We start from the raw sequence: 105,268 nt of genomic DNA, 5'->3' as shown, positions 1-105,268 counted from the left end.
GCCTTCTCTTTGATAGGAGCAAGGACATTTTCTCAAAACACACAACCTAGCCAGCCTGTACCAGATTTAAGCCAACTACCTATAATGCTACTTTTAGAAGTACTTTTAGTACTTTTAGGTAGAACTAAAAGCAAGACAGAAAAGAGTGGAATAATAACCAGGCAACGTGCTTACAGAAGAGATGTAACCAGCTGCTGAATTTATATCCCTTTCCTCCTGTCATCTTACTCCCATTTAATGATCATTAAGAATTACATTGCATTAGTTGGCTGGTGAACACAAGTCCAGGAGTTTGGAGGGAATATTTTGAGTAATACCTGTAACATATGTATTTGTTAGGTTTTTTTTTTATTTTTAGCTGTCTTATGTGACACTATGTATGACATTTCTCTAGAGGGGTGTTGTGGTTTAACCCCAGCCAGCAGCTAAGTACCACACAGCTGCTGGCTCACTCCTCCCTGCTTCGAGTGGGATGGGTACGAGAACTGAAGAAAAGTAAAACTCATGGGTCAAGAGAAGAATGGTTTAATAACTAAAATATAATAACAATCATAATTGTAATGAAAAGGAATAAAAAAAAAAAGAGGGAAATAAAACCCAAGACAAGTGATGCACAGCGCAATTGCTCACCACCTGCTGTCCAATGCCCGAGCAGCGATCTGCCCCTCCTGGCCCACTCCCTCAGTTTATACACTGAGCATGATGTTCTGTGGTATGGAATAGCCCTTTGGCTAGTCCGGGTCAGTTCTCCTGGCCATGCTCCCTCCCAGCTTCTTGTGCACCTGCTCACTGGCAGAGCATGGGGAACTGAAAAATCCTTAACTTAGGATAAGCGCTACTTAGCAACAACTAACACATCAGTGTGTTACCAACATCATTCTCACACTAAATCCAAAACACAGCACTGTACCGGCTACTAGGAAGAAAATTAATTCCATCCCAGCTGAAACCAGGACAGCTGTGTATGAAGATACAGATTTTGTTGATCAAGTTTTATCTGTACTGAGTTTGGGGGGGGTTGTTCATTTCTTCTTAAGTGTTTCCTCTTGTCACTTTTAGATGCTAACTAAACTGCGCTTGCCAGAAGGGAAGAGACTGCTATTCCCTTACCTCATCTCTGAGCCGGACATCTTCACTTACAGCTTCTGATTTCAGATGTCTGCCTGTTTTCTAGCAGGGATTCCCAGCAACAACCCTCTGGTTCCTTGCAGTGTTGCCAGGTCAATGTGTTCTGTGCTTGTGTGACCTTATAAGTGACAGAAAGGACTCACTGCCATATCAGTTATCAGAATTATTTTCCCTTTTGTTATTAACGAGAAGTCTGTCAATAGTATACTCAAGAAGCAGCTGGCACTGCCAGCTTGATCCCAGTTTGCCCTGTCAGCAGCAGGTATCCGTGTACATGAGCTTCCTCGAAGCAGTGACTGGTAAATTCCTAACACTTCGCAATTTCACCTTCTTATTTGCTGTATCCCAATTTAACTACTTGGGAATTGCTCTGATCTTTGCACCCTCTGCTGTGCTTTCATTTTCAGACTCCACTGTCGGGTTCAATTTCCCAGGTAATAAGTCCTCTAGAAAAGCAAACTGTGATCAGTCAGAGCCTTCAGTGCAATTGTGAAGGATGCTCTTTACCAAAGCATCAGCATGGTGGATGACTGTTTTCACTGCTTTATAGCAATTTTGGTTCTGTTCATACATTATTTTTGAGCATAAGAATCGGACAAGGCCTGTGACAACCTTTACTCATTGTGTTCTGATGGGTTATTTACTTCAGATCAGATGAAAGGTTCATAGGTAGATCATAAATACTTGGTCTCTGTTCCTGAATTCAAAGGTCACTTTGCATGAAAGCAGCAAGCTGAATGTAGGAATAGGAGTGGATCTACAACTGAAAGTCATTCTCCAGATGACCAACTGCTGAATGTTGGAAAGAAGTTCCTCAAAACCTGAGTAAGTCAATTTCTTTTTCATGTTCTTTGTTCTTTTTTCTGTTATATATCATTATAGCCAGATTTGGCTCTTAGTACTGCCTTTGCATCCTGTAAATGCAGATAATCTATTACAGATCTGTCTTCAAGTAATCTACTAGTGCAGGGAGCATTTCTACCCTAATTTAATAAAACAGGTGAGCTTTTGTGTGAGGCAGTATCTTAACACAGAAGCTTCCTTTGCACCTAAATGAAATCAGTTCGGTCATTGTTCAGGGTGGCTTCAATGCTTGGATAACAACCCTTTTAAAAAAAAAAAAGAGTCGACAGACATTCTGAGAACCATTTGACAAATTCAGAAATGGCATTATGATATGGGTTAACTATGGGTTTATTACATGGGGGAGTGAGTTAATATCACCATTCTGGCAGGGAAAGGCAATTCTTTGAATACCTGCTCTCCAGATGGAGAAAGTAGGCAGTGCTGAACTAGCCCAAAAGATAAAAAAGTGATGTGAGGATCTTCTCTATAGTCTATTTCAAACTTTGCTAAATTCTTCCTTTCATAAAGCTTTCATCTATGGTTGTGATCCTTCCCTATGTTGTTGCTGAACTGTCAGGCTTCAATGCTGTCCCTATTTTGCAGAAGTCAAGCACTGGCAGTTAAGAAACATCTTCAAAAAAAAAAAAAAACCACACCAAAAAGAATATGCAGTAAAAATAATTTTTTCTGCTTTTTCCACACCTTTTCATCTTCTAAAATGGCAAAATTCTTCAGATTTATTAGAGCACATAAAACTATCAGGCAAGCGACTTTCCATTTGCAGCAGTTCCTGTTGCTAGTTCCCTCTTGCTGTGTTCTCACACTAGGACAGATAATGGTTTTTTTCAGTATTTTATGGTTTATGAATTAAAATGGTACAGAGCCCAGGATAGCTCAGAACTGGGCCTTCACAAAATGGACACAGAATATTTGGGAAGTAGGTCACCCTTTTCCACACCTCTGCAGTTTGTCAGAGGTTTAAATTTTTCATTCCCTTCTCTCTTTACAGTGACACCTCTCTCCTCTTCCACCATTACAAGAAGTTTCTTGGTTTCGCAGCTAGACTGATATCCAGGTAATACTTCTAATTATGGCGGTAGTCCAAGCAGATGATGTTTGGTCACCAAAGAAGTCTGTAACTATAGATCTTACACTGACTTTTTTTTTTTTAATAAGTGATACTCTTGCCTTCATAACAGCAAGGTCACTGCTGTTACAGGTTTACACCGTAAGCCAAATGAATCCAAAAGAGTCATTTGGTTGAGCTGAAATCCAGTTTATTGTATCACAGACTCTAAAGGGAAGACTCATCCTTTCTAACCTTCCTGAATGTTCAGCTTGGGTACTTTGATGATTTACAAGCCTGATTTTTCACTGATATGGATGAGGCAGACAAGTCTCTGGCAGTGTGGGGAAGAGGAATAATGCTTCCCAACTCCCAGCCGAGGACTTTGTCCATGTGATTATGGACTTGTGTCACTATCCTTACAGTGATAGATATGCAAAAAGTCAACTCATGAGAGGAAAGAACCAAGTTGGTTCTATTTCCTTCCTAAGCAGCTATTTGATTTCTGTTGGACATACTCTGGTCTGAAAACCTGCAGCAGCATCTCAACCAGTCTTCAGAGAACATAACACACTTGAAAGCACTGCATTGGAAGTGATTTGCAGATCCCTCTTTCTGACAGGGTCTAAGGTTGGTTCTCTGTCGTGTGCTTCCAGCACACACAAGGAAGTTATTGACAGCTTTCAGATCGTGGTGCTCCTCACGGATAAAGTGACTGGGGAGAGACTGAAAGAAAGTAAAGCTACATAGATACATGTCACATTTTCATCCTGAAACTAGAGATGCATTTTAAAAAGGACAACTCACGTAAGTTAAAAATAAAGCTGAGTGAAATTAAAGTGCAAAGTACAAGCAAAAGGAAATTAAGGTATTATACTGGGTGTGGTATTGAATCTTGTACCCGTTGGGGGTGGGTTCCTTACATACTCTGGGCATGTTACTGTTTATTATAGCTGGACAGGCAGATCTCTTCAGCACTGAGCACCTCACTGGAGTTTCTGACTTCCTAGGTAACCATGGCTACCGAATATGAAAAAGATCACATCAAAAAGCTGCAGGAGCAGCGTATGTCCATGCAAAAGAAAACCTTCACCAACTGGATGAACAATGTCTTCTTCAGGAATAATGTAGGTAGCTCCTTAAATTTGGGGACTTTTTTCTGGTTTTTATTTCATGTATTTCACCCACTGTATTCCTTTTTGATGTTATCTTTCACATACTTTTCCTGAGTGTTGTCGTTACACATGTAAGCAAGCAAGGACTAACCAGAGTGCTCCAGACTCTATCTTTTACCTTACCAGTCCTCCCTGAAATCAGGGTTCACTTTTGTAACCCTGTCATATTGCGATGTCCGCTGTATCTTGGTGATCATCTCAGAGCAAGATCTTCATTTGCTCTTCTTTTTCCTATAAAAGTAAAGTATCTGCAAATGTCTGGATTTCCCCAAACAATGCTCAATTCTTAATTGCCTGGCCAAAATCTAAGACTTTCTGCTTTGCCTGATCAGTCCAGCTTAAGTTGCTGCTCAATGGCTCTGAAAAAGTTGCCTTAAGTCTAGCAGTTTCAGACATACTACCATGCAAGTACAGAACAGCTTGTTTTCAGTAAGTCTCAGACTTCCAAAAAGTTTCAGAGCTAGTGTGTGTCCAAGGTAATTCCAACATATTTCAAAAATCTCCAGACTTACTGAAGATAAACTTGTTTCAGGCACAAATGTAGCTGTGTCACAGTAGGGAATTACGTCATCCAACACCAATTCCCTTTTCTAGAGTCTGTAGTTGATCTTAATGAACATGGACCTTGGCAACACCAAGCAGGACCAGGCCTCTTGGTTCCATTCTAGCTCATCACTGTTATATGATGTTTCAGTATTAGATGCACTTTTTTCTGTGTAATGTTTTAAGTTGGTGATTGGTGCAAAGGCAACCTCAGAGCACAACAAACTTTTAAACTTATTTTTCTTATCATGAGAGAAGAACTGCAAAACACATTCTTATTTTGCCACCTGCAGAAAGTTAGATTTTTATGGCGTAGGAAATTATTTCTGTTTAGCTACAGATAAATATATACTTTCTCACTTTAAAAACACCTTCAAGTTCAAAGATTAAAATGTCAGTCTTAATTTTCTGCACAGTATTTGTTCATGTATCATAAAAGCATAGGGGAAAAAAAACCTGCAAGAGCTTTCCAAACCATATATGGTAAGAAATGGTGTGGAGACTGACAGTTTATCTAGGTCGTCTCAGCAATGTAGTCTCAGCTTTTCAACACACACTTTAACATGATTGGATCATACTACAGGACGCTGCAGTATTCTCAGTTGCACTGTTGACTACTTCAAGTCTAGCACTAAGGATGCTATTGGATTGAATTTGTTAAGCAATCTGTGATTGATATCTATGAGAAGAGCAATGCAACAAAGCTATTAAAGCTATTGTATAAAGGAGATATATGAAGACTGTCTCTTTACGAATTTAAATGGAACTATTCTTCATTTACAGAAGTGTCACAGAATATAACAGCTTTAACTTTTTTAATGGTAATATACCATAGGCAGAATTTTAAGTTTATTTAATATGCAAAAAGAAATGAAGTTGGCAACAAAACAGGGATTTTTTTCATGGAGATAATCAGTCTGAGAAAGTTGTAAATTCTTGTTCCACACAGTACAGACTTAAAGTCTCTCTGAGTTGCTTTCACACTTCCAGTGTTTTCTTCTTTCTCTGGAGAAAAGATCTGTTCAACTGCTCAATAATTAGTCAGGAATGAAGAAGCACATGTCTGTTACTTGTCCTTTTTTCCTGCTACATGTAACTACTCTCTGAATTAAAAAAGCTACCACTTCAGAATTTTTTTTTTTCTCTAAACACAAAAAGATTATTTACCGTGATTTCAGAATCACAGCAAATTATTGTTGGGTGTGTGGTATGGTTTTAATGTCACTTCTTGATGGCTAGTGGCATAAGGCCAAAAGGAAACACCCAAGGCAAGTTCTTGATAGGTCAGAGTACACACTATGTCATCATGTATCACCTAAGCACTGGATGACTTCACTACTGGCAGCAATGAAACACATTTTTGTAAAAGATCTTAATCTTTTACTTAGTGTGAGACTCTGGCTAAAATATGGAGACTTTGGGTGGTAGCACAGGTCTAAGCAGGATGTGACAGACTGTTGAGACTATGGAATAAAAACTGAGTCATTGAATAGGTTTGTCAGCTCAATTTTTAAATGAAATGCTTTGCTCAGAATAAAAAGTTGAAGAGATTCATTTGAATTGAATTTTAAAATGTCAGCACTTCCAAAATATTTTATTTTGAAAATTATTTTTTTCATTTATTTTCAAAATCTCCTATTTTTTTCTTTATTTGCTCAGTTGTGTTGGGTTTTTTTTACTTCAGCCTACTTTCATAAATAATGTCCGTCCTCCTGCAAATCTATTTTTTGTGAATTAAGATTCAACACTTTTCACATATGTCCACCGACATACAGAACACTCAGTGAAACAGCAAGAAGGTGGGTTTTTTTAGTGTTAGAAGTAGGGAGTTCTGAGGGCCAAAAGTTCAGCCAGAGTCTGTATTGTCTGACTGGTCTTCACAGGTAAAGGTTGAAATAGAAGATATTTACAGAGACTTGAAGGATGGCATCTTTCTCATGCAACTCCTTGAGCTGCTCTCTGGAGAAGCTTTGCCCAGACCGAACCGGGGAAAGATGAGAGTGCATTTTTTAGAGAACAACAGCAAAGCCATCACATTTCTGAAATCCAAGGTAAATTAGTATTTATATTAGAGATCACAACAGCTTATGTATATAACTAATTATAGTATTATGTTCATTATAATTTCCCACTATAATACACAATGAAGTATTCTTTGAAGACAGGCTAGGGGTTTTATTAAAAGAAAAAAAAATTAATCAGATTTTAATTTCTTTGAGTAACAAGACTTATAAACAGCTAAGGTTCCCCCAAAACAAGTCACACCTAAAACGTACTGCATTTCTATACCTTTCTAGATGTTATGTTTTCCCAGATGCTGGGGGAGAGCAAACATTAGGCAAAGGGGAAGCTACCTGTATAAAAATGGAGATTTTTAGAGCTCTGATTCTAACAGTTTCAGCAAGTCATTGCAGTGGTTTTATTTATTCCAGTTGTGCATCCTCATTGCAGCTACAAGGTAGTATGTAATATTTTTTCTTTTCTGAGCAAATAATTTATTGTAGACCTCTCTGGAAAAGCATCACACAAAACTCTGTGCTATGAATTCCAAAGCAGCAGAGGGGTTTCATAGCAGTAGACATGAGAAATTATGGATTTTTGCTAATTACAAAACAAATGCAGTACAGCATGGGGTTCTAGCAAATACGTGCCTGCTAAGGGTACACACTGTGTAAGGCCCAGTGGCATGTGTACATCCAGGCTTTGCCAGCCAGACCAGGCAGCCATCACTTGTCATGAGTCCAGCCTCCAGAGAGGGGATCATGCAGATAGCAGGAGCCACTATAGCATGCTCAGACCTCTTGAAGAGGTATCGCCTTGTTGGCATAAACTGCAACCTGCTTGTTGCTCAAGTAATAGTGAAGAAGGCAGCCATGTCTTGTTTAGTAGGGTGTTTGTGCTGTTTGGTGAGCCCACGAGATATATGCTGGATAGCTGGCTGTAGACCAGACAGAGGAGATGGTCTCTGAATTTGCCTTGCGGTCACTCCTTTGGAGGAAAGGAGCACTGAATTGTGTTTCTTTCCTCTCAACCACCAGTTTTCAAAACCCTTACAGAAACTTTAAATCTTTGAGACCACTGTCCCTTTGCCAGGTTTTTGCTGAAACTCATCCTTGGTGCACAAAACCTAGGGTGTGAACATGGGATCTCGCAGTTCTATAGATAAATGAAGAGATCACGTAAAACCTGTTTCCTTAAGAAAACACCCTGAACACTCTTCAATAACAGCTTGGTACACAGATACCTCCTTCAGAGAGCTGGACATGAGTACTTCTATACTGAATGGGTATTGCTTTATTAGCAGGTACAAGTAAAAGTGATTGGTCCTGAGAATATCGTAGATGGTGACAGAACCTTAATCCTGGGACTTATCTGGATCATTATACTTCGATTTCAGATTTCATCTATCAAACTTGATAAGGTAAAACAGTGTCTTTGTCTTTTTGCCCAATTAGATTATCTCAGAGACTGTAAAGTTTCAGGCTGGCAGGCACCATTTTGATGTTTCTCAAACATTTTGATCATTCAGTTCTTATAATATTACCCAGTTACTCAGCCAGCAATTTCTAAAAGCAATTGAATCCATTTTATATTTTCTCAAAGGCAGAAAACAGTAACTTGGAGATAGGATATTCATGTTTCTCACTCTCTTCCCCAAGCTTTTTACTGGATTTGACTCCAGAAACAATTTATCTGACAACAGTTCTCTCTAGATTTGAACTGCATGCTGCTCCTTTGCTCTTTCTCTGAAGAAAAGTATTCATTTTTAAATTATTTAACATGTATTCTAAGTGCATGGAACATAAGATCCTATAAAGGTATTATGAAATCAGAGTTAAGAATATCTAACATTGGACCTGGATACGTTATATTTTGTTTCTGAGTTCTAGTTCACATCTAAGGAAGCAAGTAAACTGAGACTTGCTTTCCACTTAATTTCTACAAACCTTGCAGAAAAGAAACATTTTATAAATTTTCAACACCTGCATTTCCCATTATAATTTCTGAGTTCACTTTTACTTTAATAGAGGACTTCTACCTTCATGTTAAATCATTCTACCTTCATGGCAGACACAGTCTGCAAGTCATGACTTTGAGGGTTGTGAATCAGACAGAAGTAATACAAAGTGATCTTTGGGAACATAAGCGTAAACTCACTGGTGCTACTTCCATATATTGTTCACACTGATTTTTCTTTTCCCTGCTCTCTTCACAGGAAGAATTTGGAAACAAAGCTGATGTTCTGTTTGCCAATGAAGCCTTACTACTCTGGTGTCAGCATAAAACTGCCAGCTATTCCAATGTGAATGTGAAGGACTTCTCCAAAAGCTGGAGTGATGGGCTGGCCTTCAATGCACTCATACATGCTCACAGGCAAGATCTGATGGATCGGTTCAATCAGGAGTGGCTCATTGCTGTTTCTAGCTCAAGCACAAGTTGTTCCAGGGTCTGAATTACAAGTATTTGTCAAGAAAATGCCATATTTTCTCTTTGCCCTTTTTCATTGAACACTCTTCTTTCTTAAATGGGTATTTTCTCTCGTGTTCCCATTGCTCTTTTTCAGAAGTTATTATTTTAGAGACTGGTTTTATTGTATGAACTTAGTGAGCATGTATACCTTCTGGTTCAACTGTAACAGACTAAGCAACCTTCCAGGCTCTTTCTTTCTCCCTTCTCTGGCCGTTTGAAAAAGTGTGAAGAATACAGCCCAAGGCAGAAACCACATGGGAGAACCTTGAACATTTCTTCTCCCATTAATATTTCTGCTACATCTTCTGGGAGAATACCATGGTGGGATCCTGTAACTTTCCCAGCTGGGAGTCACCTCCCTTTTCAGAATTGTCTCTCTAGCGGGATTTGGTTTTCACCCATCAGTGAAGAGGAGAAATAAATGAAGGGCAGAGATTTGCTGGGAGTGGTACTTCAATTTCATAAGGGACAATTTTCTTCCTGTTATGTAGGCAAGAGGCGATGCTCTTGAATGAAGCTCAGGGTCAGACAGAGTAATTTGTGTTAATGTCACATTCCATAGTCTAATAAACAGTTTATGGTTTATAATCTGCAAGAATTTGTGACAAACATAAATCTTTCTTCCCCTCCACACCCTGTTCTTCTCCTTGTCCAGGCCTGATCTTATCCACTATAGCTCACTGCGGCAGGACCAGCCCATCAAAAACCTGAACAATGCCTTTGATGTTGCTGAGAAAGAGCTAGGAATCAGCAAACTGCTTGATGCTGAGGATGTGGCAGTACCCTACCCAGATGAAAGATCCATCATGACTTATGTGTCACTCTATTACCACTACTTCTCCAGACTGAAACAAGGCCAGACAATACAAAAGCGACTTACCAAAGTAAGTGCATTGCTATCTTCAGCTGTTAAAAGTTAAACACATAAAGCTAAATTTATGTTGGAAATGTTTTGGGTTTTTTTTTGTGCAAGCTCAACTTTAGGATAATTTGAAGTGAATCAAATGGCACAGCCATTTGAAAGACCTTTTATCATCACTTGAATCTTGAGAAGTGTCTGTAGACTCTCTGATCTCTAAAGGGGGTTGCATTTATCTCACTGAAAATTAATCCTTTTTGACTTCATATTTTCTGTTTGAGATGTGGCTTCAAGGCAGATTGAGGCATATAGACCTCATTAATCTTGGGAGGATTACAGCTAGGCAAAAGCAGACCTAGTCAACAATTTTCTGATTTAATAGGAAAGATCCCTTATTCTATGACAGTACTTTGGATTTTTATTTCCTGTGAAAATCTCATCCTTTCTAACTCCTTAGGTACCAAATGAAAATGAGGGAGTGCAAAAGAAGGGGAAACACTTCTAGGGAAAAAAAAACCCCAAAGCTAAAAAAAATGTTTTAACAGTTTCCACATACATTTTTGTCTCAGTGTGGTGGTTTAGCCCCTGCCGGGGTCTGAGACCACGCGGCCGCTGCCCCTCCCCCACAAAGGGAGTGAAATACAAAGCCCCAAGACTGAAATAAGGAAAGGTTTAATACAACAATGCAATAGCAACACAACAAACAACAGCAATAACAATAACAGTAATAGTGATAGCAATGAACAGAGCAAAATAGCTACCAAATACAGCAGTTTGAAGCACGATGTACAAAACCACGAGTGCACCGCGCTCCGCGCCAGGAAAAATGTGACCTGCCAGGATGTGACGTCCGCATGGTATCTGAATAACCCGGCTAGAGCTCCCCCCCACTGCTGGGGAAACTTAACCCTATCCTGGTTAAACCAGGACACTCAGTTATGATGATGAGTTATATTAAAAACTACTTGCATCCTGTTGATGGAAAACTGAAGGAATTTTGTAGTTGTTCCTCTGAACATCACTTTCCTCAGAGCGAATTTCTTTTCTTCCTTCAGAATAATCTATACTGGTTTTATAAAAAATACAAAGCAAATAGCCTGCAGAAAACCTGCACACCCAGGATGGGGTCCTACATGAACATCTGGACTCAGAGAATTGCCTATGCAGTTGAGAGGGGGAATATATTCTTAATGGGAAGCACAAAAATCCAAACTAAGACTTCCCTGGTGGTGACAAGGTGAAAAGCTTTTGCAAAGCAGGGTTTACTCAGCTAACAAAGTGGTCTGGGACAAGAATGGATGATCCCAAAACATGTGTCAGTATCAGTGATGTTCTCTGGCATCAGATGAGAGCAGGACTTGGAATTTGGTCAAAAAAGACTAGGTGTCAGTGAGGAGAGTGGGCAGTAGGATTTGACTGGTCTACATGTGAGTCTCTGGATTTTGTTCAGGAGACATTATTTTTCTTCTGATAATCCTGAAATAGTCCTTGAGTCACCAAGCATGTATTAGAGGAACTATAACTATCAAATAGGCCATAACTTTTGTGTTATGGGAAAAAAAACAGAAAGAGTATTTCTTACTCCATCCTTTTTCAGTTCTTGTTGTACTCCACTGTTTTTTCCATTTTGTATAGGTATATTTATTCTTTCCTCTCTCTCTTTCCACTTACCTGCTTCTTTTTCTCTCTTTGCCTCCTTCCCTATTTTTAGCCTGTCTCTAATATTCCATTCCTGTCTTCCTGCATTTCTGACACAAAAACATTCAGAAAGAGAACGAAACAGATATTAATCTCTTCATGTCCTTAGTCCCATCAAATAGGCAGCTCTGAATTTACTAATAGGATTGGGGAGGGAAGTCTGAATGTGTCAAGGAAGCCTTTGAGTTCAGACTCTGTGTGTGACCAGGATGGCAGAGAGAATCAGCTCAGGGAGATAAATCTCCTTTCCTCCTCCTATGTGAGGTGAACATGCATTTGCTAGGATCTTTCAGCGAGAACTGGGTACGATGGCAGAAAATACAGAAGGGAGCCCTGATGTCATGGGCTGCTTTTCCTGCACTAAAGGTTGGTGCTGTTTTACTCCTCTTCCAACACTGTGACACTTAGTCATTGCCAAGTGCGTATTCTGGTAGGTAAAAGCAGATTACCACTTGCAGGGACTGAGTCTTTGCTCAGTGCCATCTCCTTACTAATCTGCTTGGCTGGAGCAGGTGGGACGGGGGAACGATAGAGGCAGACAACATTGTTCAGTATTAAACCTGACATTTGTAGGAGGGCGACTAAGTTAGGGCAAGGAAAAAATATAATATAAAGTAGAAAGACAAAGATGGAAAAAAATGTGAAATAGGAAGAAAGGATGATTTAATTCTAACACTTTTTATTTCCTTATGATTTCATTCTAAATGTTTGCTCCAGTGTTTACCTGAGCTTGAAATAAAGGTAGGTCAGACCACAGATGAAACAGATAAATGTCCGGTACTTGGAAAATTAGTATTGAGTCAGAGTTAACATCCTTATCAAACCCCTGTTTGGCTACAAGACACTCTCTAATTATTTATATAAAGAGAAACAGCTCCAACAGAAGAAATTGAGAAGGTGCTGTTTGACCACAGGCTGCTGTGGGCATGTGACAGAACCAGGAGCTTGTCAGATAGTCTCCTAACAGCCTAAGGTGGTGAAGCTAACAGAGTGTAATTGCATATTAGATGGGATAGAATTGTTCTGGGTTTAGGAATGAGAATGTAAAAAACCAAAAGCTGTTTTTTCATCGTGAAACAAAAAACCTGAACCCTCAGTTTGGGATTCTTGCTTTCTAGTCAGCCCACACAGGAACTGCTGACAGTCTCCATATGCATGCTTTTTATTCCAAAATTAACCTTTCCCTAAATAAAAACTGAAATGAGACATTAAATAATATTTATTTATCTGTGTTTTATGCAAGGTTATTCTAGGATTTCACCTGGGCTCAGATGTGACAACTGTCACCACATTGGTATAAAAATGTGATGACTGTGGCAACCTGCTTGTTGAATACTGTCTGACACATATTCAACTATTTGAATCCTAAACTTGGTTTATGAAGATGATGTTCTCTGTTCATCCACCTTGCTTCATTCTGTTTCTTATGTGGCTTGTAACTTCATATTCCCATCACAGATCGTGTTCTTCCTGAAGGAGATAGATGACTTGAAGCTTCTATATGAGCAGATGGTCTCTGACCTCCTGAAATGGATTAAACAGAAGGTGACGGAACTGGATGACCATCATTTCCCCAACTCTCTTCAGGAAATGTGGCTTCTCATGGCCAACTTCAAGACCTTCCGCACTGTGGAGAAACCCCCCAAATATCAAGAGAAGGGCATGATTGAAGCTCATCTCTTCAACATCAGGACCAAGCAGAGAGCCAACAACCAACGGCCGTACTTGCCCCCAGAGGGGAGGACGCTGCAGGATGTGGAAAAGCACTGGATTATCCTGGAAAAGGCAGAGCACAACCGGGGAAAAGCACTGCAGAAGGAGATGCTGAGGCTAGAAAGGCTGGAACAGCTAGCCCAGAGGTTCCTGAAGAAGGCAGGCCTGCGTGAGTCCTACTTGGAAGACATGAGGAAAGTGATTGGGACTCAGGACTTCTGGCCAGAGAGTGCAGACAGGATGGAGGCTGCTAGCAAGAAGCTGGAAGCCATTGTGGCAGATGTACTCCCCAGGAGGGAACGCTTCACAGCTTTGGATGAAATGGCCACAGTCATCAGCCAGGAGAACTATCATGACAAAGATCAAATCGTGAAGAAGTGAGTCACAGCCGTGTAACTGTGTAGTGGTGGAGGCTGAAATTAGTTGAAATTCTGTGGTGTGGTGGAAGAAGACAAATTGTAGCTATGTATCATAGCTCTGCTCCTCATGAGTAGAACTGGCAGGAATTTCTTCTACCTGTGAACAGTTTCAGCAGATAAGACAAATGCTTCATCTTCTTTAATTTTCTTTTTTTTTTCTTGAATGATCAAACCCTCAGACTGATTTCTGGTGAAAAATAGTTTTAAGATATTTTCATTATATATGAAAATACTTGTTCTGCCAAAAATTCTGTCTTCCATCCACACTGCTTGGAGGGATACATTTTTTTTTCTTGCAAATCAGCACATTTCTTTTTCAGTGTGTAGTCTGGGGAGATACAGATTAGTTAAGGCACAAAGTCTTCTCAGATTGGCTCCAGTTTGGAACAAATCTTGAGAAATTATGACTTCTCTGATTATCAATATAGCCTGATTTGGCAATAGCAAAGAATGACATACAAATAACTTCTCTTGTGGTATTTCAGTGCTTTTCTAAGTTCAGACAAAATCAGAAACCTACTGGAAAACTAAGAAAAACAGTTATAAAAGAGTAAACCAAACTCTTTATGACATCAGATTGTGACTCATGATATGGTTTAGATCAGTTTTTTACTTTAAGCAGCCATTTAAAGACCACTTCTTTTTTTCCAAGCCTCTCCATTGTATCAGATGAAAGCAATGTGGGATGTCAGGTATAAGGATCCATAAAAACAATGTCTAAATTCTAAAAAGTCAATGACAGTTGATGTGCTAGTCAAAATTCCTCTCTGTGATCACACTAATTAGATAACAACAGTGCTTTGACCTGTTTTGTGATCATGGCCTGTCCTCTTGCACTAGTAGCAAGAGTTGTGTGTGTTCATTTAGCTCCTCTGAAGCTGCAAGCACTGAGAATCTCCCAGTGCTGCACAAAGTCTTTGGTCCAAATTAGTAATTTCTCTTCCTTCCTTTGTAGGCAAAACAGCATTTCAAAGCAATGGCAGGAACTTCTGGATCAGCTGCAGAGACGACAACACTCCCTGGGTACAATGCAGGAAATTCTGGGCCTCCTGAGGGACATTGATGCCATTACGGAAGAGCTGAAAGAGCTGCAGGTACTGAACCCTCTCCACTGGTACAGAGCTTGCACTGCTACCAGTGCATATCCCTAAAAAAGCCCCCACATTCCAGGGACTGCCTGGTGCGAACAGAAGGTAAGTCTATCAGCTATAGGAAAAAATACACCATTTTTACTTAGATGCCTAACTGTGCATTTCAGTTCATCACTGCAGGTAGCTACATGGGGAAAACCAGGCTTTGCTACAGGGGCTCTCCCTAATCAGAAAGGCAGATATGGAATTACAGGGAGTGAACCCTGTAAATAGTAAAATAAAGATGGGAAATAATGTCACCTAAATTTAGAAGTCTAATAGCAAAAGTGGAATAAAACAGCCTCCTGTTCCCATTCCATGTAATTCTTACAAATTACCTTCTGGAAGTACCTCCAGTGATTATACAGGTGGGGACTAGCTCAGGCATATGTCTTGCTTTCAGGTATCTAAACTTGTGAGAGAGAAAAGTTCCACTGTAAATGCAGTGTGACTGCTTTTAGCAAGAATTTCCAAGTGTTACCAGTGTCAGAGCCCGAAGTCTTCTCTTTAGCATAGGAAGTAACTGATTTCATCTTGATTTTGTAATGGCAGGAAGTATATATACATCCTTTGGTCTTGACTTGTCTTATTTAAAGAGAGAAAAATCCTTATGACTACAAGTTGCCTTGTACCTAAGTTGAATGAGTCAACATTCTATGTGAAGTTGTGAATTTCAAATTAAAGAGCTATCTGTAAGTTATGAATCTTTCTGTTCTAATGTTAGTAAGCAAAGAACACCTAATGGTAGTAATGTTGTTGGAACCGTGAAAGCCTGAGGATCAGGGAGAAGATTGGTAAGGAAAGATAACATCATACAATAGGATTGATAATTGTATCCATTGATACAATCAGAAAGAGGACAGACTTTTAAGCACTTGGTCCCTTCATCAGCCACCAATTAAACACTATGAAGTACTTAATTTCATTATATAGATTGCAAAGGCAATTAAGTTTCTCAAACAAAAAAAACCATTGCAGTCAAAATATACCATAAAATGGGATATTGTAAAATTCTCCAAATACAGACTGTGAATCAATCTGTCTACAGATGGGTGTATAGCAAAGGGCTCTTCCTTGTGCCCATGAATTATGAGACCTTGAGTGCTTAACCAATAGAAATAAGTGTGAAAACAGATGCTTATTTGAAGAGACCATTACTTGCACGGCAGTAGACAGAAACTCTGGGTTGTTGCCATTAGCTTGTGAAATTGAAAGAAAAGTATGATACCTCTAATTAGGCAGCTTTTCAGCTTTGCCTAGCTGACATCATTCTTTTACATTTAGAAGCTATGAGAATCAACAGGAACCTTTCAACTAATTTCTTTGTACTGAGCCCCTGGATGCACTCTCTGCCAATGCCTTTTGTTTCTCACTTTGTTTGCAGGTGCTAGTGAATTCCCAGGACTGTGGGAAGCAGCTCCTGGAAGTAGTAGATCTGCTGCAGAAGCACGACTTGGTTGACTCTCAGATCTCTTCCTATGATGATAGATTGACACACATCACCCAGAGGACAGCAGAAATCAGCAAGGACAGTACAGTTAAACCAGAAGTGCTTTATGCGAAAGTTCAGATGCTTCGTCAGCTGTATCAGAACCTTACAGCTCTGAGCAAGTCACGGTAGGGCAGTGCTTGTGGGTCTGTTCTTCCTGATTAGGATGGCCAATCTCTCCCTTCATCAGAAGACACAGATTCCCAGCATTTGAAATTTTTCATTTCTCTATTTATAAAGACATAGCACAAGCAACTTGAGTCTCCTGATTACAGTTGACTGCAAGAGATCACTCGCTTTCATAGATGAAGAATAGCTTCATTCTCAGCATTTATTATGACTTGCTTTATGTGAAGTCTGAATAGCATGTGATTATCTCCTAAAGGAAGAGGGAAATGTGATTGTTTCCTTTGTCTTCTTCCATGAATAAATTAATCTATGACTAAGAGGAGTTAAAGGCATTCAAATTATGGATTTTTTAAATTCTTCTTTGATTATGCTACCATTGTCTCCATGGGATCCTAATTCTGACTAAGATATACTGTTTGTTTCAGAAAATCTCAGCTAGAAGATGCTTTGAAGCTCTTTGAATTCTTCCGTGACTGCAAAGAGGAAGAATTGTGGATCTCTGAGAAATGGAAGCTAGCAAGAACAACAACATTAGGGAAAGATGTCAGTCAGATTACAGCCTCTATTCAGAAGCACAAGGTATCTTACTTTGCTGGTGGTGCCTTGTCTTTGTATTACAGCAAGATTTTAGAATATCTGTGTCCTTCAGTTCAGTCAGTGTGGCACTTATAAGAAAGCTGTCAAACCACTAATTATCACAAGTGTCATGACCAGTATTTGGGATTTTTAAAAAATGTATAGGGTAAGGATTTTTCCTCAAGAGGAGAAAGAAAGGGTAGAGAAGGAATACACTTCATACTGGACCAGTGCGGCTTCTAGTGAAGACGCTGGGCTCCATATTAGCTCACTTTGGACAGGAAGGATAGAAGGTTGCTAGTTTTTGTTTTTCCCACCCACCTTTCCTGGCCAAGAGAGATGTGGGGAAAGAAAGAGGTAGTGAAAAGAAGACAGGTATTAGCAGGCAGGATGAATAGCATTGTGTGAGCTTATAAATCTGTTACTACTTTCCCTAAGAGCTTGCTGTGGGCTAATATCAAAAGTTTAGCTATGTGAGCTACTACCTTCTTAAGGCAAAGAATCACTGTAAACAAACGAAGAAACCCATGGACTTGAGAACCTGCATGGCGAAACTGAAATGGAAACCTATTCTGTAATTTTAATATACATTTTCGTGCATCTGTGTGTGTATTTGTTGCTTCTGGAAGGCATAAGACAGCTGAATTGGTGGATGACAAACAAATATCTCCTTCAGAGAAGACTGCATAACAAGTTTCACATCAAAGGCAAAAAGTAGCACAGTAACTTGTGTGTGGGGAGCCAAGGGGCAAGCATCTCGGGGCTCAGGGAAAAGTCATAGGCACGGATAAGACACAGGGCTCTTGGAAATGTATGTATTACAGTAGCGGAGAATAGGACTCCCTCCTCACTCTCAGCTGGCAGGGAGTGAGTTGTGCTGACATGTCTCCTGTACTTCTGCTAGGCTCTCGAAGCAGAGTGCAATTCCCACAGGGCTGTATGTGCAGATGTGATGAGGAGGGGCTGGGAGCTGAGCCAGAAGAACCCTGTGCGCCAGGAGGACATTCTGAGGCAGACAGACAACCTCCAGAAGTTGTGGCAGCAGCTCCAAGATGAGGTGGCTGATCGCAAAAGCCGCTTGCAGGCAGCAGCTCTCATCAAACAGGTAAACAGGGCTCTGCTGTGGTGTGTGGTATGGGGGACACGGGTGCGGTTCATTTCTGCCCCGTGCTCCTACATGCAGAACAACAGTGGCAGAAAGCCATCAGGTGTCAGTCTTCAAAAAGATCTCCAGCAGTGAAGTCTCAATCCTGCTGCAAGCCAACCAGGCAGGAGAGTTGAGCATCTGGGAGTTACTTTAAGTTTTAAAAATGCTCATGGAAATAGCTCTGCCTTCCCTAAGTTTTTTTTGCTCAGTCTGTTGTTCCCATGAGACACTTGAACAAAACTTAATGGCTTTGTTCTTGACAAAGTCTAAATTCTGTCTTCTGTCTAATAAGTTTAACACCATTATGGTGTCTTATTTTTTCTTTTTCCTTCACTGCTATGGGTTTTCTTTTCTTCTGTTGTACCTTTATTCTATATCTCAAAATCTTGTTTTACTTTTTTACAACCATAGCCAGGCAGACTGCAAATATTGTAGACTGAATTCATTGCTCATTGTTGGACTATTCCTTAGAACCTTTAGTAAATATCTGGAATTACATGGTGCCTACCAACATCATACATTGTGGGTTCCTTCTACCGCTGCTATTAAGCACCATAAAGTTTTATTTAGTTAGGAACTGTTATAGATTTATATAGGCAATCCTTGAATCTATTTACTCACTGTGATTCTGTGAATTATATGTGCTTGATGTGGTCATGAAATACATCACAGATTTAGAGCTACCTTATTCATAGCTTTCGCAACACCTGGAAGTAACCTTATAGCTACAGACCTAATGGCATGTCTGCCTTATTCATTATTTTCAAAAGAAGAAGGAGCTGGATATGATACTTTCAGGGTGAAATCAGATGTTTTCTTCCCTGTGTTCCTTCAGTACTTTGCTGACATCGATGAAGCAAATTCATGGTTGCAAGAAAGGCAGCCCCTTCTGGCCAGCAAGGACTATGGAAAAGATGAATCGAGTGCCGAAGCACTGCTGCATCGTCACTTGCGCCTGGAGAAGGAGATTGCAGCCTACTCCTCTGAGATGAGACGCCTGAAAGAGCAGGCTGTCATTGCAGCAGAGCAAGCTCCAGCTGCAGTAAGTAGATGAGGGGTCACATTTTGTTGAAGAATATAAATTAGATGTTTTCTAAATATGTGAATTGTTTTAGATTTTGCCAGAGTAGAATATTCCAAATTACCTAAACAAGAGCATTTTTTTAATTCAGAAGAATTTTTTAATTAAAATTGAGGCAAATTTTTAGATGACGAAGTTTATTGGCCACTCATAGTCCACCTAGTTAGTGTTCTGTGAAATGCAACAAATACACTCGTCTATATTGGTTCCTTCTCCTGGTTCTCACAAATACCTTCTCACTCTTTATTCTCATTACATTATTAATTTAAATCAGCTTTAAAAAGCAGGTGCTTAATCTAAACATATTTACAAATACTTTCTGCATTCTAATGTAGTGATGAACCATCCCACAGCTCCAGAAGAAATTCATACTATCCCAGGATGGATGTTTAAGGCACATGGGATGAAGTCAACCTCTGCAGATGCCCCTCTTTTTCACTGACTAGAAAGGGAAATTTTGATTGAGATCAGCTCATTTGACAACAGAAGCCAGGGGAGATTAATGACACATTTCATTGCTTGCTTCTTTCAGACTTCTATGATCACTCCATGTTTAGCCAAACCAGTTTGAGAGCTATGAGCACCAGTTTGGGTCTTCCATTTAGCTCATCATTCCAACATTAATATTTATTAGAACAAAGATTGTAGTGCTTTGTCATTAAACATGAAAAAGCATGTGACAAGATGGTATTGATGTACAAATAAAAGCATTTATTCACTAGGGCACTCTCAGGCTTTGAAACTGGAAATGTTCGGGTACTAAAACATCACCACAAATAGAACTGTGAGCATAGTCAATTCCTTGGTTTGTTGGCAATTTTAAAAGTTAAAAAAAAAAAACAAAACCAACCTTGATGTGGGCACAAAATAAGAATTTTTACTGAATCAATATATTTTAAAATGAGCTAAATGAAACTTCTTTAAACAAAACTGAAATGTTTTTCAGTTTAGTTCATTCTGTCAGAATAAAACAAAGGAAACAGATTCAAACAAATGCTGGAAATATTTTGTTTAAAGGGTCAGAACACTGTATTTTGAACTAGCAAGTCCAAATTTGCCTTCCATGTGAAATTTTTATCCAAATCAGAAATATTCACCTATTGATTCTGTTAAATTTTGCTTCACAGATAGTGAAGACAGAAGCCCCAAGTGACTTAATTCAAAAGACAACTAAGCTATCGTTCAGTCGAACTTGGGCAACATCTGAAACTGCATTCCCTGGAACCTCCAGTCCAGATGTTCATTTTCTTCCAGAGAACATCTGGAAGACCCAAGATGAAATAGATTCACTTTATGAAAATCTACAGAGCATGGCTGAGGTATAGTATCTCCTCCAATGCTTTGCAACTCATAAACATAGTCAAGTCCAAAGCAATGCAAAGTGAGGTTAAGTGCTGTGTTGACTTCTGCTTTTCAGTTTTATAATGTGCCTCAATCCTGTGAAGTCCTGTGGGACTTCAAGGCTTGAGATTATCATTGAAGTTTTGTATCAAAACGCATTTTATATTGGCAAACTTCCTATTTACCTTCTAGTCTTTTTACCTGATGAAGAGTTGATTCTTCTGTGTACTCTTTTTTCTTTTTCCTAATGTTTGCTTGCTGCAGCTCCTAAATCTTTGAGCTGTTTTATCTGATACCAGAAAAAAATAAACCACCATAATCTGCATTCTCCACTTATTACTTTTGACTCCCACCTGCCACAATCATGCCCTAAAGACCAACAAAAATGTGTTGTATGGGACTTTTACATATTCCTGACATTATGGAGGCAAATCTTCAGTCATCAGCAGCAAGCAGCACAGCGGCCTTGCTGACTGCCGGGGGCTGAGCACTCTCCACCTGCTTCTCTTATGCTTGTAAACCACTGTTGCTCTGGGAAGAACTATTATGATATTCAAGGTAACATGTTCTGTTCTCTTTCAGCAGTGTCTGGCAAAACTACTAAGCTACCACTTGTGTATTGTAGTTTAAATGCAAGGATCTTTCTGGTTTTTCTTCAAACAGCAAGGAGTTACTACAGCAATAATTAAGTCTTCATCTGTTTTACAGGACAGAAAAAAGGCTCTGGAGGAGATGATTGGGTATTACCGCTTCTGTAGCTCTTGCGAAGAATTTCAGTCGTGGATGAAAGAGAAAGAGAACATTTTCCGGACTCTTCAGCCTCAAGCAGACAATGTGGAGGTTATGCAACAGAAATATCAGGTACCCCTTTTCCCTGCTCACAGATGACACTTTTTAAATCAGCTTGACCTTGAGAGAATAAAGTTGAGAAATTAAGAGTCTTTTCATTCATTTCAATTTATGGAGTTGTGCATAGATCAGATATTTCTTTTGTATGAATTATGCCAAGCTTATTTAAGCTGTTGTAATTACGTCCCTTTAACTTCTCCTGTGTATGTGGTATCCTGTGCAAATATTATGGTACAAAAGGACTCTTTTTGTGGTTTATTTTACATCACTTGAAGAAAAATGCCAGATGAGGAAAAAATCCTGCAGTGCATTTGTATCCCAGTGGAACGAGACATGCGTGCATAGGTGTAGTGTGCACACCAGGGGAGGTCAGGAGGACTATAGGGAACTATGTGCGCAGGTGGTTGTGGTGTCAGCAGACAGGTAAATGGAGAAGCCAACTGTCAAAGTGGGAGATGAGTGGATATGAGGGATTATTGAGAATTGTGTCCATAGAAATGGAAAAACCTCAAGTTCTGCATTCTTGTATCTTTCCTATTTTAGAGCTTTTTAACGGAACTGGCTGCAGGAAAAGGCCAGCTGGGAGATATTGAAAACTTAGCTGTTAAATATGGAAAGATCTGTCCCAGCAAATATTCTGAGATCCAAATTTGGCTGGAAGAGATCTACAACAGGTAAATGTACTTCTACTGAAACAGAGGATTGTCTCATGGGGGCAACTGGAGAGCCGACCTTTCATGCCCAGTCTAGATTACATTGAGAGAATACACATTTGATAGATATTTAACTCCCAGAATTGGCCTGGGGGGAGGTTTTCACATGTGGCTGAGGCTTGCTGTATTCAGGTGTGGCTGTTGCCACCAAACAGGGACTGGGCCAAAGGGGCAGGGGCTGATTCCTGGGGCCTGGGCTGGGCCTTGCCGCCGGGGCCTGTCCCACTGCCCCAGCCAGGAAGAAGGGCAGGCGGCGAGGGGTGGGGGGGAACCCCTAGTCCCCATGGTGGACTAGTCTGTGGTGAGGGGGCAGGGCTGCAGCCTGGCTGGGAAGCCCATTGTTGGAGTGAGGCCTAGACCTGGGCTTGGGCCAGACTGTCAGGGCCAGACTGGGATGGGGAAAGGGGCCTCATCATTCAGGGCCAGTCCCACAGGGAGGTGAGCAGGGCAGGCCCGGGATGGTAGCGAGGGCTAGAAGTGGGTCCCAGTCCTCAGAGCTGCCTGGCAGTGTGGTTGCATGTGTGCGCGTGTGTGTGTGTGTGTGTGTGTGTGTGTAAGCACAGTGTGAATCCACCTGCAGGTGACAGAGATGGATTCAGAGCAGTTCTGTCTGTATTGCACTGCAGCAGCTGGCTTGGTTAGTTAAGCATCAGGGTGAGGGTGCCCTTCACAAATATTAAAAGGAACATCAAACCCTGTTTGCCTTCGCAAAGTATGTTTAGTACCTGCTGTGTACATACTCCTGGCACCATGCCACCCAGCTGGAACTGAGAGAGGCACAGCTGGGCCCTGATTTTGACCACTGTTGTTTACTGGCATCATGTCCAGTGTGTTCTGGTCACCTGAACAGGGTCCCCTTGCTTGAAATGGTACAGAGATGAACTTTGAGGTTGTGGGGATGTGCTAGTGTTCACCCCCTCAGCCCACTTAAGTCCTGATGAAATCTTTATGCAAGACTTTTTCTGAATAAAAAAAGCATATAGCTCATGTATAATGAAGACTATAAATTAAATCTGCTCTCTAGGTAAAGGCAAGTTTTAGGGTAGTGACTGAGGCTAGGTGCAAGTAATCGGGTTATCTCTCTCCAAGGTGGGCACGCATGGAAACTCTGAAGGAGGAGAAGGGCTCTGAGCTGATTGGAGTGGCTGATGTGAGGACATTTCTTCAGGACTGTCAGAGCATAGGAGTACTACTGCAAGACAAGATGGTCCAACTCAGGGATCTGGAACCAGGGAACTCACCTGCTGGGCTGGAGTCAGACAAGCGCAAACTGTCTACGGTTGAGAGAGAGGTCTTGGTGATAGAGAGGAAAATTGAATACTTGAGGAGTGTTGCAAAATCGTAAGGAACATGCTCTTTGTTTCCATATTCTTTGCTAGTTCTCTATGATCCTGTTGTATATTATGGCTATAAAGAGAATAAGCAGCTTGTGAACTTGCTCTTGAAGTTTCTATTTCTAGCAACCTGAAGAACTGACTTGCCTGCTGGACCGAGATCCTCTCTCTTGAGTATGGCTGGGTGACTGGTGAAGTGATTGCTTTCAGACTTCACTGTTGTAGGAGGATAAATAACCACAGGATTGTTTGTGGCTCTAGCAAATTATCTCTACTAATGGGAGCTACTTCCATATTTTGAACTAGGTATCATTTAGGTCCTGAAAAAGGGTAATCCGGGGAAATGATGATGAAGTAAGAAAGATAGCAGAGAATTGTGCACAGGAGTTTGAATTTTAAATACTAATTTAAAGTTTTTTACTTCTTTAAGTTTTCTGTACATTCACAATGGGAATTAATCATTGAACCACAACAGTGTTACCAGAGTCTTTCACAGGGATGCACTTTCTGCAATACACCATATTCACACCAGTATTTCTTGCTAGTGTGGAGCATTCCTTGCCTTAGCTGACTTTCTTTTGAAAGGAAGTGTAAATATCCAAATCCATTCCTTTTAAAGAGTATTGGTTCAAGCTGTAAATGCCTGAAGCGTTCATCTAATTAAATGTATTTTATTTCCTTTTGTAGGATTAAGGATACCAACCCTGCAGAGAGCAGGGCCATCACTGAGCAGGTGGAGAACATGGAGAGGCTTCTGGCAAAGCTCAAGCTGGAGACCCAAAGGAAGCGGGACACTCTGCAGCAGGGCCAAAATCAGCAGTCCTTCCTGCAAGACAGTCGCAGGCTCCTGCTGTGGGCAGAAGGCATTAGGGAGAAACTGAACAGTGAAGAAATGGGTGTGGATGTGGCTTCTGCAGAGCAACTGCTGAAGGAACATCAGGACCTGCTAAAAGAAATTAGGTCTCAGAAAGAAAGGTAGAGAGATTCTGTCAGGGTGGGCAGAGTGGGGTGATATGACAACAGTACTGTGAAGATGAAACGTGATGTCTATCGCGTACATGAATTGTGTATGAAAGTGATGCCAACAGTTTATTCAAATGTTTTTGAAATTTAGTGTCAAAAGGAGACTGTGGAACACAAAATCCAGTTAGCCTTTGCATACTTATTCTGATGGCTGATGGAGGGAGAGGGAGGAGCTGTCTGTTTGAAGTAGTATTCCATAAGCTCTCCTGACACTGGAGTGGTTCCATCTGCACTTCATTTCAGTTCCCCCAGTCCTTCCCTTCTCATGCCTTATGCTTCCAGTTACTATCATCTTCAGTTCTCCTGCACTGTTATGAAGTTCCAGATACTGATACCTCCTCTCCCTTTTAATGGGAGAGCCTGCTTATATGGGCTTTCAACCCAAATGGGGAAATCTCACCTACTGCCTCCAGCATGTATTCCCAAGCAAACAACCAGCTGCACTTTGTAGTGTGCAACCATGGCTGGCAGGAAAACAGTGAAAGAGAGGGAGGGAGGGAAGCTTAATGTCTAGGCACTGCCAAGAGAGCAAAGAGCTGTGATGCAAGAGAATTCATATTCCTTCATGCAGTGAGGTCTCACTTTTCTTTTTTTGACTCTGGGAAGATTTGTGCAGCTGGAAGAGCTAGGGCACAAAGTAATCCACGAACAACCCAGTAATGGCAGGACCATAGATGTCCACCAGTGCATGGAGAGGCTTGCCAAGGAGAACAAAGAGCTGGAGAAACTGTGGGAACAGCGATGGAAAAAGCTGCAGGATGGCCTGGAATTGCAGAAGTTCAATAGGGAGGGAGACCGTATCAATGCAGCCCTCTCTGGCCATGAGGCGTTTCTTCGGAGGGATGACCTTGGGGTATGTACAGCAGCTGATTTTGTTTTCTCCTACTTCATCTCCCCATTCAAGGAGTAGCAACCATTTTTCTAATTAGATCAGTTTCCTCATTCTTATGGTCATGACATTTCAATACTTGGAAACTAGACTTTCAGGTTTGTACTAATGTTCTTATGTTCCTACTCATGTTAATGAGAGTGAAGTTCATTGACTCTCAAACAATTTTTTTTTAAACAACTAGAGTTGTGATTTGTTGCTGTGTTTGTACATGTCAGCTGGTTTATATACAACTGACATTAGTTTCGAGGCTAACCATTAAAATGAGGTTTCAGCTTGAACATAATATTTTTTTGGTGAAGTTAAAACTTGACTTTAAAAAAATAAAGCTTTTTCTTTTCATTGAGTATTTTAAGAATATTAAAGCAAATGGAGGAAAAAAACAAATGCAGGCAATATTCACAAGATCAGTGAAGGAAAAGGTTGCTATATCTCGCCATCTTTTATATTTTCAGCTGACATGGAAACTTCGATATTTTTGGATCAACTAAGTGGAATAAAGTTTTACTTCGTTACAGCCTTCTATATTGCATGTACCTAGATGTGCCAGAGTGCTGGCATAAATTCAGAATGCAGATTTTCTTAAAAGGTGAAAAGGGAACCATAATGGAAACATAAAACAGAAGAACCACATATGATACAAACCTAAACACCTGCTGCTTGTTTGTAAACCTGAACAACTTTAGACACAACGTACAATATATCTCCTGCCTGAAAAAGAAGGGGGAAAATACAGTCCAAAATTTTTTTTCATTGTTACAGAAACAACATATGACTAAGAAAAACTTGATCTTTTTTTTTTTTATTATTAAATGCAGGACCATGTAGATGCTGTTCGAAGCCTCCTGAAGCAGCATCAGGAATTTGAACAACTGCTGATGGTGCTGAAGAGACGAGTTGAAGCACTTAATGAAAATGGGGTGAACCTAATAGAGAGCAGACACTTTGCATCTCACATGTGAGTCCAAACTCCTTCCTTTATTATTTAGCTTTAATAAACGATTCAGTGTGATTAGGGTGAGATGAAAAACCTTCTGTGAGCCAGGATTTAGCTGACCTCCAAGCTGTGATCTGCTGGATGAGGGGGGAGAAGAGGGATTTTTTTTAAAAAATAGAGACTTCCTGTGCTCTCAGGACAAATAAGTGAAATGCTTTAGGTTAAAAGTGGCATTTCACAGAATGGTAGAATAATTCCCCTTGTATCATAAACTACATGTAGCGTTAAAACTTCTTCAATGTAAACTCATTAAATGCCTACATAAAACAAATTTTCCTTCATTTATCCATATCACATATTAGAATTAATGTTTGATGTTAAAAAGTTACAGAGGACTTCACAAGGAAATAACTTACCAGGAGAGCTCCTTCATGTTTTTGTCAAAGCTGAACTGTCATCTGTAATTCCTTTACTGTGCTAGAGCCACTACGATCTAGTAAGGAGACCTCTGCATAAACACAAATTCGAAATACAGGGTCAGAATGGACCTCTTTGCTCGAAAAGACCATGTTCTTGTCATTACGAGTGATAATGTCTTGAAAATTCCCTCCAAAAATTCATAAAACTCCTCTTAAAATCTGATTTCTTGCCAGCACTACCACCATCAGGCCATTCCAGAGTCACAGAGAAAATTATTAGTTAAGGTGGAATATTTGGGAAAGAGAAAGGTCTGACTGTTTTAGTCAAATATACATGACTGCAATTCACTAACGTAACACAGCCATACAAAAAAGAAATTCCAGAGCAGCTGGCAAGCAATAGCTGCTTTCCAGATGAGCCCAGCATGGTCATGGGACAGGGCTGTATATCCTATCATCCTGTCAACAGAGATGCTGAACTAGATTCCACTTATATTGTATTCATGACTACAGTACAACCAAGGGGAACCAATATGACTAGTACTGTATTGGACTTCCTGTTTTTCTTGGTAGTATTGAAGAGAGAATGGTCACTCTCCAGCGAAGGTGGGAGCGGCTGATACAAAGCAATGCCAAGAGAAAACAGAGGTTGTTGGATTCCCTACAGCTGCAGGTAAGAGGACTGATACTGCCAATTTGATCAGGAATGTGTGAAGTAGTTTTACCCTTTATCTTAATATGAGACAAATCTCAAACTGCTAAGTGTTCCTACTGTAGCTCACTTTCTCTTTGACTGTGAGACAGAGAATTTCACTTTCCAGGGAGTAGGTGATACATTGGTGATAAATCTTACAAAGTCATAACCGTAGCAAAATACCAAAACAAAAATGGAGATATTGAATGAAAAACATCAACAGAATATTTTGTCTACTATATAAGTTTATTCTGCTCATTACTTATTATTGTTCTGGGCCTTTATAATTTTGTAGTTACTTACAGTAACTGTACATTTGGCACCACATTTAGCTTCCAGTGCTGAGATACAAAGTTATACTGGAGGATGGGACCACTTACAGTTAAAATATTCTATCAAAAATGCAAACCTTCACTGACAATTAAAGGCAACAGATTACTAAATGTGGTAAAAAAGGGACTAAGAGATATTATTCTGAGTGCTTAAAAACTTGTCAACGGTTCAAGATCATACATCTTCAATTAAGAGGGTTGATTATGTAGAACAATTTTTATATGAAAATATATCACGTTTCCTAACTGTTAGAAAAATAAATAATCAGGGTTTGATCCTAACTGCAAGGACGCACTGCAAACCCACGCAGAATCAGAAATTAAATCAATTTAATCCTGTTTATTTCTGTAAGGAGTTTAATCGTGATGCTGCTGAGCTTTTGATATGGATGGAGGAAAAGTACAAGATTGCATCAGATGAATCCTATCGTGATCCAACAAATGTTCTACGCAAACTGAAGTGGCATGAGGCTGCTGAGAAGGAAATGATGGCTAATGAGGAGCACTTTGCAACACTGATAAAGGTGAAGGCAGTTTTGGAGCTAAGTTTTCCATCTTGTCCCAAACTTCATAGATGCTGATCTGCTCAAAAAAAATGATGTGATGTCTTTCTTCAGAAAGGAAATCAACTCATTCAAGATAACCATTATGCTGCAGTTTCTATCCGGGAAAAGATGTCAGAGCTTCAAAGGAAGTGGAAGGAATTGTATGGCAAGATGATAGAGCGAGGTGACAAGCTGAGACAAGCTGGGCAGCAAGAACAGCTCATGGAACTGCTCCAGGTCAGGAGGTGATGGCAAACAGAGGGGAGGAATGGCCTGGGAGCCTGGCTCCTCTATTGTGTGGTCCTTGCAGAAAAAAACAGAATACCATCCAGATAAAAGTGTATTTTAAGGTGTTTGTTTTGTCTACAGTCTCAAGAGAGAAAACCCAATATAATGCTGACCCAGTTCACTCCAAAGCTATGAGCAAGATAAGAGTACCAGCACAGCACCAAGACACAAAGCTGTTGAACTTGGGCTCAGCACTGCGTCTATAAGGCCATCCTGTACTGAGAAATCAAAATTCTCTGCATGAGTCAATGCTGTGCAAACGTAACTGCTCGCTTGGAGTCAGTTTGGGGGTTGGAGGCATGGCACTATTAAGTACATTGTCATCCGGGCAAACTGTGTGAGAGGAACAATGTGCTGTGAAGCTGTTTCAGTACCAGTATGTCATGAAACTGCTGTTGTGTTGTAGCTACAATATCAAGCCTTTGAAGATTGTTTGGTTGGTTTATATTCTGTCACTGAAGCTAGTTCAAAGAGACTGCTTTGAATGATGTGCTTTAGTGTCTCTGAGAGAAGAGTACTCCAAAAGAGCGTGCAAAAACCCAAAATATTCCCAGGAGATGCCTTTAGAGAGACCTGGCCATCATTACCAGAAAAGGACATACGGATTTAAAAATTGTGTCCAGGGAGCTGTCATGGGAGGGGCTGAGTGAATGCAAATGTTGTTAAAAGGTCAGTACAAGTGTGCCATAATCTTTTCCTGGCAGGATGCCAAAAAGAAGATAGAGAAAATTGAGAAAGTTCTTCAGGAATCTGAGACAGGCCATGATTTGCGCTCCAGCCGTGATCTACTGAAGCAGCACAGACAGCTAGAAAATGAGACACGTGAGCTGGCAGAGAAAATGAACTCTATCGTATCTCATGCGAGGAAAATGGCCACCAACCACTTTGACTCCCAGAGGATTCTGGATGAAACACAGAAATATCTAAAAAGGTGAGGTGTCAGTCTCTTTTTGTCTCCACCCCTAGTGACAAATAGCATTTTTTGTTCTACCTTCTAGAAAATGTCTTTTGGTTGATTAGGTTTAACCCATATTCAGGGATGATTTGTCCTCCCAGTTGTACCACAACTGTGCTTTCATCTGCACCTACACAGCTGCCTGTTGACCCACCTCAACCTTTATTACTGGACCTTGTTCCTTGCCTGCTGCACTCCTCCTCTAGTCCTTTGCTTATCCATGGGTCATCCACTGCTTTCTAAGAGGGGCAGTGATCCAGCATTCAATAGTGACTAGTTCCTTAAAACTTCACAAGAGAAGCCTGGGACTAAAAAAGTGTAAATCACTTTTCGTCTGCTTACATTTAATGTTATCATATAAGTCTACTTGCCAAAAGTAACCTTCTGGAGAGGGATTCTTGTATGTGCAGGTAGCACTAACGGTTGAAATTTAATTGCAAAGAAGCGTCAAGTGGTTTCTAATCTTCACAGTGGTGTCATGACCTAATTCCCTTAGCAGAGTCAGGATAAAGCTTTGTTTTAACATATGCTTAATGGATGACCCCTAGGTTTGAGTCTTTGCAAGCACCTCTTGATGAGAGGCGTAAGCTGCTGGAAGCTGCAGTGGATCTCTATGAGTTCTACCATTATCATGACATGGAACTGAACTGGATTAATGAGCGATTGCCTATTGCCCATTCCACCAAATGTGGGAAGTCCTTGGATGTGGCTCAAAGCCTGTTGCAAAAACACAAGGTAACTCATTTAATCAAGTGTATTACAGCATTATAGCAACCTGATCTAGTGAAAGGTGACCCTGCCCATGGCAGGGGAATTGGAACTAGATGATCTTTAAGGTCCCTTCCAACCCAAACCATTCTATGTTTCTATAATTCTATGATGTTGGCATACTGCATTTCACCTCAGCCTGCAAACCAGCACCTGCACAGTTCTCCTTTACCTTCAGGAAGGCTGTTGCAAGCAAAATGTATTGCCACACTTTCAATTAGTACATGCACTGATTCCAGCACTAGCCCAGCTAAAATGATTCCAGTGGATTGAGACAAGTCAGCAATGTGGTGATGATTTTCAGAGAAAACATGAAATTCCTGTGGGAACTGCAAAATTTGTTATGTTTTGCAGTATTATTCAGAGAAATTACGTAGCTTTTCTCATTAAAAGTGCATAAAAAGCTAGTGTACCTGACACTAAATAGAAGAAATCAGGTTTTTGCTTTGTGGGTTGATCTGCATTGAATATTTTGACTGTTATATCCTCATCCTATTTTAGTTCTACGCTTACTGCTTTATTATACATGCAGTCTTGAGCTATGTGCACACTAGATTCTCTAAGACAGCATATAACAGCCATTTAATGTCTATTTTAGTTCTGTACTGCTTGTAAAATGCTTTGAACAAGCCACAGTCAACATATTTATGAAGATAAATTAACACTGATTTCTGGAGAGTTTGATTCCTTGTAGCAGTTCCTCCAGCCAGAGGGGTGCCTCAGAGCTGCCCTGCACCACAGGCAACACTGGATTTTGCAGCACCTGGATTGCAAGTTCCATGAGAAAGGTTGTAAGACCAGCGAGGAGGCTTTATGGAGCAGGAATATAATGATTTTTATGCTACTATTGACAATTCTGTCAGTACTGCCCCTCTTCTCATTATTCTCCAGTCCATTCACCTTCTGGAATATTTTATTTTCCCACCAGAAGCTCAACACTCTTTTCTGAATCCCCCAGCTTTGTGTCTTATCTCTTGTCCTCCTCCATCTCCCAAACCTCCCTGGCTACTGGCCAGGGGAAGGGGCAGGTACATGGTAAGAAGAAGGGGTAGAACCAGGCCAGAGCACCAGGCTGAGGACTTTGGTGAGTAGTGCTGAGGGTGTAGGGAAGTTAAGGGATGTCTGCTGCCCCCTTACAGACTCTTACCTCCTCCCTCAATGGCTGCACAAGAGCAGAGCATTATGCAAGCAGGGCTGGGACCCGTGGCTGACGCTGCAGATGTTCTAGAAACAGACAGTCCTTGTGTCCACTGGCTATACTCTGCCCACTGTCAACAGCTGCTAGTTTCACTTAGAACTAGGAGCACATGGAATTTCTTTGTCCTCACATACCCTTCCTTTATTTACCCTTCCTTTATTCTTGTTTTTCCTTTTATCTCATTCCCAGGAACTGCAGGCAGAAGTGAATGCCCACAAACAGCAAGTCCAGCGGGTCCTGGATAAAGGAAAGACAATGGTTGTAGGCCAGCACCCATCATCTCAGAAAATAAGTGGGAAATGCCAGGAGCTTGTGACTGCCTGGCAGGGCTTGGAGAAGGCCTGTGAGGAAAGGATGAAGCAGCTGCAGCACTCAGTTGGCTTCCAGGAGGTACAAGTTGCAGCAAAGTGCTTACACAGTAGCTTCTTCAGACAAACAAGAGGACCAAAGTTTTAAACTGAATAACAAAACAGCTTTGCTGGGACTGGTATTCACTTCAGTTGCTTGAAGCCAGACTCATAGGAATGGAGGGCTGGGTTGTGTAGCTGAACACAGCCCCCAGTCTAGAGCTGATGCTCTAGAGGTTTGCCTTGGACTCTCTACCCATCCCTTGTGGTTGTGTGTAGAACACACATTTCTCCTAGTAGTAGCTCCTTTCTCACTATCTTTGTACAGCCTCAGACTTTGACTGCAGTAATGCGATGGATCCTGAACTGGCCCTTCATACTGGAGAATTATGACAAGGAAATCAGAAAAGAAGGGATCTCTTGTGCCATCCAATTTTTGCCTGTTCCAGGCAACAATGTTTCAGGCAGCAAAATGACACTGAGAAACTGATAACACTTTAACTCTCGGAGCGAGCTAGGACTTTTGGCCCTATTATTTTCAACAGGATACTGGATGTTTATGTTTAGCCTGTTTATAAAAAAAAAAAAAAAGGCATGCAAATATTTATCTCAATAATCCAAATTTTCTATCATCAATGTGTCATGTAGGAGTGCAGTTATTCAGATAACACATGCAGTTTTGTAGACAGAAACAGTATTTGCACAGAGCTCACAGGCCCACCTAAAGTATGCTCTCTGGGGAATTTCATCATCTGGATTTATTTCCTCCATCTATAGAAACAGCTCTCCATACTATACTCTTTATGAAGCCTGATTTTTATAGGTGATTTGAACTTCTCAGGAAGGGGAAGGAGAAATATCACATTGATATTATACAGTTAGCCCCTGCCCTTGGTGAATAAGGTAAAAGAAGTCAAGTAAGGATAGTGGATGTGAAGAAAGAAAAGTAAGACAACTTGAAACTTATTGACAGGGCTTTGATGCCTGGAGAAGACCATAGTTATCCTGCACTGAAGTCTTCCATCTGTGGCCTCCTTCACTTTCGTATGATTTGACAGAACAGCAGTGTGGAATAGTGGTTCTTGGGATTAAATATTCTTTATTTGTTATTTAATAAAACATCACAGTAAATCTTATGGTGCACCCTCCATTTAGAATGTATTAAGTCAAAAAAATGACATGAGTACTTTGAAAGTTGAGGTAGAAACTAATTTGCTTTCTCTTTAACTGACAGTTTTTAATGAATACTTCAGACCTGGAGGCTTGGATAGCAGAAAAACGTCCACTTGTGACAAGCAAGGACTATGGTAAGGATGAAGATGGAACACTGAAACTCCTCAAGAAACATAAGGTATTTGTCTGCTTGAATTCCATATGCTGGCCTGATCTTCTGGTCTGTTTGCAGCTGTAAAATTTTCTCATTGGTACTTAAGTACTTCAGTGTCCAGTCATCTACAAGATATTTCATGTTGATGTATGTCTACATGTGAAGGGACTGATAGAAGAGATCAATGCATCTTACTAATATGGTTGGAAAAAACGTAGTTTGGGGAAAAAAGGAGAATGGTGAATGATCTCATCTTATTTTTCTGAGGCCAAAACTGACTATGATCTCATATCGGCTTTTCAGTCTCAACAGATATATGAAGAAGGCTTATTTACTTTTTTCCTAGAATCAAATATATAGATAGAGTATTATTTCAGGAATACTTTTTTCTGCCTAACAATGCATCAGGAATTTTTAATTGTCTTTATTCACCTATTATGTTTGAATTTATGTACACTTTTTTTTCAAAAAAAATGTTGCTAGAAAATTTTCTAAAACTGATTGAAAATGTCACGTGCTTCCAGAAAGTTTTTCTCCTCTTTTAATGTCTCAATGACTACACCATAGGCTGGTTCAAAAGTTCAAACAGTGGATATCTTGGACAACTGGCTCTCAATCCTTTCTTTTCTCTGCCAGACACTGGAGCATGAGATTGCCATTTACCAAAATTTTATGAAAGAACTGAGTGAAAGTGCCCAAACTCTTCCTCTTATGGGCTCCATCCAGTATGTGGAGGTTGATGCACCAAAGGAACAAGTTCATTCAAGACTCCAAGAGTTGCAAGAACTAGCAGCAGCGAGGTATAAACTAGAACTGCCCCTTGGATCCTAGGTCTGATTCAAAGCCCAGTGAAGTCAATAAAGGATATCTCCAGTTACCTCACAGGAATTTAGATCATATCAATTATCAATTATATTTAGGAAATTGCTTGTTGCTATATTAGAATTCTGTGCACCTATGCATTATTACTAAGCAAAAAGTCCACATTTTATTCAGGGAGTTTTGCTACATATTAAGGATTTGAAGCCCCCAAATTTCCTCTTTACCCTTCATCATCCTCCTGTAAAGTGACTTGGGATGCCAGATTCTGACTTGCCTTTGTGGTATTTGGAATCTGCTATCAAAAGGAAAAAAAGTGTTTTTAAAAGGTTTCCTGAATGTTGCTTGAAAATTACTTAATTCATTACACAGCAGAGGGGAGACAATTACAGTTACACTTACCGTTACTTGGGGTAGCTGTGCTAGTATAGGAAAGGTTTTGTTCTTGAATGAGTCATTTACTTTTCATTTCACTTCCTTTCTGGTATTGTTACAGTAAGATGTTTACAACAGGACAGTCTGCTTGTACACAGGGTTTTTAAATACTTCTGGTTTCTTGTCAGGAAGGAACAATTATCTGAACAGTTTAGGTTTTTCCTCCACAAAAATTTCACTCAAAAAAAGAATGGGGCTCTGCAAGTGGAATAACAAATAAATGAGTCTGAATACTAGAATAATTAAGCCTAGAGGAAATGCTGATTTTACCTTTTGGTTTTTATTCTTGTTTACAGTTAAAAAGTAAAAGTATCAATAGAAAATCTTGTGAATGAAAAGTTCAAAAAAAGAAATGTTCAAACTGGAGATATCAAAATGCTTGCGTGGTTGACCACAGAAATGTTTTATGTTCATTCAAGCTTAACGTTAACCTGGGTCACAGTGCCTTATTGGTTCTCTGCTTTGTACCTCTGATCTGCATTCTCCTTGGCGGGCTGGACTTTCTCAGCAGGCTATGTATCTTGTGATGAGCATTTGTGATTCAGACAGGGAAGCCAGGTTCATCTTTCCTGGAATATTTGCACAATGGGCAGGCAGTGTTAGCAGTTGGAAAATTGATATTTTGTTTACTGTGGAAGGCCTGTGACATGTCAGGCTGTATTATAAGATACTCTAGATGATCAGAAATATGCAGCAGGTTATAGCAGTTTTGCTGAACAGGCAATATGAACAGAATTGCTTAAAATGACTTTCATAGTACTTGCCTTCCTGGTGCACCATTCTCAGTTAGAAAGATTCCCTTCTCATTTTCATAAGTACTACAATTATCTTTAGAAAGACAGATCTGGAAAAAAATGAAGGGTATTCTCATGGGAAAAACAAAACCAAAAACCAAAAAAACAACAAACAAAAAAACCCCCAAAGAGAGCTCAGCTAGGCACAGTGCTTTTCTGGGAAACTCAGCCAATGAGTCTGACCTGGCTGACAGCTGTCATCCTATAAATGTAATTTCCAATCTTGAGAAAGTCAACTCTTTCATAAAGAGAATGATTCTTGATGGTGAGAAGTTTTGGGGATTAATAGGAAGAAAGTTACTGATTGCCCTCTTCTTATACTCCCTTGGTCTAATTCTATTGTCTTTTTCTCCTTCCCCCAACAGAGGGAAGAAGCTGGATGAGACTCTTGTCTTGCATGAATTTCTACGAGAATATGAAGATCTGCAAGACTGGATCACTCAGCAGAAACAAATGGCCAGCTCTGAAGACTTTGGAAATGATTATGAACACATCTTGGTGAGTTTTTTGAGTAACAAATTGAAAATCAACCAAACCATATGCAGTGAGACTGTAAAAAGATTCTAAGGTTATCCTTGAAAACTTACAAGACAGAGTAAGAAATAAGTATAAATAACTGGGAGACAGGAAGAGAAAAGGGTGAAGAGTGGGTGGGAAGGATTGACTCATTATGACAGGCAGGCAGCATTGCCTAACACTTACATCCTGTTACCGTGGGGGCTGAGCTGTGTGAAACAACTGCATGCTAAAACGTCTGTGCCTTCAGAGAGCAACTCCTTTCTATTTTTAATAAGCAGATATTTCAGGGTGGCGTCCATTAAGGATTTTTTAATCACAAACGCTGATGTATGGACATCCACAGCTATACCTCTTCACATGACACAGAAACTAATCTATTGTCAGCCTGTTAGAAATCAATAGCTATTCAGAATCCTCATTTTTATAATTTGCTTCAAAATAACTTGTGTCCTAAATTTTAAAATTGGACTACATTATTCAGTTGTAGTACTGAATACACGTTTGCATTCATGAAGTGAAAACATATAATTTAATAATTGAAATTCATTGCACTTTGAATGTTTCTTTCTATCCCTGGTAACACTGTTTCTGACTCCCATCTACATCACAAACCTCATGTTTTCCTAATAGTTTGTAGCTCCTCATGGTCTTTGGAGGTAAAATCCAGTCATTTTCTGCAGTTTCTCCATCTCCAAATATGATCAGATTATTACCTGTCGTTTGGCTGTGCTCTGATAGCTGAGCAGGTATGTTTGGGAAAAGAGAGCACTCAAAACGCCTCTTTGTTATTGTTGTTTTTCCTTCAAAAGCAACTTTGTGCCAAATATGACACGTTCCAACACCATTTGGAAGCAGCTGGGAAGAGAGTTGTGGCTTGCCAGCAGCTGGCAGACAACCTGCTGAACTGTGGGCATTCTGAGTCCCGGGAAATTCGGCAGAAGCAGAAAGAACTAAGGTAGGAGACTTGTGTTAGCTCTATAATGCTTTGTTCTTTCAATTCACACTCAAGAAGGAGGAAGTGAGAAGGAATTAGAAAAGGATAAGACATGTCCTCCCAGTCCTCCAACTGCAAAATACATGGTTTTCTCACTGATACAGAGCTGCTACCATGCCTCATTTAAAAATAGACTACTATAATGCAGACATTATCTGCTGGCTGATTTGGCTTCTTGTAAATTGCATCAGAGGTGCTTTACAAGTAAGGGAGGAGTGAACTTCCTTTGCCCTTTGAAACAGGATCACCTAACTGGAAGGCTAGGAGCTTAGTTGCTTCTTTATTGCTTCTGATTTTCCAGTTTGAATCTCATGACTGCTCCGCAGATCAATGTTAATACGTTCTGAGCTTCTTATGTCTAACTGGTCCAAATTGGCCCAGAAGAGAACCATGAAGGAATAATAGGGTCTGACTCAGTCCTCCAAGTTCTGCATATAAACTCTGAAAAGCATATTGGAGAGGGACACCCTTATATAGGACCATCTATTTAAGTGCCTGGAGCAGACAGAAGGACATGGACAGAGTAGGGTGAGAGACGTGCTGCCCCTCAAAGAATTACTCTAACAGAATTTAATGGCAGGAATGAAAAACAAAGAGGAGGTCTTGTTTTCAGTCTTTCTTCAGACTGTTAATCTCCCTTACTACTAGTTTGAATGTTTTACATGGTTCTTTTTGTCATCCTCCCTTGTAGGAACTCCTGGGAGGAGCTGTTGGAAATTACCAGATTACGAGGTGAGCGGCTGAGAGATGCTGAGGCGATTCACAAGTGTTATCAAGATCTGACAGATGCTCTGGCCCATATTGAGGTAAAAAATAATGGGAAAGTCTCATATAATGAGAACTTCATTTCAGCTTAATTTGTGGAGTATTCTTACAATTCTCAGCGTGCTTACTGATGACTTCTAAAAAAAAAAAATCTCGGTAAGAAACCTGTGTGATTACTCAAAGTATTTAAAAAAAAAAAAAAAATCCTGGGAAATCCTTAGACACCTGACTGGTCACCTTATGGGAACCACTGGTGAAACCAGGTGCAGCTAGTGTTGCTGATCTGTGGGGTAAGCCAAGAATACCAGGACTTGAACTAAATTGTGTCACAGTGCAATGCAAATGGTAATGTTGTTTGCAGTCATCAGGCCTAAGAAACTGTATACTGCCTCACTGTGGTAGTTCTTTGTACACCACTGTAGCTTTATGTGCTGAAAAAAGAACTGTCTTGTGAAAAAGGCATTTGTCTGGATTACAGTGACCATTAGCCTAGTTTTTTCAGGCAATCATGTGACCTGATGCAAAAAGCTGGGCCAAAAATCTTTTCCTCTCATTTCAGTGCCCAGTACTGGCAATAATTTCAAACAGTCCCAGTGTGAAAACAGAATGAAAATCCTCAGACTTCTGTTTTATCTGAGCGTCCTGAAGAATTTCACAGAGAAACCACATCCTTGCTTTATTGAGAGGTGTGGTTTCCCTAATGCAGATGTGTACAGGAGGCAGCGATCCAACAGAGCTTTGTTAGGTTACATGTGGTAGACTCTCTACTTGCCTGTGCCGGCAGAAGCTTCCTTATTCAACTATGTTATTCCTGTTTTCTTTCCGTGTCGTGAATGGAAAATCAAACATCATAATATTTTACTGTATACCAGCTGGGGTTTTCAGAACCTGGTGCATATTTAACTTCAATGATGAAGTAGTTAATTCCATGGCAGTGACAAGTTATAGTTCAGAAACACTTCACAGACCAGCTGTTGGTTTATCCCCGCGTTGAGTTTGGCCCAGGCAACCGATACACACTTCTTGCATCTCATCTTGTTAATAAGCTTCACTGCTGAGTTGGAGAGCAATTCAGTCATCTTGCTCATCCCTTCCTGTGTACCCTGGTCAGATGTCTACCAAGGAAAGCCATTTCTCGTAGGAACATAGTACTAGAAGATCTTCCTTAAGTCACCAACTCCAGTGCTGTCATGTCATAGGCAACTACAATGTGCATCTCCTTTTACAGTGCCTTACCAAGATGTGCTGTTGGTACCCCAAAACAGCCTGTGTATCTGTTACAAAAATGCGCTTCTCCAATGGTTAGAAATATTCTTCTAATTTTCACCTAAACTGACCTGGAGCAAGTTTCTCATCATTTTACTCTAGCAACAGTGTTGTCCTCCAGCTGAAATACCTTTTCTTTTTGCTTGCTGTGTTCACAGTACATGTCTGTGTAGTAACTAAATCCCTTCAGAACCTTTGTTGAGCAAAATAAACATTTGTCTCCTTTTATGTTATGGTTTCTCTGTTTCTCTCATCTTTACAGTAATCTTCCTTTGCACGTATGCCATTTTTAACTCCTCTTTCCTGAATATGTGTGTGATGGTTTAGCCCCTGCCGGGGTCTGAGACCACGCGGCCGCTGCCCCTCCCCCACAAAGGGAGTGAAATACAAAGCCCCAAGACTGAAATAAGGAAAGGTTTAATACAACAATGCAATAGCAACACAACCAACAACAACAAAAATAATAACAGTAATAGTGATAGCAGTGAACAGAGCAAAATAGCTACCAAATACAGCAGTTTGAAGCACGATGTACAAAACCACGAGTGCACCGTGCTCCGCGCCAGGAAAAATGTGACCTGCCAGGATGTGACGTCCGCATGGTATCTGAATAACCCGGCTAGAGGTCCCCCCCCACTGCTGGGGAAACTTAACCCTATCCTGGTTAAACCAGGACAATGTGTAATTAAATTTTTATCTAAAGATGGTTCACAGATAGACCACCTGTATCCCAAAGAATAGCCTGAAACTGGTTGTTAATGCTACTTTAAGAATTCACTGTGTTTCACTGCAGTAGCTATTCCAGACTGATTCCAAACTCAAAGTCTGTAAGACATTCTCCTGCATTGTCTGATCAAGGAAAGACTTGAACCTTCATCTCTCACAGTCCAGTTAGGTAGCTTAATCAGTTAGATACTTACAAGTGAGTTACTAGGACAGAGTTTTCTGACTTCCTTTTACCTATCATAGTTGAGTAACCCAGAATGTCCTTAACTGCGCAGTATGAGTTGCACTACACAAAATGACTAAAGATGGCTTGTAGTGTGTTTTGCTTGGAAGTAGAAAGTAACAAAGCTTTCTTTGATTTCCTTCTTCTAGGAGAAGTCCAAAAGTATTCCAGATGATGTTGCTAAGGACATGAGAGGTGTGCAAACTCAGCTCCGGAACCATGTGGCCCTGGAGCATGAGCTCTCTGGGAATGAGCAGCAGGTAATGAAAGCAATTTGTGGTCTTTAATGTGTAGCCAACATTCAAGTTTCCAAGACAATCATAGTAATAATCTGGTATTTTAAACAAAATTGTTACAGGCTCTCTCTGAGAGCCTGGAAATCTTCAAGGATCTTCCTTAGTCTTCTGCTTTTTTTAATATGTTCAAGGTTTGATGGCAATGATAAAGTGGGTCATTTTAAACCTTACAGATAAGGGACATATTATAATAAACGCTGACTATTGAAGTGATTCATAGGGATATTTTTGATCACTGTTTGAAATGTACAATTATGCCAGCCTTTATGATGTGTTTACTGCCTTCTTCAAAGTGTCCAGGTGATTACAAGGAAAAATCCAGAATTTGTTCTATGTGCAGAGAAACTGTTTATTCAATGAACATAAAATGCATGTATTATTTACAGAGAATTGTAGAAGGAAGGATGAAGAAGCAGTCTGGAATTTTCAACAAGTTTAAAGGGATAGGAATTGGACTGTGAGAAACAATTATAGGGCTCATTATACAAACTTGTGAAAAGTTTCAGCTCATGAGAACAGCTGTTGTTTAGAAAGCTTCCTTGTGTATAGGAGACTTGCTTAGCTTCAACTAGACCAATAAAACTAGTATGAGTTTTCTTTTCATCCCTTTGTTTAGTAAATGGAATGATATAGTTAACACAGCATGCATTATACTGAGATTACTGAAGTAGTTATCCCAATATCACTTATCAGTGGCCTCATATCTTGGCCTTGTGGCAGATAACACTAGAATTGATCCCACCAGCTGCTTTTTACTTTTAAAGCATGAGATATGCATGAAGAGAATGAAGTCACAGTTAATCTATATGGTCACTGTAGAAAACAAGGTATGGTTGGGTATTACGTGCCTTACTCGTGTAATAAATGGTATAGTAAAAAGAAGCAAAATCTGCCTGCCTATTTGAAAAAAACACTGTTGTGATGAGCCTTAGCAAACACTGGATGTCACTGTTATTCCATAGAACTGAAATGAGGGAAGCTTTTGTTTAGCATGAGTAAAGTTAGGTCAGAAAATGTTGCTCAAATTGTAGTTTCATGTACAATTAACATAGCCGTTATCATAACTTTTCTGGTATTAGCTGGATCTTTATGACTCTCTTTCCTACCCTCCTCTTCTGTCCCTGTGTATAGCTGCAGGAGCTGATCCACTCTGCAGATCGTGTGCTGACCCGTTGCTCAAAGAAGCAGGTGGAAAAGCTGAAAGCAAAGCAGCAGGCGATAGTGACGAACTGGAAGGCTCTGAAGTCTAAAGTGGAACTGCGCAAGAAACTTCTGGAACAAGCATACAAGCTTTACCAGTTTCAGGCACATGTAAGCACCTTTGGTCTTCTGTCCATTGGTACACAGGGGAAAGCTGCCTTCAGCGTGTGTGTATCATAGGTGTACTTCCAAGCTGCAGAGGTTGATGTAAAAGGCTGCAGGTGCTATCTGTGTTATTAATCAAATATTTAAGTGCTTGTAGCTATTTAGAAAGATGTTAGAGGATAAGGATCTTTTACCTTCTGTAGGAAGGAAAGCTGGTATCCAGCTGTGTATGGGATAATTGATAGTTATCAGAAGCTGTCATCACTTCAGAGGAGTAGCAGTAGTCTTTCCAAAGACTCTGCAATTCCCACTGAGTAAGAGTGATAAAAATAGATGTTAGACTTCTATTTATAATGGATAAATGTTTGCGCTCTCTCTCTCAGGGCATGCAATAACCCTCTGTTAACTTACTTCATGGAATGTGTCATATACAACTCACTGGTCTTTGCAGTAACCTCTCAAGTTGCTTAAACACAGTGACATGCATATATCAGCATAATATCATCATCTGCAATGCACAGTAGCTCTGTCTCCAAAGAACTCAGTAGGTCCCTGAGCTATGATTTGCCACAGAATACTTTGCAAATGTCAGTAGTCTTACTTGAGCTACACCACCACAATTTAGTAGATTATTGCTGCAAGTACTGCAGTAGCAAGTACTAAAACAGCAAGGGTGCCCCCGTTTATCATGGAGGAAGTTGCTAATGTAGATTTCTAGAATACCTTTACAGTTTTTTGTATTCTTAAATTGTTCCAGGTGTAACTTCAGTGTCAATTAAAGATACCTCTGGTAGTTCACATTCTGTTTCTATCTTTGCTGGGAAGCAGAGAATATTCAGAGTGTGCTCACCTGGAAAAAACTTTTCCACAAGTATTTCTTAAGGTTGTGAGCTGGAATTAAGACCACAACAGAATGTACATAATGCTTTTGTGTTAGCATGAGAGACTTCTGCACATTAGGCTAATCCAAGTCTCTTAAAGAGTTCAAACCAGCATTACCTGCCATATTTCATCCACAAATATGTTGTACAGTTAGAGATTAAGAATGTTTATGGCACTTTTGGTTTTTATAGGGTTTGGTTTTTTTTTTTTAACTTAAGAATCCATTACCTTGTGCAGAACTGTTGTTGGGAAAATAACAGGAATTAGAATACGATTTAAGGAAAATTAGAGTGACACTACTAATGTAGATGAAAGGTTCATTTGTCCACTGTCTTTCTGGCAGTATCTAGGAATGATAGTAAGAACAAGGCAAACTTTTTCTAGTATGTAGATTATTGAAGCATTCAGCCTGGGGACATCTTCATCAGGAGATGGATCTTGATGGATTTATCCATTAAAACATAGTCACTCAGAGTTCACTTCGTTATTGATTTGTTTCACAACTTATGTCATAAATTTAGTTACTGACTTCAGATAGAAAATGTCATGTTAGTGGGGGTGCTTTTTTCATTTTATTGCTGGAACCATACAAAATACCTTTGGTTTGAATTTTGTCTGAAATCTGTGATCTGAATGGCAAACCTATAGGCCATTTCTTATTCTGGCAGTTTGTCCTTTCATCTGCATTGGTAAATTTACAAGCAATGAACACCTTAAAAATATATGAATCTGACAGTGCTTAATAGAGGGCTACACAGTGCTTTCTTAACATCATAAAACAAAACAACAAAGGCAGGTGACTGTATTCTCAGTGGCATGACTAGATGGGATTATGCCTCAGGCATGCCCTGTCTCTCTGATGTCAGTCTGCTGGCAAGAAGCATTCTTGATCCTCTCAATTTTCACCTCCTTTCCTGACAATAATTCTCGAAGAAGTGAAGAGCTAGTTCCACAAATTCAGTAAGCTTGTCTTTCTGCCCAGATGGGACAAGACAGGGTTATACAGCCACGTCTAATGAATGTAACAATCTCAGCAGCTCTAGCGTATGTTAGAGCAGCTTTGCTGCAGAACATCCCCAAAATTGCTGAGCACAAAGAGGCAACTTTGCTCCCTTTCCTCTTTCAGCTGTGCCAAGATGTCCACAAACTTAATGTGTTACACAGCTGTTCAGTGTACCTTCTTCATTAGATTGTTCATATGCAGTCCACGGGGCTTTTTCATTATGAAATTGTACACAGATTTGAATTGAAACAAAACCAAATCAGCCTTTTCATGAAAGGAGAATTCCACACAATACATCTCCTTGCATCCTATCAAGTACGATTTTAGGACAGAGATGGCCCTAACTGACAACACACAGTAACAGCAGAGGGCTCCAAATCTTCCAAGAAACTGTCAAGGAAGAGGAATTTAGACATAGACTCAAAGTATTTCTGAATGATCTGAGGTTCTTATTCTGAAGTTTGTGCTAGGATCTGCATGGTCTCTGTCAGACTCTGCTTAGGAGTTTCCTGCAGACTGATGCCTAGTCTATCCTTAAATGTTGCTGACAGTGGCAGTCCAATAACCTCTTATTGGCTGTTGACTTGTTCCATTGCATTAAATATCCTATGAATTTTTTTCCTAATGCTTAGCTTAAAATCTCAGGGAGTCTTAGACATTTGCAGTGCCAAGTGCAATGTCAGTGTCTACAGTGACATCCAGCTGTGTGTGAATTAGTTCTGCAAATCACAATGACACCAACACATGTGCACTACTTGGGTCCCTTTAGAGTCATTTAGTAGCTGTGTTCACTGGCTTTAAGAGAAGAGTATCTTGGCTTTAAAATCTAAACTCCTAGGATGCCAAACTGGCCAATTTCAATTTTGTGGTGCTTTTCTGAAAATATTTTTTCCTGGCTGGATGGTTCACAAGCCAGCTTTGATCTGTACAAAATTTTGATGATAGGGATAAAGTCATGGGTAAAATGGAACAGACAAGAAGCTATTTCCATTACATAGTTTCCTTCAGCAGAAAAGCCAGCAACCATTCACCTTCTCTGCCATGAAAAAGCATTTTCCATCAGTGGTTACTATACACAACAGTTTTTTTAAAATACACTTAAAAACTAAAAGACCATTTACTACCTCAGAATTGAATCAACTAATCCAAACACAAACTATAACAAAACTTAATTAATCATCCCACATAATCTTCAATACAGTTTCTTGCAGTCCTATTTTTTACCAGCTCTCACATAAGAGCAAACACCTATTACAGATTGAAATGAGATGCCTAAAGCAAACGGACTGGTGAAGATGCAAAATCAAATGCAGAGAAAGACATGCAAAAAATGTTGAATTATTTTTACTTGCACAAGTTTCTTCAGTCACAGTCAGAAAATAATTCTCGGAGATTTGTTTTAGAAATTTCTTGCTCATAATTGTCTCAGCTGAATGCTTCAGACACTTTGAAATATTGTAAATATGTTTATCGGTTCATCAGATTTTGAAAGTAAACTAGCATTACATTCTTGTTCCTTCCAGAATTGTTTCTGTGCCAATCTCAGTCATATAGTTCCACAAATCAAGAGCTGAATCTGCATACCTGATGTACTTAAGCAATTTTTTCTGACCTGTGAATTGCCTTTTTTTCCACCTCTATTAGATTGGGTGCATTTGTTTGTCACTCTCATTTTAGAATATGTGTACAACTTAAGTTTTGAATAGACTTGTATTAGACAAACCTAAGTCACGGAAAAGTAGATGATATTGTTTTATCCTCTGTGAAGGAATAACACCAGAAAACATTTTTGGAATGATGGACTAAAGGGCAATAAGTGTTATCATGTTGCCATTGATGTGATATAACACAGTTCAGTTATGATATTATAAATCATGTATGATTTAACACACTGTATAGAAGTTCCTGCAGTCATATTACCCACCCTTGTTAAAATTAATAGAAGTACTCTAAACCTTAATGAAATATTTTCTTTCTTGTCTGTGATTTTATTACCTACTATTCACTTAAAGTTGAACAGTCAGCCTGTGATTTTCCTGCCTGATAACCCAAGCTTGAGCTATAACCTCAACTTTCACATTTTCTCTGGTTCCAGGTATGGGACTATTTCTCATGGACAGCAGAAATAATAAGGGAGATGAGAGCCAAGGAGACTATTCGGGACATATCTACTAGCAGCCTGAGACTTACCCAGCATCAACAACTACTGGCAGAAATTGAAGCACGAGAAGAGAAGTATAGTCATGTTGTGCAGCTAGGACAGTCGCTCTTGCAAGATGGGGAAATAGGATCAAAAGAGGTAATTGAAACTCATTTTTGTTCAGTCACACACATTCAGCTACTCAACACTAGTGTAACTATCATTCTATACTGTATCACACTGTAAGCATACAAATGCGTGTGTACGCTCACACATTATCCATATGCATGATCTACGTTTGCCTCAGTGTGTTACCTAGCTTGGGCACAAAACATCTGTTCCATTTCCTACCTCAGCAGTAGCTGAGGGCTGGCATCTCCTGAAGGCCCACTGCAGCAAAGCTGAGCTCATTTGAGAAGTTTGCTATGTTCTGAACAATGGAGACAATTCTACCCACTTCCTAAACTGGGTTTTCACACAAATACTATGCTTCGTATTGCAGTGCTATATCCATACCAGACCAGGCTGGGCAAAAAAACTGTCAACCAAATAATGAAAACACTCAAACATATCAGAGAGTTTAAAGATTAATTGAAACATTTTCTGTAGTAATGAATTATGCTGGTATATTTAACTCCCTGGCAATGAAAGATGGAAATCAAAATGTCAGTTTACTCAAGACAAAAAGCTTCTATGGTTCTCACAGCATTATTTCTTTTCCAGTGCCTACTAGTTTACTTCTCCCTTGACAATTCATTAACATACCTCTTGAATATCTTCAGAAAACTGTGGAGTTCATGCAAACTACTGTCCCATCTGACCAAGCTATTTCCTGAAAATTTGTTGAATATTGCAGTGTATCACTATAGTAACTAGAAATCTTCCTGACTGTTATGTCCTTTGCCTGTAGAAAAATGTAGGAAAAAAATCATTTATAGAAGGCCTGTGGATATACAGAATTTGGAAGCTGAAATTGCATGAGATCTAACATTGAGGCATGTATTCACTGATTAGGAGAATATGCTATGTTGATAACTTATTTAAATATCTGTCCTCTCCCAATTTGAAGTGCTGTAATTGCACTGTTATGACTAAAGATAATGGAGAATTAGGATTTGATTCTAGAAGGTACCCCTGAGAAACAGTTACCTTTCTTTGCTCTTTGCTTGGGCTGCTGTGTATGCTGTAAGAAGCACTCCTTCATTCCTGAAATGAGGCACCTTTGATTATCTCTCTGCTCAAAATAAGTGCTAGAACTTGTTCTACTTTTTTCTGTTTGATAATGTTGTTGCAATTTAAGGAGCTTATCCACCACTCCACTTAATCCTTTCTCCTCCCACCTTACCCTGGTCCAGGGGGTATAAAGACCAACATTAGTTTTTCATTGGAAATTGTGTTCAGATTCAGCAGAAGCTACAGGCTCTGTTGAAAGAGAAGGAAAATGTGTACAATGAATGGAAACAGAAGAAGGAGTGGCTGGAGAAAATACACCAAGAACAAATGTTCTACAAGGATTGGGATCATCTGGACATGCTCCTGAACTCACAGGAGGTGAGTGAATTATAAACTTGAAATAAGCAGTTAAACTCTTCAAGCATTTGAACCCTTCCAGACTAAAAGGGGCACTACTGTTCACCTACAACGTAAAATCCTTGGGTCTGTGTATAGACAAGGCATTCTTTTTATTGTTATTATTTGCATGTGGTATTACTTGGAGACAGTAGCAGAGTACAAGACCCCCCCCTTTGTTATGGAGCTTAGGTGTGGAACCAGAAACAAAAAGATGATTCTTGCCTAAAAGGTAATTCATTGCAAATAGATATAAGAGCTAACAGATGAGAGTCACAACAGAAGAGGGAGACAACAGTCCAGTCTTAGTTTGCTTCACAAACAGGTCTCAGCATACCAACTGCTTAACCACTGGCAAATTGTTTTGTAGGCTTCAGAGAGAAGGGAAATTGTAAAGCGGGTTTGAAGGAGGACAGGGAGATTATTTTGCGGGTGTTGTTCAAAACTTCACTCCTGGCAGAGGGTTAGTGCTGGGGAAATGCAACTAGTAGAAAATGGATGTTGGCAGTGTGAGTTAATCCAGGGAAAGGAATTGATTTCTTAGTTCTGCAAGGGAGTTGATAGCAGTGTGGAGAACAACTATGAAAGAATTTGATTGTAAGGAATATTTGTTTGTTTGTTTGCAGTAGAGAAAGAAGAGCTAGTTAAAAAAGCCCTCTCATTAAAAGGTAGGGCTGATACAATTAATATAAAGAGACAGAAGGATGTTCTTATTATCATCATTTTGCAGCTCTTGAAATAAATTTGTTTCATCAATATTAAATTATCTTTTGTCTCTCTCACACTTTCCTGGATTCATGGAACTATTTAAAGAGGTTCCAGCTTTAGGTCTGACATTTGCTATTACAAAACTGAGTGCAGAATTCATACGTCTTTTCTAGTCATTGTGCAAATTCATGGATTGATGGATTGCTTTAACTGTGCTGAGGCTTGGCATGCAAACCACATCAAAAGCTGCCAAGCTGAAGGGTTGAAGAAAAGCTGAAGGAGGTTGTACCTCTGAGTCATTTCTTATTAAGAAAAAATAATTCTTAATTCTCAAAGACCACTGGCAGCATAATATAATGGCTCTCATATATAATATAAATGCTGAGTTCTGTTTTCCACCAGTGCTTTGCCACTGGCACTAAATCTTTTGGAAAACTGACCCTGAGCTGTGCCATACAGTGATACTTAACCCTTTGGGACACATGCGCTTGGAGTCTTCTGCTACTCATTCCTTGAAGGAAATGTATATCTTCATAATTCCCTACAATTAAGACCCTTGGCAATTATGGCCTGCATTCTGAGTTTGTGCCAAAGCACGAAACTGAGAGTTTCACCTAGGTTCAGGTTTCTCGTGTAAAATATTCCATAGTTCTGCCCATTAAAAATTTTTATTTGTTGCTTAATTAGCAAATGGCCCAATTTGCATTATATCTCTCTCAATTCCCTACCAAGCAATGATACATCATTGCTAACATCGTGCATGGGTAGCATAATCAGGGAAAGTGTAAACTCTACAAAATTTTGGCCACTGTATTCTTTTTCTTTTCATGAAATGGAGATCAGCCAACCTGCACAGGCACTGTGACTACAGCATCTGCTCTGCTGTATACTGGAGAGGTAAACGCATAGGAAGCTACTATGGATTAGTGTCTCTTCTTGCCCCTCAGTCATGAGTCCTGGTTGCAAAAGACTATATTACTCTTACATGAAAAGGGTTGTACCTGGCATTTTCAGTGTGCCCCCAGTCCATTCTGTACAGGTAAACTGTACTTCATATTACCTATTTATTCAGATGAATTTACCATTGCCATATGCAGTGATGTAGATTGCTACAGAAGGGGCGGGTGTTTATCACAGACTGAGTAAATTCTCTTGGTAGGATCAGTCACAGTCCCTGTCTCCTACTGCAAGTTTCTTCAGCCAAAGCAAAGCCTGAGAAAGAGGGCTGAGACCTTGAGGACCATGAAGGGCAGTTCTATTATCAGAATCTTTCTCTCGTATTTTCTCTATGAACTTCCAAGGAGCCTGGTATTCAGTTGCTCTTGCTGTGACTAAGTGTTCAGAAAGTGGAACAGTAAAGCGTAGCTACTTGGCTGTCCCTCCCAGCACCCCTTCACACAGATGACATTTTACAGTCAGGAAGAATGACGAGAGAACAAGGAGAGGGGAATAATGACAAGTTGGTCTTGTCCATGCAGGTATAGAGAATGAGGGAGCAACAGTCGTCATATGCTCTTACATTCCCTCCACCACCCTCTGCATCTGATATTTTTTTTAAAAAAAGAGCACTCAGGTTGAAAAGAACACTCTAGCTGTGGAAAAAAAAAAATCATAAACTTCTTGTTTCTCATTTTTTGCTTATATTTAATCCTCAGAAGATTACAACTGATTGAAGAACTGTTCCTTTTGTGAGAGGTCTGTGCATGTAAAGAATTACAGTTGCATGCTCACAGAGTTACTGTTATAAAATAGAAAAGTAGGTCACAATAGTGTGACCATATAGACAAATGCCCATGATATTGCAGTCAGTGACCAAGTATCTACCTGCAAGATACCAGGGAAATTACAGGATGCCATGGATTTCTAAATTAGTAATCTGGATATCACAATCAGCCATATGTTTCCTCCTTCACTGACACAGTCCCTACCATCACCAAGCTACCACAACACCTAGAAGAAACTGTTATGGATTAATGCTCAAATTCAATCCAGGAAATGTATAAATGCAGTTAGGTGGGAAGAAGAGATGCTGAATTTGTTCATATCCAAGAATGCAAACAAACAGATCCTCAGTGATCAGTGAACATTCGGGATGAATTTCAACTCTCAGTACTCTGGATGCACCAATTAGGCCAGTACTATGAACAGCTTTCCTTTCAGGAATTACTAGCTTTCCTCCATCATAATAACTCACTTCTGTGTTGTCCATTCTTGTCATCTTGGTTTTAACCCATACTGAGCAAAGTACATGAAGAAAAGGCAGCTTGCCTCAAAGCTAAAGAGTATTGGTGAAAGCACATCTCAGCTGTACTTCACAAATTCCACTGCCACCTGCTCATTTTAAATCATATTTTGCTGTCTTTAAGTCAGTTTTACTGATTTGAGGCCTGGCAATGTTGGCGATCACTTCAATGTCAAGAGCAGTGTCGGTCCACATAAATAGAGTGATGCAGGTTTAGGATATTGTGCTGCTGAGAAGACAGAGGCTATATGTGTTCACATACAAAATAAGCTGTATCTTTGAAGAATTTATGGGATTAAATCAATAAAGAAAGCAAATCATTGCAAGAAGAGACTCACTTGCTGCTGTTCATGGAAGATCAGGAAGGAATTTACCTTCTACTGGATTTTAGTCCTTCCTTAATATGCAGTGCATCAGCCTGGCCCTGAATAGAAACAGCAACATTGTTGTAATTCAAGTGTCCCCCATTGCTTTTGTTCTCACATCTCGAAGTGTGATCATTCTTCAAATGGGATATTCCTGTGCTGCAGGACTCGCATCTAAATGAGGGAGAAAGAGCAAGAACCACTAGGCTGTCTTTTGCAGCTGCCATCATCTGCCTTATGGATCAGTGTATACAATTTGACAGTGAACTGAGGTTCCTTAGTTACTATTTGTATTTTACTTCTCTGCATTTGAAGAACAAGTGAAAGAAGAATGTATTCCTTTTGGATGGAGTTCTGTTACTACTATATGGAGTTAAAATGTGGCTGTGTAGTGATGCAGACTCTGCTCCCTAGGGAGACAAGCAGGATAGTAGGAAAGCAGTCCTTTCAAACGTGTTTTCAAAAAGTATTCAGCCAAGGCATCAATTGAAGACTCTCAAACCACTTTCCCAATGGGAATTTTTTCATTTGCTGCTTTCAGAAAGGACAAAAGCAAACACACATTCAAAATGGATTCCTATTGGGCAAACAAATATAAACAATCTCTCCAACCCTTGTGTTTCTCCTGACTTTTGTGTTTGAGGCAAAGCTCAGTCATGTGCATTTCACTTTGCACATCTGCAAAATATGTGTGTAAGAAAGCAGCTTCTGCCATCCCATGATTTTTCAATCCGTTTTTCCTGGTACTTCATATGTCTTAGTCCAAGTCTTTCCCCCAGCAGCAGGGAACAGGGGCAGGAAGAAGGCAACAGAGGAGTGTTTTAAACTAAGAACTACTACTGAGAACTGCTCTCTCATTCGCTGTCTGTGCCAGTGTGACAGGTTTGACTTTACGCCAGCATCTTATATTACATCCAAATTACTTAAACCTTCGAAGGATTTCTGCAGAATTTAGTCTAAGATTGTTCTATGCTAAAGAAAATAGAGCACATGTGGAGAAAATTAGGCAAACATCTATCTTAAATTTTTTTTTATTATGGATTCAGTTGTGCCATTGCATGGAACTGTTGTAGGAAACTCTCCTAAGACCTGCAAACTGAGATCTTGCCATTAGGAGTACAGACAAGCAACAGCTGAAAAAGAGAAAGAAGAAAAAAAGCAATTTTTGCTTTGAGCAGAAGCAGTGTCCAGTACACTCTCCTCTGCTCTAACCTTTTCATAGCAGCAGATGCACTGCTCAGGTTAGCTGCTTTCTTTTTTTTTTTTTCACAGATGAAATAACAGCGAGTTTGCAGGCTGTCTCTGGCAGGCGTTTTTGGCTCCCTCCTACTCTGTCTGCAGTCTCACTGTCAGAACACTCGGGGAGCAGAGCCTCATGCTCTGTAATTTATCTTTCTGCCCATCCCACACTCATATCACTTTGCAGACGTGACAGGCAGTGGTAGCAGTATTAGAAGAGCTGGGCGTTTTTATTTTGAATGTGGATTTTTTTAGTTTATACATTTTTTACTGGAGAATGTTTATTCATCTCTCATTCCTTTGCTTCAGAGGAAGAATGGAAATTTCCAGTGCCAAAGGAAAAAGGATTAGGAGTTGGTTTTAAAAACAAGGGGAAAGGCAAGTTTCTGTGGCTTTGATTTTTGCATCGTTTAGGACTAAACTTCAGAATGTCATGCAGGGACCATCGCTGCAAACTTTCATCTGCAACCTATGTCTCCACTGTGGAAGTGATGCTGTCTTCCAGCAGAATGACCCCACCTCCTCCTTTTGAATCTGCTGTGCGGGACAGGCCTTTTCTAAAGATGCCAGCATCAGCATGGCATCCTCCCACTGCTCAATCAGTTGCAGAGCTTGCTCCAGGAAATGCCAGCTCACCACCAAGCAGTGTGTCTTCTGGAGCTTACTGTTCAAGGCTAGATGTCGTCCTGGCATACACAGACCGGAGAAGAGGTTTCGGGAGCTCTAGTCGCTGTGTCAGTCGTTCTGATGAGACATCCAGGTGTTTCAGTCCTCCCAGGGACCCTCAGGGCCATGGATATGAGGGTTCTGGCACTCAGTCAGCATCTGCATCTTACAAGCAATATTCAGAAAGAGAAAAAAATGTTCATCGTATTTCTCCTGAAAAAAACAGTCCCTTGAAGCTTGCTGTATCTTTGCCCTCTGATGTCCTTTCCTGCAAAGCTATGCCAAGCTGGACATCACGCCTAGACGTTGATCTGTCTGCTATTCCTGCTGTTCCTACACTCCGCAGCAAAGATCTGCATGCATCCCTGGAACCTTGTGATTCTCTCCCACCCCAACAAGGCTGTAGCCAGTGCAATGCCCAAATGCCAGACCTCCATGCTTCAGTGAAGCTCTACATTTCAACTTGCAGCTTGATGATAAAGCCTTTTCGAGCAGATTCCCATGGAAGCAGTCACGCTCATTCAAGTCTGCTCATGCCACAATTAGAGAAGGTGCCTGAAACGCCGGCTGGTCTCCCTACAGGATCTCAGAAAACAAAACAAGGCTTCGCTTCAGGTGGGTCGCCAACCCTTCAAATCACAAGATTTCATGTGACTTCCTCTAAGTATCCTGGCCTTCCCCAGCAGACTGTCTCCAGAGATATATGGCTGTCCCCAGCTGTGCTGACTGGAAGAGAAAATTCAACTAGTGGGAATGAGGTCACAAGCAAGGATTTAAATCCAGAGCTGATTGTCTTTCAGAACCACCCTTCATCTAGGCCAGAGTTTAGGAAGACTCCGCGTGATGGTCTAACACCTGCTCACCACAAGGTTTCCAAAATCACCCTGATACTTGCCACCCCTTGGACTGCTATGCCTATCCAGGTGGTAAGAGAATTTAGAAGAAGCCCAAGTCCAACAATCTTTATCAAAACACATGATTCAGGTATAGCTGGTCCACCCTTTCACCCTGTGGAGATTGGGGCTGGCCTCTCTCTCTCAGTGAATCCAGTTTGCTGCACAGGATTGCTTCCTAGCCATTGGGCAAGATCTGGTCTGAGATCTTCCCAGGAAACATGCACTCTAAAAAGTGTATGCCCTGACAACATTTTGACAAACATACCAGCTCACACCACGTCTTCAACTCACAGAGACACAGAGGGTGCGTGGTGTCCATCTATCGCTGTCAACATTGCATCCTTTGGATCTGGAAGGAGAGTGGTGAAGATTTCCATTCCATTCTAGGAACATTTGCAAACAGAAGTTCTAAGTTGTGTTAATCAAGCCACGTGGATTTCTTTTTGTATGCTTCCTGCCATGTTCTCACTCCCTAGAGGTGACTTCTGGGACAATCAGAAAACTAATTGTGTTCTGCTGTCACTGAGGCTGCAGCTACAGCTTGATCTATCCTAAGTGAAGCTGAGCGCTCTGATCTGATCAAGCACTTAACAAATGTTTCTTTTTAACCATTAGAGTACTATTGTCAACATGACATGCTAAATACTATGCATGTGCATATTGGGCCATAGTTCTCAGCACTTTGAAGGTTCAAGACTTCAGAGCCAGGAACTGGTTTTCTTCTCTGCTAGTTGGGCTGGGACCTGGGACAAATCCTCAGTGTAGTTTTTCTTAGCTTTTTCTGTTTAACTGTCTTAATTTTCTTATTTTTCAGATTATGCTATATTTCTAAATGGTTAATTCCTGGTTTTGTAACTTTTAAAAGTAATACTTGATCCAAACCCAAAATATTTAAGTGTGTAGGAAGAAATCACTTTTTTTTTTCCCCTTAGAAAAAGAGAGGCACCACCCTTTCCTGAGGGAAATGAAGGGAATTTAGTCTCCATAGCATCTCAAATCTAGACATCCCAGCAAAGTTTCTAGCAGTGAAACTATGGAGAGTTTAAGAGGAATTTAGTCTGCCTTCAGACAAATGTTTCATACGTAAATATTTTAATGATGATGTTGTATAGACATAGGATTCTGGTCTAACACCTACTACTTACAGGATAGGAGTCGAGCTTGTGGATTTTGAAGAAGGAGGGGATAGGTGAGAGGAGGAGATCATACCAGTTATGAGAAAACAAATACCGACTGCTCTCTGTTTTTCACATATACACTTCTTATATCAGATAATTATATTGTTATGCCAATGAGACAGCATGCAGTGGGAGGGGGGAAGGAAATTTTAAATACATTTAACATTAGAATTTTGCATCTAGATTGTGAGGTCAGAGGCCAATACAGTAGTGTTAGTATGATAAAAAAGGTGTATGTATTTTTTTTATAAACAACTTCAATGTGTTTTATTCCACTTATGGTTAGAGTATGATACCTTGTTATAACTTTTACTGAAATGAAACAATAGTACAACATATTTGTGAACCATATATAATCATGGTATTTAGCACATTTATTTACTTTACTAAAACAAATTTAATTTTTTTCATGAATTCTTTTTTGTATTTACTTTTATCAGAAGTAAGTCAAATCAAACCTTGTTGTTATCCATCTGGGCAGAGAGTTTGGACTTGATTACGTGCTTTAAGAGAAGGCATTTACAACTGGGAGTAATTCTGGCTTTTAGTACATGCTTAGAACTGAAAGATTTTCAGTGGAATTCCAGCAATCTCAGCAGCAAGCCCAAGGCAGGCAGCGGGGGGCAAAATCTTCGCTATACTGTGAAGAGTAGAAGCAGGAGAAGGAAGTGGATTTGCACAAATACTTAAAATAGTTTATCTTCTAGTAAAATAAAAATGATGCTTCTTGGAAGACAAATTTCTTTTGGTGCTGTGTCAGTTTCCAGTGTGTATAAATGTGCAGTTGTGGCATCCAAAGAGCATAGTTATCCTAATGACTAAAATGTTTCATTCAGTATTTCTCCAAAAGCTGGAGTTGGCATGTACTGTCACGTAAGTGTGTATATAGTATTATTTTATTTAAAATGAACAATTTTAATTTTTTTTAGTTGGACTTTGCATTTAGTTCTGATTAACTTGTATGTAAGAGGTCTTATGACAGTGTGGCTGAACTTATGCAATGAGCTCAAAAATAGTGAAAAAATCCAGTTAAGTAGGGTTAAAACCTCTGTTTCTGTGCTTTGCATTGTTAATAACTTGGCTATTTGTTACATGCTCCATTTCAAATCTCAAAAAAGGCCAAGTCCATTTTGGGGTTTTAAGCATCTTTGCAAGTCTTCACTTAAAAATGGGTCCATGATATAGCAAGTGGTCAAATCTTTGGTGTTTTTTGTGGCTAAGCATTAAATTCCTGATGATGGGCCATGATTCATAACAGAAACAAACTTGAAAGAAAGTTTATACCTGCTGTGTGCTGTGGGAGACCCTGGTAGGTTACCTGAGGAGAGCTGTGCAGTGTTTTGTATTTGAAATCAACATGTCCCATTCAGAGCAGGGGTTTGGGGACCTGTCTAAAAATATGCCAAAAAAATTATGTAATTGGCCACAGGCCAGCATTGTGGTGTGGAAGCCAGTTTCCATTCTGCTTTCAGATTCGTGTAACAAATGCTTAAATGAAAAAAAAATGTTGCCGTTCTGATTCTAGCAATTGCTGTTGTAAGATTTCTGTTTAAAAGGCAAATGGAAAGTTTTTAACCTCACCAGCTCTCCAAGTAGCACTGTTAGTGCTACTGGGGCTGCTTTCTTTTAAGCGTGTTGCCATTGCCTGTCCTGTAATGTACATACACAGTTTTCTTTTGCACCAGTTTTCTTTTTGTGCACCAGTTTTCTTTCTCAGTATTAAAACCTGGGTTACCAAGAGCATTTGCATGGGCTTCTACTTGGAGGACCTAGTCCAAAGCTTTCAGAAGTCAAGAGAACTTTTTCCCACTGCTGTAACAGCTGAAGGAATGGGGCTTTGAATGCTCGGTGTTATTTGTGTATTTTCAGTGGGAGCAAGGCACTGAGCACTCCAGTGGCAGCTGCTTATGACTCACCATCCCACACCCCTGCTCTCAAATGTTTCTGTTCTCGTTTTCCAAAGAAAGTAACCATCTTTACTAGTAGATGTCCCTTGCCTTTTCTTCTGCCACAGATATATAAGCAGAAAAACTAATGGCTAACCATGTCTCCAGGTCTCACAGAGTTTGCAGTTTCACTGCTAACAGTTACTAAAGGTCCTGGAGTGATATGTGGAAAATTATGGGAATTTTCTGTTTCCTCAGGTAAATCTTTTTTGACCAAAAATGGTACGTAATCCATAAAATATGACAGAGAAGATACAATGCTTTTAAAGCAGCATTTAAAACACCAAAATAGAGGTGCAGCATGGCTGTATGTTTGTGTACCCTGAACAGGAGTTAGATTCAGCCAATAACTTTTTATTTCGGTGTTAGTAACAGCAGTGTAAATATGGACGGTAATTATAAGTGGTTTAACAAAGTATTACAGTAGACAGACATCTTCCTCCACAAGAGCAAACCAAATCCAAAAACACTCTAAGAAAAAAAAAATCTGTCATCATTTCATATACTTGATAAGTAGGATAGATCAAAGGATTAAAATTTGAATGACAGAATTGTCATTCACCTGCCTTCTGGTGGGGGTTGTATTTAACATCCAGAGGCATAACAGAAGTGTTAATGTACTTCTTTAAGCATCCTGATGATTTATGGGCCAGACTTACTAAAAACTTAGGTCTGTTGTACAGTGGCTTTCCCCTCTTCTTGGCAGTGATTACAGTGTTGGGTTTTATTCACCTTTCTTCTCAAACTCAGCATGGATTAGTATAGAGCAGTTTGAACATCTGGCCTGGGCACTATATTCTTCTATGCATTTGTCTGTATAGGCAAAATATTCCTCTCTAACTCCCAAAAAATTAATGACAAAGGCCAAGTCTGGCTGCCAGTTGTCTTAGCCACAGCTGCCAAGGAGGGCTGAGTGGTGGCAGCAGTAACAAGATCCATCGATCAGCTGGAGATCAAGGCAACAAAGAGAGGTAATGACTGAAAACTGGGGTCTGTCCAGGAGGACCAGGGTAGGGCTCAGGCCTCCCCTCAACGCAGGGCTGGGGCCAGGGCTGAGCCTCAGAGGGACCCTCAGGTGGGAGCAGGGGTGTGTCGTCCAGGGGATGGTCAGGGCTGCCAGAGCCTGCTGGTGGACTCAGACTCTGACAAGTAGGTATGGATTGGATGCCCCTGCACATAACACATGGCTGGGAAACCTCTCCTTCAGAAGATGCTCTGTGGGGTTAAACAGTCATCCAATACTTCTGTGCAGACAATGAACATCATTACTGGTTTTCTACAGTAGCTGCCTAAGAATATCTTTTCTCTCCTATAAAAAACACCCTGTAAGACAGAACTGTAATATTTTGCAAAGCAAAAGATATCTCTCTAGATGTTATTTTACCTGTGCACATCTATGGTTTTAAGGTACAGATTTACCTATGTTCTTTACCAGCCCTCTTCTGAAACTATTAGTGGTTGTGTTGTTTCACCAATTATATTCTGTTTCTTTCCTGCATCTTAGTTCTTTCACACTATATCACTGATCTCAAATTCTTCCATCACTGCTAATTGCACTTCACCCACGTAGAGTTACTGGTTGGAATTTCTCATCCTTTTCCAAATACTTATGATTCTATGAGCTCACTAAATGAATTACGCAGTGCTATGTCCCAGCCGATAAATTTAGTCCCTCATAGCAGCGTGAACTCCAAAAGTCTGTCCAGTCATATTCACTCCACTGTGAACCTTGTCCACAGGTAATTTTTCTCATGTCCCATCAGAGCCTCTGATTGGGATTTTTGTCCTGCTGTTGTCTCATCATTCAATAAGGGAAGAAACTGTGAGCAATTAAATCCACTGGAAAAAAGTAAATTCCTACTGCCTGCAGAAAAGCGCTTTTTTTTTTGTTGATAATAGATAACTACATTGTTTCTTCGTTTGCATTTGACAAAACTGAACATAACAGAATGCATGAGAGAAGTAACTGGGCAGTCAGCTTTCTTAATACCAGAAATGAGTCAAGAAACACTGTGGTGCCTTAGAGATGTATGTGGATTAGTTAGAAAAGGTCCTCACAGTGTTAAAAGCGAGTAGAGCAGAGGTCAGTTTCCTTAAAACTGCATTCGTTATTTTAGACTAAGGTCTTTCTGCATCAGACACTGACAGGACAGACAGTATATAAAATTAATACAGGCAAGTTGGAAAGATGGCCTGAAAAAATAACAGATGTAATGTACTTGGTACAGGTGCAAGCTATGACATTTTTCAGGGATAATCAGCTGCATAAATACAGGATGGGGACAAGCTGGTCTGATAGCAGTTCTTCTGAAAAGTTTCTGGAAGCTTATAGTAGATTGTGAGGTGAACTTGAGTTCATGGTATTGTGTAAAAGATAAGCACCATACACAGATGTGTGCAGAAGATTACAGCTTAAAAGGCACACATAAGCTCTCTGCTGTCTTCACTACCTTCACTCTGGCAGCCTTATTGCTTACTGATATTTATTGCATCAAGTATTGGGAACCCCATTTCAAAATAAGTGGAAATAGAGAAAACCAAGAGGAAAGCAATAAGAATAATCAAGAAAACAGAGCCTTTGTAGAATGATTGATCAGATCAGGGTGGTTTTAGCCTAGAGAAGATAGAAATCACAGTATGCAAAAAGCCTACAAACACATACAAGGCTGAAATAAATGTAAAAGGAATTATTTCCTTAGTGTGATAAATAAGGCAGTATGTAATGAGGTCAAGACTTAGCAATGTTTTTTCAAGCTAAATATTTGGAAAATCTTGCTAATGGTAAAGGTAATGAAGCACTGGAATAAATTGCCCAGGGAGGCTGCAGAGTGTCTGTTATTGGAAGTCTTCTAAGAAGGACATCTGTCAGACACAGCAGTGTAGATCTTGCTTTGGATTACAAGGATGACTTAGACCTCTGGAATTCACTGCCAGCCTTGTGACTTAGTGATTCTGATAAGCAGTGATAGGTTATTTTCCTTAGCGGGACCTGTTAATGCTTCTCTTTCTTCCTCAAGACCATGAAACCCTACTATTTGATTTCTAATTTCAGTTGTCTCCTGTTCCCTTTTTTTTCCTCTCAAGTATACTCTCAACTGCAGAGTTAATACCTCTTCTCACATTTATGAATCAGATTTATGTGATAATTAATCCACTGAGAAAAATATTTAACTTTTTTTTATAGATTTATTTGAAAAGCAGTGACCTCGGAAGCTCTGTAGATGAAGTAGAACACCTGATAAGGAAACATGAGGCTTTTGAAAAGCTTCTGGCATCACAGGATGAGAAGGTACAAAAATTGACAACAAATATTCTACCAACCCATGAGCTAGAATGATTATTTTTAAAATTTCTTTTAATATGGCAACACATTAAATTGCTGACAGGTGTGATATGCCTGATATGCTTGAACCAAAAAGAAAATGGGGAAGCTTGGTGAAATAAGAGGCAGAGCAGTGGGGAACAAGTGTTAAACACTCCATGCCCAAGTCCTGCCTGTATTGTCTTGCAGTAGACAGGAAAACTGCTTAGTTGAGTTGAATAGTGGGACTCACTAGAGGAAGTATTTAAAGCAGGTCATATTGTGTGTTATGGATATCAGAAGTTTCTTCCTTTTTCATAAAAAAATCAGTAGCTTTTAAAGCAAGTAAAATACAGTAGGTCAGAGGGAATGACTTGTCTAATTATTTAAATATATATTTGGTATACAATGTCTGTACCAAATTGGCTAGGCTCTTTGCACCTTTGCAACAGATGCTGAATTGCTCACCTGCGTGTAAAGGAATCTGCCTGGCTGGTGGCCACTGCTGGAATTCATCCAGGCTAGGCTAAACTCAAACCTGGGGCTGTGCCTGGGTTCCCCAGAAGGAATGAGCTCCCAGAACCTGTGTCAGCTCCCTGCCAGACTGTTGAGAGCTACCTTCCAGCACCTGATTTCCAAAAGCAATAAAACCTGAGCACTCATGGGTGTCAGGCTTACTCCATCATTCCTTGTGCTGGATGATCAGTGGCATAGGGACTCCTGAAGCTACAGCTTTAATTCATTTAAGTAGCCAGGGGACACTGCAGAGACCAATGACAAGGACATCATCAATGTAACAGTACAGGATGAGGGTGGGGGGAATGCTGGTTACCTTGTCCCTGCTATTCTTGGTTCCTTCCAGAAAAAAAGGAGGATCTTTTAGGTATGGAAAGGAGCCTGGTTTTTGTTTCTTTCACACCGTTTGGAAGCATAAAAGTAATTTCGTATTTGTTGCCTCCTCAGATGATGTCTCTTCAAGAACAGGCAAGCAGGCTAGAAAAGGTTGGTGGACTGGAAGGGCTAAAGATCCAGCAGAAACTGAATGCCATTCATGAGAGGAAGCGTCAGATCAAGGATCTATCCCAGAGTAGGAGAGAGAAGCTGCAGACCGCCCTTCTTCTGGCACTTTTCTACCAGAACTTGAAAGAGGTAAGAGTGTTTTAGACTAGGATGGGGGTGGAAGGCAGAGGAGCTGCCTGCTGGATGAAGTGTTCACCCTTGCCAGAGATTAGGTGGATTGATAATCTACTCTGGTAGATTACTCCTGCCACACTCATGCAAAAGGCGTGCTTCAGTGCTGTTGTGGCATTGTTGTGGCATTGTGCCCATTACAGCTTCTTTACACATCAGGACCTCTGTTAAAATAAAACTAATGAAAGGAAAACTGCCAGTTACTACCTTATGTTTCCTTTGGTAGGAAAGAAAAGATATTTCAAATCAGGGTGAATACAAAGTGGAAAGCATTATGACAAGGGTGCCAAGCTTTACTTGTGGGTGTTCACTGAAGGCCTTCAGAACAGTGCTGTAACTTAGCATAGCTCTTCAGCTACTGTAGACTGGTCTCTGCAGAATATGTTAGTTCCTGTCTCCTGTTCTGGCCTTAGTCCTGTGAGCTCTGCTCCTGACACTACTGTTGGAAAGACATACTAGGTCAGTCTTTCAAAGGGCAGCACAATGTGTGTGACTGAATAACACGCTAGCATCCAGTGTGCTGGTATAAACAACAGCTTGCAGGTCCAGAGGGACATTCGCAAATACTCTTGCTGGTCTGGTATGCACTTCTGCTGTTGCTGCATCCCATGGAACATCCTCCATGGCTTAAAGAAAAACCGCAGGTTCTTGTCTCCTCCCAGCCCATGAAAAAGACACATGTCCTGACACAGGTCAAATTATGTTTGTCACCAAAGGAGAATGAATGCCTGTAACATAGCTGCTGCTGACAACCAAATTTATTTCTCCCCCCACCCCACTCCCTGACAAAATAATCAGACATTTAAATACCCTCTTCTTTGGCTACACTAAAGAGACAGAGCACGTGCTAGTTTTTTAAAATAAACTTTATCAGGAATTATTTACACTGCAAAATATTAACTTGTATTATTTGGCTATACTTTTCCTATCACATGAACCAGTCCACCAGTCATGACCAGTCCACCTTGTGGGCTAGCAAAGGGGATTGGATGGAGTGGATGGTGCATTGCACATTGCTAATATTTTCAAAAGAACAATGTACCTCTGATGGAAAGGTCACAGAGCTACAAACACCCTCTTTGGTAGAGAAACTGTCAATGCCCTCCTAGAGATACAATCAACCTACTAGGTAGGAATAGTTCTCCATTTCTTCCCATATCCTTGTAATTGTCAAATCAGTGTTTGGGCTGGGGTCCCCCTTCATTCTTGAATCACACACTTATAGCAGAGGATTTGGCCCCGTATAGTGAGGAGCATTTCCCTTTTCTCATCCACTTTCTCCACATAAATTCAGCCAAGAGTTCTACAGGGAGTTTTTCCTCTCAAACTACCTGTTCATTTACCTCACCAATCTAAATTCAGTGCCTGCTGCTGTAGAATGTGCATGCCACCAAGGAATTTAAAAAAAAAAAAAAATTTACAGCAGTGTCTCTCTTCCTCTTTGCTGAATAGAATGGAATGTTTAATGTGATTTTAATGATGTTCTGGGTGTGTACAAGTTCATATATGAGAATAGTCCCCAAAGGGATGTTAAATTGCAGAGATGACTTCTGAGTCTAGCTGTGAAATCAGTGAGGTCATTGCTTATTCTTACTTGTTAGGAGAACAAGTCCCATAGCTCAGGTCCCACTCCCCTGAAAAATCTCTCTCCTGCAATCATCTTGAGTTATTTCTATTGATCAAACAGAACTTTTTGTGTCAGCAGAAAATAGGGATTACTGTCATTATTAAAAGTCTCCTAGTCAGTCTGTAGAAGCAATTACAAAGAGAGCTGCGCACATCAGTACAAAGACAACACAGTCTGATTACTGATGAGAGAATGGAGAACTTAACATCATATGGTCTCTTAGAAGGCTAGCTGCTGCTGTTTGTACCCTTTTCAGGACACGGGACTTTTTTTTTCTGCACAAAACCCACAGCAACTAACTCAGGAGTTCATATGCAGCTCACAAAATAGGACACAAAATAGCTTTTCTAGCCCTGAAGAAGTGAGGCAGACTTAGACACTATCCTATTGTCTCAAAGTCTGTACCTCAGTGTTAACATGGAAGGCAAATGAACAGGTTGCCACTTAGAAATATGTGTATTTATTTTATTGCAGAGGAAAGGTCATAAAGTTGAAATTTCTGATGTCTAAAGCTGGCTCTGAGTTTTAATGCTGACTCTGAAACTTGCTCATCATACTAGTATCACTTCCTTTCCCTTTCACTCTCTGTACAAGAGAATAAAAACCACTTCTTTCTCTCAGAGGAGTGAGAGAGAGAATTAGTTGTTATCTCTAAATGCCTAGAAAAGGCACATCCCTTTATATGCTTTAAATATATCTGTTATTAAAAATCAGTGTAATTTGCAAAAAGTTTGTGCTGTTGAGGTTACAGTAACTGATATTTTGAAAATGTAAGTTTCTAAATTGATAGTGCCCACGGTTTTTATAAGTCCCATAGAAATAAGATGGTCCCATGTGCCTACACTGAGCATAACACTAGACTCTGTTGTCTTCAATAAAATGAAAATGCCTGTCCAGACAACTGTAAGTCTTGAGACAACAGATCAGCCTTGCTCCACATCTGAATGTGGGCATGGGGCCAGAAGGATCTCTCACTCTCTAGAGCCATCCTAAGTAGGCCTTAAAATAAACCAAGCTGCTAAGAGTGCAGATGTGATTTTTTAAAATTACTTTGTTTGGTCTGTCATTAAGTTATTGCTTATTATTAAAGAGTAGGAGAGAAATCGCCCTTTAAGTGACTATATACAGGGGATTCATTTGTTCCTCATCCTAACTCCATGGATGAGCCTCTCCCATACAAATGAGAAGTCAGTTAAGTGATGTTAAAGCGTTAATGTGTGGCTGGGTAATGGGAGAAGGCCCTAGCTCGTGAGGAGGGTGTCAGAAAGGAAAACAGCAGATGACAGTGTGCTGTCCTGGGCAACCTTGACATAAGGCTCCTGTTTGAGTCTCTAACTGTGCTTTGGAGGGGAACAGTTTCTGGAGAGCATGCTGCTAGTGAAAGCTATTTCTGTTATTGTTTATAGAATTTCAGCAGCTGAAACAACACTTCAAATCATTAATTAACTGAGAAAATCCTCCAGTTGTCAAGTCTTGTGTGCATGTAGCACAGTTCCACAAGGACAGCCAAGATGCTTTGAAACTGATAAAGCTGCCTTCAATTTGCTGTTCTTGTGTTGTCAAAACATTGGGTTCCTTCAGTGGTCTGAGGACAACAGGATCAGTTACAACACATGTCAAGTGTTCAGTTCTCCATGTTTTGATGGATAGAAAATATTTCCTTCAGCTCTGAGGGCTAACGTTTAGCAGACTTTAAAGAAAACTCTGGAAAGCTCACTATCCTATAGTCCATTTTATTCTACATACATTCGAATCCCCTAAAAACTAATTTCCTGAGAGAAACACATAATCCTTGCTTTGTTAGTCGTCATGGTTCACCTACTTGTCTGAATCTGATGTTCCTGACTAGATCATTTTCAATTTTATGAAGTGCAAAAGCAAATAGAGTTGTATTTGCTTTCAGATAATCTGACTAGTGCTTGCCCCATCAGTAAGGCTTTATTTGCTTTACATTTTCCATTTAGGTGTCTCAATATTGCTGAAATCAGGAAATGTTAGTGCTGTTTTATAGGTGAGACACAGAATTCTTAAGAATCTTAACCCAGCTTACAGGTAGGTCAATGACAGAGATAGGAGATGAAATTCAGAGCCCTAAATCCAAGGCTCTGTTGTCACAATCTCATTTTAAATACGTCTACCATGTCGAGGCCCCGTATCTGCTCAAGGATTCTCTATATCTAATCTAGAGAATTGTATAATCTCTTTATGGCTTGTGATAAAGTTTGGGGTATTCAAGGAAATTTTAATTATTCTTGTGGTGAGATAAAAATTCTTTTCATTCCTACCTGCTTTTATTTCCTGTCAAGTAGAATAGCTCAGAAACTGGAGAGCCACCTCGGCTGTCAGCTCCCACCTCAATCTGCCTAGCCCAGGCATAGGCAGTTGCATAAAACAGTGACATGTCTTGGGAGGAGGCCCCAGGATGGCATGTCATGCTAACTCTGAAACCTCACGCTACTGCAGGCGGAAGACTGGATCAGTGAGCGCATGCAGAAGCTAGAGGATCCTTCCATACAAGACCCCAGCAATCTGCAGGACAAAATGAAGCTGCTACAGAAACATCAGGTCTTTGAGGCAGAGATTCTAGCAAATGAAGAAATCATCACAGCTGTTAATAAGGTAATTGTCTCACACTGCTAGTGTTTTCAGAGATTATTGCTGATTATCCAAAGAAGGACAGATAGATGGAATGGAAAGGAAGGGTAGCTTGTTCACCACTTCTATATCAATTATCCTACTTGTGTGACAAGAACCCAGTTGCTATGCCACGGAAATGTAATGCGGTTAATTTACAACAGAGAGATTTGTTAATTGCTCTATCCAGGAAAGTTCCATCTTTCCTTATTGACTGAATAGGAAGATATCATTGACTTCTACCTTGCCTGGGGTGATTACTCCTACAAAAGGTAAATAGGATTTCATGCCTAATTTGTGAACATTCTTGTTGAAACTGGGTGAATCACTTAGCTGAAGGGCACAATCATCTATAATACCTCTCTTGGTCCTTCCGCTCCACGAATGTCATTCTTGGCAGGGAAATATTAAAATCCTAGTGTTCTTGATTCTCTCCAGATGTAAAAGCTTCCTAGCTGAGCAGTATCATTTGAGTGGTAAGAATTAATATTAGTAATTTATTGTGTAGTCCACGTTAGGAAAGTGAAAGAGTCCTTCTAGAAAGGACATGTAACATGATAATCACATTAAAAGTTAGTGTCAACCTTCATTTCTAATTTCTTCTTCTGAATGTGAAGAAAGGAGAAACCCTGTTATCAAAAGGCCACCCAAAATCAGGAGAGATCCGACGTGAAGTCCGCATGCTTCAGGAGCGTTGGGAGAAGTTGAAGAGAGCTGTGGCTGCCCGTGGAAAGATGCTGGAGGACAGCCGGGACTTCCTGGAATTTCTCCAGAAGGTGGACCAGGTGGAAGCCTGGATCAGGGAGAAGGTAAATGAATGCTAGTATTTAACCCAAGCAGTACCCTAGAGACTTGCTATTTAGCAGTGAACTTCTCATAAATGTGTCATCTTCCAGGGTATTTTCTTTAGTGGCTTTTGACTGGAAGAATCATGGCATGTTCTACAAACAATATGGAAGGAATGATTCAACAAATTCTAAAAATTTTCTGGAGTGTTTCCATGCCACAATCAGTTGGACAATATTAGCACATGTTCTCATGTAAAATGAGCACATAAAGAGATTGTGATTATTGGTGATCATCCCATGTGTCTCTACCAAGACAGAGAAATGAAAGCAAACTAGAATGGAAGAAACTTGAAGCATTTGACAACTGGCACTTACTCTCATTGTGTATCAGATCTGAAAGTTTCTCTTTGTAAGAGTGAAGGAAGAGTCACTTGATCCACTAAGTTTTCATTTAGAGGTTGCTTCCATAATCAGTAATAGATTGGAGAGGGAGTTGGGACTAAGTCTCAATTATCTGAAGATCAGAAGAGACTTCTTCAGAACCTGTAGGTCAGACACATCACCAAAATTACTGCATCAGCATAAGCACTGGAACATGCTGTGTTCTTGTACTCTTAGCCTGAATATTTGCCTGTCTCCTGCTTATTTCCCCAGGAAGTCATGATTAACATAGGTGACGTGGGAAATGACTATGAACACTGCCTGCAGCTCATGAAAAAGCTGAATGAGTTCCGTGGAGCAACATCAGGGGTAAGACGTGTTTTCCATGCACATTCCTTGTGTGGCTGGAAGCTGCAGTTTAACTTTTCAGCCCAGCAGTATACCCAAGTGGCAGTTCCAGTACCCTGAAGAGGTGAAAGATCAAGGGAGTAAGAAGCATTACCACTTCATAAGTCATTACAAAGATAGAATTTTCCCTCATTGTGCCTTCTGCTTTGATGTCTAAACAGAGCTGTCAGGTGCTCATGACACAACCTAAAATTTTGGATTGTGATACATGACTGAAAAGCTGGCTATGTGAGCCTGAATTTGAGCAGATTTCCAGTTTGGTTTATGCAGTCTGCAAAGTCACAGTGAGTTCCATCCAAAAGTGGATCAAAAATGGTGGTTTCAGCCATGTTTGTTTGAATCTGAAAGTCGATATAGACTTGCCATGAACAAGCCTGTAAAAAAAAAAAAAAAATGACTGCTTTCTCCATTTCCCTCCTTTATTTCTCCTTTCCACTCCTCCTGAGGAACAGTCAAGTTTCTCATATTCCTTCATCCAAATGAAGCATATATATTTGGGGGCCTTTGTTTATACAGCACCCATTGTTAGTCATGAATCATAATGTTAATAATCAGACATTTAGTAAAATAGAGCAATGGTTTACACTTTGGATAGCAGCCATGTGACAAGACAGCTGCACAGTTCACCTTTCTGTGCTGAGATCTCTGACCCTCTTTTGTGGTGCTGAGTCACACCAGCTGCCTCTCTTGCTCCCAGTGAGATGTGCTAACCTAGGCACCAAACCTTGTGAATGCTGGGAAGCAGGCCCTGCCACAACAAGGCCCTCCTTGTGATGTGCTTCAGCTCCCACCGAGAGAGCTCCCACCAAGGGCCATACATCAAGGGGATGCATTTGAAGCAGCCTCTTGTTCTCTCTGTTTGTATGAACTGCTATAGATGTGGACTAACAGGTCTGGGTGTCACACAGGAAAGATTACTGTGCTGATTTGCTAGTCTGGGAGCTGTGGGGAAGGTCTGGAAAGAGGTGTATTAGGACTTTGTGAGTGGGGTTTACTCTAATATTCTCTCCTAATATTCTTTATCCTTTGTTTGCCTGTTATCTTGTTGCCAATTCCTGTTATGGCAGCTCCCATCTTCTATTTCTATTGCCTAGTAGCAGGAGGAGACAATCCTCTTCTATGCAAAGTAACAGTATAGATGTGCCTGGGAGAAAACCCTGAGCTCCCCTTTCCAGAGCCCAGCAGAATTTACTGTTACACTGCATTAATACTGGATTTGGGTAGAGCGCCAAACAAGCTTCAGCACCAGAGAATTAGTGAAGTGAGGAGACCTTCATTGGCACTTCGATCCTTACCAGCTGAGCTGTGAGCTAAGAGATGGAGCAAATTGTACCAGCCAAAAGAAGGATGTTGAAAGAGGCAGAAACAACCCAGTGTCCCAGTCAGCATAAGACTCTGAATAGGAAAGTCTTTCCGTAAACTAAGGTAGATTTTGTGGGCCACAGCAAGCTCTTGGTCTCTTATCAGCTTGTAGCCACTGCTCCTGTACCACTCTGAACATGACTCCTGCAGTAAAAGGCTGGGACAATGATACCCTCACAGCTGATGCTTAGTTGTACAGTACTCCATAGGGTGATACAAACAGAAGCAGGCTGGTCCTGGCACAGTGTGTACATTCATCCAATCTAGGTTTCCCCACTAGAGAAATCTGAGATCAGGGTATGGAGCAATCATCCTGCATTGATGGCTGCCAGATTTTCTACTCTTATTCTGTCACATTGTGTTGCTATTATTTCCCAGGAGAGAGGACTGCAGGGTTTCTGAAGAAAATCTGGCTGTCTACTGGTTTCTCTTGTTTACTTTATGGCTGTGTATAATAGTAAAGCACATATTGAAGAATGTACATTGGGATGGATGTAGCATAAATAAAATACAAATGGAGTCAATACTTCTATTAACAGTGTGCTGGCATCTTGCAGCTGTGCTTTCACTGCACCAGTGATTAATGTCTCCCTCCTAAGCTTATGATTTACTGGTCTTGGAAAAATAGAGAATGTTTTTGAATCTTGGAGCAGTGTTCACTGTTGGCCATCCATCATGCTCAAAAAGGACAATTATTCCACTATAGTCCAGATTATATGTGCAATGTGCAAATATTATCCTTTCTATGGTATGTACATGGGAAGCAAGCTGCCTCAAAGACTTAGCGTGCCTTTTAAAATGCAGTGATGTTTCTTTAGAAGAAAACACAATGGCATGGTTGTCTGGGTTTCTCAAGGCTGTATGGATTCTAAGCCTGTTGTCCACAGTACAGAAGGCACTTCTGGACAGAAGCCTATCTAGAAGAAACAGCAAGTAGGCCTAGGGGCCACAAGTCATGACCTGTTTGACAGAGGAACAATCTGCCACACACCAGCTGTTCCACAGCAGCTACCTGTGTAACCAGCAACTGCACCTATGTTTCTTCAACAAATGAGCCCCTGCTGGAATGCCTGACTTAGAAGTGAAGCTCTGAGGGTCCTTGTCTAGACCTGGATCATGGTTGTATCTATAGTCATTATGTTCTTTCTTGCCTTTACTGAAATGTTTGGTAGTGAGGTAAAACTCTTGCTGTCATTATTGGTTTTCATATCTCAGGGGAAAACCCAGTCACAAGCATTTTGAACACATACCTTTATTCTTTTTCTCACTTTACAGGAGACAACAGTGGATGATGCTCACATCAGGGCTATCAATGCCCTGGCCATGAAACTGGAAAGACAGAACAAGGAAGAAACAAAGACAATATATGAGCGCCGGAAGCAGCTCAATGAGAAGTGAGTATGCTTTTAAATCTTCTATGTAAAGCCAAAACAAGAAGGGAAGATTAGGTGTCTTGGGCTGGGATGAATGGAGGAATTGCAACGTATATTTTCTTCAACATCATGACTACCAAACATCAGACACTGGAGTTGCCTTTCAAGACTCTCAGTGCAGTTAGCCGGAAGGATTTCTAATCCAGCACAGCCAAAGTCACGTTCCTAGCCTTGGAGGAAAATATGCTGTTTCACAGCACTTTACACTCTAGATCCATGAAACTAAGACACTTCTATCTGTTTCCATAGTTGTCCTGGTGAAGTGAATATTGCTTTTTCTACTTCACAGCCCACTAGCTAAGAACCAAAAGCGTGAAGATAGGGATTGTGAGGTTACTGAGAGTTTAAGGAAACTCGATCAGTACTTTTTAGCTTTTAACCGCCATGCCATCCTGAAAACTTGGAATAAATATAACCAGATAGTCTTGTCAGGCTAATGCTCTATCTCTGCGATGTGTCCCCTATGTGGGAACTGGGGATCAATACATAAGGTAGTTCAGAAATCTGAGCATCATGAAACTCAGTTGTGGAAATCCTCATCTCTGAAATACACCTCTAAAATATTCTTTTCAATAAAAGGTGGAACAGTTTCCATGGTAACCTGAATGCATACAGGAAGAAGTTAGAGGGAGCGCTAGAGATTCATGCCTTAATCAGAGAAATTGATGACATCACAGAGAGAATTACTGAGAAGGTGAGTTGTCAGATTTTGTTTAATTCAAATGGGAAAATGTTCTATTTTGCTAACAGTGATAAACCCAGGCATGCAGATTGCTAGAGACATGCTGTGTATCCAGCAGTGACCTTTGATAGTTGTCTGTGTATTGAGTTTGTAGAAAGGCTGAAATGTCATTAAACACTTTGCATTAAACACTCCAAGGCATTCACAGTTAAAAAGGTACATTTGAAATGTATTGTAAAAAATTACAGATTAGAGTCTGCAGTAAAAGGGGATGCTATCTTTACCTAATGAGAGGTTACAGAGAAAATGAAACTAGACTCTTCTTGGAGGTTCACGGTGAAACGGTGAGAATCATTGGGTACAAGTTGCAACAAGAAAAGTTCCAAATAAGTGTAAAGGGAAAAAAAATTATGAGAGTGATCAAACACTGAAGTAGGTTACCCAGAGAGACTGTGGATTCTCTGTCTTTGAAAACATTAAAATCCCAACTAGATCAGACCCAGAGCAATCTGGTCTAAGGTGATCCTGCTTTAGGCAGGGATTGGACTAGATGATGTTCAGAGGTCTCTTCCAACCTAGATTATTCTGTGATTCTCTTTCTAATTAATGGTCTGTAGTCAAATGATATTGCCTATTAAATAGTACTTCTGGCATTAGGTGACTACTTGCTATATCCAAAGTAGTCATCCATGGTTTCTTCCACAGTCAGTAGAAAGAAGCAGGTACTTCTAGAGCTCAATGCATCTGACCTATTTCAGATGTCTTCTTGAGGATGAGAGAAATCATGCTCCAGCAGTGACTCCTCCTTCCCACTAACTGTAAGAAGAATTAGACAAGTAATTAAGCTGCAGCATTTTACATTTGTAGGCATCACCATGTGGTTTAGTAAATCATTCCACAAGAAAGGAACACAGCAAGATGCAGTAAGCAGGATACAACTCTAAGAAGCTAAGGGACTGGTGTCTATTTTTTGCTGTGTTACTGACATGAGTGTACATCTCCCTCAGACAGTGCTGAGCCAAGTCAGTTCTGAATACCAAAAGCCAGTTATCTGAGCTACCATAGAGCTTTTTCTGGATTATCTACTTAGCTTGAATATAGCAACTTCCAGTGTTCCACATTCAAAGCTAGTTCATTCAACACTAGCTTGCACCTCTCCTGCTGTGCAATGCAGACATATTAAATACACAACTTTGAAAAGTGGCATAAAAATCTTATTAATTCAGAAAATGGAGGTTAAAATGCCTATCATGGATTATCATTTTGAGATTAATAAAAGAAAAAGGCTATATAAAAACTAATTATTCCATCCACATAACTAATGATTTTAGTTTCACTGTAAGTCAGTAGGCAGATACATAGTGGTACTACTTAAGGTTACAAGGCTGTTCGTTTAAAATTTTTATAACAACTTCTATGAATGTATTTCTTCATTGTATGGGATTTCATTCCTGGTAGGATTCTAAGGCTCAATTTTATTTTCCATATTTTCATAAAACACACTGGAAAATTTCTGTGCCACAATTTAATGGGAAATACTTGACTGGTTTTGGTATATGGAAAAAAGGGAAAAGAAAGACTGAGAAATGCAGGGAAGCATTCCTGTCTTCATTTTATATGTGAATGGCTAGAAGCACCTTAAGTAGGATTGCAACTGTTCAAAGAGTTGTGAATACTTGTTCCATCTCTGTAAGGAGTGCAGACAACGTGCCCTGCTGATATTTAAAAAGACAATAAGAACAATTGAGAAGGAGAAGACTATTTGAAAGAATTAAGATATCCTTTTTCTTTTTGTCATCTTCACCATTTACACATCCTACTGCCCCCTCCAGAGTGTACTGATACAAGCACTGGATTATGGAAAAGATGTGGAAAGTGTGCAAAACCTGATTCGAAGGCATGAAGAGATGGAGAGAGAAATCAGTGTTATTAAGTCCAAAATGGAGGTAAGAAGTGGGGAGGTACAGATGATACTGTAAAAAAGTTCATTTTTGCTTCTTGGAAACATGGTGCAAAGATCAGCATGACTCTTGAGATTCATTAGTATGAATTGCACTGCAATGCAAATGCAGCACAGATTTCTTCGCAGTAAAATACTGTGCTGCTTAATCCTACTTTAAAGTATCAAATGTTATTCTTCTTGATGCACCAAATCTAAGAAGAGAAGTCCCTTTTTAACATGTTAGCTGATTCTCTGGCCCTCACCTACAAGCCAGGTTAGACTGTCCTATATCTTTTGGAAAGTGTGGAATCCAAACTTAACTCTGTCTTTCCCCCAGTTTCTGTACTGACTTGAATCAAAATCACGTCTCTAGTTCTGTTTAGAACTAAAACACAAAACCCACAGTACATGTATTTTTCTGTCATAGACATCAAAACTAGGAACCTGCCTGCCTGATCAGCTCTGGCTTTTGTAAAATGGCCAGTTTGCATCATTTAGGACTAATCTTGAGCATTAAATATGGGTATGAGCTCCTATATAATTGCATATTTTTAATAAAAAGAAATGTTTTCAGCTGAACAGCAGTAGTAGAAGTCTTACGACAACCTCTCACAGTTTTCACTGCTGTCCAGAGTGTTAAGCCTTTTCATATAGAAAATATTTTTTGAAAACTTTCTCTAAACTTTTTCTTCACAGTAGTATGCAAATGATGACAATACGTGTGATACCTTCACACATTGTGACTTTGTTAGTTAATTCTCATATGAAACGTGGGTGATTACCAGTGAGCATTCCAGAGATAGCATTAGCAAGGCTGTATGGGGGAGTGCTGCATAGAAACAGAATGATGAGCAAGGTTTGGGTTTGGGGTTTTTTTGATACTACCATAAATACCAAGTACAAAGTATAATATCTGTACTTTTCTTATGGATTAAAACCAGTCTGGCATATTCTTCTTTCTGTTAAGCTAATAGAGGTTACAATTAGCACTTCATTTTCCTGTATGTTTGTCCCTATTTTGCAAAACTGTTTTCTTAATTGTAAATTAACATTTATGTGTGTGAAGCAACACACATATCTCTTTCTTCACATGGACTGTTGCTTGCAAATGCATATGTATTTTTCTGTGCATATAACAAGTCCCTCTGTATATTTTGTTATTGTAATTTAAGTACCTGCTTTAAAAAACTGGGATCTTAAAATGAACTACTTTTCCTGAACGGCAGACTCAGGAACAAATTAAAGCATTTGGCATAAATTCACCCCACTATAAATCTCTTCCCAGCCATTGGAATTGGCATCTTTCCGCCTTTCCACAAGGAATCCATCCATAAATGACAAACTGACTATGAAGCAACAGGAGATGAAAAACAACTGGCTACAACTCCAGGGACAGGCCAAACAAAGGTAAAGACTTCTAGTGGTCTGAATATCTCTCAGCAGGAGCAAAGCTGCTCCCTGAGGTCTAAAATCTACTTGCCTGGGGACTTTTAATAAGGATCCTTTACGAAGTTTATACAGGCAGCTAAGACACCTGCATTGTAACAAGTGTGCTGGGTACAAGAAAAGTTACACTGATGTGACTTTGGGAAGACTAATAAAATGAGCTTGTGGCTTATCCCACTAAATAATGTTAATAAAATGCAGACTATCAGATCAAATCTATCATGAAGCCTTTGTGAAAGACTTATTTTTGATGGTTCTAGAAGATTTTTTTTTTCCTTGAATCTTTCCAAAACAGGAAAGGCTTAGGCCTGAGCTGTAATCATTGCTGGAAGCAACAGCTATGAAGGCTTTTTTACCTTTCTTGTCCTAATGAACTGATGTAGAAAACAAGGTAAGGTAAGCACTCCAAGGCAGTGTGCAGCTCCTGTGATTTTGGTTTAACATGACAACTGTTAGGAGCTGTAAGGGAGCTCTAGGAGGCTTGAATTCACTTCATTTGGCTTCTCCGAGGATACCTTCCTCTGTAAATGGGTAGGGAGAGGCAAGTAGATAATTCTGTGTTGGCTAATGCTGAACTGCACATTGTGTGGCAGGAAAGAGAAGCTGGAAGCCTCCTATCAGTTGCAGAAGTTTAACCTGGAGATGAAAGAGGTGCTAGATTGGACCCAAAACATCAGAGGTTTAATGGAAGCAGGGGGGCTTCCTAAAAGCACAAATGAAGCAGAAAGCATGATTGAGGAGCATCAGGAGAGAAAGGCAAGTATTATCACTGCTTCCAGTTGAACATACTGGGAATCTTTCCCATGGGAATGAATTGCTGCAGATGCAGCAGAATTTTGCTGCATGCATCTGTCAATAACATGATGAAAAGATTGTTGTCAATAACAGGCTAAGGACAGAAGTCACCTACCTATTGACAGAACTCTATCCCATGGGCTGTTTGGCAGCTCATGTCTCTGCAAAAAGTCTCAGAAAGCCCCATTAGCTCTCACCTGTACTGCTGTCCAACCCTGTAGGTAAAAAGCAGATTCAGTATCAAAACATGCTCAGTGCTGATCTCTTTATTCAGATTGCCAAAAAGTTAATGACAGTTAATTCTAGCTTTGAATTAGATTTTGTCATGTAAACTCCATTTGCCTGAGAGGAAAATAAAAACAGCAGTTTGTCTCACACTGGCCGTAAAAAACCACTGAATGGTACTTCATATTCAGTTCTGAAACACTTCGTATCCCAGTACTAATGACCACACAACCTTCTGGTGGCTAATTCAGCTAATATTTTTGGTAGATTTTCTAAAATGAGTGATACTGTTAATTAACTTTAGAAAAAAGTTTGTATTTTACTTTTTCCCAAGCATTATAGCTATCTTGCAGATGTTGTGTTACCTTTTCTTTGCAATTATGTTACTTTTTCTAAAAAACATGTTCCCAGAATCATGACTAATATCCAGTGCTTTATGGGTCGCATTATTAGGACAAATAGTTTGTAGATTCTGATTCATTTTCTATCTTGAATTTAGTGTGAAGTACCTGAAGTCCCCTTCTTTTTCAGTCTTCCATTTTAACAATGCTCTCTCACGTCACAGACTTAACAGTGTTTTTGCTAATAATTCATTGTCACAATAGAAATACCCCAAACCACTGATGTAGTGTACTCCAAATTTAGATAGCAGCAAATCCAAGTCTTTAATATCTGTTAGTAAAGGAACACAAATGGCTCTAAGGAGATAGTTACACAGAAAAGGAGGAATCTAGGTAATATGTTCTTTTGTATTGGATTGACTAAACTAAAATTGTAGACAAGACAAGAAAAATGAAAGGTTTTTTTTCATTGAGGTTAGTGACTCAAATCAAAGTCCTTAGGAGAGACTAGAGTTGAGCACAAGGTGCTAATCAGAATTAAAAAAATAGAATGGCTATCTTACAGCTGTGTTATCTATGATTGAGCAACACCACCCCCCAAAAAAGCCCTAGAAACATCAATTCTAATTTCAGACATTTAATAGTACATGCCATAGTTTTTAAGGTGGTTTATGAGTTAATACATGGTATTATTTCAGCACATGGTTATTTTTATTATTAGGAATTCCACATTCAGTTTGTGAAGGTCATAATTGCTTGTAATGCTTTCACCTTCAGGATTCAGTATATAGGCATAATTCATTCCTCAGACCAGGTGAAAAAGTTGAATGTATTTCATTTTAACACCACAAAATAAAGTAAAACCATGTATTTAATGTAATAATCTGATGCCAACTTATTTGGCAGGAGGGGGAAAAATCTAGGCACTGTTTCTCGTAAGAACCACCTTTATGTAGGAGGACTGGTGGGGGATACGGTGTTATGGATATTGAAAACTGTGTTCATTTTTATCTAAGCATTTTCTATTCTGTTTCTAATTTAATCCCAATTTTCATTTGTAGGAGACCAGTTGTTCCTAGAGCAATAAAGTCATTTTTTGTCCACGTTTATTTTCTCTTAGGCAGTTCTATGCTCTTTCAGTAACACAGCTCAAAGATGAATGATTTTCCATGCAAATATTAGTGTTGGAAATTTACAACACATATTCTTCCCCTTAAGGCTTGTATTCTGAATAACTGGCATTCCGTAAACCCTTGACATGAGCCTTAGTAATATATTTTAGGAGGAGATGGAAGCACGAGTGGAAAGATTCAACTCTCTCAGTAACTATGGTCAAGAACTTGCCAATTCTGGTCACTATGCAACCCCTGAGATTCAGCAGTCCCTCTCCAGACTACAGCAAGCCTGGTCTGAGTTGATCCAAGCATGGCAGGAGCAATATAGAAAATTGTTTCAGGCACAAGAATTACAGGTGAGTAGAAAGATATTCAATGGAGAATGCACATGCCAATGACAGCTTTCCTCAGTATAAACAGCAAATTTATAAGATGCTATGATGAAAGATATGCTAATAATACCCAGACTTTAATGTATATTTCACTGGTTTCTGGAAGGCATGCTGAGGGCCAAGCACATTCAGTGGTGGCAGGACTTTTAGAAATTGTACCTTTACAAACCAAAGAAATTTCTGTGGAATATGTGCTCATATGTTTTTCAAGGGCTATCAAACTTAGGAAAATTTGGTCAAACACTCATGCAACTGGCAGAAGGCACAAACTTAAAATGGAACTTCACTACCAAATTCTATAACCTCCCAAAAAAGACATGGAGGTAGGCAAGTATTGTTAAAATAAATAATCTCAAGAAAAATCTAGCATAGAGAGAATACTGTATTTTTCCCTGACTTTCTTCTAAGAAAAGAACTGTTTTGGCTGCAGTTTTCCAGAAATACTTCCCTGTAACAGTCATCTCACTTACAAAAATTCTGCTCAAATGGCTTGTTGGCAAAAGTTAGAAATAACTGAAACAGAGATTTTTACAACAGGGAATGTCAAGTACCTTAAATAACAGCTGGTGCTACTAGTCCCATCAAAAAAGCTTCATACATATGAAAACTTAAACCATATGGTAACGGCTGTTTTCATACTTCTTTATGTATTACAATCTACTTATTTTGGGCCATGATACCATCCTTTTTATATTGGCCAGTTACCTTACACAACACTCTCTACACCACTAGCAAACAAGCTACAAGTACTTGTATTGTATCCTATGTCTTAGACAAAAAGAAATAATCATATTATAGAGGAGAAAATTACAATAATAATTGTTACACATGTGGTTTTTGTAGCATCTGTTGCTTATTTCTATGCAGTGCTAGGTAGTTAATTTTTGGAAGTTTGTGGTTTTCAGCCTACTCTGCCATAGTCAGGTTTGCCTATGCCTTACACCATGTTTATGACTGCTTTTTTTCCCTATACAGAAATTTTATGGCTATGTGGAACAGACTGAGAGCTGGCTTAGCAGCAAAGAAGCTTTCCTAGCTAATGAGGACTTAGGGGTAGGTGCTCCGAGAAATTACAATTTTTTCTGCCATTGGTTTGGAGGAAAGGGAGCTGTGAAGTATGACGATGTGATTTCTTTCTCCTTCTGAAGTTACTGTTCTGTCTTGTTGACGGTTTAGGATCAAATTTCTTTCCTTGATACTTTACACAGGATAGGATTCTCAGACCAGAGAGTAATGAAACTGTCCCACCTCTCTGATTATATCAGGAAAATGAGACTGCATCTCTCTAACTGGTCACATCTGACCCAAATATATTTGCCAGCAGTGTGCAAGTCACCACTGCTGACATACCCAGTGTAGCTTTAAACTACCTACCTCAGGTACCAGTAACATGCAATAACTGAAACCGCAGACTGATGCATGGGTTGCAAAAGCTATGCAGGATGCTGGGTATACATTCTGATGCTTAGCTTACCCTGCACCTTGTTAAAGTAGTGTTACCAAATTAGTTGTCTCTGCAAGAACTACAATTACATCTCAGAGTTCATTGTAGACATAATTGGTACAAATGGTATGAAAAGCATATAATGCTAGTGGCTGGTGTCTGTCTGTGATTTCTAGCCTGGAGGTATGTATTTACAGTCCCTCCATTAAAGTATATGAAACGTAGATGGAGCCACCCATTTTCCAGTCATATTTAGCTCAGCAATGTACAGAAAATGCTCTGTGAGTACTTTCCCTTCCAATGACTCATGTAAGCATCCAGAAGTTTCATTTTTTTCTGACTCATTCAACGTGAGCTTTATTGCTTCCTTTAGAATAGTGGGAAAGCAGAGTTTATTGTGATAACAACATTTTGACACCACTGATTCTAAAATTAAAAGTGCAGAGGGGTGCTGAAAAGAGAACTCTGAGTCATTAAGCTTGGGATTCACAAATGTTACAAGAAGTCAAATTCTGTGTTTCTCTCCGGATTAACTGTAATGTCAGGCTCCAGTCCTCAGACTGAAATCTGGATCTGAGATCTTCCAAATTCCATGGGTTGAAACCAAAGCTCTAATTATAATCTCTTTCTGTGACATATTTGTTCACTTAACTCTGATCTCAGTTTGGCATCCCGCATTTGCTTCCAAAATAACATCTGCCTTAAGATTGATTTATGATTAGGAGCTGATGCTTTATCTCTTGGGAAGTGATATATTCTATGCAGTACAACAATATACAGGAGAAGCTAAGCATCCGGCAGTTAGTCCAGTTTTGACCCCGAAATAATGGCCTCAGACCATGCATAGAACATTATTTAGGCCCCAAATCTCAGATTCAATGCCAATAAATTTCACAGACCAATAAATTTTCTTGATAGCTTGCAAATGTGGGGTAAATGCCATTTAGCTTCTGGATTATCAGTGTTGTGGATGGAAAAACTCTGACTGAAAGCAGCTTCCCTTTGTTGAATTCTATCCAGGACTCAGTGTCTAGTGTGGAAAGCCTACAGCGGAAACACATACAGTTTGAAAAAGCCCTGGAAGCTCAGATGGAGAAAATTGATGAGATGGCTTCATTTGCTCAGCAGCTAATGCAGAACAAGCATTATGACTCGGACAACATCACCAACAGATGCCAGGCCGTTCTCAGGAGGTGAAGTCAAACCTTTCCTATGTCAGCCACCATTCTCTTTTGCAATGAGACTCTCCCCATGTGCCTAATATCTTTAAATGGTTTAGGAGAACCATAAACTGGTTTGCATTTACTGAACTTTGTGCTTCACACTGTGGTCTTGCCAAATTGGCCTGAGTCTAGTCAATTTTTTGTTAGGAGGTTTGCAAACTACAGTGAAGTGGAGGGAGAGTGGGATTCAGAAAAAGGCAGTTTTCCTGTAATTCTGTATCCTGGCCTGGCCTTAGGGACAGTGCTGCAAACAAAAGGCAGAGGCCTGCTGTGCCATTAAATACTTCATTATCATGAAATACCATTGAGAAAAGTCATTTGCTACACAACTGATTTTTCACTGCTCTAATGGTGTTGATCTTAAAGCCCTGCTCAAATCATCTATTAGGGCGTTTGCAATTTTTCTGATCAGATCTTGCCCTTTCATGTGAATTACTTTATATTTCTCCTAGCATGTTGCATATTGTTCATCTTAAATGCTGACAGTAGAAGCAATTGTACTCAGTGCTATGGTAGATGAAAAGATACACATAAAATTTACAAAGAGAGGTTGGAGATCCCTTACAATTAAAGTGAACGTATGAATTTATTAATATGATCAAACTATCACATGCCTGCATTAACATAAATAAAGTGCTGCAGGTCCACATTTGGAAAAAAGATGAAAGGATGATGTAGCTTTGGTTTATCAGTGATAAATTCCATCATACTCACAGGCTTTCTATATAAGAAACATGCTGAGTTTATGTTGTTTTGTACCCTGAAAGGCAGCAATGGTGATTCTTAGAGGCAGATATCATATATACAGAATTTGTGTGTACTTTAAACATATCTATCTGCTAGTAATCCTTCCTGTAGTGTCCCAAGCATCATCTCTGACAGTCCAAATCATGGGAGGGTGCATATTATGGTCATTTCTCTCCTAGAGAATGGAGTGTTAGATCACGTGTGTTTTAGAGATGAAAACTGAAACCCCTTATCCTATCTAATTCACTCTGTGGCTTTTACCTCACGCATCTGTCTTCATCTCAGAAAGGAGAAACTGCTGGAGAATGCTGCTGCTCGCAGACATCTGCTAGAGGAATCAAGGCTTCTGCAGAAGTTGCTGAGGAATTCCTTTGAGGTACAATTACACAGGATTCATGGTATTATGGTTTCTTAAAACATACTGTGCTGCATAGATCTGAATCCCTGGAGGGATTTACTGGGAGAAAAATCAAGGAACTGAGCCTGGAATGAGATTATAGTGGGAAAGATGAGGATAAGATTGAAGGGATATTTTTCAGCTTTCAAGTCACAGCTTCCCTCCAGTCACCAGATGAAAGATCTACTCTTCTTTGGACACCAGCAAAATGCAGAAGAAATAAATGCATTAAAAGGGAATGTGCCAACATTTTAAAATTCATGGGAAGAGACAAATTAATTATTTTCTAGTGAGATACTTACAGTGAGTTTAGAACTAGGGAGATAATTATCCTTTCTCCCCCATGCACACATGTGCCCACGCACTTTCTCACTGCAGAGAGGCAGCCCCCTTTCCAGGTAACAGTGCTGGTAAACAGAGATAAAGTGGTGACTTCATTATGAAAGACAGGAGGAGCTGAGGGAAGCAGAACCTCAGAGGGACAATTCATTTGTGTCCCCACTCACTAGTCCCATGTTTTATACATATTAGAGGAGAGCCTGACAGGTTGGAGCTAAAGAAACACTGAAGGTTTTGTCTACTTCTGTTCTGTCCTCCCCAAAGGTGGCTGCCTGGATAAATGAGAAGAATAGCATTGCCCAGGATGATAGCTGGAAGGATCCAAGCAATCTGCAGACCAAACTGCAGAAGCACCAGACTTTCCAAGCAGAGATCATGGCCAATAGAAATCGCCTGGACTCCATTAAATCTGTGAGAGAAGCGGGGTTGATGGCGGGTGGGCAATTGGCATGAAAGTCTACAGAAGTCTGAGTTACAGTGATCTCAAACAAGCAAGGGGGAATCACTGTCCCCTCGCTGACATCATTCACATTGTCTCTGAGGGAACTAGGAAGCTTATTCTTTTAGACCATCAAGAACTGTCTGTGTCCGTCAAGAACTGTCTGTGTCCATCAGTTTCCTTCAACTTCTCTCTTATTGTCTAGTGTGAGCTTGCTGTCTATAGTCACTGTGCATACAATGGAAAGAGATGGGTGCTTTCAATGAGAGATTCAATCCACTGACTTCAGGGACTTCTCTCTGGGGTGAATGCCACTATAGAGGTATACCTGTTTCTTTCCAGCAGGGAACCTAGCTGATAGGATGCACAACTTCAACAAGTCAGTATCCAGCAAAAAGGATCTAGAAGAGTTTTCAAGTGTTGCCTTTGCAGAGACATGCTAGCAGTAGAGATACGAGGGAAGTCTGACAAGCTTTGTCAGATACTTGGCAGAAGCTGTGATCAGATGATAAGTTTGGAAGGACAGACTGTTACATGTTTATTAACCTTAACTTCAGCACAGTGCTTTTCAGCATTAAAGGTAGATTCCCTCCTCAGACTCAGCTGCATACAGTATTGTAGAACCCCCTTTTTCTAAAAAAAAAAAAAAAACTTTTAACCCCTCTTTGTGCAAACACAACAGGGGGTGTAAAGGGTGGAGTTACAATTCTCTGTGAACTAATCTGGTTTTAAAGAGCTGTTTGAACAATCTCTTTCTCATTACTTCTTGACGCCCTGTGTTTTTCATTGGGAATAGCCTTAGTCATTGCTCTTTAGAAGAAAATTAACATGTGCTGTCCTGGTACAGCTTCTTTCTCTTCTGTGCCTCCTCTTCCCCATTGCAAAATGTAGAAGTAACTCTGTTTAACTTTCTAAAGCAAACTTGGTCCCAGCTTAAGGATATACCTACACACACTTCTACCTGATGGAGGTCTTTCTGTGCACCCTCTACCTTTTCTTCTGCCAACATGATAAGCATCTGCAGCTCAGGATTAGAAATGCAGATAGACTTTTCTTACATAATGCAGTGGTACAACAGTATATGGTTAAAAGAGGTTTTATCTCATACAGTGGTTCACTTGTATGAGATAGTTCTCTTTTAACATGCAAGGAAGGGAACAGAAAAGGACATGTGGTTGGACAATCTCAAACAGTGGTCATAGAATGTGGGCCATCACAGAAAAAACTGAGTGCTTGCAAACTAGGTTCCCTGCCAGCTTTTAGGCAATGTAGCTGTTGTGTAATGAAGATTCTCTTTATTCTTTGTCTTCTAATATTGTCTTCTAGGATTTAAAATAATCTTAGAGGCCAGAAAAACAGGAAAATCAGTCTCTGCCCTAGTTTCAATAAGCATTTTGCTTTTATCTGTTTTTTTTTTTGTCTCTGCAGCCTCTATCTGTTATGTCAGGAAGTGATTGATGCAGCTGGCCCTTTACATAGCAGTGCCGGTAGACTTTGTTTATGGAGGCAAAAGTGATGTATTCTGGTGATCAGCAAAGGAAGAAAACTCTGACTGTTCTCTCTGCTATAGGAAGGGGAGAAGATGCTCCATGAGAAGCACTATGCAGCTGAAGCCATTCAGTCTAGACTACAAGAAATGGAAGAGCTATGGGAGGAACTGCTAGCAAGTTGCCAGGATAAGCGGACCAAGCTGCAGGATGCTTACAAGGTAATACAGGGATGCCAGCAGTTGGGTCTTAGTGTCATTTCCAGAGATAGCACAGCTGCCTTGCTACACATCTCATCTATGAGTGTGTCTCTTGATGCAATCAGACATGATTCTTCAAGACCATTAAAGCAAAGAAACTACTAAGTGTGGACTGATTGAATGGAATTAGTGGGAGAATTGGAAATCCCTATGAAGGGAAAAGGATCTGTAGGCTGTATTCCCTTCAGCTTTCTGCTGCTGGTTTACATCGGGATTCCAGAGAGGGATAGATACTGAGGGAAAATGTGTTCTCATATATGTCAGCTTCTACATCTGTCTCAATGACACCTTTTCTTCAACACACTAAGAAGCCCACAGCTGCTTTTCATTCTTCTAGCTCCACGCACATGACTTCTCATGACTGTGAGTTTTGCATGGGCACACTGTTGGTATACAATAGAGTTCTCCCTTTAAATGGCTTCCTTTTAAGGTTCTGTGTCCATCATTTGTATTTGTGCAACACAAGTAAGATTAGCTCTTGATGTTCTCTGCATCTGTTCTTGCATTCATTCTGACTGAATTCTCTTCTTCATTTGGACCACCATCATATCTCGGAAGAGTTCACTGAGCACTGGGAATCTTCTCTGTGGTTTTGTGTAATTGTTACTGAAAGTGGTCAAGATTTTTATATCATATTGTCTGTCCTAAAGGTTTAAAAGACATTTTCTTCTTGCTTGTCCTCAGGGCCTTCATTTTCAGCGAAGTGTAGAGGATATGGAGAAATGGTTGGAAGATGTGGAAAATGAGTTGAAAGCACCATATAGTAACAATGATCTGGTGGTTTTGAACAGTCATCTGAAGAAACAAGAGGAACTGGAGGAAGACATTGCTGGCCATAGGGATCGGCTGCAAGAGCTTGTGGTCACAGCTCAGCAATTCCAGAAAGAGAAACATTTTCTTGCTGATGAACTAGAAGAGAGAGTGGATCAGCTGGTGCAGAGGTGTGTGAATGCCTGGCCTGTCTTCTGCCATCTTTTTCCTATTTTTATCAGCCTTTTCCTTCCCTGCTTATTTTTTTTTTCTTTCCTTCTCTATATCATTCTGAAAAGAACATTTTGCATTCATTTCTTATGAATCTGTGGTCCTCATTGGGTTCCCTTTAAAACCTGCAGATACAAAAGTCTACGTGACCCTCTGCAGGAGAGACGTGGGAGTCTGGAGGCAAGTAGGCTTCAGTACCAGTTCTTCCGAGATGTTGATGAGGAGTTGGCCTGGGTTCATGAGAAGCTCCCCATGGCTTCCTCCAGGGATTATGGCCAATCCCTGGCAACTGTTCAGAGTCTACAAGAAAAGCATCAGGTAATGTCACATGAGAACCATTCTCAGTCTTTAGAATCAAAGAGAAAACACAGAATTCAGTTTGCCTCTGGCAAACTTCATCTGCTGTGCTTTGGCTAATGGGAGTCATGATGCCAGGGATTACTCTTATCCTTGTCTGATAATAATAACATTTTTCAAAGGATATGTCCGTGACTTGGCAACATGTGGGATTCCACGCTGCTTATCATTGCAGTGGGGAGGTACCACACCATATGCTTTTCTGTGGACACATTGGCTCTTTCTGTGGACTGAGTTCAAAACCTGACCTTTAAAACACAAAATAGATTTTACAAACTGTTGTGCATGCCATCGTAGCTTCTTTGGGCAACAGATGCCCTAACATATATGCTTTGAAACTCAGTAAGTACATCCAAGCAAGCTCATTGCTCAGATGTCTCAGGATAAGGTCTCAAGAAAACACCTTTCCCCAAAACTCTTTCTACTCTGGAGGGAGGGAGTTAACAGGATATTATGATGATCCTTAGGCAACCTTCATTCCAGTGGTAGCATTCAAGATAGCTGCTGAATTATTTCACAATGTTCAGATGGGCCATCAGAGAAAGCAATGCCTGGAACACTGTCATCCCAAGTACCAATAAAACAGGAGCTGCCTTCCTAATCGTTTTTTAATAAAGAACACTGTCTCTTTGCAAACATGAGATGGAAGAAAAAAAAAAATCCTGCTAAAAGTTTCCAGCAGCTATTGGTATTTAATGTTAGCATTTAAGTGCCAGGTCAAGTGCCGCTGGGGAAAATCTGTGCAATCTGCAGTAGGGCTGGGAAAAACAGATGATCTTACAAAGTGGGAGTGTGTGATATATATACATATATATAGACAGAGTAAGCCCAAGCATTTGGTGCAATCTACGTGTCTACAAATAAAAATCTGAACTTGCAAAAAATCTGAAATGTCCCCAGGGTAAAAAGTCAAGACTGCTACAGGTGACATACTAGGACAGAAATGAAGTCTTTAAAAAGTTGATTTATCCTAGATGTATTCACAATTTAGTGAAGAATTGCAAAATGTTTTTAAATGCATCTCCCAGAATATTCCCAAGTAAGAACCATGGGTATATTCTGAATAGTTTGCACCTTCTTAGTATTTGGTGTAATTCTCATATTTGTAAAAATTACGTATTTAAGCAAGATGCAGTTGGTGACTTTGAGACAAAAAGCTTGTTTCATCATGATTAAAAGTATAAATGTTGTTATGTGAGCAATTACTACTAAAAATTATGAGCTGATTGACATGGTAGGGAAGTAATTAGGTTCATGGAAGAAAGGAATATTTGAGCTGAATTAAACTGAGGAAATATTTGGGATAAATGAAGGAACAGTGGAGATACTGCTTTAGGCTGCAATTATCTTTGTGTTAATTGGCCAGGTCTCAAAATATTTCAATGAACTATAAGAGTGGGAGATAAAGACCATAATACCAGTGCATAATATAATGGCAATTCTTCCTGCCATTTTGTTTCTTATTCTTCTGGAAGCAGGATTAAAATATAAGCTTTGAATTCTCGATCTTTTAGAAGCTAGAGTCTATACACCTTTTTTTTTAATATTGGCTTACAGGAAAACAAATGTCAGAGGTAATATAACAGTCAAGAATTTACTTAGTTCCACCCTCTATTGTTTGTCTGAATGAGCCAGATTTGCAAAATTCAGTCCTTGGTTTGTTACCACAAAAGAGATTTTGCACAAAATGTATCAACCTGAAAAAAACCCCAAACTGTCTTGCAAAGCTGTATTTACACACAAATAAAATATGTGTACGCACAGCTGCTTGGCTTGGAACAGATTTTCCCCTCACTCCCCCCCCCCCCCCCCCTTTTTTTTTTTTTAATTTCATGTCATTATAAATGAAGTACTGTGAATACATGTTGCTAAATGTTCAACTGCAAAGATGTTCTTCATGCTGCTAGCTTATTATTAATACACAGTACAAGATGTTTTATCATCTTTGCCACTGGATTCCATTCTGCTGGGGTCAAATACGGTGTCACTTTTCAACAACACAGTGACTGTCTTGAAATTAATACGGGGAAGTTAAAGGCAAGATTAGAATCAGAGCTCTTTTCCAGCCAAGTCTGATACTTAAGTTGAAAAAGCAGCTCCTCTCCTCAGAGAGGGTGTCTTCTACATTAACACAGCACTGCAGTCTGACTCTGAAATTGCCTGTTCCATAGCTATGAAAATAAACAGAACAATTGTAAAATGGTGGGGTTTGTGCTCAAGGTGCTCAGGCATAGTTAGCTGTGGAATGCACATCTGCCCACCGACCAACTGGTGGCATGGTCCTTGCCCACCCACACAAATACCATATGAGGGGGTATATGGAGGTATGCATATGGTTTTAAAATCTACCAGTCTTCCAAAATTAATTTCAAATAAAGTTTTTTAGAACTGCTTAAAGTAGTTTTCTTCTCTCCCTTTCCTCTTGCCGGTCTGGTAGTATGTGTACCCAGAGTGTTTGCCAATGGCTGTTATGCAAAGCTGCATCTTCCAAAAAGGTGTTGGCAAGTGATACATACTGATGAGCAGATGAATTGATTGTTCTTCCCTAGTCACATTTTAGTTCAAGAAACACTGTGTAATGGGGTGAAGGTGGCTGTATTTCAGTGGAATCTACAGATAAGAGGTATGTGATTAGTACCTCTTCCTTCCACACTCTGAGGTGGGTACACACCAAGGTTGAAACTTCATGGCTATATTTGATTTCTATAATCACTCCTTCACCCCAGAAAACTCCTCCACTCCACTTTGAGCATTCACTCAACCTTTGCACCTCAGACCCATCTTCGTATATGGAAAACAAATTTATAATGGAATTACATGACTACATTATCTGGTATAAAAATCTCCATAGTTTTTATTTTTGTTCTGTCATTTTACTCTTTACTCTTTACAGAATTTGGAGAATGAGATAAGCAGTCGGGATGCTTTGACCAAAGCAGTGCTCAGTACAGGGCAGAAACTGGTAAGGGGAGGCCACTCTGCCTCCCGCAAGATTATGGAGCATCTGAAGGAGCTTGAGACTTCTGTAGAAACCTTGAAGGCAGAGGCTCAAGAGAGGAGACAGCGGCTCATGCAGTCATATGAAGCTCATCTGTTCCTGAATGAGGTAAAGATGATTCATGAGAGATTTATTTTGGTCTCTCTTTGCTCAAAAGAACCGATACCTATATTGTTGAATGGATGCAAGTGCTGAGATAGGAGCAGAATTCATACTGTCCTGATTTTTCATATCTGGTAAATATGGATGCACTAGAGAAATAACAGTTATTTTCCAACTGACTGAAGTGAGGCATTACCATGGAACCATAATTACTGGGTTCTGGGTGCACATTCTTTATAACAGTGTCTGCTAGATTGCATTACACCTAAGCTGCTCTCTGTTCTTACTGATACGTCTCTTTGGGAATCACTGCTTTTCACTTTTCTTTGTCTTGACCTAAATCACAGCTGTGTTCAGGCTCATCCCTCTATTTTATACAGCTACTGGAGGTGGAGGCATGGTTGGTAGAGAGGAGCTTCATTCTGGAGACCTCTGATTATGGGAAGAATGAAGAATCCACGCAAGCTTTACTTCGTAAACTTGAAGCTACCAAGCTGGACATGGATGGTTTCAGGCCCCGGATTGAGAAAGTACAGGAAACAGGTGCCAGCTTAATAAACAAAGGCAGCCCAGAGAGGTAGGAAAGTAAAAACAGGCTTCTGCTCCATGTCTAACGGAAATGCCCAGAGAAGGCAAATATAGAAAAGTTCAGCCTTCAGTAGCTGTTTGTTAGCTCATTCAGAAATATGATTTCAGGGGACATCAATCCCTCCTTCCCCACCATCACACACACTCAGGCCCCAAAAAGCTTGATGATTATTTTAATGTTTTCATGACTGTTGTTTTTTAACAACAGGCCAATTAGTGCAGATGAGCTTTGTTGTCCAGTCTATTCCCAGGACTGTCATCTAGGTCTCATTTACCATAAAGATTCAGAAAACACTGTGCTTGGGAAAGGAAATGGACATTCTTGACAATTCACTGGTTTTCATTGCCAGTTTGCTTTTATATCTGGGGAGGAGGAAGTGAAAAGAGCCACCATTTGTATGAGATACTTTAATTTCCTGAACTAGCTGGTTTTAACAGCCTGGCATAACTCACTCCATGATGTTATCTGGTTTCTTCTGTATTTTGAAGGTATTTCAAATTCAACCTGTCAGAAAAGACGATGTTCAGAAAGAACAGTAAACCAAAGGCATACCTTCTGATTCTTGTTCTTTGCAGCCCAGCCATACTTTCAAAGCTCCAGGGGATCCTAGCAGACTATCAGTCTCTCCTACAGAAGGCTGAGACCCGGAGAAAACACCTGCAAGAACAATTCCAGCTCTATCAGTTTGAAAGAGAATTTCAGCTGGTGGATGCATGGCTTTCCAGTAAACAGACTGTAGCAGAGTCCGCTGACTATGGGCAGGACTTAGATGATGTTGAGGTAAAAGAAAATAAAAGGTATTGTATGTATTGTGTGGCAAAGCAGGAATATTTTTGCTGCAATTTTTGTGTAGCTACTGACAGTGAAACATGTTACAGAGACAAAAACTAAGCAAATCAATTATCTCTGCAGCAAGAACTCAGACTGGTTTCTGTCTACTTATACAGGGCTTTCTGGTAGCATCCTCCAACAGAAAAAGTAGGTGCATCAGAAAGTTAGCTTTTTCTTGGGATAAAGTGAGGTCAGCACACTTCACTGCTGGCCCTGATTATAAATTTGACAGGGCCTAAAAATTTGACATGACCAGGGGCATGGTTTTGTAACAATTTCAGTGGAAAACACTGGGATGCAGCGTTCACACTTCTAGCTGCTGATTTAAAGGATAGATTTCCCCTCAGGTCACACAGTGCAGAGAGGTATAATTCATAGTATCCACTCTTCAACAAGTGCTGCCTATGTGGACAGCCTAACAGGTGAAGTTTCTTAGCTTTTGATCTGGGCAGCATCTGTTTGTCAGGATGTGGATGATTGTTCTCTGTGACATAAGATGTTAAATGATCAAAACAACAGATGCCCCCTTCTGACTCCAGATCATCTAGGTTTATCAAGTGATTTGCACTTGCAGACTGCAATACATAGCTTTTGTGTTATACAGTACAGAGAAAGTGATTCCTTCTGCCTTTCTCATAGAGGTATGCAGAAATTCTTATATCTAAGTCTGTGTCCTCATTTATCCTGCAGGTCCTTGAGAAAAATTTTAAAGATTTTGTAAATGAGGTGAAACCTCTGGGACATTCCAAAGTTGTCTCCTTAAATGAGTTAGCATCTAAACTAGAGAAGGAGGGCCACAGCAAGATGGATGTTATCCAGAAGAGAACAAAGCAAAGCAATGAGATGTGGGAGAAACTATGCCATGCCATCCAGACAAGGACAGAGGTAGGAAATATATGAAAAATTGGGGCATTGAATTCTCTGCAGTTTCCCATGTCCTTCGTCCCTTCCCAAACCAATGCATTGCTTATGTTGAAACACAAGGTTTATAAGAGCAATGGGTGTATTCTGTTCTATTCTTTCTTGATTCATTTCCCTTTATAGGGAAACTGCTTACCCTACTGTTCCTGGCAAGACTTATACTTGAGAGATATTTATCAGCCTAGAGTAATTATGCTTTCCTTAATTCACTGCTAGTTCTGGTTTCTTGAAAAACTAAGCCAATCTAACAGTTTACCACCGCTAACAGGAGGCTGGCTCTGGCAGTCACTGGACTCTATTAAACTACTTCAGCTTATTAAACAAGATGAAAACTCTCCAGATTTTTCTGCTGAGTTAGTTGCTTGAAGTCAAAGAAGGGTTATGGGAGAGAAGGTGGTAGAGGACACAGAGCCAAAACCCCTACGTTTCGGCAGCAATTAGCTGTTAAATCAGCTCACCCCCTCTCATGAAACTGCAGTCACGGATGTGTTTGGAAAAGCAAAGAGGACACATAGAACTCAACATTTTTGTGTTGAGAGAGAACGTAAAATGTCAGATGTCCTCAACTCTCTTTTTCACTCCTGTTACATATATATTTTGCTTATGAAGTGGCTCAAGTCCACTATTGTCTGTTAGCAGTAGTAAATGCATGACAGAGTTAATATATAGTTTGAATGTAAAATAGTATTACATTTTTTAATTCTGTCTTTTCAGAAAACCTAATTTTCACTTAACTCCTCTTATTTTCACTGTTTGCAGTGTAGGCCTCTATTCCAAGCAAGTCTTTTAGGACACTTCCTGTGATTGAGAGAGTTACCTTTAGAGGGTAGTTCATGCTCTCCATCTTGATCATTCATCTTACATCAAGATAAATTGCTCTTTGGAGACACCTGTTTGTTTCCATTGACAAAGAGAACTTGGGGAAATTAGGTTAGCTTGAACACCTCACTTTCAGGTGACTTAATTGGGAAGGTGTTTCGCTCCCACTCTTGCTCAGTCTGTACTGCATTAGGACATACTAGGGTTGCCCTTTTCTGTGCTGCAGAAGTGATATATAGTATTATCATTAAATTGTTTCTTTATCCCAGAATCTAAGAGCAGCCCGGCAAGTTCACCAGTATGATCATGATGTGGATGAAGTAAAGGGCTGGATGCAGGAGAAAGAGGCAGTGGTGGATATAGAAGATTATGGATATGATCTTCCAGGTGTACAGACACTTCTCAGCCAGCTTGAAGGAGTAGAGGTAAGGGGATCTGTCATGAAGCAGTAGCAGAAAACCATAAATGGCAAAAAAAAAAAGGAGACTGACACTTGATTTGAAATCCTCTCAAGTGCCTTGTTTGCAGGCCAACAAAAGATAAAGGTATGGCATCCTGAAATACTCTTTGTGCTCACAGAAGGGGGCCTTTTCCTCCTGTTTTAACATTGTGATATTATATTGTTAATGTTTTTGCTTCTAAGGATGAGCTTCTTTTCTAAAATCTATTCCAAATTGTTATTGTGATTCCAAATCTGAACTACAAGAGACTTCAGCTCCACACTTATCAAAATGTTCAGTGTGTCACATCTAAAGAAGCTTCTTTGATGTTTGATATGAATGGTAAAAGGCATAAGGAAGAAACTGAGAGGAAAAGTCTTGACAGAGTCATATTTCCAACCTCTGTGCAGTGAGTGGCTAGAAAAGATATGCCCTCTTTAAAATCTGCTTTTGATAGATGTAAGTAGTGACTTGGACTTACAATCCATTCTGTCTCCATTCCAGAGAGACCTAGGAGCCATCATGAAAGAGCTGGAACGGATTCGGGGAGAGGCTTGGCATCTCAGCCGCACATACCCTCAAGTCAAGGAAAACATCATGGAAAGACTCACAGATGTGGATGCGTGCTGGGAAAATCTGGACAAGAAGTTTCTGGAGAGGAAGGCAAGACTGAGCCAGGCAGAACAAGTCCAGCTCTACTTCAATGACTGCAGGGAGCTGATGTATGTGTTGGCCCCTTGAGAATGGCAGTGGGCCTTATTTCTTGTCTTTCCTATATGGGATTTTCTAAATTACACCTGTTAGTTATTTGACTCCTGGCCCAGGTGCTCTGCAGCTTGCTTGCAAATCTCTTTGAATAATCATGCATGACATCTTCTCAACAGCACTTCGCAGAATTTACCACACATCAGAGGTGGCCATGTCATTCCACTTCAGCACAGTGTGCATGACAAACCCACATTTTTAGACTCTTTCCTAGACAGTCTTGGAGAATTCAGTCACTCTGGATAGATTTGGTAGTCTCACAATTCCAACTGAAAATACTGTTGATTCTGCAGGAAGATGGGGCAGTCTCTGCTAGATAGTCAAGTAATTTGTACACCTGTACAGACACCGGTGCCCATTGTTCTCAGAGTCAAAGCAACAACATTAAAAATAACTTTCTGGAATAAGTTTGCACTTCCTCAAGTGCTGAAAGTGTTTTGCACACATGTGTTTAATGCCATTGCCCATACGCACCCACTCTTCTGTCCATTCTTTTTAGGGGTCATTTTTTGGGAAGAATTCAAGTGCTGGGAAATTCCATGGGGTTTTTTTTCATTTTTGAATCTGAATTAGAACAAAATGCTGAATGCTTAAAGCATCTGCAAAAACGTATATGTTGAGCTAAATGTCTCATTATGTTTAAATCAATCATGCCAAAGTATCTATAAGCAGAGGTCTAATGTAAAAATTGAAATAATGAAAGTATGTTATACTCAAAGTGGCAGACCAACATTAAAATATTATATTTTCTCAGTTTAATGTAATTTTCCTCAAAATTGGTACATTTTTGATGAAAATTGTGGTTTTTAAAATTTCTCACAGAAGAAATATGGACATTTATAATTCAGTGTAGTTAATGAAGGAGTTAATCCATGACATGAGTAGAAATACAAAGACAGTGAAGTGGTTACCACTGATTTCTGGACACTTACTATGCTAAGGAAGAGATCCTGAGCCCAGGTAAATCAAGATGCATTCATTTAAGCCAGTTGAAGCTCATAGAGTAGAAAATGCTTCTTAAAATCTGTCAATATGCTTCTTTGCATGAGTGCTCTGTACGCATATGAAGTACTTTCATGCATGGTGGTAAGGCTGGATGGACATCTAAAAGCCTCTGTGTTCCTGTACCACGTATAAAACCACTGCACATGTGTACAGCCTAGACATTTGCAGGTATAGGTCTTTCTGAGGATTTGAATGTGCAATGCTTCAGTATGTATAGATGCTGCAGCTGCCTTTCTAACAGGCTATGTATTGAAATGGCACTAGGAACATTATTTCAGGTTATAAAAATCCATAGACGTGTGGGTGAACCTTCATCAATGTTTTTATATTCATATATTTTGATATAAGTCTGTATACACGTATCCACAGCCATGGGATGTGTGTGTTCCTGAGTATTCAACAGACCTGGTTTCCTTCCCTTTCACCCCTTTGCCTCTATTCTGTAGGGCCTGGACCAATGAGATGCATGCACTAGTGATATCCGAGGAACTGGCAAATGATGTCCTGGGAGCTGAACTGCTCATCAAGCGTCATGAGGAATACAAGCGTGAGATAGATAAGCAGTGGCTAAAATATGAAGAAATGCAGCAGGCAGGAGGTGACCTGATGAGAAATGGACACTTCATGTCTGTGGAGGTGTGTTGATGATTTAAATATTTTATAAACAAGAGTGAACAAAGACATTAAACAGGCAGGAGTTGCAGCTTTGTCTCTCTTTCAGCACAGAAGAACTAAACAGGAGAATCCAATTTTCTACTATTAAAAGCTGCAGACTTCATGTGACATGTAGAAAAAGAAAACACCTTTTAAAGTTCCTACTCCTCTAAAAACTGATTTTGAAGCTGACCATAAAAGAATAGTCACTGGATTGATCATGCTATGTGGGAGGTAGGGAGGTATTCCACAGAAAAGATGTGAGATAATAAATGAGATTTTAGCATTTAACTACACAAGACATAGGATAAAATATATCACAATGTGATGGAGTGATGTCCCTGAGTACACCAGAAGATATGTAATTCTTCAGAAATGTTATAGAGCTAAAGGGGCAAGAATGTAAAAATTTCTGTGATCCTGCTATCTATGTACCTTTAGACTTTGACCTTTGCAGTGGTCTCAAACTTGTCTTCATACTGTCTGTAGATCCAAAGATCACACCATCAAAAACATCTTCAGAATTCATACAAGATTACGTTATTTCTGTTGTATAAAGAATTAGAGAACTTTCACAGTTTAAGGCTCTCCATTGTTGCTTTGCCATGAATTGATGTATTTGTTGAATCTTCTGGTTCTCACTAGTTCTATAATACAAATTGCCTGGGTATAAAGTTTTATCATGGGAAAGCATATAACAGAATATTGGTCATACAGTATGTGGAATATGCATACAATTATAATATATAGCTATACAACATACAAGCTAAATGAATTCAAGTAAGAAAAATGAGGACTCGGACATCCTTTCTAAACTATGTTAACACTACAAAGTTATCTAGAGGTCATCTTCTGGATCATGAGGGCAGATTACACACTAGTTGACTGTCACATGAAAGTCTGATTGGATTTTTCACCTCCTGGCATTGCAAATGTTATTTTTCCAGATTGAAGAAAAACTGTTAGAGCTGTCGGAGCTGATGAAGAAGGTAAAGGAGAGCTGGGACATGAGGAAACAGTTATATGAAGAAAACTGGGAGATTCAATTGCTCCGCAGAGAGCTAGAACAAGCAGAAGCATGGCTAGCTGCCAAGGAGAGCTTTCTTTCAGATCCTAGCTATGGGGTGAGTAACAACAGTGCAACACTATTGAAATTCCTCTTAGCATATACAGAGGGCTTAAAGCATGTATCAGCTCGGGCCTAAAGTTAATCACAATCTAAACAGTAATGCACCCTTGAGATGCACAGGAGGTCTGTCCTCTTACAGAAGTGAGCCCAGGACAGTTGCTGCATTTTACGTGGTGATGGGCTCCAGGAGGTCGTGACTTCCAGGGGATGATAGAAGACTGGGGAGAACTCCAGACCATTTTTTCACATAATAAGATAACTTGCAGGGGGTTCAACCTTCCCTCTTATGCCGAGAGACAGTTTCAAACAGAAAAAGGGCTTTTCCCCACCTCTTCTTGCTCAGTAGAACATTTTTCACAGATGGCTTGATAGCTAGCTTGTAAATTCCAATTTAAACATCAGCATCCATAGCTTTTTTTTCTTGTTGTTGACTGTCTTCTGATGGTTTATAAGATGGGAAAACAATGTCACAAACTGAGGTATCAAAAACTAAGCAGAGAGCAAGACAGAGGTTAAAGATGCATGTGTTGTAGGGCAGGAATAAACTCTGTGTCTGGCACAAGCTGGAATTCAACTATTTAATCCGTATGTAAGCAGTTACAGTTGGAACCCATGGTACCACATGGCTTTGCAGAAAAAAGTATGCTGTTATTTGAGCTCTTTTTCTCATGTACCGCAGACAGACTGCAAGCTACAGACCTTTCTTTTAAGTGTAAATTAAGATTTTTAACACACTACCAGGAGTTTAGACAATCAATTACAAAAATTTCAGAATCATCATTTGGCTAAATAGAATGGGTAAGTCTGAAAATCTTAGGCATAATCTCTTCTGAGAGACTTGATTTTAGTCTTCCATATCTGATAATTTTCCCATGCAGGGTTCAGTATCTGAAGTAGAGGAATTACTGAAGAAACACCATGATTTTGAAAAGATGCTTGCAGCTCAGGAGGAGAAATTTGCTCAGCTCAGCAGGAAAACTAAGGTGAGAAGTAGAAGGTGGTTGAACTGTGTGTGAGACAGGATGATGTGGGTCCTTGAATGTTTGGGGCTCAGTCACTCCATGTAAGAATGAACTCCTGTGCTGAGATGGAGTAAATGAGTGACCAGAGCTGAGATACTACAGATAGAGTAGCTGAGAACGAGACCTGTCTGTGGATCAAAAGACTCCAACTAGCTTGCAAAAGCTCTAGCGGGCAAGTGGAAGCTTTCCTCTGCCAGGAGCAGCAGAAAGGATGCGTAGTGCACGTTGCTGGGTGAGAAACAGGGTGATGCCTTGCTACACAGATAGAGAGATTTGATTCATTCAGGACTGCAGCCATATGACAGTGCTGGGGGATAGCAAAGGCCTGAAAATAAAGGGAGACCAAGGCAGAGATAGGCCTTTTTCCTTCTGGCATCAGAGTTCTACAGTGGATTGTATTAAGTACCAAAAATACTCAGTCAGCCTCCCAGATGCTGTTTCAATGGTTTTAAAAATTATTTTCCAGAAATAACCACCAAAACATAGATTTTGTGTTTGGCATTAGGCTAAAAATCAGCTTAGCTGAGTCTGCCTTTTGTTCAGTGATTTGAAAATTGGTTAAATGAAAGGACAAAGGCCCTCCACTCTAAAATTTTCCATGGGAACACCCCCGGATACTCACTGTTCCTGCAGCAAACTTAAAGAAGCAGTGCCACAGAAGAGAAGCGTAGTTTCTCTAGAGCTTATTAAAGACTCAGCCTCCAGAGAACTTAGCAAGGGCAGGATTCACTGTATTTGAGATTAACTGCCATCAGTATTCATGGTTTGGTGAACAGAATAATGCTCAGCACATAGCAATTGAGTTGAGTTCTAACTCTAAGAATGCCAATGGAGGTACAGGCCTTAAAATTCAATGCCATGAGAGAACATATTTGAAAAACTATTCCTACTTAAAACAAAAAAAATGTTGGGTAAATACCCATGAATGCAATGAAGGTCATCTTAAAAAATGCAATATTTGTGTCCTACAGAGGGAGATGAATCTTCTGAAACAAGTGGACACGGAAGAGAGTGAGCAGAAGGATAAAGGCAAAGTTGTACGGGTTCCCTCTCTGAAAAGAAAAACATCTGACAAAAGGAATACCCCGCCAAAAGTGACAGAGATAAAGAGCGCAATGCCACTGTCATCCACGACCTTACCCAGCCTGTCCTGGATAGCCCCACTTGAAACTATTTTCTCCCCCATTGAAAAGTCTCCATCAACATTCCAACAAATCATTGCTGGGGGAGTCCCAGATGTGCTGAGCAGCAACAAAACAGAAATGAAAGCTGAGAGGAAGCTCAGTGAGATTATCACTCCACCTACACCAAAGATGGTGGGTCCACAACCTACATCTTTGGAAAGTCACAGTTCTTTAAGCTCTCCTTTATCTCCTACTCCCATAAGCCAGCAACGCAGCAGCAGTTTGTCAGAATCGTATGCCACAGGCCTTTTATCACCTCAGGAAAAAAGTGCTAGAGGATCCTCTTTCTCCAACCTGCAGACAAAACTAATGGCAACTCCATCCGAGCCTGGCCAAAGGTCACTAGATAAATCACCAAACTTACTGCTGTCTCACTCCTCTTTGGAGAGATTAGAGAATACATCTTCGGTAAGTCCCAGGAATTCCTGGGTCTTTCCTCACAAAACTGCTATCCTGTGCTAGTTAAAGTAAGGAAATATAGGAAGTTTTGTGAGAAAGTCACAAAGAACACTATATAGTGGGCATTTTAGTGGATACACTTTTGGATCCGAACAGCAAGAGGCACTTTATGTGCCTTTGCAGTTAATACACTTTCCAAAAAAATAGTTAACTTAAGCAGCTAGGTATTGCTTAAAAGCATTTCTAATTTGCTCAGCTTTATAGCCTAGATCTTGACAACTGCATTGGTTTCTCATTTTCTTTCCCAAACTAGAAGTTATTCATGCTGCTGAATACTCAGCAGAGCACTTAAGAACCAGGAGATGCTGTCTCACAAAGAGGCAAGACTGATGGTTTACCCATACCCTCCATGTGAGGTGGTGGTGCTTAGTGTCCACTGAGTTTAGAAGTCAGCGAGGCAGGACTTAGTGCCACCCTTGCCAAAGAGCTGAGCTGGTGCAAGACTAGAACCAGCATCTCCTGTTTGCTTATCCTGTCAGGAAATGCACTGTTAACTCATGGACAGGTAAGAATTGTTCCCTTCCCCTCTCGCACTTTGAGAGGAAAGTGTAGTACAACACTATACATTGGTGTAACTCAGTATTATTGCAGGAGTGGTATGAATAACTTTAGCAATTTAAGTTTAAATTTTATTTAATAATATAAAAATAATATTAAATAATTAATACACCATAATAGAGTAAATTCCATGAGTAAATTGTTCTAGAAGGATGTGAATTCTCTTCGCTTAGGTAGTATATCATAGATGTGACTTGCAAGCTAGAGAGGATTTCTAGCTGTGCTGTGAATGTAAAGGCTAAAGGCAGTAGAGATCAATTTCTCTGTGTGGAATTTATCTAGAAAGACCTTCAGAAATTGTAACATATGTTTAAGGGCTATTTTAAAGTTAAACAGCAATGTTCTTGTGTGTCTCAGGTTTCTGCAAGACTCCAGCCCATGGAGGGATTCCTAGAAAAGAGAGACCAGCTCCTTCCAGGAAGACAACAGGTAGAAACAAATGCTATCACTCTGGGTTAATTCATCTTTCCTTGAGTTATAGTCCAGATCTGGTCTGACTTTTTCAGGATAAACTCTTGCTGAAGAGGAGCTCAGGACTGTGGGTTTAATTCAGTTACCACTAAAATGTATGAAGAAGTGTCCACTGACTTTGGCACTACCTGATCAAGTCCTTAAGAGAACGAGACAACGGAATCTTTGCTTGTCATGGGAATCATGCAGAACAGGCTCTGTCTATATTTAACGGACTTATGAACCAGAGCTTAGGCCATATGAACGTGTTAATTATGTTCCACAAATTATAAATACAGGTTTCAATATAACTGAATTGGAAAAAAAAAAATCAGTATTTTTTTAAAAAAAAGAAAAATACACCTTTCAAGACCCTGTATCAGCATGTTGGCAGAGGAAGTCCTCACTCCCATGCTCCCAATGCTTATAATTTCTAACTGTGCTAGAAGAGAATTAAGATTTCTGTTTATCTTTGAAGAAGTGGTTTGTTTAATCCAAGGCTGAATGAAACTGAAATCTAAATTATCATCCTGGGAAAGAATATCACTTCAGGTCAGTAGGCTAATGATCATAACAGAGCAGGAAATTTTCTAATATTCACCACCAATCTGTAAACATCTGAGTGTCTGCTGAGGTATTGCACATAAGCAAGTTGTCTTGGATTTGTTCCGTAAACCATTTCCTCTGAAATTTTAACTTGAAAGACCTGTTTAAAAAATTGAACCTGGTATGGACTCCATCTTCTGGAAGAGAAATTTAGTTTTTCCTCTCTTCTGGATACACTGAATTTACTTTGTTGTGATACTGAACTTCCATATTATCAAACAAGTAAAGCTATGATTTACCTTCCTCAGGACTTGTTTCTTCCTTTTCTCTGAATGACCAAATTGTCAACTTGATTCACTGGCACAACAAAATAAGAATATACACAAGTAATAGGATCCTTCATCCAGAAGGGTGTCATGGCACTAGGCTAACCTTTCAGTGGCACATAGTTGGGGTAGGAAATAGCAGCTACTTTTGCACAGTGTTCAGTAGCATTCCACTGGGGTTAGTTTAGGAAATGGAGAAAAATTCAGCAGCCACATTAGATTGAAACCACATACTTAACAAAACTAGACTGTGACCAGCAGGCAAGGGCCAGTGTTCCAGGTGGGAAAAAAGTGGAGCTTTTAGTGGCCAAAAATAGACATAACTTTGATTACCCAATTTCTCTCAAAGATGTTGCTGACCACAACATGGTGTAGAGCTTGCTTGCACCAGGTTATGTCATGACCCTTCCTGGATCACCCACACCAGTAACTACAGCAGGTTCTGTTTTTCTAGGAGATAGTCATGACTAAGAGAGCTTCTGTGATCATAATATATGGGCAGCTCCTGGCTTCCTGTGGAAGTTGCACATGCAAGATTTCACTACTCAAATAAAATATATGGTTAATAATTGGCTTTTATTACCATTTCTATTCATGTAGCCAGGCTCAAGGTCTTGGAAATCCTTCTACGTAAAACTTGATGGATTGAAGCTTGATTTCTATAATGATGAAAAAGAAGCATCTAAGGTAATTTGGGTTTGAATCTTTCTAGTAATCTCTGTGTTTACCTATGTAAAAATGGATTTGAAAGAAAATAGTTACATTTGCTTTTGTTTGGGGGAGTGGGGTAATCGGTTCTCTTTCGCATGTCAGCTGAGTGAAAATTCAACAATTGTTCAATTGATACCAACTATAAGACAGAATAATAAGCTTTCAGAAATTTTCAAACATATTCCTTCAAAGAAGTATCTTATTCAAGAATTGCCTTCAAGATATTGTCCATTGTTCCTGTGTGGTTCTTCCTATTTAGTGATCCCAGTTATAAAGTTAGAAGCAGAAAGAGGTAGTATGGGTGTGTAGTCAGCCTGCGGGTTGGTATGGAATTGAATCCTAGCAGAAAAGACGCAGAATACGTTTTATTTTAATTTCATCCTCCTTCAGAATGCATCCACACTCCTATCCCTCAGCATTCCTGGTGCCAAATGTGAGAGGCTGGTAAATTACATCAGGAAAGAGAACGCCTTCATGTTGCGGTAAGTCTTATGGAGAATTGCACTAATAAAAACCTACACAGCTACCTCTACGGTTGTATTTGCCTACAGTCACCTAAGACTGTGTGTTGTTAGGAAGCATACTGAAATGTCTTACAGTGCTTGCCCCATTCACAAGGACAGAAGGTATAAGGCAAGACTAACTAGAATTCACCTTCTCTTATCCTTATTTACAGGCTCAGAGATGGGGCAGAGTATTTCTTCTCAGCACCTTCTCGGGCACTGATGGAGGACTGGCTGCAGTCACTACAGAATAACATAGGTACATTCTCACTTCCTGCAAGAATGAACTGAGTTTTAAGCAAGTGATGGTGAGAGAAAAGAATGAGGTGGTGTCCTTAGTCTGGGGCATTTTGAGCTGTGCTTTTTGGCTCTGGTAGACCGCAGTACACAAGTCACCTGCAGCCTTGCAATGGAATGACCTGGCAGGAGAATGCCCAGGGTGACTTGCAAAGCAGCCTTTTAGTTGTACTGCGGCTGGCATCAGGTTATTCCCAGGGAGGGGCCTTGTCCAAGGGCTGCATTCATCCTTTTATTAAGGAGTTGCTTTGGATCTTCATCAATAGCTTTTTCTCCTGAATCTAGATCTCTTTCTGGACACCTCGCTAGGCGGTGGCTTACTGGAAAGGAAGCCAGAGCACAGTTATAACGATGATGTTCAGAGAAAATTGTTATGGACCCAGAAATGGAAAACTCTGCCTCTAACGCTACTTCAGAAGGTTTTTATTTGTGTTCTTTAACTCTGCAGAACACAGTAACAGATCACATTCCACTGTGCTGGTGCAGCCTTTCGCTCCAAACACAGAGACCTCCCAGACAAGACTGTGGGACTTTCCAGACAGAGACTCTGCTGAAAGACTAACCAGCAAAAGCTCACTCCTGAGGTAGGGGCTCTGTGCCGCAAGGCTGAACAGACCTCAGTGCTGTTTGTGCTCAGGTAGCAGTCACCTACAAAGGGAGATTGTCCTGAGGTCAGAAAGTGCCGCTCCTCTGTCACTAATGTCACAGAAATCGTGTGGCCAGCAGGACTAGGGAAGTGATCGTCCCTCTGTATTTGGCACTGGTGAGGCCACACCTTGAATACTGTGTTCAGTTTTGGGCCTCTCACTATCTTGTAGTTGACAAGTGTCTAAAGAAGAGCAACAAAGATGATGAAGGGTCTAGAGCACAAGTCTTACGAGGAGCGGCTGAGGGAACTGGGGGTGTTTAGCCTGGAGAAGAGGAGGCTGAGGGGGGACCTTACTGCTTTCTACAACTACCTGAAAGGAGGTTGCAGAGAGCTGGGGATGAGCCTCTTTAACCAAGTAACAAGCGACAGGACGAGGAAATGGCCTCAAGTTGCACCAGGGGAGGTTTAGACTGGATAATAGGAAAAATTTCTTTGCCAAAAGAGTTGTCAAGCATTGAAACAGGCTACCCAGGGAAGTGGTGGAATCACCATCCCTGGAGGTATTTAAAAGATGTGTAGATGTGGTGCTTAGCGACATGGTTTAGTGGTGGACTTAGCAGTGCTAGGTTAACAGCTGGACTAGGTGATCTTAAAAGCCTTTTCCAACCTAAACAATTCTATGATTCTAATCCAGTAAAATACATTATTTCAGAGCATGACTCTGCCTCAATTAGTTTGTGCCATTTATGATGTGCTACAGCCAGTTTTTAAAAATGGGCCTTGCTATAGTCAGCCATACCTTTTCTGTGGTTGGTGACTTAAAACTGGGACACCCAGAGGAATTCTTATATCACCTATTGTAGGAACCAGAGTTACTGAAATGAAGTATCTGATCTGAAGATTGGGTTACCTGTATGCTAAATGGGGAGAAACTTGTTCCAACAGGTGAGGGAATCTGAGCAGGAGTCTACAATAGGTGCTTTGGATTTTCCTCTAAACATTCTCTCCAGCAGGGTCTGAAAGGAACCAGCCTCCTAATTTAAGGAGCCAAACCAGTTGTCTAAAGTTGCACTGTTTGAATACTTTCCTCAAAGGCTGTTTTGTGAATCTAAACACAGCCACAGCCAAATTCAGAAATTTGGCCTGTAGTGTAAATCAATTTCTGTTGCATTTGGAGCCTGTAAAAATCTTACAGGCTATGATGTGAAATCCTGATCCCTCTGCCTGGTAGATTTTTGCTGCTGAGCTAGATGCCTAACAAGTTCTTACATATACAGAGTGACTTAAACTCCTCTAGATTGTGCCTGATTTTCTGGTGATGTATGTTGTTGACAGGAGAACACCTTCCTTCAAAATCAAACCAGAGAGAGAGTCTGCACAATTTTCCACAGATTTTAAGGAAGATGGGACAGCAGTGACACGAGCCTCCATCACCACCCTAAGCCTAGAACAAAGCGGTAATAAAACAAAACTGCTTCCATCTCCACTAGAAGCAGGAAGAGAAAAATGATATTTGCCTCAATGAATACCAGACCCTTCACCATTATATCTTAACCCAGCCCTCTGGAAATGTATTGATATATTTTAAGTTAATCGCTACCCTTGGAACTTATTTTAATTATGTATTAAATCTAGTAAAACTATTAAATGTAATTAAACAGGACTGCATCTGGTATACTTTTTGTGTATGACGACTCTGTCATTCATCATATCACCTAAGTGATATCTACTCCAAGTTACCTAGTGGGAGAGCAGAGGGGCTTTAAGCCAGACAGCTCAAGTGAGGTGACTGTGAGACAGAAATGGGGAGCACTGAGCAGAGCACGAGGTGCAAGCTGTGACTGAGCAGCAGCCACCTGCGAGTATCTTTGCAGATATCAGCGGATAAGATTTAAGAGGGTTGGGCGGTCTGTACACCACAGAAGCAGAAGTCTCAAAGGGAACGTTTGTTACATAATTCTTGCAGTGTTTTGTAGTCTCCACAGTCTTTCATTTTTACAACATGTTAACCAGCAATTCCCTAACTGTTTGCCAATTCTTTCTGCATGAGGTTACCAGGGAAAAAAAGTCCTGCAGTGTTACTCATTTTTAATGGAATCTGAAACTAAACATGTGAACAATCAGTCTTCCAGTGTAAAAGGAGAGGAAAAGCAGGATAGCAAGGAGGAAGTCTAGTCTCCAGACCACTGCTCTCAGAAAGACCAAAACCTAAGCTGATTAACAGGAGCCTATTGGGAAGCTGGATTGAATAGGAATTATATAATAATCTTTTGGGGAAATATGGGGAAAGGAAAAAACCTATAATCTGTACGAAGTCTTGACTTGTTCTCATTACACTAGGTTTTCTACTACATTTGTCTCCCTCATGGCCCCACAGTAAGTCTAAACTTCTATATCATTGATATCTACGTGGCTGAAGAGCAAAGAGTAGCTAAATGAACTTTAACAATTCCTGCAATATCTCAAATCTGGACTCTGGACAAGGAGCAAAGCATCCAGGACAAAAGGTCTGGCCAGTGGCCTGGTGCCTCTCTCCCACACAGGAAGCAGTCTCCTGCCACCAATGCTCTTTGATTCCTCTTCATAGATCAGATAAGAAACCTGAATCGAAGTAACGAAGACCACTCTGAGACTTCGTAGACTTGTACTGTGAGGGTCCCCCCTCATCTTCCTGTTGGCCCATCTGTTAGACACCAGCCTACCTCAGCACAGCTTCTAGCAGTCAGAGCAGAGATAAGGAACTGGAACAAATCAGAGTGAAAACTTGGGCAATAATGCTATGAAATTGCTGTATTAAGTGGATAGGTATGTTGAACTGAATCTTTTCCTGCAGGGGACCAGACAGAACCTTCTTGATGGATAGACATGTGCACACCCACACACATGCCTGCACATGTGTGTACTTGTGTGGGGAGACACCCATGACACTTGTGCCAAACTCACCATCCCAACAGTGGTGCTGTATTACCAGTTCCTTTCCAGTGGCTAATGCTGAGGACCAGAGTGTAAAGATGAGGCCCCACACTAGGTCACTGACCCCAGTTAAAGAAGTCCTAGAGACTGATAGAATGGTGGAGAAACAAATGAAATTTTAAAAGTATTTTAAAAGTTTTTTTTTACTGTGAAATAAGAACATGGCCTGCAGGGATTTTTCTGGATAAAATGATCTCATTCCTTCCACAAAACTTTGTTGCATTGGAAACTAGATGGCAAGTCAAAAGTATATACCCAGAGAGAGAGGAATGATCATCACAACGGAAGTAATGTGCAGAGAAGACTTGTCACCATTTTCAGCAATTGAACTGTAACAATCCAGGTGGCCAGAGCTGCAGGCCTGTGAAAGCCTTCAGTCTTTAAATTGTTTGAGCTTGATACTGACAAATGAGAGGGATTAGATGCTGTCAGGTCAGTACCTTGCTCCCAGGGATCATCAGTCATGCCAAACTGCATTACTGTGGTCTTAGATGAGATCAGAGTAAGAATAACAGCAACCTGATCCCCTGTCTCCACAGATGAAAGATAATTGCACTTAATGCTTTGTCTCATGATGTTTTCATGCTCTATTTTTGCCTTGAGGTGCTGATGTAAAGGACCCATTGAATCAGCTGTGCACAGTTAGGGCAGCTTCAGCGAAACAGATTTGTTTGTAGTGCTCTGAATGACACTCTGCAAAGTCACAGCAACTGAACGTAAGCAGTAACCTCACTCTATAATCAAAAAAAAAAATCCCTTGGCAGCCACCTGAGCGTCACTCCTGAGAAGAAGGCAAATAAGAAAGCAGTTATTTCATAATAAAATGAACCTTTCAGGGTTTGCCAGATTCTGGCAGGGAAGACATTCAACCTTTCAAAAGTGATTCACACATTAAAAATGCTATGGGATTAAATTATTGAGTGTAGGCTTGTCTTTCTGCACCTGCCAGTGTATCAATGTACTTTATTCTATTCCACTGTAAATCATTATCAACATTAAAAAAAAAAAAAGGAAACGATCATCAGATGTGGGTGGGCTGTAATTTTGGTGGTTAGAAAGCATGACTTTACTAAGAAAAAGGCGCATTTGCAAAATTATTTTTGTTAAACCAGAAATAGTCGATTTTCAAAGGTAGTTTCTGCAATTGTTTCAAAGGAGTTGCATCTACCACTATATTGGGCAAATAAAGAGGTAAACATCTTTCTTGCCATTTGCCAGAGGGATGGGAGGGGGAGGGCTTGAAAAAAGTAGCTCAT

The 105,268-nt window shown here is 40.1% G+C and overlaps 1 protein-coding gene across 1 annotated transcript; it reads left to right on the top strand.

Moving 5' to 3' along the window:
• The first annotated feature begins 1,838 nt into the window (after window positions 1–1,838).
• On the top strand, window positions 1,839–102,707 carry SPTBN5 (spectrin beta, non-erythrocytic 5). Its single transcript, XM_074867849.1, has 69 exons — window positions 1,839–1,953; window positions 2,984–3,049; window positions 4,051–4,167; window positions 6,642–6,809; window positions 8,060–8,179; window positions 8,975–9,132; window positions 9,884–10,112; window positions 13,244–13,875; window positions 14,873–15,011; window positions 16,432–16,664; window positions 17,091–17,244; window positions 18,146–18,346; window positions 19,224–19,430; window positions 20,597–20,788; window positions 21,519–21,671; window positions 22,203–22,333; window positions 23,462–23,713; window positions 24,394–24,681; window positions 25,336–25,582; window positions 26,437–26,576; window positions 27,548–27,647; window positions 28,354–28,524; window positions 28,618–28,782; window positions 29,538–29,764; window positions 30,337–30,523; window positions 31,944–32,144; window positions 33,336–33,452; window positions 34,065–34,228; window positions 35,842–35,974; window positions 36,805–36,950; window positions 37,681–37,795; window positions 40,119–40,229; window positions 41,397–41,576; window positions 45,551–45,754; window positions 46,997–47,146; window positions 59,589–59,693; window positions 60,669–60,854; window positions 64,987–65,142; window positions 65,775–65,966; window positions 66,600–66,695; window positions 69,372–69,490; window positions 70,109–70,223; window positions 72,044–72,157; window positions 73,439–73,560; window positions 74,193–74,355; window positions 76,243–76,431; window positions 77,443–77,520; window positions 78,932–79,104; window positions 80,167–80,257; window positions 80,882–81,028; window positions 82,627–82,764; window positions 83,488–83,744; window positions 83,916–84,102; window positions 87,035–87,247; window positions 87,622–87,818; window positions 88,406–88,610; window positions 89,352–89,546; window positions 90,671–90,826; window positions 91,346–91,563; window positions 93,058–93,247; window positions 94,213–94,389; window positions 95,273–95,377; window positions 96,388–97,008; window positions 97,975–98,046; window positions 99,540–99,626; window positions 100,041–100,132; window positions 100,327–100,412; window positions 100,899–101,034; window positions 102,375–102,707. The coding sequence occupies exons 3-69, from the start codon at window positions 4,057–4,059 to the stop codon at window positions 102,547–102,549; spliced, it is 11,679 nt and encodes a 3,892-aa protein (XP_074723950.1). The 5' UTR covers window positions 1,839–1,953; window positions 2,984–3,049; window positions 4,051–4,056; the 3' UTR covers window positions 102,550–102,707.
• Window positions 102,708–105,268: the final 2,561 nt, after the last annotated feature.

This window comes from Strix uralensis, chromosome 4, assembly GCF_047716275.1.
Source record: "Strix uralensis isolate ZFMK-TIS-50842 chromosome 4, bStrUra1, whole genome shotgun sequence".
Lineage (NCBI taxonomy): Eukaryota > Metazoa > Chordata > Aves > Strigiformes > Strigidae > Strix > Strix uralensis.
Note: the sequence above shows the minus strand (reverse complement) of the source record. Positions and strands in the feature narration are given on the sequence as shown.

Coding starts and splice junctions, on each gene's coding strand:
- SPTBN5 (XM_074867849.1), top strand. CDS start 4,057: ATGGCTACCGAATATGAAAAAGATCACATCAAAAAGCTGCAGGAGCAG. Junction 27,648..28,353: donor TGGATTCCCTACAGCTGCAG/GTAAGAGGACTG, acceptor TATTTCTGTAAG/GAGTTTAATCGTGATGCTGC. Junction 28,525..28,617: donor ACTTTGCAACACTGATAAAG/GTGAAGGCAGTT, acceptor GTCTTTCTTCAG/AAAGGAAATCAACTCATTCA.